This window comes from Monodelphis domestica, chromosome 8, assembly GCF_027887165.1.
Source record: "Monodelphis domestica isolate mMonDom1 chromosome 8, mMonDom1.pri, whole genome shotgun sequence".
Classification (NCBI taxonomy): Eukaryota; Metazoa; Chordata; class Mammalia; order Didelphimorphia; family Didelphidae; genus Monodelphis; species Monodelphis domestica.
Genome location: NC_077234.1, coordinates 225,001,509 through 225,145,687, shown reverse-complemented (window position 1 = coordinate 225,145,687; position 144,179 = coordinate 225,001,509). Strand labels below are relative to the sequence as shown.

Sequence of the window (144,179 nt, the reverse complement as noted above, 5' to 3'; positions counted from 1 at the left end):
TATGCACACACATATGCAAATATACTTTTATATGTGAGCAACTTTCTTTATATGTGTATGCCTATGGACATATATGATTTTCTCCCACACTTCTATTTCACACTTCTATTTCATGATGAATACATGATGAAATTCATAAAACTTTTTCAGCATTGAAAACAAGTAAAGATATAAACATAGATATAGATATCATTGTGACTTAAATGATTTTCCTAGTTACTTAATAAAATGTACATATGTGTGTATGTATATATTAGTTGTGACTTTACCATGTATTCTAGTTGTATATATACAAAGAATATTAATATATAGTTTTGTTCTCCAAATATTATGTTGATTTATTGCTCATTGGACAGTTATTTCAATTCAGCAAATTTTTATGCTCTTGTGATGCAGAAAGAACTATGCTAGCCTCCATGAATACAAAAAAAATTGAAAATAATAAAGTCCCTATATTGGAGTACAGGACCTTACATTCTACTAAGAGGAATATGACACACATGTAAAAAATGGTTAATGAAAAGTTGAGTATGATACAAGGAATGGAGAGATTCAGAATCAGCACAGTAATAAAATTGGAGGGAAAATATTGATTTTCGATGAAAGAGATGAGATATGGAAAAATTATAATAGGAGAGCTTAACTTTGAGAAGAGAATATTAATGTAAAAGGGTGGAGGACTGTGTTAGAATTAAAGTGGTAATTGTAAATAAATGTGAGATACACAGAGGCATAATTTGCAAGGCATAGTTACTAATTTGAGAGAGGGAGTGGGAAAGAAGAGCCAATGATATTGTAATACCTCTATAAAATTTTGAATCTGAGTGACACAGAGAATGGTGGTGCTATCAACAAAATGGGAAATGTTAGAGGAAGGGTAGATTTAGGCATGTATCAAAGAGAATGATGAATCCAGTTGGGACAATTGAATAATGAGAGTTTCAACACTTTAAATGAATGTAGGAGGTGTAAGAATTGAGCTATTTTAAACATATAGGGAAATTAAGTGTTATCTTATTTAGAGTTTAGATAGAAGGTATTTACATAGAATCACAAGTTTAATGGAACTGGAAAACCTTTTATACAACTGATTCTATTCTTGCAATCAGTTCATTGCTGCCTCTATTCTTACTCTATCTTCCTTCTCATAAATGGAAGCCACAGCCTTTCCAGATGACTGGTGTGATTGTGTAGGGGGGAAAATCACTAGATCTGGAGCCAGGAGAGATAGGTTCTGACACTTACTAGTTTGACCCATACCAATCATTTAATCTCTGAGGCTCCATTTACTGATCTGTAAAATAGGGATAGTAATTCTTATCCCATCTATCTTGAGAGGTTCATTGTTTTCAGGAAAGTATTTTGTAAACCTCAAAGCATTATGGAGAGGAGTGGATGGTGAGGTGAACAGAAAGTTGTGGAATTGGTAAGACTGCATGGATTAAAGACCCAGTGGTTTCAAGTCTCTTGGGTCAAGTCACTTGGTAGGTGAACTTGAGCAAATTATTTAACCTTTCAGTACTCCAGGCAACTCTCCAAGACTAGACATGGTGGAGTAATTACCTAGTCTTCTTTGGTAAAAGGAGTTTCTCTACTTTATGTTCCCTACACAATGAAATCATGTATCTATTTATCTACTTCCCCTTGCCAAAAACAAACAAAAACAAAAACCAAAACTATGAAGCAAATGTTAACTAACAGTATGAGTATAGGACACAGTATAAAAAGGACTGGCTATAAATCAGAGAATTGGGGTTCAAATGCCATCTCTAACATTATGACCTTGGGGAAGTCACAATTTTGCTAGACCTCAGCTCCATATCAAAGATACTGTGATTATTCCTGAATGAGAGTCTTTGGAAAAAATATTTATTAAATGTTCACTATGTGCTAAGCACTATGCTAAACCCTAGAGTTATACTCCTCTTTCCCTTGAGGAGCTCACAATCTAATGGAGGGGGAAAAAGGCAAACAATTATGTCGCAACAAATTATATACAGGGTACATAGGAAATAATCGACAGAAGGCAAGCACTGGAATGAATGAAAATTAGTAATGGTTTCTTACAGAAGGTAGGATTTGAGCGGGTATGAAGGAAGTAAGGAAAGTCAGGAGGCAGAGATAAGAAGGGGGACTATTCTAGGTATGGGAGACAACCCGAGAAAATATCTGGAACTGAGAGATGAAGTGAGTGTGAGCAATAGTAAAGCAGCCAATGTCATTGAATCAAAGGATACACAGGACAGTATAAGTTGTAAGAAAACAGGAAAGTGTGATGAGAAACTTAAGTCATGATGGTCTTTAAATGTCAAAGAAAGGAATTTATATTTTATTTTGGAGATGATAGGGAGCAAATGAAGTTTACTGAATGGGGTGGCAGTGAGTGTGGGAGACATGGTCAAGCCTGCACTTTGAGAAGCTTTCTTTGATAGCTCTTTTGGAACATGATTGCATTGGGGAGAGATTTATGGCAGGCAACCAACCTGTAACAGTCTCGGTTTGAGAAGAAGTTGATGTATCAGGGTGGCAGCAGTATCAAAGGAGAGAAAGAGGCATATTATAGAGATGTTATAAAGGTGATGTTGACAAGTCTTAACAATAGATTGAATATGAGAAAGGTGAAAGCCAGTGAGTAGTTGAGAATGACATCTAGGATTGTGAGCTAGGGGATCTAGGAGTGTGGTGGTACATCAACAATAGTAGGGAAGTTTTTAAATGAGAGGATTTGGGGAAAAAGATATTGAGTTCAGTTTGGGCATGTTGAATTTAAGATGTGTACAGAATACCCAGTTTAAGATGTCCAAGAGGCAATTAGAGATGCAAGTCTTGAAGTTAGCAGAGATCAAAGCTATATAAATAGATTTGAGAATCATAATTACAGAGATAATAATTGAGAGTTTACAACAAAGAAGCTGATAAGATCATTGAGTGAAAAATTATAGCAGGAGAAGAAAAGAGGGCTCATGACAGAGCTCCACAAACTCATGGTGAGTAGACTTGACCCAGATAAAAAATTCAGCAAGGATACTGAGGAGCAGTGGAATAGTTAGATAGACAACCAAGAGGGAGTAGTGTCCCAAAAACCTAGAGAAAAAAAAGAGTGTCAAGGAGAAGAGAATAAACAACAGGTACAAAGGCTGAAGATTAGTCAATAAGAATGGGGATTGAGAAAAGATCATTGAATTAAATAATTAAGAGATTATTTGGTGATCTGGGAGAGTGTGGTTGCAGATGAATGATGAGCCCAGAAGCAAGAATGTAGAGATTAAAGGAGGAAATGAGAAGTATGGACACCTATTATAGATGGCCTTCTCAAGGGGTTTAGCCACAAAATGTAGTAGAGATATGAGGCAATAATGGAAATAAAAGATAAAATGAGTATTTCCTGAACATGAGGGAAATATGGACATCTTTTTACATGGTAGGGAAGCAGTTCTATCAGGAGAAATTGAAGATAAATGAGAGAATGGGAACAATAAGAGGGGGGCAATCAGCTGAAGAAAAAAAAACAATAGAAAGGAATCATTTGGTGTGCAGAAGGATTGGATTTCACAAGGAGATATGTTACCTCATTTTGTGAGAAAGGAATGAAAGAGGCGAGTATCTGAGTGATGTGAAATGAAGAGGAAGAAAGAAGAGAGATCTCTTAGAAAACAGCCTCAAGTGTTTCAGTAAAATATGAAGCAAGTTTATCATCTGAGAGAGTGGCAAGGGGGCAGTCAGAGAAACAAGAGTTTCATTTTATTGTAATGAGTAGGTACGAAAAGATTTGAAAGAGTCACAGTGATGAGTAGAATAGTAAATTAATTAATGATGTAGAAAAGGTTTGCTTAGTTGCTGGGAGGGGGCTCATTAACTTTTAAAACAAATTCATAGTAGAACTACCTATATTCAATAGGTCATCTGTAAGAGAAATGGATGTGGGCAAAAATCAGGACTTGTTATTGGAGAAGTTTGAATGCCAAGCTATTGTGATCAGATAAAGGATTTTCAGAGTCCATGAATATCAAAGTGGTGTATTTGTGGATGACGGTAAGATGAACGGTATAATTATCTTTGTGTGTGGCTGGACTAAGTCATGGGAAATGAGTAAATTAAATAACTAGGAGGTTAGGGTGTTGAGAGAGCATCAATAAATATGTTTTAAGTTCTTGTATAAGGAGAGAGATTGGGAAGGAGAGAAAGATTATGAGCCAGAATCTGGATTTTATAGAAATTTGGAGTTTATAGAAAGCAGCCATTAGGATTGTGCTAGGGTGATAGATATTGATTGCATGAATCAAAAGGTTCTGATGTTGATTCAGTGATGGTGTTGGGGAGAAAACTGCACTGAACAAGTGGCAGGTGAGTCGAGGGGGGCGAATGCAAGTGTTGCCAGTGCTGGCAAGGGATAGTAGAGAGGCTATATTGTTAAGAAGGAGCCTGATTTCAGTGAAAACCAGAAGATGGAAGGAGTGGGTAAGAAAAGGATTTCAAATGAATGCAAATTTGTTCACATTCCTACAAAGTTTTAAGATCTACAAAACACTTTTCCCCCCTCACACTTACCTCATATAAGATTTTTTGAATCTCATTTTGTAGATGAAGAAATTGGATCCAAGAGGCTACAAAGCTAGTGTTATACCTGGATTCTGAAGCTGTCTTCTAACTCTTTAACACCAGGGATTTTTGCCTTTTGCCATGCAGATGGTAATAAAAACAAAATTCTCTGGTTAATGATATTTCAACAGGCATTCTTGTTCCTTTATTGTCCTTTTCTATTTAATTTTCTGAAGTTAGAAATGTACACACTCAGCCAAAAGAAAATAGGGCAAAATGAATTTGTGCTTTACAAATGAATTGAGGGCACTCTGCTGGAGCCTACCAGATTATTGTTATGTCTACTGAGGGGTACAGAACTTAATGAGGAGATGTGTAAAATAGACTCTTTTCAAAACATAGCATCTAATAAAACTTAGAAATTATTGGTTCCTTCATGTTTCTTTTAATGTTAGAGATAGTTATTTTTCCCAAATCATTTGCATTTGTTCACATTAGTGGTAATTGTATTTAGTATAACTTTTCTGATTAAGGTCTGTTATTTCACTGGATAAAATATATCCAAAATTCTGCCTTGTTTTATTCTGTTAATACTTAATATATTTGATATTGTTTCTTACTCAATAACATAATATGACTGCTTGAAGCAATTAAAACAAACCTTCCCACACTTCTATTTTTAAGAAAATTATGAATTATAAAATTACCTTATCAAATGAATTTTTGGAATAGATTGTAATTGGTTTTGGCATGCTGTAATTTATCATACTGCTAAGATAACGGGAAGATTTAAAGCAAAGTTCCTGAATAGAAAAGTCAAATTATATATAAGTTGAATTCTTTATACTTTAAAAAAAATCCAAGCTTATTAACAAAGCAAAAAATTTACTTAATTTCAAGAATTTTCTTTAAAGAATATGTTTCCTGAGAAGCATTGATTCAATTATTTAGGTAGTGGATGATGGGTAAAGACTTGAATTATTTGAGTTAATGAGATAATTTCTTTTCCCAGACCAAGACAAAACAAACAGCAGTGCCACCTACTGCCAAGACTGCTTTTTCTCTGAATCCACAAAGAACTGAAATTAGAGAGAGAAAAAGAGTAGGATGAAATGCATTCAGATAAGTATGAATAATAATTAGCTTACCCACCTATTATCAAGACTCATGATATTACATGTCTATTATTTTCCTCCGTTATTCATTCTAGAAAAATATAACCACGGCATCTTTTTTTTTTTTAAATATCTCAAATGAAATTGCTATGCAATTGCCATGAACACAACGCAATTCAGGCCAGTTCAGTAAACTACTGAATTAAGTATTTACTATGTAAGAGTCACTGAAAATACTGTCCCCCTGTGTAATTGGAAATCTTGTGCCTTTGAACAACATTTCCTAGGAGCCCACTGACTCCCTGTCATTACATGCTGACATAGACAGGGTGGGGTTCCTGGTCTCCTGCGCTTTGCTTCCTGTTGTGAGTGTAGTGGGGGTTCTGAACAGGTAGATTAGCCATGGGCATGTGGTTTTTATTTTGTTACTTTTTTATTCCTTTATTTATAGTGATTATTAATAAATCTTATAAAATATAATATTTTAAATTATTGTATATTAATTTTAATTTTTACACCCCAATAGTGAGAATAAGTCCATGTAAAATCACAGCCATAACCTAGAAATAGTCAGACACGTAGCTCCCTACCCCAGCATAAGAACTTAATCTAATTCCTTCCCAAATATTAAATGTCCTTCCAAGAAATCAGTGGTACAAGAATTCTATGAGATACTTAACCAGACATGTTTACCTGTGACTTATCCTATAGAAAACTCTGTGTAAACTAAGACATTGTAATAAAATTGTAAATCATTACTAACCATTGTCTATGTAAAAAGATTACCTAATCCTTTAGTTATGTAACATTGCCCTATAAAATACTAGCTGTGATGAAATAAACTTTGCCTCCATCTTCAGTGGACCTCCTGATGCATGTCATCCTTCTTACTATGTCTCATTCTCCTCACCCCTTTGGGACCTCCAAATGTTTGTCAGTATCACCTAAGAAAATACCTCTGGAACCAGCTGACAAGATTATATAACAGTATGTATCTCTTCAGAAAAAATTTACTGAAAAAGTAGGACCATATTATAATCAAGAGCAGAAAATTCATATAGGCCTCAAAGAGACCACTTTCATATAAGTTTTTTTTAGTAGTCAGAGGTATAACCAACAAGTAGACCTTTCCTCTGAGGCATTTATTTTTTGTTTTTGTTTTTCTTACCCTAATTTATAGAGCAGTGATGGCAAACCTTTTAGAGACTGAGTGCCCAAACTGCAACCCTCATACCACATGTGAGCCCCTGCCTTACCCCAGACAGGGGAGGGAGGAAGTGCTCTCAATGGGTTTCTGGGCAGAGGGGTGGATCATGTAAGAAATATCTTCAGGCATGAACTGAGAGGGAGAGAGAAGTAGGCCCCTCCAGTATGCTCTGGTACCTGTGCCATAGGTTTGCCAACTAAGCTCTAGAGAATGGACCTCTTCCTTCTTGCACTACAGCAATGCTGCCCTCTATACTTAATGGCTTTGCCATTCTCTGTACTCATCTGAATTTGTTCCAATTTTAAATAGCTTTTGCAAATATAGCATAATATTTTAATATTTCAGGGGAATTATTTTTAGTCATAATTTGTTCCCAGCTTGGAGATTAAGTGCTAACTGAAAGAAAGGTATGAAAATATCTCCCTTTATTTAATCAATTCAAACTTTCCCAAAAAAATAATTCAGATATCAAAATGTTAGAGCATTTGTTTTTTATGCTAAATGTTTAATTTATCCACCTTTTAGTATGTGTCCTAGATGAAGGAATCAATAGGAGCAGCTAAGTGAGAGTTGGAATATTGCAAAACACCATGGGGAATATCTTAGGGACCCTGACGGTCTTTTACAATGAGGTCAGGTTTGCAGAGCTAAGTGCTCAATGGATGATTTTATTTTTCTGTATTGCAGGAATATCAAAGGGCTATTCTTTCCATTTTTAAAATGGAATTATATATATAGCTCTTGGAGTTAGGTTGTAGAGTTTAGAAATATCATAATTCATTTTCCATCAAAGTGAGTGTTAAGACTAGAAATTAGAACTAAACTTTAAATATTTTAATCAAACAGAGGGCCTAAAATATATAAGAGGAAAAAGGAAAAGAAGCTATACATTCTAAAAAACGCTAAGGACTATGACAAAGCATTGTAGCTTATGTTTCATTTCTTGTGCTTTATTTACTATATATAATTATCATTCCATATTAACTCACAAATATGCATATTTCCAAATGCCAACTTTATAAGGTAAAGAAGAGAATCATCTAAGCAGAATGTAAACATATATTAAATTTTGAGTCAAAAGTCTACTTAAAATTTTACTCATCGAAAAAAATCACATTATATATTTTAAACAATGACCTTTAACTATAAACCTTACACATCAAATGAAGCTATCTATTATTTCAATGTAAGCATTATATACAACTTACTATTATTGTTATATTAAAAGGAAAGATGGAAACAGTACTTGTTAAAATAAATAACATCTTTAATATAAAAACATTTCTTCTTAGACATTTTAGTATTTCATAAATTTTAAAAAATTTGATGTCATTAAAAATTCTAAATTTCAGATCTTTTCATAAGACATTTGTTAAATATTATTTTGTATTTGTTGTTAAGTTGTTTTTAGTTATGTCTGACTCTTTTTGATGCCATTTGGCATCTTTCTGGCAAAGATATTAGGGTGATTTGTGATTTTTTCCTCCATTTTATTTAAGATTTAAGGAGAGGCAGAGTCAAGATGGTGGCATAGAGGCAGTGAAAGTTCAGACCTCTGAAAACCCTTCCATTTCGATCACAAACTAAATGCTCCTAGGGGAATGAATATCAAATCTATGAACAAGTCAGAGACAAGGAACCTTCCTGCTGGAATCAATTTAAAAGGTACGCCCACAAAAGCCTGAATTTGAGAACACTCGGGTTTAAGGGGAAGAAAGAAGGAAGGTCCCAGGACCCCTCCTCCACATAGAACACTAAGGCTCCAGCAGCAGGAGGAACCTCTGGGTGGTAAAAGTCACTGGTCTGGAGGGAGTACCTTGAGGCAAAGCTGTGCCAGGTTTAGAGCATCCAACATAGGCACTGGGGAAGCAGTTAGAGAAGAAATGCAGAGCATAGAGAAGGCAGCCTAGTTGCAGCAGAGGAGACACTCCATATTTTCCCCCCTTCCCAAGATTTTGGTTTCAGGGCACAACTAGCAACCAAGCTGAACTTAATCTCTTCAAATCCTTCAGAGAGCAGGGAAGCTCAAGCTCCAAAACCCCTCCACCAGAGACTGCTGGACTTAATCCCATCAAAGCCTCCAGAGGGCAGGGAAGCTCAAGCACTAATACCCCTTGCCCCAGACTACACTGAGAGATTTACTGACAAAGCTCCAAGGATGATGGTTAAAAGAAAATCCCCAAACCACAAAAAAATGAAAGGAGCAAGAGCTCAGGTAATTGCAAGGAATAAAGAAGGGGTAAATATGAGCAAACAACAGAAAAAATAAAAGAAATTACTATCAGCAGCTTCTATACAGGCAATGAACAAAGAGCAAACAGAACAGAGACGGATGAGGGAACACCAAGCAAAAAAATAAATAAATAAACAAAACAGAAACTCCAGCAAATTGGATACAGGTTCTGGAAGAACTCAAAATATAATTCAAAACACAATGAAGAGAGGCTGAAGACAACTGGGAAAAGAAGTTAAAAAGTAAGATAAGTCATCTGGAAAGAGAGGCACTTGAAATGAAACAAGAAAATAGTATCTTGAAAGCCAAAGTCAACAAGCTTGAAAATGAGGCAAAGGAGATGAAAGATGAGACAAAGAAGATGAAATATGACATCCAAATAAAATCAGACCAGAAATAAAAGGATGACCAAAAATCCAGGGATGAAATACAGCCTTTAAGAACCAGAATACAACAAGGGACTTAACAAGGCAGCAGAACACTATAAAACAAAATCAAAAGAATGAATCACAGTCAAGCCAGAATACATTCCTGTTAGTTCAACAACAGATAGTAACACAAATTACCTATTAATACAAAATGTACCATTCATCACTTTATTTCTTCCACAAAATTTTCCCTAGTGTAAACAATATGTCTTGTTTCACAATATAATGAAAAAGGAAATATATATTATATAATACTATATGAATACCTAAATGAAATTAACTGTCTTCTTGGGGAGAGGTAAGGAGGAGAGGAAAAACAAGAATGAGACACATTTTTGGATTTAGTTCTATGAGAATTTATTTTTCTTGAACAAGCATATTTATTTTAACTGCATATTTATAAAATATAAGTGACTATAATTTCAAAATTTTGCTTTGTACATGTGTATATATAGAAATGTGAAATTAAGTAGTATAACTATTTTTTACAATTATAGTATGATCTGCATAATCTAATTAAGCTTTGTATTCAATATTTTATGCCTCTATAGTTTCTGCATACAATCCTATAAGATAATCAGTATTTTAGTGATGTCATAAGGACTAATTCCAAATATTAATTCATTGAATAATTATGTATAAGAATATGAGTAAAATCCTCTGAAATACCTTGTTAAGACTTCCGGTTAAGATGGCGGCTTAGAGAAAGCTAAAGTTCAGATCTCTGGAAAACCTTTCCCGACCGATCTCAAACTATAAGCTCCTAAGGCGCCGAAATTCAAACCGATCAACAGCACAGACCCTGGGAACCCTCCTCCTGGACCTGGACCTGGATCAAAAGGTACGGCTCCCCTCAAAAGCCAGAACTCGAGATCACTCGGACCTCAGGGGTAGGAGCGCAGAGTCCAAGGCTCCGGGAAGCCGCAGCCCGGCCCAGCTCAGAGAGCAGGGTCCTCAGAACAACAACCCTCAGGGCCCTCTACCCGAGTCCCAGTGAAAGTCACTGCCTGGAGCTCCCCCGGAAGAGAGCAGGGTCGAAACAACAGCAACCCTCAGGGTAGGCAAGACAGCCTCACGGGCTGGATCCTGCTATCCAAGTCTCAGTGAAAGTCCCTGCCCTCGGAGCTCCAGGAAGCTGCAGCCCATCCCCCTGCAGGCCGACGAAACAGCCTCACGGCCAGCTATTCTGAAGGCAACTTCCGGAAAGCAACCCGACCCAGAGAGCCAGGGGAGAGTGTGGCCTCGTGGTCCGACCCTTCCATTCCAGTTCTAGTGAGGCATATTCAGTTTAACCCAGGGAAACCTCATAGAACCGACAATCTGCCCAGCCTCTGAACACCAGACAGAGATAAGAAAAGCTAATCCTCCACATTCAGAGATGGCAAACTCCACAGAAGCACAGAAGCCCCAAAATACCAAGAAAAATGAGAAGAAAGGGGCAACTTTGGACACATTCTATGGAGCCAAAATACAAAATACAGAGCAGATAGAAGATGATATACAAGAAAATGCTCCAAAACCTTCCAAAGGAAATGGAAACTCTCCACAAACCTATGAAGAATTTGAATCAGAAATGACCAAAAAGATGGAAGCCTTCTGGGAGGAAAAGTTGGAAATAATGCAAAAGAAATTCACGCATCTACAAAACCGGTATGATGAAACTGAAAAGGAAAACGAGGCTTTAAAGGCCAGAATCAGGCAGCTGGAAGACAAAGATCGTGTAAAAGAGCAAGAATTAATAAAGCAAAGCCAAAACACCAAGAAATTAGAAGAGAACATAAAATATCTCACCAACAAGATGACAGATCTGGAAAATAGAGGGAGAAGAGATAATTTAAGAATAATTGGACTCCCAGAAAAGCCAGAAATAAACACCAAACTGGACATGGTGATACAAGATATAATCAAAGAAAATTGCCCAGAGATTCTAGAACAAGGGGGCAATACAGCCACTGACAGAGCTCACAGAACACCTTCTACACTAAACCCCCAAAAGACAACTCCCAGGAATGTAATTGCCAAATTCCAAAGCTATCAAACAAAAGAAAAAATCCTACAGGAAGCCAGAAAAAGACAATTTAGATATAAAGGAATGCCAATCAGGGTCACCCAAGACCTTGCAAGTTCTACTCTGAATGATCGTAAGGCATGGAACATGATCTTCAGAAAGGCAAGAGAGCTGGGTCTCCAACCAAGAATCAGCTACCCAGCAAAACTGACTATATACTTCCAAGGGAAAGTATGGGCATTCAACAAAATAGAGATTTCCAACTTTTTGCAAAGAAAAGACCAGAGCTCTGTGGAAAGTTTGATACCGAAAATCAAAGAGCAAGGAATACCTGAAAAGGTAAATATTAAGGAAAGGGGAAAAATGTTATCTTCTTCTTTTACTCAAACTCTCTTCTATAAGGACTACATTTATATCAATCTATGTATACTAACATGTGGGGAAAATGTAATGTATAAATAGGGGGTAAAGAAAGACCAAATAGAATAATCGTTCTCACACAAAGATTCACATGGGAAGGGGAGGGGAAGAAAACTCCTATAAGAAGGAGAGGAAGAGGGGGGGGGTTACTTAAACCTCAATCTCAGGGAAATCAACTCTGAGAGGGAAAAACATCCAGATCCATTGGGATCTTGAATTTTATCTTACCCAACAAGGGTAGGGTGAAGGGAAAACCAAGGGGGGGGAGGGGGAGAACAAAAAGGGAGGGAAAGAGAGGGGGGAGGGGGAGGGAAGAAAAAGGGAGGGACTAAAAAGGGAAACATCAAGGGAGGGGACAAGGGGGACTGATTCAAAGTAAATCACTGGACTAAAAGGTAGAGCCGAAGAAGAAAAGGTTAGAATTAGGGAAGAAAAGGTTAGAATTAGGGAAGGCTATCAAAATGCCAGGGAGTCCACAAATGACAATCATAACTTTGAACGTGAATGGGATGAACTCACCCATAAAACGTAGACGAATAGCAGAATGGATTAGAATCCAAAACCCTACCATATGTTGTCTTCAAGAAACACACATGAGGCGGGTTGACACCCACAAGGTCAGAATTAAAGGATGGAGTAAGACCTTCTGGGCCTCAACTGATAGAAAGAAGGCAGGAGTGGTAATCATGATATCTGATAAAGCCAATGCAAAAATAGACCTGATCAAAAGGGATAGGGAAGGTAATTATATTTTGTTAAAAGGGACTCTAGACAACGAGGAAATATCATTAATCAACATGTATGCACCAAATAATATAGCACCAAAATTTCTAATGGAAAAACTAGGAGAATTGAAGGAAGAAATAGACAATAAAACCACACTAGTGGGAGACTTAAACCAACCATTATCAAATTTAGATAAATCAAATCAAAAAATAAATAAGAAAGAGGTAAAAGAAGTGAATGAAATCTTAGAAAAATTAGAATTAATAGACATATGGAGAAAAATAAATAGGGATAAAAAGGAATACACCTTCTTCTCAGCACCACATGGCACATTCACAAAAATCGACCATACATTAGGTCACAGAAACATAGCACACAAATGCAGAAAAGCAGAAATAATGAATGCAGCCTTCTCAGATCACAAGGCAATAAAAATAATGATTAGTAATGGTACATGGAAAACCAAATCTAAAACCAATTGGAAATTAAACAATATGATACTCCAAAACCATTTAGTTAAAGAAGAAATCATAGAAACAATTAATAATTTCATCCAGGAAAATGACAATGGTGAAACATCCTTTTAAACCTTTTGGGATGCAGACAAAGCAGTAATCAGAGGTAAATTCCTATCCCTGAATGCTTATATTAACAAACAAGGGAGAGCAGAGATCAATCAATTGGAAATGCAAATGAAAAAACTCGAAAGCAATCAAATTAAAACCCCCCAGCAGAAAACCAAACTAGAAATCCTAAAAATTAAGGGAGAAATTAATAAAATTGAAAGTGATAGAACTATTGATTTAATAAATAAGACAAGAAGCTGGTACTTTGAAAAAACAAACAAAATAGACAAAGTACTGGTCAATCTAATTAAAAAAAAGGAAGGAAGAAAAGCAAATTCACAGCATTAAAGATGAAAAGGGGGACAGCACCTCCAATGAGGAGGAAATTAAGGCAATCATTAGAAATTACTTTGCCCAATTATATGGCAATAAATACACCAATTTAGGAGAAATGGATGAATATATACAAAAATACAAACTGCCTAGACTAACAGAAGAAGAAATAGAATTCTTAAATAATCCCATATCAGAAATTGAAATCCAACAAGCCATCAAAGAACTTCCTAAGAGAAAATCCCCAGGGCCTGATGGATTCACCTGTGAATTCTATCAAACATTCAGAGAACAGTTAATCCCAATACTATACAAACTATTTGACATAATAAGCAAAGAGGGAGTTCTACCAAACTCCTTTTACGACACAAACATGGTACTGATTCCAAAACCAGGCAGGTCAAAAACAGAGAAAGAAAACTATAGGCCAATCTCCCTAATGAATATAGATGCAAAAATCTTAAATAGGATACTAGCAAAAAGACTCCAGCAAGTGATCAGAAGGATCATTCACCATGATCAAGTAGGATTCATACCAGGGATGCAGGGCTGGTTCAACATTAGGAAAACCATCCACATAATTGACCACATCAACAAGCAAACTAGCAAGAACCACATGATTATCTCAATAGATGCAGAAAAAGCCTTTGATAAAATACAACACCCATTCCTATTAAAAACACTAGAAAGCATAGGAATAGAAGGGTCATTCCTAAAAATAATAAACAGTATATATCTAAAACCAACAGCTAATATCATCTGCAATGGGGATAAACTAGATGCATTCCCAATAAGATCAGGAGTGAAACAAGGATGCCCAGTATCACCTCTAGTATTTGACATTGTACTAGAAACACTAGCAGTAGCAATTAGAGAAGATAAAGGAATTGAAGGCATCAAAATAGGCAAGGAGGAGACCAAGTTATCACTCTTTGCGGATGACATGATGGTCTACTTAAAGAATCCGAGAGATTCAACCAAAAAGCTAATTGAAATAATCAACAACTTTAGCAAAGTTGCAGGATACAAAATAAACCCACATAAATCATCAGCTTTTCTATATATCTCCAACACAGCTCAGCAGCAAGAACTAGAAAGAGAAATCCCATTCAAAATCACCTTAGACAAAATAAAATACCTAGGAATCTATCTCCCAAGACAAACACAGGAACTATATGAACACAACTACAAAACACTCGCCACACAACTAAAACTAGACTTGAACAAATGGAAAAACATTAACTGCTCATGGATAGGACGAGCCAATATAATAAAAATGACCATCATACCCAAACTTATTTATCTATTTAGTGCCATACCCATTGAACTACCAAAATACTTCTTCACTGATTTAGAAAAAACCATAACAAAGTTCATTTGGAAGAACAAAAGATCAAGGATATCCAGGGAAATAATGAAAAAAACACATATGATGGGGGCCTTGCAGTCCCTGGCCTAAAACTATATTACAAAGCAGCAGTCATCAAAACAATTTGGTACTGGCTAAGAAACAGAAAGGAAGATCAGTGGAATAGACTGGGGGAAAGTGACCTCAGCAAGACAGTATACGATAAACCCAAAGATCCCAGCTTTTGGGACAAAAATCCACTATTCGATAAAAACTGTTGGGAAAATTGGAAGACAGTGTGGGAGAGACTAGGAATAGATCAACACCTCACACCCTACACCAAGATAAATTCAAAATGGGTGAGTGACTTAAACATAAAAAAGGAAACCATAAGTAAATTGGGTAAACACAGAATAGTATACATGTCAGACCTTTGGGAGGGGAAAGGCTTTAAAACCAAGCAAGATATAGAAAGAATCACAAAATGTAAAATAAATAATTTTGACTACATCAAACTAAAAAGCTTTTGTACAAACAAAACCAATGTAACTAAAATCAGAAGGGAAACAACAAATTGGGAAAAAAAATCTTCATAGAAACCTCTGAGAAAGGTCTAATTACTCATATTTATAATGAGCTAAATCAATTGTAAAAAAAATCAAGCCATTCTCCAATTGATAAATGGGCAAGGGACATGGATAGGCAGTTCTCAGATAAAGAAATCAAAACTATTAACAAGCACATGAAGAAGTGTTCTACATCTCTTATAATCAGAGAGATGCAAATCGAAACAACTCTGAGGTATCACCTCACACCTAGCAGATTGGCTAACATTACAGCAAAGGAAAGTAATGAATGCTGCAGGGGATGTGGCAAAGTAGGGACATTAATTCATTGCTGGTGGAGCTGTGAATTGATCCAACCATTCTGGAGGGCAATTTGGAACTATGCCCAAAGGGAGCTAAAAGACTGTGTGCCCTTTGATCCAGCCATAGCACTGCTGGGTCTGTACCCCAAAGAGAAAATGGACAAAAAGACTTGTACAAGAATATTCATAGCTGCGCTCTTTGTGGTGGCCCAAAACTGGAAAACGAGGGGATGCCCATCAATTGGGGAATGGCTGAACACATTGTGGTATATGTTGGTGATGGAATACTATTGTGCTAAAAGGAATAATAAAGTGGAGAAGTTCCATGGAGACTGGAACAACCTCCAGGAAGTGATGCAGAGCGAGAGGAGCAGAACCAGGAGAACATTGTACACAGAGACTAATACACTGTGGTATAATCGAACGTAATGGACTTCTCCATTAGGGGCGGTGTAATGTCCCTGAACAACTTGCAGGGATCCAGGAGAAAAAAACACCATTCATAAGCAAAGGATAAACTATGGGAGTGGAAACACCGAGAAAAAGCAACTGCCTGAATACAGAGGTTGAGGGGACATGACAGAGGATAGACTCTAAATGAACACTCTAATGCAAATATTATCAACAAAGCAATGGGTTCAAATCAAGAAAACATCTAATGCCCAGTGGACTTACGCGTCGGCTATGGGGGGTGGGGGGAGGAAAAGAAAATGATCTATGTCTTTAACGAATAATGCTTGGAAATGATCAAATAAAATATATTTAAAAAAATACCTTGTTAAGCTATCCTTGAAAAGGGGAGTTATAAGCATTACATATGTACAGTGTCCTGGAATGTGTCCCGAGATTATATCTCAGTTGGCTTTGAAGCTACAAAAATAAGCTTAGTTTTTACCATATATAGAATTGACTATTACTTCATAGAATATACCTTCTTAAAAAAATATCTTCTCTGGGAGTGACCAAATAAGAAATATTCAGAAAATCACACCCCTCATACTGGGATCAGGGAGGGGAGAGGGGTTCACTGTAATCTGACTACGTATGTATCAGTTGACATATGGACTCTGGGACTTTGGCCAAGCTGGAATGGGCCTGAACTCTGGCATTTTATAATTTACAACTTTCTACAATAGATGTAAGTTTGGTTCAGATAATTGCTTCCTAGTATTTTTGTTTTTACATTTGTTTATATACACAATTGGTTTTCCTTCTCTTTTGGAACTGCTTTCAGCACCAGTTTCTGAACCAGATAGGAATATGAAGTTCATTTACTTTTTAGTCGTGCTTCATTTTTGACAAAACACTATATTCTCTAGTTTTATTAATCTGCCTCCTTCACAAGATTTGGTACTAAATGACCCTTTAGACAAGTTGCGAAAAATCAAACCCATCTTAAAAGATTGAGGCAATTCAAATAATATGTCACAGATTCTGAAGTTAATTCCCATTTCTAGTCTTTTCCACCTTCAAATTCATCCTATACATAGCAACCAAAGTAATTTTCCTAAAGCATATCTTATCATATTATCTATTCTACTGAAAAGATAGAAACACACAAAAAATAAAGATACATACAAAAGAAATATATTAATACAAATTCAAAAATATATATGTATTTAATGTATGTATTTGTATGTATTATGTATGTATTTGTATGTATATTTTTAAAAAGAATAAATTCTATTCTTGTTGATTTATCATTCAAGGCCCTCTGTAGTCTGGCCCCAATTTTTCTTCCCAAATTAATTTCATGCTATTGCCCTTCATATTTCCTATATTTCATTAATCATTGACCTTCATAAATCTGATTATTTTTTGTTATTTAAACTTTTCATTTTTTAAAATGAAGACCTGATGCTCCAAAAGATAATAACTTCTCCAAAGTCATTCAACTGGTAAGTAGTAAAGCTGGGCATTGAATCTTGTTTCCCAATCTAGTGTTCCTTTCACTGTACCACCATTTGTTATTCTTTGCATATATTTTCCACACATCTGTATCTCTTTGCCTTTTCTATCTAGAAGTGTCTTTGCCAATGCATATTTCCCTTTCAGAGTTCTAACGTAAACTCCAAGGCACCATGAAGATTTCTCTGATTTATATGCCTCAATTTCCATCCCCTGAAATCTTATAGCAGAAATCTCTCTCATGTGCTTCTTGTGCCTTATATATGAATATATTTTATGTGAAGCTGAATTTCTGGATAAAATATCACCATTTAGAGTCTAAAGGAGCCTAGTTCTCTCATAAACATGGTAGTAAATCTCTAGAAATTTACCAAAAGAAACAATCATAAAGAAAACTAAAAATAAATAGCTCTAAGCTTCCCCAATCAGTCCTAGACTCCACAAACGGACTGAGTCCAATATGCAGAAGGAGAATATAGCTTAAGAGAAGCCAGGGCAGGCAGAAGGCATTCTTTCTCAGAAGAGTTACAGAAGCCCAAGTCAAAGAAGGAAACAGTCAAAATAGACCAGAGCAGTTTCCAAGACAGCTGAGTCACAGTTGTACATAGGGTCAGCTCTGCATCCAGCATTTAGGTAAAATAAGCAAAAGACAAAATGTCTGAGGAAACAAAGGTTTAATCTTCTAAACATCCATTTATTAAATAATGCATGTCAATTGCCAAAAAATTGAGAACAAGCCCCTTCCTCAATTTAGGGCTGGAGTCCAAAAATAGAGGGAGCAAACAGTCAAAAGAGATCAATTAATTAAAAAGAAACAATACAACATTAGGTAACCTGATTCCTAATTAGATGAAAGATTAGGGACTTTCCAAGTTGTGAGGGGGTGAATAATAATTTCAATTCCCTGAATTCAGAACAAGTGGGTATCTCGATCCCTCCAAGTGTCTGTATACAATCAAAGCAACCCAGAAACAATAACTGATTGGTCAGTGTGGGGCTAGTTGTTTGATAAGACACGTAGATTGCTTGAGATGAACATTTATGAGAAAACTCTTTGCATTATGGATCTGACTTTGGATCTGACTGTTTCTGGTCAATATAAACTAGAAATTTTATTAAGGGTCTTTAAACAGCAGTCATAGGTGGTCTAGTTTCCTAGCCACACAGGGCTAGGTTTGAACATACAATAATTTTCTCTCAGTTCTCACAAATGAACATAATTTTCTCAGAGGACAAAATTTGGTTGAGCTAGCTCCAAAAATGAGTCATAAGATGGAGTCACTGTGATTCATGCATTTCCTACAGTTAACTACTTGCTGCCTAAACCTTTCAGTTTTCCCAATTTTCTTACACAGGACTTAATCCAGAAAATAGGAAACCTGTTTCTAAATCAAGAGGCAAGGCCAGACCAGTTACACAGCAGAATAATATCCAAATTGTAACAGGAGAAAGGGCCAAGCTAGTACCTGAAGTCTTGCAGGAAACCTGATCACAACACAATATTTAAGTAAGTTGTTTCTGTGTTTCAATAAAGGATAAGCCATCTTTTGGATTTGGTTCTGTGCAAAGAGAAGACAGAAACTAAAATGTAAGTCAAGCTAGATCAAAATTAAGCGCTAGATCAAAATTAAGGCATTTGTACCTAGAGCAATATTTTGTACAATAATTTGTACAATAGAGCAAGCCATTTAATCTCATTTAGGATCAAACATTCAAAGTCATTTAAAAATGACTGACTAAGTCATCCAAAAATATTAGAAGAAGGAAGGTTTAATTCAAATGGAAAACCTCAATCTAGGCACCAAGCCTGGAAATATAAGTAATCAAAAGAAAACATTAAGCTCAATAAGGAAATATGGATTGAGAGAACCCCTAGAGTTGAACCCAGAGAAAGAGTAAAAAAAAGCTTCAGAAAGGGAATAATCTGGATATAAGGACTGCAATAATACCTTAAGTAAATGAAGCAAAATATAATATTAATTGCAATGAGATCTGAATAGAAATGGAAAGGATTCACCAAAAATTTGAATAGTTCAAATATAAATGACAGAGAAATCAAGAAATAATAAAACAAAATCTAAAGTATAAAAAAATAGAAAAAAAATAAAATTTAGGGTATATACTATCAAAAAAGTGATCTAGAAAAAATGGAGAGATAATCAAAGAAATGAAACTACCTGAAAATTGTGACAAAAACCTAACAAAACTAAGGCACCATATAGTAAAAAAAGATTAACTATAATTAAGTGGATCTTCTAAGACAAAAAAGTAAAGGGAAAATGGAAAGAATGCACTGATAGCCTGAAGAAAATTACAAAATGAAAGTTATAGCCAAAATCCTGTGCTTCCAAATAAAAGAAAAAATATTGCAAGCAGCCAGAAAGTAAGACTATGTTTACCAATGGACTCTACCCCAGATCTTGAAATAAAAGATCTTAGAATACAATATTATTACAAGGGGAAAATGAATTTAAAAAATAAACAAGAAAACAAAAAAAATAACCATGTTTTGAGGCAGAGGGAAGAGCATAGCAGAGTAGAAATAAATTTCTTCAATTATAGATTACTACTATTAAGCATACTCCTCTTTCTCTACCTTCTTCTTTGTAAAGGACAAAGAATGAAATAGGAAAAATACAAAAGGATAGAATGATATAAATTAGTAATTAATAGTCATAACCACAAATGTGAATGGGATGAGTAATAAAACAAAAGAAAAACAGAATACAAAAATATGTTGATTATAAGAAACCAGTTTGAGATATTAATATTCATGTAGAATTAAAATAGAGTAAAATGTATTATATTATGCTTAATGTGAATTCAGAAAGCAGGAGTAGACATAATGATCTTAGATAAGGTGACAGTTAATATTTTATACATTTAATATAATATAAGACTATCAATAGAGATAAATAAAGGAACTATATTATAATTAAAGGCTTTGGAGGTATATCTATTTATATTTATACTCTCTCTCTCTTTCTCTCTCTCTCTCTATATATATATATACACACATATGTACTTAAAGACCTCAGATGCTATATATATTTGTTTTATAGTTATACTTTATATATACATATATTTAAAGGTTTTAAAGGTTATATAACTAAATAGGTCAAATATAAATGACTAACAAATAAAAAAAATTTCTGAACATTTTTAAAAGAATTTCTTTACAAGTGCCCCAGCCCCCAGCCCACTGTCCCTGCATCATAGAAGGCATCTAGAAACAGACATGTTTCTTAGTCTTTCCTATTTCTCCTTTTAGTTCACTCTCTAGAGATAATATTCACAAAACATTTTTTCCAGGATTAATTCTGTAGCTGTGTCTTTTCTTTTTGTTATACTCATTTTGCTCTTTATTATCCTATGAGGTTCTTTCCATTTTTCTTTTTTTCAAAGTTTCTCATGGTGCAATAATATTCCATAACAATCATATGCCAAAACTTGTTTAGTCATTCCCTAATTGAAGTGCATCCTCTCAATTTCCAATTCTTTGCCACCATAAAAAGAGATGCTAAAAATATTTTGGAATATATAAATTATTTTGTTTTTACCCTGATCTCTTTGGGAAATAGACTTAGCAAGACTCTTACTGGGTCTAAAGGTATACACAGTTTTTTAACTCTCTGGGTATAATTCCAAATTGTTCTCCAAAATGATTAGATCAGTTCAGAGCTTGACCAATAGTGTATTAGTGTCCTTGTTTCCACATCCCTTCCAACATTTGTCATTTTGTCCTTTTGTGATTTTAGCCAATTTTATGGGCCTGAAATATCTCAAAATTGCTTTGGTTTGCATTTATTTAATCAATAGTGATTTAGAGAATTTTTTCATATACATACATTTGGCTTTGATTTCTTCATCTGAAAACTGTTTATACCTTTTGTTCATTTTCATTTGGGGCATGGTTCTTATTCTTATAAATTTGACAAAGTTTTCTATGTATTTGAGATAGGAGACTTCTATCTGAGAGACTGCCTCTACATTTTTCATGGAATTTTCTGCTTTCCTTCAAATTTTGACAATATTTATCTTATTTGTACAAAAATGTTTCAATTTAACGTATTAAAAATTACTCATTTTAACATTTTACAATACTCTTCATCTCTTATTGACTCATAAATTCCTCTCCATTAATCATATGGATAATATCTTCCCTGTTCTTCTGATTTATTTTCCTTTTTACGTCTAGATCATGTATCCATTTTCATCTGATATTAGTGAATGTTGTAAGATATTGACCTCTACCTAGTTTCTGCCTAGCTCCTTTCTAATTATTGCAACAATAAAAAATTAAAATATCAACATTAAGTCAATATTAATAAATCACTAATTAAAACATTAAAACAAAAGATTTAAAAATATATAGTATATATTAATAAAAATGATTAACTGGAAAACACGGAGAGATAATCTTTAAAACTTTTAAATAGATGTATAAGAAGTATAAATATAAATATATGTATTTATATGAAATATAAATATATATGCTATTTAATTCAATGCATGTATGTATATAATTAGTATATATACATAATATATAATTATATACCTCATAATTTTATATGTATATATAATGATATGCTATCCACACACATATGCATTGTAGTGAGTAACATCTCATTACTTAAAGAAGATCACACAATTTCAAGGAGAAATAAACAATAAATCTATAATAGCAAAGGACTACAGTGTTCTCCTTTCAGATCCAGACAAATCTAATAAAAAGGAAAATGAGAAAACATTTAAGGATCTAAATAGAGTTTTAGAAAAATTAGACATCACTATCTAATGATTGCTGAATAGCCAGAGAAAGGAGAATACTTATTTTTCAGCTGCTGTTTATGGTATCTTCACAAAAATTGACTATGGATTAGGATAATAAAAATACCATAAACAAATGGTGAGAAGTGTAACTATTAAAACAAATCTTTTTCTGATCACAATTCAACTGAAATTTTATTCAAGAGAGAACATCTGAAGACAGAATTGAGTATTCTGTATATATTGAATAATTATATCCTGAAGAATTGTTTTTTTTTTTAAACCCTTACCTTCCATCTTGGAGTCAATACTGTGTATTGGCTCCAAGGCAAAAGACTGGTAAGGGCTAGGCAATGGGGGTCAAGTGACTTGCCCAGGGTCACACAGCTGGGAAGTGTCTGAGGCCAGATTTGAACCTATGACCTCCCGTCTCTAGGCCTGACTCTCAATCCACTGAGCTACCCAGCTGCCCCCTCTGAAGAATTGGTTTTAAAAAAAGCATAGAAACCATAGGAAAAAAATTACACAAGAAAATTACAACAATAATATAATAAACCAAAACTTTTAGAATAGAGTTAAAGCAGGCCATAGGGAAAATTTTATATTTTTAAACAGTTCTATTGATAAAAGTGAGAAAGAAAGAATTTAGCAAATTATGACTGCCACTTGTAAAATAAAAAAATGGAATTATATCAGACATTCAAAGGATAATATTTCCAAAATAAAATAATTTTTAAAAATATGGGAAGACAGAATCCTAATAACCTCCTCCTATGATAAAAATTAGATCTTGATACATAAACCATAGAGATATAAAGCAGAGAAAGAAAAACATAGGTTAACATCTTTCAATGAATATGATGTAAAATACTAATAAACTATTACTACAGAAATTTAAAAATTTTAGAAAGGAAGATTATATAGTAACACTAAATTGAATTTATGCCAAGAATGCAGGGCTAATTAAATATAAGAAAAACTAAAAATAATATATCATGTTAATAACAAAATAAATTAAAATAGATGCTGGAAAAGTTTTTCACAACATTAAACACACATTTCTGCTAAAAGTACTAAAAGGTTTGGGAATAAATGAATTTTTCCTCAACATGGTAAATGTGATTTGTAGAAAAGCAAAAGCCAAAAGTATATATAAAGAAGAAAAACTAGAGATCTTTTCAATCATATCATAATAAAAACAAAGATATCCATTGTTACCATAATTATTTGACACATGCTAGCTATATTTTGAAATAATAAGTATAGGAAGAAGATAAGAAAAAAACATAAGCAAAGAGGAAACAAAACTATTACTTGGGGTGATGATATGATAACCTATATAGAAAATACTAAAAAGTCAACTAGAAATATAATGCAACATTAACTTTAGCAAAGTTGCAGGATGCAAAATAAACCTAAATATATTCATCATAATTTATATGTGTTACTAATAAACTTCACAAGGAAGATATAAAATGAAAATTTACGTAAATAATTGAAGAATATATAAAATATTTGGAAGTCCACCTACAAAGAGATGCATAGAATTATATGATGGAAAACTCTTAACAACACCAAATACAAAGCATTCCTTACAGAAATAAAGATAGAACTGAACAACTGGAGAAATATTCATTGTTCATACTTAAATTTTGACAACAAAATAAAATGAATATATAAATTATTTAAGCTTCATAATATACCAATCTACTGAAGAATTTGTGTGTGTGTGTTACAATTCACACAACAGGGGGGGGAAAGAATATCAAAGGAACCAATAGAAATAAAGTTGGTAAGGAAGAATATCTACACTGCAACCATAATTATTTGATATACTGCTAGAAATACTAACTACAGAAAGGACAAGTAAATGAAATTGAGGGACTAAGCATAAAAATGAGGAAACAAAACTATTTCAAATCTAGAAAATAATAAAAAGTCAACTAGAAATATATTGAAACATTGATTTCAGCAGTTCCCAAACTTTATTACAAAGCATCAAAACTATTTAATACTGATTGAAAAATACAAAGGTTCATCAAGAAAAAATGTCAGATACAAAACATGCCAATAATAACAGACATAAAAACACAGTATGCAATTAACCCAAATACTCGAATTCCTAGGTTAAGGACCCTGTTCAACAAAAACTCTCAGGAAATCTGTAAATCAGCATGGCACAATTAGATGTACATCAACAAATACCATTATAAGCTCCAAATGGAAACACAACTCTGATATAAAATGTCATATCATAATCTATTCAAGGAGCAAAAAAAATTTTTTTAAAGCTACAAATAGGGGAATACTGTATGACCAAGCCAGTGATAGAAAAAATATCCCAGATTACAAAATGGATATTTTAATTATATGAAATTTAAAAATACATTATATCCTATTAAAAACCAAATGAATTTAGAATAAAAAAAAGGCTAAAAATATTTTAGCAAGTTTTTTTTTTCTGATAGAGGGTTCATTTTTATTATAAAGTGGAGAATTATACCTCTATTTAATATCATGTTTATTTATGTAGATATCCTAACTTTCCACTACAGTGCAAGATTGTTATGAACAAGCCTTGTGTATATTTGTATCCCTCTCAGTTCCTAGAACAATGGACTTAGTTACAGCCTATGACAATGCTGATCACTCTCTTCTCATTGATATTCTCTACTTGCTAGGTTTTTATGGCACTGTTCTCTTGTGGGTCTCCTCATAACTAATGACTTCTCTTTCTTAAGCTTCTTTTCTGGATCTTCATCGGATCAGAATTCAATTATCATTTCTTTATTGAAGATTCATAGATTTATTTACCTCTAATTTCTGGTTTCACAAATACAGCTGCCTATTTGATACTCTGAATGCTTTACACATATTATCGCATTTGATTTTCAAAAGATAGTCTTTCTGACTCTGAGATGGACTCCTTTTCTACTAGGCAATACTGTTTCACAATTTAGTATTGGTTGTATGAAATTTTTTTATTGATTTCTAATAGTAAGGAAACATTGTGTTGTATTTTGTATTGATGAACATAAGAATGATTGTGGGGAATAGTTAGGAAAGACAGATTTTATTTTCCATATTGAACCTTTATAGTTAACCTGCCTCAAAAGAGAAGATATAAATAAAACCAGGAAGTATTTTTGGCATTGATTTAGGCTTCAAATGCTCCTTGTAGGGTAAGTTAGGGTATGTGAAAATATTTTGAAATGAAGATCTTGTAAATAATTTGGGTTAAGAAAAATTTTTTTTTTCTAGTGTTGAATATAACTGAACATCTGTGAAGGCATTTTCCAAACCAAAATTATGCCAAATAAAATCAATCACAACTACTGACTTTTATTTTGAAACAACATGATGCAATGTTAATTAAATTAAATTAAATATTTGCTAAATAACATTTGTTGGTATTATTTGATTGAATGAAAGCTTTATTTTAAGAACAATTTGCCTATAACAACTGAATTCTACATGTGATTTGAACTGCTTATTACAAAATTTAATTACAGGCATGGACTCTCACCTAGAACACAGTGTTGTATAATTTTGTATCTGAAGTCATTTTTAAAAGGCATAAGCTATATATAACTTATATTGTATTTAACCATCAATCTCTTTGCAAGTTATGAAACTTTCACATAATGAATCCAAAGGGGCTGGGGATGATATGGTCTTAGGATATCTTTTTTTTCTCCCCAAATCATATTAAAATCTGCAGGGGGGGGGGGTTTAGGTGGCAGAAAAAATTATCCAAAGAATTGATTTTCTTTTTTATCTTTTTTTTTCCAGTTACATGTAGAAACAATTTTTGACAGTTGTTTTCTGAAATTTTAGGATTCAGATTTTCTCCCTCCCTCCTACTTCTCCCCTCTGGCAGTTAAGAAAATTTAGCATAGATCATACCAGTATTTCTTCCAATATATATTTCCATATTGCTCATGTTGTGATAGAAGACACATATTACATATATAATAAAAATCTCATGAAGGAAATAAAGTGGAAGATGGCAGGCTTTGATCTGCACTCAGATTCCTTCTTTGGCTACAGATAGCATTTTCATCATAAAAATTATTTTCTATACTTATATATCCTATGTACTTTACTTTTGATGCAAAAGGCTTACAAAATTTCAGTTACAATTTTTGGAATTGATATACTTCCCAGGCTTTTCATATCCTAGAAATTATCAGTATCTTTACAAGTTTTGTTGATTAAAGTTTGTGCTTAATATATCATATATATCAAATTCTTTAAGGAGTAGTATAAGCTACTTAAACAAAGTAAGTTAGAAATGATTGTTTATTAGTCTGGGAGCTTTGAGAACAAAGATGTGTTTTCCTTTGGAAACAAAATTATGTAATCTCACATTTGGAATGCATATTAGAAACCTTCTATTAAAATTCATACCTAATTCCAAAAAAACTTCTACAATGTTCCCAACAAAAGGTTACTTGATCTTCAAATAAAGATCTGTAATTTTAAAAAAAGTGTAGTCCATATTAATGCTGTGCATTCCCTTTTGGATAGCTCTAATTTTTAAGGAATTTTCCTTTATATGGATCCTAAACCCTCTTCTCTGTGACATGTACTCATTTTTTTTTTGCCCTGCTCTGAGAGTACAAGCTAAAAAAGTCTAATCCTTCTACTATACAATCATCTTTCACATATATAAAACTATCATGACCAGTGTTAAGATTTCTCCTCCCCATGCCAAACAACTACAGTTCATTTAGTCAATGTTAATTTAACTTTTTCATGTCAAAACACAATAATCTTTTGTATACAAGAGATACATTCTAAAAACAAAGACATACAGAAAATGAAAATGGGAGGGATAAATAAAATATTCAGTTTAATAGTTCATTTCATGAGCCAGAACTATAATAATACTATCAGAAGGGAAAAAATGAAAATGTATAATATCAAGTGATAAACATAAACTACATTGTACTTAAAGGTACAATAGATTAATGGAATCAAGAAACAGTATTATTATTAAATATATATTCACTAAAAGTCCCAAAGTCTAAATTCTAAATTAAGCCTTTTGGAGAAATTTAAAATTTTATTGTCCTTCAATACTTTTCTTTCCTGAAAGAACTTCTTTCACTATTTTTAAGAAATTTTGATATAATGTTTCATTATTATCATTGCCTTTCATAATTATTATTCCTATGATATTCTTTGACAGATACCTTATTTGTTGTTTAGGTTGTTTGTTTGTTTGTCTCTCATGTCTGACTCTTTGTGACACCATTTTGGATTTACTGAGCAAAGATACTAAATTAGTTTGCTATTTCCTTCTCCATCTCATTTTACAGATGAAGGAACTGAGGCAAACGGGGATTAAGCAAATTATCCAGGATTATAGAGCTAGTGACTAAGGTCAAATTTGAACTCAGGTCTTTCTGACTCCAGATCTGTCACTTTATCCACTATGCCATCTAGCTGATCCAATACTTTATTTAGGTTATCATTACTGTCTCCAGTTTATTTGTATTTTGATTCTGTTTTCTTTCTTAATGACAATATTGTGTCAATTTATGACAATTTGTAACAATTTATTGTGTTATAGTTTGTAAAGAGTTTACTTAGTACTTTTTGCAATGATTTATAATTGTTCTGTTACCTAATAGGTACTATAATTGAAAGGGGATTACGAATTAAGTTTTATATATAGAGAAACTTATATATTAAATGAATATACCTTTTTAATATGCTTATTTGGAGAATCCCATAATTCTCTCAATTTTGAAATTTTCAAACAGTTTATTTTTTTTAATTATGGATGTTTTCTCTGATTTGTTCAACTCAGAGAAAGTAATGTTAGAGACCCCCTCAATTATTATGTTACTATCTATATCTTGCAATTCAATACTAATTTTGCTTTTATTCTAGTAGATTCTAGTGAAAGGATTTTAATAACATTAGTCCTTGCCTATTTTTAATATATTTTTCCTTTAAGTATAATGTAGTATTCTTTTATCTCTTGATATTGTGGTTTTTCATTTTTATTTCTTCTGAGATCATTATTAAAGTTCTGGCTTTTATGGAACTGAACTGAATATTTTATTCATTCAATATTTTATTCATTCCTCTCCTTTTCATTCTCTAAATGTTTTTATTTTTAAAAAATTGATTCCTGTATACAACTCATTGTGCTTTTGTCTTAGTACTTTTTATTGAGTTGTTTAACTTTTAATCTAATGCTCATAAAATTTTGATTTTAGGCTATTGTTTTTCTCTATTTATTTAGTATAGTTACCCTTTCCTATGTCAAGATGGTTTCTTAAAATTTTGACCTTGAGCTTAGTGTTGTTTACACTAGTTAGATCTCAGTCTATTTCTATTATTTCTTCTAGGTCCCTTGCCTGCCCCCCTCTCTTTTCTTTTTCTTTTTGCCTTAATAAAAATTTTTTTTCTAAAATTTCTCTTTTTCTTTCCTTTTATGTTCCTTCCTTTTCCCCCATCCTTCCTTTCTCTCTTTCTTTTTTTATCTTCCTATTAATCTCCATATTTTGATTCAAGCTTTTCCAAATCTTAACTCCAAGAGTGAAAGTATACAATTAAGAAAAAAGTAATATTTCATTCCCTCAGTAAACTCATAATCAAAAGGGAGAAAACAATATGAAAAAGGAATCTGAAAAGGATAGGGAGTCTAGTAGGTACTTGGTACAGTGATATGTTGATCTCTGAAGCTGAAGCCAAGCAAAGCAGCTGATGGAAAAAAGAGTTATTAGGAAAGTTGTGAGCCATCTCTAAAAGTTTTGGGAGAAGTTTGGTGCTCTTTCCTCCATCCCTCCAATCAGAGAAGAGATGTAAGTGAAGGGAAACAAGTGTAAAATATACTTTCTAATATATATAACATAACATATTATAATAATATAATATAATATATTCTTGGTGATAAGATTTCAGGTGATTACCTTCTCCTGAGAAGTGTGGGGGAGAGGACATTTATTTTATTTTTCTGGCACACAAGATAATTTTATGGACTTCATATAATAAACAAGTAATCTAAAAAAATTTAACTTATCTCTTATTTTTTATTTTTTCCATTGTAGAGGGTACATTCTAAGACAGTTGGCCCCTATGTTTTGCTCCTTGCCATCACCCAGTTCCAATCACTTATTGCTTCTTAGACAAAGTTTATGCTTCCTCTCTCTTCTATTTTACCCATTCTTCTTTTCTTCCTCAAATCATCACCTTTGGTGAATTTAATCAAGTCTATTTCAATTTTATTACCCCTATGTGAATAGCCTAAATTTAAAGTAAGACAGCTATAGCTTTACTATGAGGAAAAACTTCCTAACAATTAGAGTATTATAGAGATGGGAAGAGTTAGGAGACAGATGGCTGTTTTGTTTTGTTTCTTTCTTTAATGGAAGTTTTCAGTCAAAGACTTGGTTACCACTTGTTGGATTTGTTTTAAGAAAATTTCTTATTCAGATCTGATGTGGCCTCTGAGGTTTGTTCCACTTGTCAGAATCTATAACTCCAAAACCAATTTCTCAAGTCCCACATATTTCCTGAGATCCAGTCCCATATTTTCAATGGATTCTATCTTTCATGTATCCCTTATCCCTAATTTCTTTCTGTTGATGCCCATCCCTACCTTCTAGTCTCAACTCATATTCTGTCTCTTCCATGAAACCTTTTCTGACTGTACTACTGCCTTTCAGATAAAAAAATGAGATCTTTCTCTGAACATTTCTCAAAGATTCAGCTATGAGATTTAAGTTGTTTGTGGAAAATAGGTCAGATGTTATCAGCTTTGACAGTTCCACTAAGCTAGCCCACCAGCAGAAGAGGAGTCCTGACATATAAGCTACAGTTCAGGAGACATCTGTTGGAGAGTACCCTGAGAGGCTGCATAGCAGCCAAAGATCAGATGGTGGCAGCAGAGACCAGCAGAAAGTAGCTCAGAACCATTCAGCAGAGTGGTGCAGCAAAGAGGAGCAGCGGGAGACACCAGCACAGTAGAGAAAAAGGGCTGTTTAATAATATCCCCAGAATACAGCAGAATTTGATGGCATCTCCAAAGGACATCAGGGCAACAGCAACATCAAAGAGATCATTTGCTCCTCCTTCACCTGTTCCCTGACTATATTTTCCTTACATGTGTTAGGAAACTCACACATGTTAGAAACTGACTTACATTTTCTGGCCATATAATATTCCCTGAATATATTCTCTCTGGTGATGTAGTAGCTGGTTGAACAGTCTACACTTGTTATGGCTGGGTATTCTCTCATTATTTATTTTGCTATGTTGTATGATTAAGGGTTTTGTTATCACTCTTTTCCTTTGCTTTGAACTAATAGCCTATGGTTTGTCTAATAAAAGAAACAGATGGATAAAAAATATTTTTTGAGTAAATGCTGAACAACAAAGTACTTTTATCTGGTCTAACTTTCTGTGGACTTTGTGCAGGGTCCCTATATGTAGCATGTTGGCCTTCACACGCATCTCATTCTTCCTTATATGACTATTATTTGTGTATACATCTTTTCCTCCAAGAAGTCTTTCCTAGTTCTCTTTATTTTGTTACTTTCCCTCTGAGACTTTCATTAATACTGTACTTAGCTTGTTTGCACATAATTGTTTGCATGTTGTTTCCCTCATTAGTCTATAAACTTCAGAATAGGAACTGTTTTTGCCTTTCATTGTACCCTATGTTTCTATGTTGTTTCCCTCACTAGTCAATGAACTTTAAACTATAAATGATGCTTTCATAGTACACTAGCACTTAACACATATGTGCCAAGCACATGAGGTACTTAATAAATCATGGTTGAATGAATCCTGTTAGATTTTAAATTCCTTGATGGCAGGGCTTTATGTTGGACCTATTTGGATCCCCAACAGTTTAGCATAGTCCTTGCATATGGTGACGACAAATGTTTGCTGAGTTCAATTAAATAGAATTGAATTTTATGGCAAATTAGAAGAGGCAAAAGGACATGCAACCATGTTTTACAAGTTCTATGAGAGATGTTGTAGCAACCATTTTTAAATGCCTGTGCTATAAGATCTGGAAACAAAAGATCTAGCCATCGAATGCAGAATGGATCAACATATTGTGATATATGAATGTGATGGAATATTACTGCATTGTAAGAAATGATGGATATGAAGAATACAGAGAAATATGAAGAATACAGAGGAGAGATGAAATAATACAGAAGGAAGTAAGAGAAACAAAGAAAACATTATACATAATCATAACTACAACAATGTAAAAGAAAAAAACAGCAGCAGGAATCAAAACTGAGTATTATGTATATACATTGGGCAGGCTTAGCAATAAAGAAGAGATAGAATGTACTTCTTTTCTTTTCAGGGATGGGAGATTATGGATGTGGAATATTGCATTCTGATCTGCTTCCTGTTGATGTATTATTATTTTTAATAAACTACTTTTTTCTTTTTCTTTTCTATTTTTTATTACAGTGATGACTTTGAGAAAAGGGGTAAAACAGTTCTTTTTGGAAATGGCAGATGTTATAAAAATGAAAAATATCAATAATTTAAAAATTCTTCAAAATGGCCTAATAAATATTTCCAAGACAAAACTATATAGTGAAAGGAAAAATGGATTTGGAGTCAGGAGACCTGGGTTTGAATCCTAATGTTGTCACTTTTTTTCATGCTAAACTTCAGTTTCCTCATTTGAGTAAATGATATCTAAGATTCCTTTCTGTTCTAAATTCTTTCATCCATAAGTGTAATGTACTTTGATAGCATGTCAAAAAATGTCAGATAGATAGTGAATAATAAGGAAGATTACATATTACACTTTCTGTTTCTGGGTGATATCTTTTTTGATCTGATACTGAGCAGGTCACATATTGATACTTTACAAGCTAGGAAGATTGGAGAAAAAGAAAGGAAGAAATGCCAGCTTTTATTTTTTTAAAAAGGATATTTCAATATTTTACATCATCAAGGACAACAAAATTGTATTGAACACTTTCTACTTTGTTTATGAAAAGGCTTACCTGACCCTTTCCTCTGAGATTCTCTCTAAAGCATTGTCTTTCCTTTGTTCTTCCTCTGTGCACCTTTTGCTTTTTCTCTAGAAAAGATTTACAACAAGGCCTTCCCTTTTCAGCTGAGTTCCAGCTTCAACTAAGAGAACATCTGATAGTAGGTATTAGCTAAATTATTATTCACACCTAATGTCCTAGCCCAGAAAATATAGGCACAAATACTTTTTGAGTAAAGATAGTTTCTGCTACCAAAAGGGAAGGTGATTAAGGGGAAAGGAAAAGGAAAAGGAAAATATGTTGGGACAATGGTGGGGCAATTTTTCTTTTTTCTCTTTTCCCCCTCTCTAAATCCCTATCACAATTCAATCAATATCTCAAGAGTTCTGAGAGACTAGATATATGGTGGAAAATGTAGAGATCATTAGATCAAATAAAATGCCACAGTGTTAGTACTTCTGTAACCCCTTTCAGACTCATTTAGCAAATCATTCCATCTTTGCTACTTGGTATAGCCCTCCTTGCACTTCTGAATTTGTCTGTGGTAAATGAAATGGTACTTGATGCTTCTATAGTTAATATGAAATTTCTTAAGATAAGAAAAACTTCTTATTTCCTTGGACAGATTTTTATAGAGGTAAATTTAGGAAATTATGGTAAAATAACTCTTTCACATTCCAAGTAGACAAGTTTAGAAATTTGGTTTAGACTTTAATTTAATCATCTTCAATAGCTCCCTTTGGGGAAATTCCCTTTACCAGGGCAGGCCTATTTCTGCTCTGTAATTTATAGCCTTTGGGAGCTGACTGTCATTGAAAGTTAAATGACCTTATTGGGGTAACAGCAAAAATATATGTCATTGATAGGATTTGAACCCAGTTCTTCCTGATTGAGGCTGGCTCTATATCCAAAGGAGTAATTTTAAATCAAATTCAAGAATTGATATAGTTTTGCTTTAATGCTATATATGTACTTTGCATAGGGGATCTGTTATTGATCTGTACTGTTAAACTTTCCCCCTCTTCCAAATAACCTTTGGAAAATAATTTAATGTGTAAAAGAAATAAGAATTTAGAACTGTTGAATCATTCATGATACATTATTAGTATGGTTTATTTGATCTTAATTCTTTAATGAATTATCATAATTATTACATTATGACTATAAGAAAATATAATCTTTGGAGCAGTCAGCTTTCAAGGATACCTCATAATTTAAAATGCATCCTTAGGGGCAGTTAGGTGGCTCAATGGATAGAGTGCCAGTCCTAGAGTTGAGAGGACTTGGGAAGCCTCAGACCTTTCCTATCTGTATGACACAAATCAACCCCAATTGTCCAGCTCTTAAGGTTCTTCTGCCTTAGAACTGATACTTACATCAATTCTAAGACAGATGATAAAGGTCTTTTAAAATAAATAAAAATAAAATGTGTCCTTAATTGAGGCAAGGAGATAAAGTTGAGTAGAATTTTGGATCTTTTCTTATATAAATCTGTCATATTGTTTTTGTACTTGGGTGACAGACTTGATTGTAAGGAGGTAGTGGGTACAGTTGATAGATTATTGGATCTGCAATCAAAAAGACCAGAGTTCAAATCCTGTTTAAGACATTTAGTACCTATGTGACCCTGTGGGAAAATCCTGTAACCTCTATGAGTCACAGTTTCTTCATCTGTGAAATGGAACTTAAAAGATCACCTACCTCCCAGAGCACTGGGAAGATAAATGAGATAATATTTGTAAAACACTTTAGGAACCTTAAAATGCTTTATAAATTTTAGTTATTATTTTTATTATCATTATTTCATTTAAATTCAAAATAACTACAATAACAACTGCAACAATAATAATCTATGTCCAAAATCTCAGGGAGAACTCTCTAAAATGTAAAGTCTATAAAAACCTTTAAATAAGCAAAGTTTCGAAATGCTGAGCAGAGATTTGTTTTAAAGGTAGTAGAGTTGGGAGGAGGAAGAGGTTCCTTTGACCCAAGTTCAAATAAACAATATAAATATGTTCTAAAATATAGATAGGAGGGGAGAGACTTAGAAAGAAAAAAAGGGGAAAAATCAGAACATCACCAGTATAATGTTTCTGAGATCGATCAATAAGCTACAACACTTATTTATTTAACTGAAATGAAAGGATTAAATAATTGCATTTCAGGATTTAAGTAGTTTATTTTTTATCGATTTATTTTCATTATGGGTCCAGTAATTTTTAGTTTCTGTATTTTGAATACAATTAAATAACTTGGTTATTTTCATGAAATCTAAAATAAACATAAAAGCAATTTATCATGCTATCTTTGAGGAATATCACTTACGTAGTTTGGACACAATACCCCAATTTTAATAAACTACATATGCTGAATCACATTAATTATTACTACGAAGAATGTTTTATCTTCTTCATACCTCTGTTAGCAAGTGGCTATGTCATGGATAAGTTAACATATTGACAAAATATAGGGAGGCAATATAGTTGTCAAAGGCAGTGTGGTAAAGAGGTTGGGGGAGTAACACAGAAAGGGTGGCAAGTTTGAAAATGCCCAAGGTAAAATAGTATGATCAGGAATGGGGCTAGTGCTAGGCAAAGAGATTATAATCTATGTATCTATGGAGGCAAAATCTATATTAAAGAAATTACTGACCCATCTGAGTATTAAGATATAAGATGGCTTGTTCTTAATAATGGAGATGGGAGTAGATGCTTCAAACTTTAGGCTCATGGTTTTGACTTTGATTCCAGATAAAACTGAAGAATGCATTTTTAAATCAATTAACATTTTTCCAGTCTCTTTCTCCTCTCCCCATGCCATAGAAGACATCGTCCATCAAACAATTATATATTTGTAGATTATGTCTTTGGTATTCCACTTCTCAGTTTATTCTCTGCAGGTGAACATTCACAAATTATTCTTCATCATTAAATATGTAGCTGTGTATAATGTTGTCTTGGTTCTATTCATTTCACCCTTCATTAGCTCATTTGGGTCTTTCCAAATTTAAAAAAAATTAATCTGCTCATCATTTATTATGTAATGTATTCCATTACAATCATATACCACATTTTCCCCACCATTCCCCAATTTATGGGAATCCTTTCAATTTCCAGTTCTTTGCTAAAGAACACATTGAAAAGATAGTTTGTCAGTATATAGAAAGGGAAGCAGCAATCAGTAAAACACAGCATAGATTAATTATATGTCAGCTAAAATAGCCTATTTTTGGACAGGGTTGTTATACTGGTAGATCAAGAGATTGCTGTAAATATGATGTATATGGAAGTGAGGTAGGCAATTGACATTTTCTCATTCTATATTTAGGGTTAAAATCAGTTTTATAGTTATAGGACGGGAAGGAGAACATGGTTAGACAATGACACATATGAAAAGCACCTCAGGGGTTTTTAGTGTGCTGTAAGTTTAATATGTGAGCATAGTGACATGGCAACTGAAAAAGCAAATACAAAATATGGCTGCTTTAATGAAGCATAGAATCCAGAATGAGAGAAACGATAGTCATGTTGTTGTCTGCCCTGGGCAAACCACATGGTATATCATGTTTGGTTCCCTCATCTGTAAAATGAACAGGCTGGACTAAATGATTTCCAGGGTCCTTTCCAGTTCTACTATTCTATGATTCTTTATGATGTATCCATGTAAAAGGTAGAGAGCATATCATTTCTTCTATTTCATGTCTGTAGCTAAATTTCAAGTACAATCATAGTCACAATGAACGCTTAGTTAATATTTATTAATGAATAACACATTAGGATGTATCAGGACTTTCTGGCTCCAAGGACAAAATGAGGTAATATTTATAAAGCACTTTGCAAACTTTAAAGCATTATATAAATGCTATTTATCATATTTACATAAAAATGTGGCTGTGGATTAGAGAAGCAGGGCTGAAGGGAAAACTTTGCTCTCCCTTCTGTGGTCCCTTCCCTTCTGTGTGTGGAGCCATCCTGTCCCACCTCCTCCCTTCAAGTGTCCAGCCCCTCTCTCTTCCCCCAGGGAGAGATGCTTCCTTGAATCTGCCTCAGAATATGGAAGAGAAAGATTTGAGGTTGCCACCTCAATTGGTTGAGGGAAAGAAGTCTCAGTCCCAGACTCACCAAAGTCTCATTTCCCCCATTTCTACCATGGGCTGAATCTTTGCCCAGAGAAATCCTTCAACAAGGCAGATTCATTGTTATTTCTGATTTTAAGGACTTTTAAGGACCCCACCTCCTGCCCCCACTCTTATAATTCTTTCAAACACATTGCTCTTTTCTCATCTCCCAAAAGAGAAGAAAAAAACCCTGGCTGTGATATGGTCACAGCCTCTAGGTTTCCAGCCATCAGGTAAGATGAGCATCAGAATTTGATATTTGGCTAAGGGTTGTGTCTTCAGTAACATACTATATTTAGGAATGTATATTCACATACCTATACACACTATATTGATATTCTTCAGTGATGTATTGATAAACATATAAATTTAGAAGTTTACAAAAATGTTTGAATTGTTTAGAAATATTTGTTAAAATATAATAATTACTAATGCTACAATAAAAAATAAACTAAAGAGAACTCTTAAATCCTGAAACAAAGTTATTTAGTTACTTCATTTTAATATATGGCTTGCTAAGGAATATATTATCAGGGAAAGGAAAAACACAAATCTGAAAATAGACACTGAAATTTATATTTGTTCATAGATCTAAGGGCTTCAAATAACTTCTTTAGTTGTATAACTATATGTATTGCATAAATAAATTAAAATTTACTTACTTAAAAATAAGTAATGATTATTTAAATAAAAGTAAAACATGAATAAGCATTTAAAATATAATGCATATTAACTATTTTATTTCAAGGACTCCACACTCCACACAAAATGTGGTACATTTGATTGTACCACAGTCTCTGTTTACAATGTTCTCCTGGTTCTGCTGCTTTCGCTCTGCATCACTTCCTGGAGGTTGTTCCAGTTCCCATGAAATTCCTCCACTTTATTATTCCTTTGAGCACAATAGTATTTCATCACCAACATATACCACAATGTGTTCAGCCAAGTGAAGGGCATCACCTCATTTTCCAATTTTTTTTTGCCACCACAAAGACCACAGCTATGAATATTCTTGTACATGTCTTTTTCCTTATTATCTCTTTGGGGTACAAATCCAGCAGTGCTATGGCTGGATGGCAGACATTCATTTATCGCCCTTTGGGCATAGTTCCAAATTGCCCTCCAGAATGGTGGAATCAATTCACAACTCCACCAGCAATGAATTAATATCCTGACTTTGCCACATTCCCTCCACCATTCATTACTTTCTGTTGCTGTCATGTTAGTCAATCTGCTAGGTGTGAGGTGGTACCTCAAAGTTGTTTTGATTTGCATCTCTCTGATTATAAGAGATTTAGAACACTTTTTCATCTGCTTATAAATATTTTTGATTTCTTTGACTGAAAATTGCCTATTCACGTCCCTTGCCCATTTATCAATTGGAGAATGGCTTGATTTTTTTGTAAAACTGATTTAGCTCTTTGTAAATTTGAGTGATTAGAAAACCTCTGTCAGAGGTTTTTGTTATGAAGATTGTTTCCCAATTTGTTACTTCCCTTCTAATTTTGGTTACATAGGTTTTGTTTGTATAAAACCTTTTTAATTTGATGTAATCAAAATTATTGATTTTACATTTTGTGATTTTTTTTTTAGCTCTTACTTGGTCTTAAAATCTTTCCTTTCCCAAAGGTTTGACATGTATACAATTCTGGGTTCACCTAATTTGCATATAGTTTCCTTCATTATATTCAAGTCATTCAACCATTCTGAGTTTATCTTGGTGTAGGGTGTGAGATGTTGATCTAAACCTAATCTCTCCCATACCATCTTCCAATTTTCCCAGCATTTTTTTTTTATCAAATAGTGGATTTTGGTCCCAAAAGCTGGGATCTTTGGTCTTACCACAGACTGTATTGCTGAGTTCACTTACACCAAGTCTATTCCACTGATCCTCCTTCCTGTCTCTTAGCCAGTACCATATTGTGTTGATGACCACTGCTTTACAGTACAATTTAAGATCTGGTACTGCAAGGCCACCTTCCTATGCATTTTTTTTCATTATTTCCCTGGATATTGTAAAAATGGAGATTTGAACCCCGGACTTCAATTCCTAGAAGTCGTTGGTACCTCCCAGAGTTCGCTATAATCCCACTGGAGATACCTACCTGGGCCGAGAACAAAATGGATATATAAACTGACTGTACCGCCTACTCTCTCTCTCTCCCTGCTTCTGCTTCCAAGCACACCTGTCTCTCAAGATATAGAGTAAGTGAAATTGAATAGGCTTTCAGCCCTCCTAGGCATGTGCTTTTCTTATTTTGTATTTTCTTTACTTCTTAATTCTAATAATATTTAATAAACCTCATGAAATATAATACTTTTAGCAGAGAAACTAATTTTAACTGCTACAGTTATGGTGACCAAATGGGACAAAAAACTCAATTAAAAAAAAAAGATAGGCTAGATAATGATTTCTAAGCCATGTTTCTCCAAGGCTTTTTAGCAAGTCTCTTGACTCATCTTGCTCCTGCCTGCAATCTGGACCCAGATTGTTCTCACCTGATCCCAGCCCTGCCTGCCCTTCCCTCCTGGCCTGGCCCAGTTTGACTCCTGTTGCCTGTTTCTTTGATCCAGTAATCCGTATCTGTGCTCTCGCTCACGTGGTCCTGACCCGCCTGGCCCCAGCAGACCTCTGAGCAGATTGCTCATCGCCCCGGACCCAGGCTGCTGGTAGCAGACCCAATTTCTTCAGGATCAAAAACAAGCTGGTAAAAAATGGGGGTAATTTTTTCCTTAGATTACAGTTAGCCTCCATGTGGACTGGGGGCAGGGGATGACAGGGAGGGAGAAAGAAAGAAGGAAGAAGCTTTTCCAAACAGGAACTTAAAGAATGGCTACTTTTAAAGGATATCTTTTGACTGTACTGATACTTTTATTTATTTGACCTGAGGGTCAGGGAAAAAATTCGGATCCCTACAACTCTTTAGCCAAATTTGAGATTACAAAAACCCACCCTCACTATGGGAAGGCAAATTAGCGGCTTAGTGAATTGAGAGCCAGGCCTAGAGATGGGAGGTCCTGGGTTAAAGTCTGGCCTCAGACACTTCCTGGTGGTGTGGCACTGAGCAGGTCATTTAACCCCGATTGCCTAGCCCTTCCCACTCTTCTGCCTTCTGACAATAGGCATCTACATGGATGATTTAAAAAACAAACAAACAAAAAAACAAAAAAAAACGCATGGAACTTTAAAGAGAATGCAGGTAATATTTTTAAGGCATTTCAGACTCCAATGTTTTATAAAAATCTCTCTATCCTGCTGCATTTACTGACTATTTTGTTAAAGGTTTAACTTTGTGATTTTAAGTTCATATATGACTGCATTCAATACTATTCCATTACACTGAATCAGTTTAATGTACTGGGTTTTAACAACTGTTATATTCTGTTGCTTTTCCCCTATAACTATACTGAACAAACATTATTGAATAAGCCCATAAAAAAACAGCTTTTCTATTTTTGACTTTGTAAATTGTCACATAGAGGATAGATGGACTCCATCAGAAAATTGCTATAACAACCTTTGGAAAATTGAATGAGCTAAATATCTCAAATTGATTTTAAGGGTTCTTTAGACATGATTTTTAGAACTTTTCTTGACAATCTCTGGTCATTTTGCCTGCCCCTAACATGAGGTAAGGCCCATTTTAGTAGCTGATGTGAAATACAATTATAACCACAACTCCTGCATTTATAAAAATGTTAATGGAAGTTGGGAAATTAATCCCAGGGCATTGTACCCCTAGAAGCCTCCCCCCCAAAAAAAAGGAGCATCTCTCATTTATATTCTTCAGCTCACTTTACAGAGGTCTGAGTTTTTCCTAGACTCCTCTACCACATTTTTGTAATGGAATCTAGATTTCTTGATGATGTTCAAAACCTAAAATAAATTTTACTTTGTTTAAAAATATGTTTAACAAGGTTGAAAGATTTGCTATATTTTTAAAAATTGTGACAAATATCCATCAGTTCAAAGTCTTTTTAAAAAATGCCATAAAGCAACTTATGTAAAAATGATAGTGTGTTTGTTTGTTATTGTAATTAATTGGGCTATTGAGAATTTTGGGGATACTGATTCCTACATATTTGTAATACTGTTCTTTATAAAAAAAATGTTACCTTGTGAAATTCATTTTCTTGTACTCACAGTGGATCATGGCCAGAAATGAAGAGCAAATGTATCTCATTTTTGTGAGAAAGCCTTGTATTCTATATTTTCTTAGCTGACACAGAGTGTCAATGATTATAAGCTACATTTTAAATGTTTAAAACTCTTTTTTATTATATTTTTCTTGCATGTGCAATATACTATTTCAGTATTTTTCTCTCCTTTTTATATTTGAAGCACATGTCAACAGTATTAAGATTTTCTTTAACTTTTTGATTTTGCAGTAATATAAGTTTAAAATACATTTACTATAATGTTAATGAATGCCCCCAAAAGCTTGAAACTATAAAAATGATGCCACTAATGGTTTAAACAAAATTATGGGACTTTGCTTAATAATTTTGTGTGATTCCAGGACAAGATATACAAAAGAGCCATTTCACAAGGCCAATGAAGCCCAAAGCTAAACCTGATTATTGCCACAAAGAGCACACAGGATATATTAGTGTGAAGACTTAAGGTTATGATGCTTAACATACGTTAAGAAGTAGGCCTTCCTTCTATCCACACTCAGTCTGAAAATACTTACAGACAAGTATCCCAAACTTGGCTCCTACATGGCTTCTATAATCTAGTCCCTTTTCTGCTTTTCAAAGTGTGGCAAACTTTCTGTAGCCCTGGCTACTGACTGGGTAAATGCATCATTGCTTAGATCATTTTAATTGGGCCCTGATTCAAGGACCTGTTATAGATTTACTTTTCCTTTATTTAGACTTTTTATATATAAGACTTTAATAGTCTGTATTTTCATCCAGAAATTTTCTTTTATTTTTGGATTTTTCTGATGTCTTTTTAATTTATCTTGCCAATTGATACATATATCTTATAACTCAGCCATTCATCCCTAAGTGATCCTGTGTTTTTCAATCACCCTCTTCATGGGGAAATGTAAAAATATTATTATTTTAAATTGCAAAGTTTAAATTCCTTTTGAGAAGAATTTTAGGTTAAGAAACATGCTACTTCTCCGAATCCAGAAACTGAACCATTTGGAGAAGACACCATGAAGATGCCTCCAGACCACAAGCTGCATGAGAAGATCAAGAATGAACTTTGGGTGTGATTGATTGAATATTTATTTGTATCTATACTTTCATGCCAAAGGGGACTACACCCTAACTGGCTTTTTGTCAATGCATCTAGCAATTATTGGTTTTGTTCTTTTTCCCTATTATCCTCAAATTATTGTAATCTTTAAGTTGATTATGTTTTCATGATCCTTTTTGGGGAAAAATCTTTCCCAAAAAGGATCAAACGGAGAAATGTAAAAATGGAGATTTGAACCCCAGAACTCAATTCCCAGAAGTCCTTGGTACCTCCCAGAGTTCCCTATAATCCCACTGGAGATACCCACCTGGGCCAAGAACAAAATGGGTATTTAAACTGACTGTACTGCCTACTCTCTATCTCTCCCCCTGCTTCAGCTTCCAAGCACACCCATCTCTCAAGATGTAGAGTAAGTGAAATTGAATGGGCTTTCAGCCCTCCTAAGCATGTTATTTTGTATTTTCTTTATTTCTTAATTCTAATAATCTTTAATAAACCTCATAAAATATAATACTTTTAGCAGAGAAACTAATTTTAACTGCTACAATATCCTTGATCTTTTGTTATTCCAAATGAACTTTGTTATGTATTTTTCTAATTAAAAAGTTTTTTGGTATTTCGATAGGTATGGCACTAAATAAGTAAATAAGTTTGGGTAGTGTGGTCATTTTTATTATGTTAGCTCATCCTACCCATGAACAGTTAATGTTTTTCCAATTGTTTAGATGTAGCTTTAATTATGTGGAAAGTGTTTTGTAGCTGTGTTCATATAGTTCCTGTGTTTGTCTCAGCAGATAGTTTCTTAAGTATTTTATATCGTCTAGGGTGATTTTAAATGGAATTTCTCTTCCTAATTCTTGATGTTGAGATGTGTTGTAGATATTTAGAAATGCTGATGACTTATGTTGGTTTATTTTGTATCCTGCAACTTTGCTAAAGTTGTAGATTATTTCTACTAGCTTTTTAGTTGATTCTCTAGGACTCTTTAAGTAGACCATCATGTCATCCACAAAGAGTGATAGCTTGGTCTCCTCATTGCCAATTTTAATACCTTCAATTTCTTTTTCTTCTCTAATTGCTACTTCTAATGTTTCTAGTACAATCTTAAATAATAGAGGTGATAATGGGCATCCTTGTTTCACTCCTGATCTTATTGGGAATATATCTAGTTTATCCCCATTGCAGATGATATTTGCTGATGGTTTTAGATAAATTCTGTTTATTATTTTTAGGAAAGACCCTTCTATTTCTAATGTTTTCAATAGGAATGAGTGTTATATTTTGTCAAAGGCTTTTTCTCCATCTATTGAGATAATCATGTGATTTTTGTTGGTTTGCTTGTTGATATAGTCAATTATATGGATGGTTTTCCTAATATTGAACCAGCCTTGCATTCCTGGTATAAATCCCACCTGGTCATAGTGAGTAACCCTCATGATGACTTGCTGGAGTTTTTTTTGCTAGTATCCTATTTAAGATTTTTGCATCTATGCTTATTAAGGAGATTGGTCTATAGTTTTCTTTCTCTATTTTTGACCTGGCTGGCTTTGGAATCAGTACCATACTTGTGTCATAAAAGGAATTTTGTAGAACTCCCTCTTTGCTTATTATGTCAGATACTTTGTATAGTATTGGGATTAGCTGTTCTTTGAATGTTTGATAGAATTCACTTGTGAATCCATCAGGCATTGGGGATTTTTTCTTAGGGAGTTATTTGATGGTTTGTTCAATTTCTTTTTCTGATATGGGATTATTTGAGAATTCTATTTCTTCTTCTGTTAATCTATGCAATTAATATTTTTATAAATATGCATCCATATCACCTAGGTTGGTATATTTATTGCTATATAATTGGGCAAAACTTTGTAATGATTGCCTTAATTTCCTCTTCATTGGAGGTGTGGTCTCCCTTTTCATCTTGGATACTCTCAATTTGGTTTTCTTCTTTCCTTTTTTTATTAGACTGACCAGAACATTGTCTATTTTGTTTGTTTTTTCAAAATACCAGCTGTTAGTCTTATTTATTAGTTCAAAAGGTCTTTTACTTTTGATTTTATTAATTTCTCCCTTAATTTTTAGGATCTGTAATTTGGTTTTCTTCTGGGGGGTTTTAATTTGTTCGCTTTCAAGTTTTTAGATTTGCATGTACAATTCATTGATCTCTGCTCTTCCTAATTTATTAATATATGAACTCAAGGGTATAAATTTTCCCCTGAGTACTGCTTTGGCTGCATCCCATAGATTTTGAAAGGATTTCTCATCATTGTCATTTTCTTCTATTAAATTAATTGTTTCTATGATTTGTTCTCTAACCAATTTTAGAGAATTGTATTATTTAATTTCCAATTAATTTTTTTTAGTGCAAACCATTTGCTTTATTCTTTCTAGCATTAAAAACCCGGTATAGGAGGCGGGCAGCCTGGTCCTGAAGGGGTCTCGAGCTGCCAGAGACCCCGGCCCAGCCGAGGCAGGAAGGGAAGGGCTCCCGCCACCCCCCTTGGCTACATTGTGTTCCATTAGGATTCAGGGCCCTGAGGAGAAAGCTCAATTGTTTGTTTCACCATGGTGGCATGGTCACATTGCCAATTTCACTGGAAGAACAACAGGCCAGGGGGGCATTTCCCTCGCAGGGAAATGGCCCAGTACCGGCAGAGGCATGTTTTGTTTTTGGTTTGGCCATGGCTGCGGGACAGACAAGGTGCATTCAGCGCTGGCTCAAGGCGGGGAAGCCCACTCCTGAACACGGGGGATGTGGTCTACAATGCAATACACCAAAAGCAATCATGAGCTAAATAAACTACAATTTCAGTGCTTTGAAATAGTGAATGAAGGGGTTGGAGACAAGGTCTTGGGCAAAGCTTGCTGGTCATTGGGAAGAGGAAGGTTTCATCTGCTACTCAGGAGCCAATCACAGCTCACCAGGAAAAAACACATTTTCAGCCACCTTCCATTTATTAGGTGGGAAGTATCAAAGGCCCAGAGGCAAGAGCAGGCTCTAGTTCTAGGATCAGGATTGGTCCATATTCATCTTAATCTACAACAGCAGAAAACCAAATTCATTCCCTGGACATAGTTTCTTATATAGTTTTTATCCAGAGGACCATATCCTGACTGGCATAGTTGGTGAAAAGGCGGCCAGGGCTAGAACTAGTGATGTCAGCAGATAAAAGCCAAAATGGGCAGTCCTGGGCACAAGAACAAGGCAGTGGCACTGGGTAGGGGCATTTTTTTGAAAAGGAGAGGAAGGAGAAAAGAGTCTGTGAACTAGAAGTAAGGTCCCATTAGGGGTTAATTTCAAGAATGCTGACAGGTTTTTGTTAATAAAAGACAAGACCTTTGGGCATTCCATTTAGAAACATAGAAACCAGAGTCTGTGTTCAAGAAGGTATATGGTGTCTTTGCCACTAAAGGTGGAAAATAAAATGGTATCCACAATCAGTGCTTTCTGACAGCTTCTCCAAAAAAGAGGAAACTAATTGAAGTCAATGAAAAATCAGAACAATGACACCAAATGTCAGGCCTGAAAATTCAGAGATCAGGGAAAGAAGACCAGAAAAGAGTGCCCCCCAAAAAATCCCAAGTTAAGAGTAAAAGGGGGATCTTCAATTTACCAGAGACAACTCAACTCCTTCCCTTCCCCTCCACACCTTATCAAACAGAAGAATCTGTCAGAAAGGTAGAAAGTAGGGAAATTAATGTGTTTTCTGTCCCCTTCAGCTATGCAACCGGAATGGAAAATGGATTGGCAAGGAACTAACTTTACTTTTACCAAATGCAGTATTGATGCAAATGACAAGGAATTCTTAGTTGTAGACCCTAGGGGTAAACACAGAGGAAACATTAACAAAAATTAATGTCCCCAGGGAAAGAAGACTAAGAAAACTATGTCCCCAGCAGCCTTAAGATGGGGAGCCAGTTTTTAGTTCTAGCCAATAAATAAATCCAGCTGAATTTAAGAACCAAAATGTTTCAATTCATCACTGAATATAGTAGTCATCTGCATCTAAAGATATCCCACACTCTGGGGGAGGACAGGGGATTCAAATACATTTAAAATCTACACTTATTGAGAAAGCAGTTGCATTCAAGTAATTTCATTCTGGAAATATCAGAAGCATCCAGAATCAGAAATCAAAATAAATGTTTTCTTTAAGGGAAAGGGGAGGAATTTTTCAAATAAATCTGTGTCAAGGTATAAGAATGACAAAAAAGTGCCCAATTTCACTTTGGGGTGGGTTTCCTGTGGGAGAGGCTGCAAGGGCAACTGGCAAAGAGAAATGGAAAAATGGAGATCTAGGAACTCTAGAAGAGAATCTATTCTAATCAATACAGAGGGTCCACTACTGCCAACAATCATTTATGTGCACCAAGAAGGGCTTTTTCAGAGATTTTCCTGGAGAAATTTTCCTCTCCCCTCAGCAGCATGCTTTCTCATTCTTATGCACCCCCAATTCCACTCCCCAAATCGTGTGCAACTTCTCCAGCCTTGCAGCTCTTTACCCCATTGACCCCTAGTTCTGTAGCATTACAGGTGTTTACAGAACTTTCCCACAACTTGTATTTAAAAATAATAATAATTCAGCCTCTCAACATAACCCTTCATGAACAAACAGGGTCTTTTTTTTTCTCTTCTGTTCCATAAAAAAGGAATTCCCTTATTGAATGGCAGTCTGTACATCTGGCAGCTTTTAGAGTGCAAGAGATGTTCCAGATGTGTCAAAATGGTCCTCTTTAAGGTAGGGGCCAACTTTAGACAGTTTCAGTTGGTATCCATGCTATACAAGTCATCCTTCTCCAGTCCCTCCTGGGAGCGTTTTCCTTTCTTCCCTGCATCTGAGGGACCAGAGTAACCTGGGAGGGAGGGTGCCTTATAAAACTCCTCATCCTGACGCTGGTAAAACAACACATATGCTGCTTTTGTCACTATTTGATCCTCAGAGGCCAGGGATACATTACTATCATCAAAGTAATACCATTTGCTGTTTAGTTTGTTTTTTGCATATGCAGTATAGTGACCCACACTCATGGCTCCATAATGATTGGATACAGCAATGAGGTCATAGACATAAGGGCCAGCTGCTGGGTCACAGACAAACTCAGACATATGCAGGTCTCTTATTGGAAATTTAACCACAGTGTCAAGTTTATCTCTCCAGAATCTGTTGTATGAAAATCACTTGAGGTGAACCACCAATACCTTTGGCAAGGACCACAAGTCAAATTTCTTTGTGGCCTGTTGATGTTTCTTACAGTTAGGACAATACCAGGGATCATGCTCCCACAGGGTTTCCATGGTAGTGAAGAGTTCAATGCAATCTTGAAGGGCCACCATTGTTTTCTTCTTCTGGGGCTGGAGCATGCTGCTGTGTTTATCATAAGCCTCTGACTCCTGTTCATCATAGTGAAGACACCGGGTTTCGGTGTCCCAATCAACAGCAACTGTGGAACGAGAATTCAGTTTGAGGAGCTTCCCATCTGCTGCAAGAGAATTGATGTCAGTGGTGCCATAGGAATTCACCAGGCTGAAGGTGAAAAGCCTTTGTTTGCAGTGCTGGCTTCTGACTCTCTTTGGGACATTCTGACAGGACTCATTTCCCAATTCATGTTCAGAACAGTCTTCAGTTGAACAGGACTCTGTCTCTGTAGCTTGTCCTTTGCTGCCATCTTGGTGTTCCATTTCTTCTTCTTCTCCTTCACAAATGCCATTGGAACCATTATAGGTAGCACTGTCCAGGTGTGGTCTAGGAGAGTCATCTGGTAAAGGATGTTTTATGTAGTGGCTGATACGCTCACAGATAACCTGGTACAAGTAGTCAAGGGTTAACTTGTGCTTTGGGACAGAGATTAGCAATGGTTGCCCATATAGAACAGTCCCAGAAGATGAGCTTGTCTGCCTGATTTTCCTCTCTGAAATAAACTGGAAAGGTGACACATTCTGATCCATCCTCTGCTGTGTTGCAGACTTCGTATACAAAGATGTCATCCCGGGTCATAATATGATTTAAACCTTCATCCATTGGGAAAATTTTGTGGAACCGATGATTATACACATCTGTGACCACCATATTTTCAGCAGCAATGCCGGAGAGCTTTGAGAGAGCCTCACACAGAGCAGACACAGCGCCCATCATTGGTACAGTCATGAGATACTGGGTAGGTCTACACTGTGGATCTGCAGAGACCAAGAACACCTCCATAGTGCAATCTTTCTTCAGGGGCAAAGGGAGAGTTAAATAACAGAATGGGTCAAAAGTCACAGAAATTTTAGAACATTCTGGGCAGACCAATGTAGATTTAAAAAGGATCATTCCTTAACCTGTGATTCCCCATGCTTCCTTTGCCACCACCAAGTCAGGCCAGCCATTGGCATCTTTTAGCCCCAAGTATGGTTTCTTTTTCACACGGTTTAGATCTTCATGCAATCCATCTAGAAGAAAGGCTAATAACTCTTGAGAATCCTGTTGCTGGTAACTGGAAAACTGAGGGGCAAAACGACCAACTTGGGTTTTGAACATCCGTGGGGCAACCTGTGTGTTCCCCCCAGACCACATCTGTTTGATGAGTTCAGCATAAGCCTCAGCTATTTCCCCTTTCATGCCCAGAGGATTATCTCAGTTGATATTTCAGCCTCATAGTTATCTTTTAGAAAGTATTCTGTCAATGGTGCAGTGTTACTCAAGCTCTGCAAAGCAGAATTCATGAAGCAGGTGTTCCCCAGGTTTCCAAGTCCACAAAGCCCAGGTTGAGTGTGAGATTGAGACTCTCAGCAACTATAAGAATTGGAGAAGCCAGAACCTTTGGACTGAAGTGTCTGCCTAGGCCGTGTGCCATCTTCATTTTGGGGCTCAATGACTACTACCTGCCCCTGGTATAAACCAGCATCTTGCACAGTGTTGTCTGGCTTGCTGAGCTGCTCATATGTATTACTCATATAACCAGGTTCCATAACCTGGTTTCCCTCTCATCAAGAATGTTAAATAGTTTCCGCATTTCCTTCTCAATGGTTGCTATGGTATCTGCTTTGCTGAAATGGCAACTCAGCATATTGGTGGGGTCACTGTTTTCACAGAGCTTCAGTTCCAGCAAATAAACCTCTACTTTGCAGTGTTTGACAAACAGGCCATGTTCCACAACTTTTCTGACTATGGGCTGTTGCCCTTCTACACAGCCATACCAATTCACTAATTTATTCCAGGCTTCAGTAGGAACCAATACATAGTCTAGTTCATCAATTAAATTCTCCTTTAAGGTTTGACTTTCAGGATCTGAAAAAAGTCCGGAGTTATCTATTGGGCCAGGAAACAAGTTGTTTTCACCCACATTGTACATATCCCAGCTATCAAAGCCCACATATTTCTTCCACTGCTTGAACCATCGGCTGTCAATCAGATACCACTGTGCCCCTCGCTGAAGCGCTGTCCTCATCAGGGCCCCGAGCTCAGATTTCTGGGTCTCCTCGTCTGGCCACTGCCTGCAGCCTCCGCCTTCCGCCATCGCCTTCCCAGCTCCGGCCCACATTTCCAATTAATTTTTGATTTGACTCTCCATGTACCCTTACTAATTATTATTTTTATTGGGTTATTATCTGAAAAGATTGCACTTATTATTTCTGCTTTTCTGCATTTGTTTGTCATGTTTTTATGACCTAGTACATGGTCAATCTTTGTGAATGTACCATGTGCTGCTTAAAGGAAGGTGTATTTCTTTTTGTCCCCATTTATTTTTCTCCATATATTTATTAACTCTAATTTTTCTATGATTTCATTCACATCTCTTACCTCTTTCTTATTTATTGTTTGATTTGCTTTATCTAAATTTGGTAGTGGTTGGTTTAGGTCTCTCACTAGTATACTTTTACTATCTATTTCCTCCTTCACTTCCACTAGTTTCTACTTTAGAAATTTGGATGTTATACCATTTGGTGCATACATGTTGATTAGTGATATTTCCTCATTGTCTATAGTCCCTTTTATCAGCATGTAGTTACCTTCCCTATCTATTATAATCAGATTTATTTTTACTTTGGCTTTGTCAGTTATCATGATTGCAACTCCTGCCTTCTATCAGTTCAGGCCCAATAGGTTTTGCTCCAACCTTTAATTTTAACCTTTTGAGTGCCTACTCACCTCAGGTGTGTTTCTTGTAGAGAACATATGGTAGGATTTTGAATTCTAATCCACTCTTCTATTTGTTTGCATTTTATGGGTGAATTCATCCCATTCACATTCAAACTTATGATTGTTATTTTTGTATTCCCCAGCATTTTGAAATCCTTTCCTAGTTCTGTCCTTCCTTCTTTTGCTATATCCTTTTAAACCAATGGTTTCCTTTTGATTAGTCCCCCTTGATCCCTACCCTTAATAAGCTTCCCTTTCTGCCCCTCTCTTTTTGTTCCCTTCTTATTTTTTTAAGGTCTGTTAAGTTCCCTCCCCCTCTCTTTCCCTCCATCTTTGTATTCACTCTCCCTACCACCCTTAGTTCTCCCTTCTCACTTTCCCTGTAAGATAAGATAGAATTCAAGACCCCAATGGATCTAGATGCTCTTCCCTCTCAGAATTCACTTCACTGAGAGTAAGGTTTAAGTATTATCTTTTACCACTTTCTTCCTCTCTTCCTATGAAAATATTCTTCCCCTCCCCTTCCCGTGCATATCTTTGTGTGATAAAGATTATCCTATTTATTTTATTTCTTCAAGTATCTCTTGGTGCCATCTTCAATCCCCCCCCCATTTTTTGCACATCATCTAATAGTACTTATTACCCCAATCTCTTCCTGTAAATGATTCTTCTAATTACCATAATAGTGAATATAATTTTTGAGAGTTACAAATAACATTTCCCCATATATTAATATAAATAATTTCATCTGATTGTAGCTCTTATAGAAGAAAGTTTGAATAAAAAAACATTTCCCCTTTTCCCCTCTCTTTCTTATTTACCTTTTCATGTTTCTCTTGATCTTTCTGTTTGGATATCAAACTTTGCACTTAGCTCTGGTCTTTTCTTTACAAATACTTGGAAATCTTCTATTTTGTTGAATGCCCATACTTTCCCTGGAAAGTATATAGTCAGTTTTGATGGATAGGTGCTCCCTGGTTGAAGACCCAATTCCCTTGCCTTTCTGAATATCATATTCCAAGCCTTGCGGTCCTTTAGTGTGGAAGCTGCCAGATCTTGTGTAATCCTGATTAGTGCTCTTTCATACCTGAATTATCTCTTTTTGGCTTCTTGTAGAATTTTCTCCTTAGCTTGAAGGCTCTTGAATTTGGCAATTACATTCTTGGGGGTTGTCTTTTGAGGATTTAGTGTAGATGGTGTTCTACGAAGTCTTTCAATGTCTATTTTCCCCCCTTGTTCAAGAACATCAGGGCAGTTTTCTTGGATAATTTCTTGTAGTATGAGGTCAAGATTTCTGTTTATTTCTGGGTTTTCAGGTAGACCAATGATTCTCTAATTGTCTCTTCATGCTCTGTTTTCCTGATCCGTCATCTTTTCAGTGAGATATTTTGTTTTCTTCTATTTTGTCAGTCTTTTGACTTTGCTTTATTAATTCTTGGTGTTTTGTAAGATCATTGGTTTCTAGTGCCCAATTCGGGTACTTAAGACCTGGTTTTCTGTTATAATCTTTTGGTTTTCTGCTTTAATCTTTTGATTTTCTGCTATAATCTTTTGAATGTCCTTTCCGGTTTGTCAATCCTTCTTTTCATGGCTTCCAGCTGTTTCTCCAATTTGGAGTCCTTGTCCTTTAAACTGTTATTTTCTCTTTGAACTACTTCCCACTTTTCTTGCCAGAAAGCTTCCATCTTTTTTGATAAGCTCCAATTTAAATTCTTCAAGAGCTTGTGGACAATTTCCATTTTTTGGGAAGGATTTGGTGGATTTATTTGAATTTCCTCTTCTCTTTCCTCTGTAGCCTGGGTTTTTCCTCTGTAAAAAATTTCCAGGGTCAGTCCCTTTTTGTTTTTCTTGATGGAGGGAGGTTGTTGTTACTGGGCATTATTTTCCATCAATTTGGAGATTTTTCCTTCCCTTTTTAGTCAGAAATCTTAGTGAGATGGGCAGGCTCTCTGTGTATGGAGTTAAGGAGCAAAGATTTTGCCTGAGGCAAGCTCTTGAATCTTCGCAGCTTCTGCTGTTTGCTGCCCTTCTCTGTGCTATCTTCCTGAGAGCACTCACAGTCTGTGCTCTTCAGCCTGCTGGGGTTTCAGGTATAGCTGCTCTCAGGGGTAAGTCTTTGGTGGTCTTAGTCAGCTGCCAAGGACCTAGATGTGCCCCTCACTCACTCTAGGTGTGCTCCTTGCTCACTCACTGATTATGGTGCACACTGGCTCTGACTCTGGCTCTATAGGTGGGGTGGGGGAGGGCAGATCAGTGGAATTTTGGTGGGAGCTTTTTCACCCCTTTATAGTGTGGCAATGTCCAAATCCCACATACCTTCAACGTTGTGCCCTGCTGTAGAGTCCCTTCATTCAAATGAATTTGGAGTCTTTGGTCTTTTAAGGTAGTCTATATTGGTAGGTGCTGAGGAGAGGAAGTGTCCTGCATCTAGACTGCCGCCATGTTTACTCAAAAGTCTTATGTATCATTTCTTACAACTGAAAAATGTAGGATATATATGTTAGTAAAAATTCTGTGGGTCATTAGTTTTCACTCAGTTATCTGTAAATACTTAGAAAACAATTTCCAAAATTATGATTTAAAGTCTCCACATAATATAATAATATCATTACATTAATATGTATTCATTATTTTTTTTAAGTTTCTAAGATGTAATTCATGATGACCATCAGTAAATTGTAACCATTCAGAAAGTTAAATTTTAATTGTTTCTATATGAATTATTACTCTTTTTAGAGTTCATTTAAAATTTTTTTGGCCACAACTCAATAATCAAAATATTTCTCACTACCCTTTGTATGTTGTAAAAAGGAAATATAGCTATGATGTGCTTATAAATAAAAACAGCTCTATCAAATGAAAAGATAATAAAGTAGAACAGTCCATTGAAAAAGCTTTAAGTGTGGAGTTTGCAATGGACTGTAGGTCTACTATCTGAAGACCAACCTAATAAAATATGGAGAGACTCATCATTAGAAACAGTGAATAGGTGATGAATATTTTGGGCCATATCACATCATTATACATTATATATTGTGTATGCTTGTGATTTCTTTTAATTAATTAATGAATCAGTAAGCATTTATTGTGTACATACATGCAAGACTCTGGATTAGGCATTGGGAACATAAAGACAAAAGTGAAATAATCCCTGAATTCAGGGAGTCTCAGCCTCAAAGGAAAAAAAATTATGTCTCAGGGAAGTAGAATGGAACAATATATGGGTTGATGAATTAGAATTCAATGGATCTTCGTTTGAGTCCCAGTTCTGTCATTACTAACAGAGTGTGACCTTGGGCAAGTCATTTAACCTCTTGCTTTTGCATTTTCTCATCTGCAAAACTAGGGGATTGAACTTGATTTTATCCAAAGTAACTTCTAGTTTTCAGTCTATGGCATAATGGAATGAGCACTGGGACTGTTAGTCAAGAAGATCTGAGTTCAAATGTAGCCTCTGACACTTCTTAGCTGTGTTACCTTTGGTAAGTCATTTAACTTCTACCTAAATTTCCTCATATATAAAATGGGGGAAATGATAATATCTACTCCTCAGGATTGTTATAAGTGTGAAATGACCTAATATTTGTCCTGTGTCTGACATATAGTAGATGCCATATAAATGTCATCTTTTTCTTTTCTTTCCTTCCTTTCTTTTTTCTTCATGTATATACATGTATATATAATACATATATTCATATATCACATATAAGTACATAAAAATAACTGAATCCTTGGGTACTCTCCACTTGATTAGTTTTATTACCATATTAATTATTATAATCCTAAATTCTATATTCTAGGGATATTGTTGGATAAAATTTTCTCACCACTTACCTGAAAATGACATCTTCTTTCTCACTAATTAATCAGTTAGCTCAGAGTTCTAACCACAATTTATTTGAAATTACTTAATATGGTGGAGAAACATTTTCCCCCATAAGTAGTTTCTCATCTTTCTCTACAGGTCAAAACCTCTAATTTCCTAGGATTAATTATATATTATATTTACTGGCTATACAATTTGTTAAGTATAAAACACAAAGATATAAATATTTACATAAAATATTTTAACAGTGAGAAAGTTATATATAAGCAAAGTCACCTTAAACCACCACTATTACTGCTGACAACTTATAAAAGTTCCATCATTTAGTTTGCTGAAGCTACCTAGTAAAATCTGTTCTTAAGAATTATCTTCTTCTTTGAAACATAAAGGCTAAAGCAATTTCATCAAGAAAATCTTTCCATCTCCTTTCTGGTTTCCCTGATTTCAAATTGTTTCTGTTTAACTCTGCCTCTCAAAAACTAAATGACAAAACTTTCACATGAAATGAGTTAAAATTGTTACTCTCCAAGGATTCTCTGTTTCTTAAAGGGACAGCAATAATTTGAAATAGGTATTCTAGTACTACCCATGGCCTAAAAGTTAGTTCACTGAAAATCATTTTGGGATATATCAAATCTACATTAATATTAAATTCAAAATAAATATAATACAAAGCAAATCTGATGTACTGCTTTAAATAAAAGCAGAAAAATATACTTATATTTATTTGTTAAATAAAAATTAAGATACCATAAGACTAACAATAATAGATTAACTGCAACATCAAAAAGCATGAAAAAATTTGTATAATTGAGAAATTAAATAAATGTGCAATAAAATTTCTTCTATTTGTAGGTTGAGTACTTCTGATCCTATTTTGAACTATTTATCTTTCTACATGTGTTCATAAATTGGCTGATGTCATCTTGCTTTAATTTATGATAAAAAATATCAGTGCCTCATACTCGAGCATTGCTTATTTCATATTAATGGTTTTTTTTTTTTTGGTGATTAGCTTCCCTCATACCAAATAAACATTTTCCTTTTGATTAATACTTGACATATTTGCAGCAACTTAGGCTATACATTTGCAAAAGAAGGAAGAAAAATAGCTCTGCTTCCTTCATTTTAACTTGATGATAATATTCTTTTATCAAATTGTGGTAATGTAAGGATGATGATCATTTTATTCTTACTATTTTCAGGAATTGAGACAACCATCCATCTCAGTTCTTATAGAAGACAATTCTGTTTCTTCAATTACACTGTACAAATGTTGATACACATTGTGTAGATATTATTGGGCTCATTGGTCTCTTCTTTTTCATAATTAATTAATCTATTATTAACACTATTTTGATGTCACAACTTTTCTCATTACTACCTGGCCTCTTTTCTTAGCCAACTTCAAAGAGTCATATGAATATATTTCAAGATATAATCCTCTGCTATCACTGTTACTATAGTATTTATGGTAAGATTAGTGCTGGAACGATTACACTAGGAAATAAGGTTAGAAGAACTGGGATTTTCACTCCTCCCCCCTCACCACTTTCTATATCCTTCATTTGATTTCAACAGCTTCTCAGAGAAGGTATGTTACCATCAGCTTCTAATAAATTAATTTTCACAATGTAATACTGTCAAAAAGGGTTTTATTTAAAGGAAAGACGTTGGGGAGATGGGATAGGGCAGAGGGAATATAAGGTTTCCCTAATCTATTATAAAGTTCAATATAAGGAAATATGGTTGATTTGTCTTCAAAGCTATGCCCCAAACTTTTCCAAGGTTAAATTAATGGTCAGGAATTCAGAGCAGTCATCTGCTGGCTCCTCTCTCCTAGTTTAAGAGAGCAGAAGTGAAGTTTCATATGTTGGCTTTCTTAACTGTCTCTCTGACCAAATTCTTCTCTGGAATCTTCCCTTTTCTCTTTGATGAACAATCCTCCAAGCTTCCATTCCTTGTATCTGCTTGCAAGTCTCTCTGTTTTAGTAATCACTTTCTCACAAAATCCCCCTTTTCATTTTAAGCAAAATTACAACCTGGAATTTTGCCATAAACAATACACACTTTATTATTTCACTATGAAGAATTCCTAACTACCTATACTTTATATTCTATTTTAACATATTCCACTACAGAGGTGTGGGTCATAGAAATACAATACAGAAATATGGTTTTAAACATAATAGTAAACAGTGCAACAATTCAAACAATATTTAGACAATGTAATTTTCTTATATCCTAATGACTATAGTTTGTTCTAAATAAAAGTTTCTATGAACAACTCCTGTTACTAATATTATTATGAAACATAACTTATATTAATTATGCTACACATCTGTCCCTAAGTCATGTAGACTTCTTAACAAATTTCCTAAATCTTGCCCTATGTGTTAGTCATTAGAATGTTAATAACTTAACCTAATAATGTTAGCATGTTAATTCTATTAGTATTTACAAATGTACATATTTTTCCATACAGATTTTACATATGTACAGTTATAATACAATTTTGTATGTGTTTTCTGTGCAAAATCATGCAAATAAGAAAATTCCCTTTGAATTTTCCACAGAAACTCACAAGTATATCAGTATGAATTTTGAGTATGTGTTATTATGACATGTTTTCTCATTTAAATAACTTTGTTTCCTTTCCATTGCTGTTGTTGTAGGCAGAGCCAATCTTTATATATGGATAAAACTATTTCATTTTTGTTTTTTCTGCAGTGCTTATTTCTGTTGTCATTTGTACTCTTGTGTTTTTATGTTATTATATGCAATGCTTTCATATTTGTTTTTCTTGTCATTTCATATATAGCTTTCCATTTATAGGGACTGTTGTTAAATATTGCTAGGGCTATAGATAATATTACAGATTTTCCTTATGCATTTTCTTCTTAATTACTGGTCATATCATGGGTAAAATGTAGTTTTACATGTGAAGCATGAAACCAAGGATCCTTGCCATCTACCTTTATTGAGGTAGGTATTGTCATAACAACATTCAAGGGACCTATCCATCTTGGTTCTGTAGGTGATTCTCTATTAAAATTCTTGACATATACTTTGGCTCCTTGTTTTATCTTATGCAATGAGAAATCCAATGGTATTAGTTGTACTAGTAATCCTAGCTTTCTTAATTTTTCCAGCCTGTTTTGTATTTCAACTAGGTATTTATGAAGTACATATTCCCCTTAAGCATCAATAGATATGGTGGTTTTGCAGTCCTACCATGACATAATGGTTGATCATATAACATTTCAAATGGGGATACATGCAAGTCACATCTGGGTCTTGTTCTTAGTTGAAACAATGCAAGAGAAATAACATCTGTCCATTTCAAATGTGTTTCTGAACAGTTTTCCTATTAATGTTTTTAATTCTTTGTTCATTCTTTCCATTTGGCCTGAACTCTGTGGTCTATAGGCATTTTGGAAACTGCATTTGATACCCAGGTTCTTGAATATTTCTTGCAAAACTTGGGAAGTAAAATGTGATCCCTTATCCAGGTCTATGGTATCAGAAATGCCATACCTAGGAACTATTTCTTTTGGTAGAGATCTCACTACTGTGGCTGTATCATTTTTCTTAGCTGGAAATGCTTCAACCCATCTCATCAGTCTATCTACAATAACCAATGCATACTTGTATTCCTTGTCTTTGGGAATATTTATGTAATCTATTTGTAGACATTGGAAAAGTATATAGCTTAGAGGTTTGCCTCCCAAAGCTATGATCTTGAAATGTTCTTGATTGTATTTTCTACCTATGTCACATGCCTGACAAGGTCTAAAGGCATTTGTTGTTATTCCTGGTGCCATTCAGAAACATTGTACTGTATTCCAAATGGATCGTACCCCATAATGTCCTTTTGCATGGATGACAGCACATAAATGTTGATATAATTTTTTAGGAAGAATCGGTTTCCCACCGTGAGCCACCCAAATGTCTTTGATTAATTTAGTACCGAGTTTCTCTTTCCATGATTGAACTTAATCTCCACATGTAGAGGAGAGAATTTACAATGCATTCAAAGGACAAAAAGCTGGAGAAGGATCATCTGTCAGTCAAATGAAAATTCCATTTGGAATGCTACCAGGAAAAGCAGTTGGAGCCAAGCCAACTGCTGGACTGGAAAAAAACGCTTTTGGCTTTTGACTGATGGTGGTGACTGAAGCTGAAGGGCTTTTGGCTTCTGGCTGAGGTGGAGAAAGAAGCTAGTTGTATCTCTGGGACATGAGTTAATCAAATTGGAGATGACCTGGCTAATTGGCAGAAGAAGAAGAAGAAAAGACAGTGGTTCTTATATCTCTCTCTGACTGACTCTATTTCATGCTTGTGACAGAATTGCCATTTCCCTCAATATCCTAACCAAGGCTCCCTATAGAGAATAGGGATATCCCACTCCTCTTACTTTATCCTCTACCCTTGTCCTGTCTTCCCCAAATAAACCCTTACTTGAGAAAAGAAAAAAGTATTTCCTCTGAAATCTCATAGATCACACTGAGTGATTTGAAGGAGAATAAGGGGAGAGGGGAAGCTAAAAGGCTTCTAAAAAGGGAGGTAAATGGGAAGGAGGGTAGGCAAAACTTGATCCATTAGTCATCTAATATACCATCAAATATATACCCTCAAATTATCATCTATTATACATGGTAAACTTCAGTAAGATCATGCCTGTCTGACAGAGATAAATCCAGCACACAGTAGGGACCAAATCTTGAGGTATATTTCACTGTAATGTCTGCTCTTTCATTCCCCAGGGATATTCTGTCTTTTCCATGAGTATGTGCCTTGCATTGGATTATGGCCACCTCTTTTTGAAGTACTACAGCTTTTTTAAGGTGTGCACCTATGAATGGTGATGTTGTTGTTTCCTAACAAAATGATTTCATACTGAAATACTCTTGCATTTGTGAAAGAATGCATATACTGAAATCATAGTAGTTTTTCAATTTGATGTGCAGAATATACATATAACTAGCATCCCAGTATAATATCATATGATTTCTTCACCATGAGAGCAGCTGTAACAATGCTTCTCGGCAATGCACCATTCCTTATGCGACTGGATCAAGGATAGAACTGTAAAATATAACAGCCCTTAAATTCAGTCCAAAATATCATGCTAACTTTCCAGAAACAATGCCCATAGCTTCATGGACATACAAATGGAACTCCTTTTTTAAATCAGGTATTCCTAATGCTGGAGCTGTCAAAATGGCTTCTTTCAACTAATACTTGGTCTCTGACACATGTAGATGTTCTTTAGTTAATTTCAAAAGTTCTTTAACTTCTTTCTTTGTCAAATCAGTCAAACACTTGGAAATATGGGAATACCCTACCATATACTCTCTTGAGAAAGCAGCAATCCCTAGAAATTCCCTAAGTTGTTTCTTGTTACTAGGGATTCCTAGCTTCTGTATATCTGGTATTCTTTTACTTGAGATTTTCCTGGTGCCTCCTTCCAGGATAAATCTGAGATAGTCAACTTTTGGGAGTAAGACTGGATTTTCTTTTTAGAGACTTTATGTCCTTTCTTATAAAGCTCTATTAATAACTTGTTTGAATCTTCCAAGCATGTCTTTGGATCAGGTGATGTTAATAATAAATCATCTACATAGTGTACCAGCTTCCTATGCTTTAAAGTGATGTTAGCTAGATCACTTGAAGAAGTTGACAAAATATAGAGGCTGATTCACAATATCCATGGACTAATATAATATAACAGAGTTGATTTTGTCGCCAATGGAAAGCAAAAATGTTCTGAGAGTCAGGGTGCAATGTTATGGTAAAATATGCATTGCTTAGATCTATCACTGTGTACCATCAGGCATCTTGTGGTACCTGTGTGATAATATGGTGAAGGTATAACCATGTATGTCTTCTTAATAAAGTTGTTCACTGCCCTAAGATCCTGTACAAATCTCCAGCTTTGTGTTCCATCTGCATTAAGTTTGTTTTTCTTAACAGCCAGAATTGGACTATTAAATTCAGACACTGTAGGTCTTAAAATGCCTTGTTCCAATAAGCTTTTTATAATTGGTGTTATGCTTTCTATGTCTTCTCTGCTCAATTTGTACTGAGGTATCTTAGGAGGAACACCATCCCTGACTTCCATTTTTACTGATGTTACTGATTTTATTGTACCCACATCATTCTGGTGTTTAGCAAAAACCCCTAGTGGAATGTCATCTGGTATCTCATACATTGATGCCAAAATTTGAATTTGCTCAAGTTTTCCTTCTAATTGCTCCAGATATAGCAAAGGGTAATGTTTTAAAGAATGAGATGCAGGTATATCTTTCTAGAACTTTCACATTGCAGGGTTGCCCCAATCTTACATTAAAAAATCACATCATAAAAGATTATCTGGATTTGAAGGAATCAATAGGAATGTATGATCAATGGTGAGAGGACCTAGTTTAACCATTGTGCTTTTGAGCTCGGGGACCTGTTGTATCTCTCCTGTAGCTCCAGCCACTGAAACCATACCCCCATCGTGGTATCCCCTGGAAATGTCTTTAGGACTGCTTTTGAAGCACCAGTATCCATGAGAGCTTTGTATTGTTTTTTCCCCACCTTACTCCATACATATGGTTCTGGTTTTTGTGTAATTTTGAGTTAATTACTAAGGATTCATTTTGCACTGCACTGTTATCTTCTGCAATTTGTATGGTTGAACCAATTAAATCTTCTTGGTTTAAATCATTTCCTAATTATCTTCATTTAAATTTGACTCTATCTTGTTTCCTCCTTCACTGAAATATGAATTTAAACCAGAGTTATCTGTAATTTCATATAATTTTACTTGGCCAGACCTCCCCCTTCCATTTAGAATGCTGTCTTCATGGAAGTCTCCTGAACCCTTGGCTATCATGGCAGTTGTTGTGCCTCCTGTTCTATCTGTATTTTCAAATCTAACTGCTGTTTCACTGCCAATACATCAAATATGATCAATATTATCAACTGTATTTTCAGCTCTGTCTTCTTTTAGATTTGAAATTTTCAAGTTATTTAATGTAGGATGAAAAATTTTAGCTTCTAAGTTCAAGCTAGATATTTTTTCTAGGGAAGTCTATCCCAAATATCTTTTTGAAGTTTTAATAGGTTCAAGTGGGATATTATATTTGTCTGTGATTTTATTTATCTTTTTTATAACTCCTGTAATTATATCAGCAGTAGTAACATCAGTCTGTGCTTCCACTTGGTTTTTACATTGCAGGGAATTGAAATTTTGTTTCACTGTTTCATTCGAGAGCTCATGATCATGTTTATGCAAGTTTTCATGAATTTTTTTTCTACTCAATTCAATCCCTGAGCCCATTTTGCACTGAAAAAAAGTTATCCAGATATCTCTTTATCTATTCTTTGCTTTTTGCATGTGTTAAATTTAAAATTAGTTTCTCTGCCAAAAATATTGTATTTTAGGAGGTTTATTAAAGATTAAGAAATAAAGAAAATACAAAATAAGAAAAGCACGTGTCTAGGAGGGCTGAAAGCCCATTCAATTTCACTTACTATATCCTGAGAGACTGAGAGCTTAGAAGCAGAAGCAGGGAGAGGGGCCAAAGTAGGCAGGGAGTAAGTTTAACTACAAATTGTGTTCTCCAACTCAGGTGAGGACTCAGGGTGATATTATAGGGAATTCTGGGAACTACCAAGGACTTCTGGGAATTGAAGTCTGGGGTTCAAATCTCCATTTTACACATGACTGTTTACTATGCCCTTTCTGTCTGAGTCTTCAATATTAGCTTGTATCTGTGCAATTAGATTTTTAATCTCTTTATCTAATTCCTGTACTTGTCTCTGCTTTTCACTCAATATTTGATTCAATTTATTATCATAACTTCTCACAGACCCGATAAATTCAGTTTTATGTTCCACCCATTGTATTTTCTTTTTTTCTTTATGTTTTTGTTTCACTCCTTCAATTCCTTCATTGCTTGTCACATGCTGCAATTCCTTTCTGCCAACCCCATGTTTCTTTCTAAATACCTTAATTCCTGGTTCCATAAATTTTGCCTTCCTTTTGATACCATATCTGCATATTTTGGTTTAGTCCCTGATTTTATGGATACCTTCATGGTTTCAATGTCTGATGCTTCCTGATCATTTCTTAGCTGACAATGCTGACAACACAAGTTTGTCTTTGCTCTATAATGTGTTTTTTCCTGTGTGCCTTTATTATTAGATTCATATTTCTTCTTAAATAGCAGTCCTTGATAAGGTGTCCAAACTTGTGACAGAGGAAACACTTCCTTGTTTATCTTTGTCCCCTGTTTTGTTGGTATAAGGGTCTAGAGCAGTGGTTCTCAACCTTTCTAATGCTGTGACCCTGCAATACAGTTCCTCATGTTGCAGTGACTCCAAACCAAAAAATTATTTTGGTGGCTCCTTCAAAACTGTAATTTTGCTACAGTTATGATTTGGAATATAAATACCTGATCTGCATTATGTATTCTCATTGCTACAAATTGAGAGGTTGAGAACCGCTGGTCTAGAGTATGTCTTTATGGTCAGTAAATTCTTAATATGCTAAATTTCTTTCTATTTTAATACCTCATCTGTGCTTTGCAATTTTTGTTTTAATACCCTTATTTCAGATTGCTGACCCTTGTGACTCTCTCATAAGTATTTCACTAAATCTCGAAGTTCAGCTAGGGTGACTTTGTCATACTTTGGGAGAGTCACAAGGATCAGCAATTAGAAATGAGGAAATTAAAGCAAAAATTATATATATATATATATATATACTTATATCAAGTATCATTTTATCTACAGCAACAAGAACACATAAACCCATAGGCTAAAAGAAATTCTATCTCAAGAAAAATTCAAAAGTCAAGAGAATCTCTTAATATGAACATCTTAAAGAAACAATTTATACAAAATACAACTCCTTGTGAAATCAAACATCAAATAATATAAAATAGTATCATATTTCAAAATCATAACATACATCCTGAAAAATTTATACAGTATAACATACTACATACCCCCACACATGAATATAAACATATGGAAAAGCATATTTCCTCACATGAAGAATCAACTCATGAACACTGACAGGCATGCATGAAGAATTCAAACTTACTCTCATGCACAAGCACACAAAATATCAATCTTACATACATGCATATGAAAGCTTACATGCATGCATGTTCCAGTATGTTAAAGAACACAGGACTTCAATCAAGGTGAGATGACATAGAATACATGTATGCTGCACAGATAAAAAACCCAAGACATGTATGTTTCTACAATCAACACCAGAGACATGAAAGACTTTGAAATCTTGAACTGATGGTGATGAGGTCACGTAAGAATGTGTCATACATATTAACTTCACATATAGGTACATACACATATATAACTACACATAAGCACAACATGGAAAAGATTCTCATGGACTGGCTAAGTATACAAAACATTTCATAATAACAGACAAATAACAAATAACAGACAAAACAAAAAAAATAACAGACAACAAAATTCATACTGATATACTTGTGAGTTTCTGTGAAAAAAATTCAAACAAAGGGGATTTTCTTATATGCATGATTTTACACAGCAATCACATACAAAATTATATTATAACTACATATGTAAAATCTGTATAAAATGTACATTTGTAAATACTAATAGAATTAATATGCTAACGTTATTGGGTTAAGTTATTAACGTTCTAATGACTAACACATAGGGCAAGATTTTAGAAATTTGTTAAGAAGCTTAGATGACTTAGAGACAGATGTATAGCATAATTAATATGAGTTAAGTTTCAAAATAATATAGTAACAGTTGTTTTTCATAGAAACTTTTATTTGGAACAAATTATAGTCATTAGGATATAAGGAAGTTACATTGTCAAAAATATTGTTTGAATTGTTGCAGTGTTTACTATTATGTTTAAAACCGTATTTCTGTATTGCATTTCTGTGACCCACACCTCTTTCCTTAATCCCAAACCTTAGGATAGAAATAGATAGTCAGAATAGTTAAGACAGGTTAGGATTTTTTTTTTTTATATTGGGGGTAGTGGAATATGTTAAAATAGAGTTTAAAGTATAGGTATTTAGGAATTCTTCATAGTGAAATAATAAGGTGAGTATTGTTTATGGCAAAATTCCAGGTTGTAATTTTGCTTAAAAGGAAAAGGGGGATTTTGTGAGAAAGTGATTGATTGAAATTAATTGAGTCACTTAAACTTTGTTAAAATTCAGTTTTCTGTTAGTGAAATGTTAATGGAAATAGTAACAGCAGAATCTACCTCATGGTGTTGTGTGATGATCAAATGAGGTATCCTATCTCAGAACTTTAAGGACTAAACATATACTATCAGCCATTATTTTTAATGTTCTTAAGTAGTGATTAAAAGTTTTTAATATACATGCTTCATATAACTCACTTACTTTTATCTTAGCTATCTGGACCTAATGTAGATCCTTCAAATATATCCTATGATTTTTGTTTCACTTGTGAGATAGAAATACAGTGTGAAGGGAAAGTCTAGGGAGGAAGGCTTCACATTATGCTTTATCTTTGGATAATTTTACCTGAGGTCTCAAAATCTAAGGGTAAGATGTCAGAATGTCAAATATAGGCCCATTTTAGATAATTTCTTTCGTGGTTAAATTAAGGTTGCCATATGTCTGGTATTTGTCCAGACAGTCTAGAAATCGCAGTTTCCATCTGGTGTCTGGGCCAACCTGATGAAATTCTAGGAGTGCAACGACAGCTGTTACTGTTATCACTTTCTGCAAGACTATGTTTTTGCTATTCCTAGATCCAACTAGGCAATTTTTATTTTGGATTACTTAAAATTTCAATACTCGAGAGCTTGAAATTGGAGTTACAGAGTAATTTACGAGGGAAATTTTTTTGAAGAAGAGACAGAAGGTCCAGCAATACTGAATCAAATAATAAAGAAATAGAAAGGCCCTTAGAGATGTAATTAAGCCCCCCTAATTTTACAGGGGAGAAATCTGAGGCCCAATTGGGTTAAATTGAATTTTTGTAAGGCCATATGATGCGCAACGTCACATGGCAAGTCTAGAACCTAAGTAATTTGGCTGAAGGTCCAATATTATTTCCATTAAATCAGAAGTTTCCACATTCCCCTGTTCCCTGACTGACTTTTAGTAGATATAATTAGGTTCCAATGCATTTCAGTTAAGGAAGGATAGCATTGTATTATTTCCTCTTCTACTTACCCATTTAGACATTAATATGGAATCTATAGGATAGTTACCGTCATTAACATTTATAGAGTAAGTGCTCCTTTAAGCATAGGTAGTAAACTTTATTGAGTAAGGCACCATGCTTTGAAGCCCGCTTTACTGTTCCCTAACAGGCTCCTAAGCCCTGCTGAGTGCCATGATAGGCACTAGGACATCTCAAGGACCTAGCAGCAACTCATTAGCAAGGCTATGTTTGTACTGGAAAATAAAGACTTTGGGATGGCTAAAGTTTCAGACATACAGACAGCAGCCTAAATCAGCCCTAGAGACATCAATGAAAGGGTCGGCTGGTTTGGAGGCAAAAAACATTAGATGGTAGAAGAAAAGGGGGGCATGAAGACAGGAAAAGAAGAATGAATAACTTTTGGGAATGCCCAGTACCTGGAATAGTTGAGGGCAGGGAAAGGCTGAAACATTCAAAATGTTGGCAGTCTTTCCTAAAACAATAATGGCTAGATACCTAGATTTGCACCACAATAAAGGCTGTCAAGGAAAAAATAGGACAACTATGCCTTTCCTTCTTTTCCTTCTCAATTTCGGTCTCAGTCCGTCTTTCTCTCTTCTCCTTCCCTCCTTTGTCTCCCTCTTAGCCTTTTTGATTAGCGTTTTAACCTAAGTCTAGGGAATTACGATTTCTTAAAGCTCAAGAATGGAAATGGAAAGGGAAATATGTGAACCTTTAAAATCTCCTCGTTAGGCACAAAGAGCATCATCCGGTCTCAAGGGGTGCTGCTGTGACTGCGACCTTGAGGAAGGACTTGAAGAGGCAGGGAGAAATCAGTGAGGATCTGATCCCTGGAAACCATTGAGTCACAACGCAAAACGGGGCTTGCGTTTTTTTGTTTTTTTTCCACTCCTCGTTCCCTCCCTCTCACTCATGCCCCCCCTCCCCGCCTCCGCCCAGTACAGTGCTAGGGAGACCCCTCCCCTCGCGGGAATACTGGGAGGGGGGAGGGGGAAAGAGAGAGAGAGAGAGAGAGAGAGAGAGAGAGAGAGAGAGAGAGAGAGAGAGAGAGAGAGAGAGAGAGAAATGTGTAGACTGACTAGTGTGCTGCAGGGAGAGATAAGAGCAAAGAGATGAAACCTTTTAAAAGGTCCTGAATCCTTCCTGGAATCCCCTGTGCTTGATGAACACACTAAAGCATACAAACAAGCAGGCGGGTTTGTTTTATGGATATACTGGCCAACGCGGTTGGGGAATAACAGAGTGTATGTGCAGTGTGAGATGAAATAAAACTCCTAGCAACAAAATTTTCACCGTAATTTAAAAAACGAGATTTTCAAGGGCCTGAAACCTGTCACTTGAAGGAACAATTTGCGCGTGCGCAGCACCTTTGCTAGGACGGTGACACCTAGGCATGCGTCAAATTTATCTTTCGTTTCACTTCCTTATCTTACTATCAATTCTTCCCCTCCCGGGATTAATTTCGCTTTCTCAAAATCAGTTTTATCATTTAAAAATAAAATGTTTAGATTTAGACCTTGAATTCAGGCAACGCCCACATCAGCGTGATGGCGTCACCAGCCGCCATGCTAGGGGGCGGGATTCCACGGTGTTCTTGGGAAAAACTGGAACTGTTAGTCCTTCCGGTACCTTCTGGTTTTTTCTGGCTCCTTTACCCCTTTTCCTCCACCTGGCTTTGCCCCATCCCGGGCCCTAAACAGCTCTGGTTCGGACAAGAGAAAGTTCCTGTTACCCTCGGGGATTAGAGTGCGGGAATTGAGTGACCCCAGGCGTATACAATTGATATATGTCCGGGGGTATAATTCAACATGGATGTGCCCCATACCAGAATCGGTATGATAGAGAAGAGGGAGAAAGAAGTGGGGAGGGAGATAGAATTAGCTGCCGCTGGTTTAGATCCTGAGGCTCTTAACAGTGGGGACCCCCGCTTGGACAGTGCTCGGGAGGCTAGTACTAAGCCTACACTGTACCTTCTGCCTCTTTCCCTTCCTGCCCCCTTCTTACACCCGTACCCTCAGGGTTAGGACTTGGGGATGGAGACAGCCCCCTTCTTTAGGGGCGGGGAAGCTACACTCCTAGGAGCTTTTAAGAACTGAACTTGACTTTTAACCCTCTTCCTCTCTTCATTCCTCCCTTCTATCCCCTGCCGTCTTCCTGAAGTGTCCGGTGTGCCCGGGGAGGAGAAGATCTTCCTGTTCCTCCTTAAAAAAATAAAAACCAAAAACTAACGATGGACCCAGCTGAATATAATGCCTACCAAAGGGGTTCTGGTGAAAGAATTATTGGTAAATGTTAAAAAAGCTGTTTTATTGGGGATTAAATCTCCAACCGTCTGCAATGAATAACACCTTTCAAAAGAACTAGAAATTGATGTTAGGTTACTGTGCAATAGAGTGAGATCCATTATGATGAAAATAATGCCAATTTTTAGAATTTGTTTTTGTGGAAGCCCTTTGGTGAATCTCTTTTCCTCTCAAGGGCAATGAATGCGTGCCTCTGTTGGGTCTGTCTCACAGGAAATGTGAGTTAACATTGGTTCTATTGTACTCTTCCCCACCCCATTAATGAGACCTATTCAGTTCCCTAAGAAGGCAGAACTGGTAGAGAGAGACTATTTATCAAGGGCAAAAGTCATGTACACGAAGGCTGCAGAGACTTTTAAAGTGACCTGTTCAAAGTATACTTTCTCAAAGCACTAGAATTTCTAGATGTAGTAGATTCATTTAATCTTTAATGATTTTTCAAATGAAGACCTCAGCCCAAATGTTTTGAGGGAATATTTTTTATAGTGAAATGTTGATAAAAGATAGGACGAAAGTAGATTTAGATTTTTTTTTTGGTGGGGTATGATGTTTTTATTTTTAAATATTTCATATAAGGCTGCTTTATTGGGTAATTGAATCTGCATTTTAATTTGAAATTTAATAATGAGTTAGGAGAAAACTAAAGGTAATATATTTAGGTTCAGTGTTCCATGGGTAAAAGGAATATGGGTCTCAGTTGTAACTAGACATAATCACTTGATTATTACATTACTCAGTTTTTAGTAAAAGTGTTAAAAAAGGCTTTCAAAGGTCAGGAAAAGACTGAATATCATCTCTGAGGTGATAAGTGTGTTTTACAAAAGAGGAAAGGAAATAGGTGATGATAAGCTATTGAACAAATAATGAATTAAATAAAGCCATATCTTTTATTTATATATTGTTCAGGATTATTCAGGAATTGAACTAGAATGGGTTGAAGCCTCTATATTTGATAACTGGATTATATTTCAAATAATGCTTTGGTGAAAATATTTCTGATTTCAAATTTATATGAACATGAAACTGTTTAAAAACAACAAAGGATACTTGTTTGCAGTACCTTGGGTAATTTTTTTTCTGACTTTAGTATCTCATTTTGCAGCAAGAATGAAGCATATCAACCTGTCCTTTGCATCTTGTGGATTTCTGGGAATATACCACTTGGGGGTAGCATCTGCACTTTACAAACATGGCAAACAATTACTAAAAGTTGTAAAGGCCTTTGCTGGAGCTTCTGGAGGATCTTTGGTTGCAACCATTCTGTTAACTGCACCAGAAAAAATAGAGGTAATTAAATGGTAACTAAAATTATGTGCCTTGTGGAGAAATTAGGATGAAATATCAAGATTTAATTTTAGCTTTGTCAAAATGTTAGATTTGAAAAATAGGCTTCCTAGGGAAATAAAAAAATATTAAAAACCTAAAATTGAATTATTTGAAATTAATTGGAATCTCCCTGTATATGCTATTTTTTTAAAAAGATGATTACATTAGTAAGAAGATGAGGGGAAGGAAATATTTTATTCTAGTTTAACTATTGTTCTTGGATCCCAGTCTACTTTTTTTCTTAAATGGAGTTTCTTTTGTAAGCATAGATGTTTTTAAAAGCTGTATATAAGTTTGACCAACCTCTATCTTTTGTTTTCAGACACAATTTTCCTATTTCAAATATAAGGACAAAATTCCTGATTTTGGACACAGTAACAATGAGTTAGTCAAATCATCATGTTTTTGATGCAGCCTGAATATTTTCAATTCAGTTCTATTTTCTGATTTATAGAGCTAATTCCCTAACTCCTTATTACTATTTTTCTTTGATCCTCTTTCTCCCTATCCCCACATAAAGAAAAATTTATTTGTTACCTGTTTTCTTTCTAGTGTTTTTTTCACCACTAATTAGACAAATATCAGGCCTTTGCTTATAACTAATATTCTAAAAATGTAAAAAGAGAACACTATATTTAAAAATAAACAGTAAGAGAATAAGAATGACGTTTTCCATTCAAGTCAAAGATTTTGTAAAAAATTATTGAGCATGTGCTCTTGTCTATTTGGGTAAGATATAAATTTCAGATTAGATATTGTATGTAAATTATTTTGCATGCCTTATGTAAATATCATTTACAAAATCCAATCTCTTTCTTAAAGGAACTTAGGAGAAAACATTGAAGGCTAGCATCTTAAAGCCATTATATCCTTTGTCCCCAAACATTTCCTCTCTTACCATAATAATGTTCAATGAGGAACTAAATAGTTGTGAAAGATAAAACTGGAAACCACAACAGCAGAGCAAAAGAGTATGTGAATAATGTAACAAAAACAGAAGTTCTCAAGTACCAGTAATTTTCCCTTCCATTTTGTTTTTGCCATATTGTAGAAATAATCAAGTTCATTGGAGATGCTACTTTTAGACTATTAACAACAGTGGAAAGAGTGCAGATTTGTAATGTTAGGTACATATATTTGAATTCTTGCTCTGTTACCTATAAGACTTCGAAGAAATGAATTAAACTATCTGAGCCTCTGGACCCTCATCAGTAAAATTTGGAAATGGATTAGTTGATCCTTGAGATCCTTTCCAGCTAGTAACATATCCCAAATGAACTACTTAGGATTTTACTTTTATGTAAAGACCTTTTTGAGGGCAGTCTCCCTATTGTCATCTTTTGTATTCTTCACTGCAACTACTAGAGTACTAGGTACATGGTATACTTTTTATTTTTTGTGTGGAGGGAAGGGAAGAGAAAAGGGAACTTGTAATTTCATTTTTTAAGAGAAGGCTCACTCAGATTCCTTCAGTCCAAGTATACAAGTAGTTGTTGTGCAGCTTAGAATCTTAAAATGTTGTCTTGAGAGCTTGAGTTACTAGGCACTTGACCAATACGTGCTACCATGTCAAAGTGCCTGCTTGAATGAATGAAGTATTTATTATGCGCCAAGTGATGAAGATACATGGAAGATTTCAGGTATAAATCAAAGATCATTAGGATACAATTATGAGGTATTAACAGCTTTTAGGGCCTTTTCTTTAATGTAATTTTCCCTGATAAAATCATATCATTTTCTGGTATTGAAACATTTGATAGCGTCAAGGACTTTGGTGACACGAGCTTTCTTTTGTAGGTCTTTTTAACTGGCTGTAGCAATGTAACAATGATTATCAGGTTGCATCTCCAGAGTGCTTGCTTCCCAAGATGATGACTACAGGCAGGGATTGCTATTCCAAAGGTTTTTGGGTTTAGAATCAGTGTCAGTGTGATGGTGGTAGTTTGCATTGCCTGATCCATGCTGCCTCTAAGAGGGTCTTGCTGCATCAGCTAGGCTGGAATAGCAGTTAGGATTGCTGGCTTATGCTCTACAAGAGCTGCTTATCCAGATGATGACTAGGAGGGCTGACTGTAAGCAAAAGTTGGGATCTGAAGGATATTGCTTTCCCAGGACTCTTGTGCCTATCTATCTACTGATAAGTATTGACCAGTAGTCATTGCTGCTGGTGATATGAAAGAGAACCCTTTCTCTATGGTGACCACTCTCCTACCTGACTCTAGCTATAAAACTAACATCTGTTTTCTTTGGTTTGCCATTGGGGCTATTTTGATTCATTTAGTGACTCAGATCTTGCCATTGCTGAAGGTTTTATAACATCTAATCTAAGCTTCCTGAGAGAGGAAGAAAGCAACATGTTCCTTGTACCCCTTACACTGACTAGAAAGAGCAAGTGATGAAAAAGCAGAGGAACAGTGTTCAAATTCTGGCTCAAATACTTATTAACTGTATGACTATTAGCAAGTCGGATCAGATGGCCCATAACATCCCTTTTCACTAGATCTCTGAACCTTTCATCTATCCTAATTGTTGTAGACAAATGAATTATTTTCTACAACTACCCTACAATTGACCTTAACAAATGTTATGCTCTATATGTTCATTTTATTTTGTGAATTTGGAAATACTTCCCTCTTTTTTCCTCCGCTTTGCCATAGAAAATTTAAAATTTGGTAATATGCTATTCTATTAAAACACAATAATAGATTATCATGAGTTTATGTAATTAAATAAAAAATGAAACATTTTACCTAAAACCTGGGACAATTGTAGCATCCTGTGACTAGTTAATTTCATCAAATAACAAGGACATTAAAAATTCAGTAGAGCAACTATATAAATGTTTTTTTTCCCTTTTTGCAATTAGCTAACTACTGGTTTCACTGAATTATCTAATAGCTTTTTACTTTTGGTAAAGCACAGAATAATTATGTAGGGGCAATGTGATCTGTTTGGAGTTTCTTGTATATAACATTCCTTGTTCCACCTTTATGCCTTTCATAGGAAATCCTTTGTACATAGAATGTCCTTTCTCCTTAAGTTGACCTCAGAAGCTCCCTCAATTCCTTCTAAGTGTAATTAAAATTATGATTTTCTCAGTAGGGGGTATAAAAACAGAAAAGATATTGTATATTTCATAGAGGGACTTACAACAATTTCGGGAATTTAAAAAAGAGAAAAAATGATCCATAGGTGCATTGACAAAAACCTGCTAAAGGGTCACTCCCCTTTGGAATAAATGTTTCTTTTTTTTTTTTCATCTAATTTCTTTTTTCTTTTAATTTGGCTATTTCTTTTTTTTTAAATTTTTAAACATTATTTTATTTGGTCATTTCCATACATTATTCACTGGAAACAAAGATCATTTTCTTTTCCTCCCCTCCCCACCTCCCACCACCTTTCCCTCTCCCATAGCCGACGCACGATTCCACTGGTTATCACATCTGTTCTTGACTCGAACCCATTTCCCTGTTGTTGGAATTTGCATTATAGTGTTCATTTAGAGTCTCTCCTCAGTCTTATCCCCTCCAACCCTGTAGTCAAGCAATTGCTTTTCATCAGTGTTTTTACTCCCACAGTTTATCCTCTGCTTGTGGGTAGTATTTTTTAGATCCCTGCAGATTGTTCAGGGACATTGCATTGACACTAATGGAGGAGTCCATCACCTTCGATTGTACCACAATGTATCAGTCTCTGTGTATAATGTTTTCCTGGTTCTGCTCCTTTCGCTCTGCATCACTTCCTGGAGGTTGTTCCAGTCTCCATGGAATTCCTCCACTTTATTATTCCTTTTAGCACAATAGTATTCCATCACCAACATATACCACAATTTGTTCAGCCATTCTCCAATTGAAGGGCATCCCCTCGTTTTCCAATTTTTGGCCACCACAAAGAGCGCAGCTATGAATATTTTTGTACAAGTCTTTTTGTCCATTATCTCTTTGGGGTACAAACCCAGCAGTGCTATGGCTGGATCAAAGGGCAGACAGTCTTTTATCATCCTTTGGGCATAGTTCCAAATTGCCCTCCAGAATGGTTGGATCAATTCACAACTCCACCAGCAATGAATTAATGTCCCCACTTTGCCACATCCCCTCCAGCATTCATTACTTTGCATAGCTGTCATGTTAGCGAATCTGCTAGGCGTGAGGTGATACCTCAGAGTTGTTTTGATTTGCATCTCTCTGATTATAAGAGATGTAGAGCACTTTTTCATGTACTTATTAATAGTTTTGATTTCTTTATCTGAAAACTGCCTATTCAGGTCCCTTGCCCATTTGTCAATTGGAGAATGGCTTGATTTTTTGTACAATTGATTTAGTTCTTTATAAATTTGAGTAATTAAGCCTTTGTCAGAGGTTTTTATGAAGATTGTTTCCCAATTTGTTGCTACCCTTCTGATTTTGGTTACATTGGTTTTGTTTGTACAAAAACTTTTTAATTTGATGTAATCCAGATTATTTATTTTGCATTTTGTAACTCTTTCTGATTCTTGCTTGGTTTTGAAGTATTTCCCTTCCCAAAGGTCTGACATGTATACTATTCTGTGTTTGCCTAATTTTCTTATAGTTTCCTTCTTTATGTTCAAGTCATTCACCCATTTTGAATTTATCTTGGTGTAGGGTGTGAGGTGTTGATCTAAACCTAATATTTCCCACACTGTCCTCCAATTTTCCCAGCAGTTTTTATGAAATAGTGGATTTTTGTCCCAAAAGCTGGGATCTTTGGGTTTGTCATAGACTGTCTTGCTGAGGTTGCTTGCCCCCAGTCTATTCCACTGATCCTCCTTTCTGTCTCTTAGCCAGTACCAAATTGTTTTGATGACCGCTGCTTTATAATATAGTCTGAGATCTGGGACTGCAAGACCCCCTTCCTTTGTATTTTTTTTTTCATTATTTCCCTGGATATACTTGATCTTTTGTTCTTCCAAATGAACTTTGTTATGGTTTTTTCTAAATCAGTAAAAAAAAATTTTTGGAAGTTCCATGGGTATGGCACTAAATAGATAGATGAGTTTGGGTAGGATGGTCATTTTTATTATATTGGCTCATCCTATCCATGAGCAGTTAATGTTCTTCCAATTGTTCAAGTCTATTTTTAGTTGCGTGGAAAGTGTTTTGTAGTTGTGTTCATATAGATCCTGTGTTTGTCTCGGGAGATAGATTCCTAAGTATTTTATTTTGTCTAAGGTAATTTTGAATGGGATTTCTCTTTCTAGTTCTTGCTGCTGAGCTGTGTTGGAATTATATAGAAATGCTGATGACTTATGTGGGTTTATTTTGTATCCTGCAACTTTGCTAAAGTTGTTGATTATTTCGATTAGCTTTTTGGTTGAATCTCTAGGATTCTTTAAGTAGACCATCATGTCATCTGCAAAGAGCGATAATTTGGTCTCCTCCTTGCCTATTTTAATGCCTTCAATTTCTTTTTCTTCTCTAATTGCTACTGCTAGTGTTTCTAGTACAATGTCAAATAATAGAGGTGATAATGGGCATCCTTGTTTCACTCCTGATCTTAATGGGAATGGATTTAGTTTGTCCCCATTGCAGATGATATTAGTTGATGGTTTTAGATATATACTGTTTATTATTTTTAGGAATGACCCTTCTATTCCTATGCTTTCTAGTGTTTTTAGTAGGAATGGGTGTTGTATTTTATCAAAGGCTTTTTCTGCATCTATTGAGATAAACATGTGGTTCTTGTTGGTTTGCTTGTTGATGTGGTCAATTATGTGGATAGTTTTCCTAATGTTGAACCAGCCCTGCATCCCTGGTATAAATCCTACTTGATCATGGTGGATGACCCTTCTGATCACTTGCTGGAGTCTTTTTGCTAGTATCCTATTTAAGATTTTTGCATCTATATTCATTAGGGAGATTGGTCTATAATTTTCTTTCTCTGTTTTTGGCCTGCCTGGCTTTGGAATTAGTACCATGTTTGTGTCATAAAAGGAGTTTGGTAGAATTCCCTCTTTGCTTATTATGTCAAATCGTTTCTATAGTATTGGGATTAACTGTTCTCTGAATGTTTGATAGAATTCACTGGCGAATCCGTCAGGCCCTGGGGATTTTTTCTTAGGAAGTTCTTTGATGGCCAGTTGGATTTCTTTTTCTGATATGGGATTATTTAAGAAAACTATTTCTTCTTCTGTTAGTCTAGGCAATTTATATTTTTGTAAATATTCATCCATATCACCTAGGTTGGTATATTTATTGCCATATAGTTGGGCAAAGTAGTTTTTAATGATTGCCTTAATTTCCTCTTCATTGGAGGTGAGATCCCCCTTTTCATCCTTGATGCTGTTAATTTGCCTTTCTTCTTTCCTTTTTTAAATTAGATTAACCAGTACTTTGTCTATTTTGTCTGTTTTTTCAAAGTACCAGCTCCTAGTCTTGTTTATTAGCTCAATAGTTCTGTCACTTTCGATTTTATTAATTTCTCCCTTAATTTTTAGGATCTCTAGTATGGTTTTCTTCTGGGGATTTTTAATTTGTTTGTTCTCAAGTTTTTTGATTTGCATTTCCAATTCCTTGATCTCTGTCCTCCCTAATTTGTTAATATATGCACTCAGGGATATGAATTTTCCTCTAAGTACTGCCTTGGCTGCATCCCATAAGGTTTGAAAGGATGTTTTGCCATTGTCATTTTCTTCAACGAAATTGTTAATTGTTTCTATGATTTCTTCTCTAACTATCTGATTTTGGAGTATCATGTTATTTAATTTCCAATTAATTTTTGATTTGGCTTTCCATGTACCCATGCCGATCAATATTTTTATTGCCTTATGATCTGAAAAGGCTGCAGTTATTATTTCCGCTTTTCTGCATTTGAGTGCCATGTTTCTATGACCTAGTGTATGATCTATTTTTGTGAATGTGCCATGTGGTGCTGAAAAGAAGGTGTATTCTTTTTTGTCCCTATTTATTTTTCTCCATATGTCTATTAACTCTAATTTTTTCTAAGATTTCATTCACCTCTTTTACCTCTTTCTTGTTTATTTTTTGGTTTGATTTATCTAAATTTGATAGTGGTTGGTTCAAGCTTCCCACTAATATGGTTTTACTGTCTATTTCCTCCTTCAATTCTCCTAGTTTCTCTATTAAAAATTTGGATGCTATACCATTTGGTGCATACATGTTGATTAGTGATATTTCCTCATTGTCTATACTCCCTTTTAGCAGAATATATTTACCTTCCCTATCCCTTTTGATCAGGTCTATTTGTGCTTTGGCTTTGTCAGATATCATGATTGCAACTCCTGCCTTCTTTCTATCAGTTGAGGCCCAAAAGGTCTTACTCCAACCTTTAATTTTAACCTTGTGAGTGTCAACCCATCTCATATGTGTTTCTTGAAGACAACATATGGTAGGGTTTTGGGTTCTAATCCAATCTGCTATTTGTCTACGTTTTATGGGTGAGTTCATCCCATTCACGTTCAAAGTTATGATTGTCATTTGTGGATTCACTGGCATTTTGATATCTTCCCCTAGTTCTGACCTTTCTTCTTTAGCTTTCTCCTTTTGAACCAGTGATTTACTTTAGGTCAGTCCCCCTAGTCCCCTCCCTTGAGATGCTTCCCTTTCTAACCCCTCCCTTTTTATGCTCCCTTCCCCTCCCCCCTGTCCTTCCCTCCCTTTTTATACTCCCTCCCCCCTTCCCCTCCTTAATTTTCCTTTCTTTCTTGCCCTAATGGATAAGATAGAATTCAGTATCCCACTGGATCTAGATGTTCTTCCCTCTCAGATTTGCTTTCACTGAGAGTAAGGTTTAAGTAATTCTACTTCACGCTCTCTTCCTCTCCTTCTCATATGAGAGTTCTTCCCCTCCCCTTCCCATGTTTATCTTTATATGGGAAGGATTATTCTATTGAGTCCCCCCCATTTCTTGAAGTTAATCTTAGTATTATCGACGGTTCCCCCCTCCCTTTTCCTTTCTTTGCCCCCACTTTCCCCAAATCTTCTTAATGCCCCAATCTTTCCGTATGCATGTTTCTTCTAACTACTCTTATGATGCTGCAATTTATGAGTGTTACACAAAACATTTTCCCCACATATTAATATATATAATTTGATGTAAATGTAGTCCTTATAGAAGAGAGTTTGACTTAAAGAAAAAGATAAGATTTATTTCCTTTTCCCTTTCTTTCATATTTACCTTTTCATGTTTCTCTTGCTTTCTGTGCTTGGATATCTTTTCTTAGCAAATGCTTGGAAATCTTTTATTTTGTCGAATGCCCATACTTTCCCCTGGAAGTATATAGTCAGTTTTGCTGGGTAGTTGATTCTTGGTTGGAGACCCAGCTCTCTTGCCTTTCTAAATATTGTGTTCCATGCTTTGCGGTCTCTTAGTGTGTTAGCCGCTAAGTCGTGTGTGATCCTTATGGGGGCCCCCTTATATCTGAAGCTTCTCTTCTTGGCTTCTTGTAGGATTTTCTCCTTTTCTTGGAAGCTCTTGAATTTGGCAATTACATTCCTAGGGGTTGTCTTTTGGGGATTTAGTATAGAAGGTGTTCTATGAATCCTTTCTATTTCTATTTTTCCCCCTTGCTCCAGGACATGGGGGCAATTTTCTTTTATAATCTCCTGTAGAATAATATCGAGTTTATTGTTTATCTCTGGTTTTTCTGGGAGACCGATAATTTGGAGGTTTTCTCTTCTCCCTCTGTTTTCGAGATCGGTGACCTTCTCAGTGAGATATTTTATGTTTTCTTCTAATTCATTAATTTTTTGGGTTTGCTTTATTGATTCTTGCTGTTTTATCATCTCGCTTTCTTCGAGTTGCTTGATTCTGGTCGTTAGGGACTGGTTTTGCTTTTCAGCTTGTCTGCCCTTCTATTGGATGCCTCGAGTTCTTTTTCCAATTGAGCAGTCTTATCTGTCAGACTGCTGATCTCTTTCTCCCATTTTTCTTTCTAGGTTTCCATCTTTTGGATAAGTTCCAGTTTGAGATCTTCCAGAGCTTGTTGATAGTTTCCATTTTGGGAGGCATGTTCTGATTTCTTTTGGATTTCCTCCTCATTCTCCTCTTTTCCTTGGGTACTTCCACCATAAAAGTTTTCAATAGTCACCTTTTTCCCTTTCTTCCTGGAGGCTTGATTTTGGGCCGTATGAGCCATCCCTTTGGTGGTTTTATTCCCCTTTCCTTTTTGGTCTGGGTTCTGGGTTATATGGGCGGTTTTTCTGTGAATTTAGGTTGCTTCAGTCTAGTTCTTCCCAGCCTCAGAGGCTTCTTAGAGCACTGGGTCCCTGATAACAGCCACACTGCCCAGGTATTCAGCTCTGCCCAGATAATCAACGTGTGGTCCGCCCCTGGTGTTTAGCTCCAGGGAGATGTTCAGCGCACCCTCCTCAAGTACAGCTCCGCTGACCCCCGTAATCAGTGCCGAATTCTCCAGTGAAACTGCCCTGAGACGCTTTTTCCTGGCAGTCCCCAGGTCCCAAGGACCCTGGAGTGGCCCCCCCCCCCCCAAACAGAGACATTTCCCACTCACTCGCTGTCCCGGTGAGCCCTCAGGTAGCTCACTCTGGTTTGGTGGGGGAGGTTGGGTGGGGGAAGGGCGGCTCAGTTCACTTTTCTGTGCTAGTTTTTCCTCGTTATTATAGTGTGGAAATGTTCAAGCCCCACGTACCTTCGCCTCTGTGGAGTACTGGGAGTATGTCCTTCTGTTCCTCCAAAGGTGATTTTTATGCTCCTTTGATGTAGTCTATTTCGTTCAGTGCCGGGGAGAGGAAGCGTGTGGCGTCTAGATTGCAGCCATGATTACCCAGAAGTCCCGGAATAAATGTTTCTAATCAGAATAAATGCCAGGCTCAACCCTCTCCCCCCACCCCCCAGTTCAATTCATTATATCCAAAAGTTTACTCTGAATTTCCTGACGTGATTTCTACAAGCATCCTTACAACATCTTCTCCAGAAGATTTGCTTTCTTGGTCCAGGATGTTGGTGATTATCTTTTTCTAAAATTATTCGAAAAGATCTTAGACTTTGGACTTTTAAGATAATTACACAATCCCCTGACCCCACCCAGGAGAGTATACAACAATAGAATTGACACAGGATGCATGGCTAAACTATAAGGTATATGAATCAATTTTCTCCAAAACGAGAGAGAAATTATAGTAAAATAATTAAAATAATATATGTACCTAAATATGAGTATAAATTAAAATTATTACAGGTCCTTGATTCACCATCAAGGTCCAATTAAGGTAGCATATCCTACAAGCATGCAGTACAGGTGCAACAATATTGTAGTTACGCAGCATCAGCCAGGACTACAGAAAATTGCCATACTACAGAAGAAGAAAGGAACAAAAGTCTGAGGAAAAAGGGAAATATGATTCCCTTTTTGATTCCTACTTCAGTCACAGAGATAGCAAGCCAAAATTAAAGCCTAACAGAGATATATTTTATTCTCATATAAAGGCAGGAAACGGGGAAGTCCAATGTCAAGACTTACTAAATAGCTGCTTCCTTCCCCAAAACCTCTGAAACAGGTCCTCTTGGACATAAATCCTCACCAACCCACAGGGATTCTTGGTCTCCTTGACCTTATGTTCCTTTGCACTGATCAGTTGCTCATTAGCAGCCTCTTCTTCTGAAATCAGACACAAATATCAGTTAAAGTCCCATAATATTTATCAAGCAATGGCAGGTATCAATAGTCTAAAATGTTTGGGTATATAATGTTATCAGAATTAATATGTATTGTAAACTGATCCCTCAGTGTCAAAATACTGATTCCATATACTTGAGTTTAAAAAAAATCAAATTTCAAATAGGAAGGAAAAAAATAACAATGGGCCATATGTGTATAATCTTTGAAAGCATGGGCTATTTTGTTTTTCACTTTGTATCTCTACAACCTAGCCTACTTCCTAATCTATACATAGTAGATGCTTAGTAAATGCTTATTGAATTGCATGAGAATCCCACCTCTATTATTTTCTACCTGTGTTACTTGTATATGTTACTTTACCTCCCCAGAGTTTCCTACTCTGTAAAATGAAGGGGTCAGACCCTATAGATGAACTCTCTGGTACCTTCCAGGTTTATGAGATTAGATCTCATGATTTTCATCTTCTTGTGTCATATTTAAAACTACCTTCTTTTCATTATTTACAAAAAATGTCTTTAGCCAGTTAGCCATGAAATATTTATTTCCTAAAAATGTCCCACTTATAAAATTGGTATTCACCTCATTGACTATATTATGCTTCCATAATTCCTTGTCAGATCAGTTTCAAACTGATATATACACACCCAAATATTTTCATTGCTGTGAAAAATTAATGAATTCACATTTTATACATGTATAATTGAGCCAGAAGCAGCTGACACCAGTTATCTTTTAATTGCAGGGCAAATTAAGTCCTTGATATATTGAATACTTGGTTGACAAACACTTTCCCCAAAATGATTTGTGGTTAAGACTTTGTTTAATTCTAGTGAATATCTTATTTTTCAGGAATGCAATGAATTTACATACAATTTTGCTGAAGAAATTAGAAAGCAATACTTTGGTGCCATAACACCAGGTTATGATTTTATGGCACGATTAAGGTACGTATTTACATTTCCTATATATTTTGCCTTATGTAAAACCCAAAGTATATTAAGACAAAGTATTGAATACTTTCTGTACAAACTATGGCATACTCAGCATTCTCTCTTTTAAAATATTTATAAGGTGTTCAATAATTAAGGGTGAATAATGCTTATTGTTTTCTCTTCTTTAGAGGAGGCATGGAGACCATTCTTCCTCTTAACGCCCATGAGATAGCTGATACTCGACTTTATGTATCTATCACTAATGTAAAAACCAGAGAAAATAACTTAGTTTCACGTTTCCCCTCCAGGAATGACCTCATTAAGGTAAGAAAGTTCCATATTACCTTGTAAGAAATGTCAGGATAGTGATTTTTTTTCTTTTGTACAAACACATTTAAAAAAAAAAAAACTTAAATGATATGCTTCCATTTTATAAACTTCTATTTTTAAGAAATACTTCCCCAAACCTATATAATCTTATTTTCTGATCATTTTAAGTTTCATGTTTATTCTATGAAACTGTTCACTGATTCTATGAATAAGTTTGAAAATTAGTAGTTTGAGAATTAAATATTCATGGGAAATAATCTGACTAGCCAATTTACAATTAACTATGTGCTTCCTAAGATAATGGGTTAAGAGAGATGATGGATGATGGTAAATGAAGAACAGCCAACTCTTTCTTTTAGTATCTTGGATAACCTGCATATGTTTTGCAATAATAGTAAGTAGCTATGCATTCTATGACAAAAATTAATTTATTTGGGTTAAGTGAAGAGGGTGACAGGCTAATTTTGGTGGAAAGTCCAAATTATAGAATTATTTTTCAAACGCATTTTAGTACCATGTTCCAGTTGGTTGGTAATGAATTCTTTGGCCATGGCAGCCCATGAAACAAAGGAAAATAAAATATTACATTTAGTTTGTGATTTATCTACTTCCACAGTCATATTATGGGTTAAAGAGTCTGTGACAGTTGAGAAGGAACAGGCAGCAGGTGTGTTGATAACACAGTGATAATTTGGACCTAGCTCTTTGGCTCCATATCCTATGAACTTTCTAGTGTAGGAAGTAGAGCAAAGAGTCAGGCAGCAGTGACTGCTTGTCTACTAGGAAACATATCTATTGTGTTTACCAGTGACAAGACCTAAATCACTTCATGAGTCTAAATAACCCCAATGGCAAACCAAAGAAGCCAGAGTTATTGGTAATATCAAGCAGGGGCAAGGTCATTGTGGAGAAAGGACCTAGCCCATCTTCAACATCACCACCAGCCTTAACTGCTAACCATTTGTTAATTAATAGATCAATAGGCACAAGAGTCCTGTGAGTGGCAACAGTCTTGCTTCCAGCAAGCCTTCACAGCCATCATCTGAAAAAACAGTTCAGCAAAAGAGAGAAGGAAATTATGACCAAATAGAATTATGGCTCACAGGTTTTCTTTATAGTTGAAAAAGGAAGTTGGCAGAATTGGTTTCATCCTGTACCCAAAGTGAACAAAAAAACATCAATTCATGGTTGTCAAATGACAAATGTGAAGTTAATTGTAACTTATATACTAACATCTGTTGTGGAGGATGAAGAAGTAGAGAAAATGTATGAAGAATTTGACAAGGTTCTCCAAATTAGGTAACTTTAACATATGAGAGAATGTAGAGGTTGGGAAAAATGTTAGAAAGACAAATGCTTTTGGATAACTGAGAAAAATCACACCTATATGGCATGAATACTTTAGCCTTTTATATGTATTTTTATGTAAATATGTATATTGCATATATAATGAATGCTATATATGTGTGTATATATGTATACACATATACCTACATATATACACAGAAAAAAGAATTGGATGATGCTAAACATGGTTTAATACCTCATATCACCACAAAACATGAATTTGAACACAATTCTAACAGAAATAAACAGTTTATTGTTCTTATGAGAGTTATATCAGAATAAAGTGTGGACAGATGAATTATCTACAAGTGAGAACAAAGACCAAAATTAACATCAAAATAAAGAGTAAAAAGTAATAGGAACTTCAACATGATCTATATAAATAACCTACTAGGGCTAAAAAATGGTAAATTAAAAAAGATAAAGTTATTGATTATTACCATTTCTTTAAAAAGTTTAACCAATATAAAATAAATATTACAATGAGTGTAAAAAAGCTCAGATATGTGATAGACAGGAGACATTTAATTTTCCCAAGTAGATACTACAAAGTAAAATGAGAGAGAGTAGTATTGTCTTGTAAAACAGCAGAATATTCTAGAGAAAACTTAGTATAAAACCCAAATGAACTACATCATCCCAAATGCATCAGTGCATGAAACAGAGCAAAATAACAAATAGAATGTTAAATTCTAAAAAATTACAGTGTGTATTTGACAATCTGTTTTCATCAACAGCAATAGGGGAACCATTATATTTGTGTCCTACTTCCCAGTATGCTATTCAAAGAAATAGAAATACCATTAGAAAGATGAAATTGAGAAGAATGGCTAGAAAAAATCAGTACACACTAAGAAAATCCCTGCTGCAATCTCAAAAATTTTGAGGTGATCACTTTAAAAGATAATGTCTGAATACGTTACATATGCCTACATGTAGAGGAAAGAAATATAATAAAAACTATGGAAAATTGATGATATACAATCCCAATAGCATGATCATGAAAACATAAGTAACTACCATCTCATATACTTTTTTCAACACCTTTACTAGAATTTTCTACATGCAAATTGAAGGTATCCTTGATGAAAGATATGAAAAGGGAGCATGCAGGCTTTAACAAATAATTCCTTGTAATCAATTATATCTTTATAGTTATTTGACTAAAATGTTCTTAGAATACAAGAAACTGCTGTTAATTATTATTACAAGACAAACAAACAAAACCTTTGGTTTATTTAATAAAGGAAAATTCAGCCTTAAAGCTCTCTTCTAGCAATAAATCTCAATTATCTGCTCAGCAAAGAAAAGATTCCTTGAAAAATTCAATCCGCTAGATAACTTTTTTCCTATAACTCTGATTATTAAGATCAGGTAAGACAAAATATAAGATGTATACTTGTCAAAAGCAATTTGACATTGTTATGGAAAGATTCCTTGTGAATGATGGTGCTTCTGTTGATAGATTTATATTGTAAATTCCCAGAATATCACCTAATGTTCTCCATGAGATTCATGGTTACTAAAAACATTCTATATTGACAATTAACAGAAATATATGAAAAGATAATTATTCAATAAATAAGTGGTCAAAGAAACAGTACTCAGAAAATTTACAAATTACCTACAAACAGGAAGGTATGTTCCAGATCACTACTAATACTGACCTGAAGTTTGACTTAGTTGTGGTTCAGTTGTGTCTGATTCTTGCTGACCCTGTAGATACAGTGTTGGCAAAAATACTGGCATGGTTTGCCATTTCCTTCTCCACTTGATTTAGGCAAACAAAAGTTAGATGACTTGCTAAGTATCATACAGATAGTGTCTGAATCTGGATTTGAATTCAGGTCTTCCTAACTTCAGGCCTACTCTTCTGAGTCACTTAGCTGCCTGCTTATCCTTACAAGCCATCAAATTGTCAAAGATCATACAGAATGTCAATCATCAGTGTTGGAGAGGTTGTGTGTAAGCACATACATTATCGGAACTTTGAACTGGTCAAATAGTTTGGAACTATGACAAGAAAATGACAAAACCCTGGCCTCCTGATTCCATATCCAGCGTTCTTTAATACTGTGTTAATATTCTAAAAGAATGGCATTTGCATATTTATTGCATATTTTATTTTTTATCTTTGATCCAGAGAATCCACCATTAGGCATATACCTCCAGAAGTTCCATCACAAAAAGAAGAGCTTTATATATATATATATATATATATATATATAGTTCAAAGCCATATGAGGGTACACCGTAGATGAAAACACACAAAGATAATTGTCATTCTCAGTCACTGAGAGACTACTACTACTATACATATATATATATACATATATATATATTTAAATATTTATATTGACAGTTTTTATATTAGCAAAGAACTGGAAACAAAGTGGATGTCCTTTAATTAGGGACTGTCTAAACAAGTATGTTAATGTAATGGTTTTAGAAAACTGTACAGTTCTTTTAACTCAAACTCTTCCCTGCTACATACCTTCAACATTTTATTTCCTTATGATGCTTTGTGTTTTTTAATCTTGGACAAATAAAATCTCTAAGGAATTAAAATTGTAGGTGAGGCAAACAACAATGGAAAGGTGGATTAGTGCAAGAAGCAGTTGGTGGTTAGAGTGCTGAGCCTTGAGGCAGAAAGACAATTTCCCCTACAGCCTCACTTGCTGTATGCCCTTGGACAAGTCAAATAACCTCTTTGTCTGAGTTTCCTGGTCTATAAATCCTATAAAATAGGAATCATGATAATACCTGCCTCCCAGGTTATTGTAAGGATCAAAATGGATAATATTTATAAAACACCTAGCATAGAATCTGCCATGGAACAGCAATTACTAGGGAATTGTTACAGAAAAGTATGCAGGCTTTATCATATTTTTCAATAATGACCTGTGCTAAAGGAGTGGTTAAAAGTTTATCACTTAGAAATAGATGGTGAGAAAAAGAAGTTATCTCATTATCTGGTGATCAGCTCCACTGATCCCTATGAAATGTTTAAAGAAAATAAAACTTAGAGGAAAATCATCAGTGCATGGGATGAATTGATTGTGAGCAATCTATGGAAGATCATAGATAAGAATTCTACAGGATAAGGGAAAAATAAAAGCCATACTTTTTTATCTGATTTATAGAATTACCTATATTGATGAGATCATTATTTTTTAAAATATTGATTAGTAGATAAGGAGGGAGGGAAAGGGGTATAATTTATAGGAAGACTAGTGGACTGAGAGGAAAGCAACCTTTTAGTACTAATAATGTTATTTACTCACTGTACAATGCTGGACAAGTCACATAAATTCTATGACCTTAATTTTCATGATTAAAAAATGAGAGTTATTCATATTAACGCTTATGATTACTTTTAGCATTTAAAAAAGGGATCTTTGGATCTCATAGAGAATTTACACCAGGCTAGTGAAGGCTTGCTGAATAGAATTCCTTTGGGACTTATTAGCATGTTAATAATTTTTATGTAAATGAATACTTCTAAAGTAGTTGAAAACAAACATTTGTAATCTTATTTATACAATTTATTTCTCTACTAAATTGTTTCCTTGATTATACGAAGGTAAGTTTAAATTCACCCCAGGCCCAGAGTATTGGTGCTTTTGAATATGGAATCCAAATAGGTTAACAGTTTGTCAACAAATTAATGAACAATAGACATATAAATGTATATACATGTCTGACTTTATAACTGTGAAAACTAATTGTGCTATTGGTTTGATATTAACCATAAATTATAGCTAAATCATAGAACTAAAAGGAGCCTTAGAGATCATCTTGTCCAACTAGCCTGTTTTCTTTATCTCTAAAATGCTATTGAACTCTTAAGATCTTTAAGGCTTTTCTGAACTATTGTGATTGACCCCAAAATATACAGCATATTAGCTACAAAATTGGGACAAAATCCTGGTCTCTTGATTCTAAATCATGTTCTTTTTTTTACTGTATTAATATTCCAAGAGAATGGTATTTGCCTATGTGTTTTATTATTATTGGCCATTTATTTTGGTTACATCATCATCACCATTACCATAACTGATATTTGCATAGTGTTTTAATTTTTCTGAAGCTTTTTTTACATGAATTATTTTACTTGTACAACAACCCTGCATTAAAAGTACGAGTATAATATCCTTTTTACTGATAATGAAACTGAAATTGAAATATGTTGGGTGTCAAAGGCAGAATTCAAATCAGTTTACCCTGACTCCAAATCCAGCACTACTCTTGTACTGTGTTGCCTTTGTTACATTTCATTTTCTTAATATTCCTGATGTCTAGTCAAGTTCATCCTACAGCCTGCATGCTTACCCTCCCAATTGTTAAGCTATTAACTCCCTCAATTTCCTCTTTTCTTTTGCTTTTTGGAATCTTCATTCTCCTTTGTTCTGAATCCCTTGCTTTTTTAGACCAAGTCCTACAGGGTCATGTTAAATGACATTTGGCTTCCTGCTGAGAACTCCACAATTCTCCCATGCTGTGTATGCCACAGGATTTGAAGGTAGAGTTAGAGTTCTTCCTGCTCACCCTGCTATGTCCTTGCTCTGGTTCTCATCATTAGTAAGCAGTCTTTCCTTCTTATAATTTGTGCCATCTAACTATGTGACTGGATCACTGGAAGTAATAGTAAAGTCCCCCTTAAAAAATCTAGGGACCTCAGAGGTATAAATTATAGCACTCTTGATTTACAGGTGAGAAAAACTTAAATTAAATGGAAACAAAGAGATCTATCTACCCATGGTTAACCATAGGAAATGGCAGAAGTTGGGACTAAAATCTGGGTGGGCTATGTGTGGTTTGAATCTAGTTACTATACCATACTGTTTGCTATCTTGACATCCAGCATCTTGAGAAACTTACAATTCACTGAACTCCTCAAATTCTGTGAACTCTATTTTGCTTTAATCACCAGCTAGAGCAATCATATATTTGACCTTAACATCACTCAAAACTAATTTACCTACAAGATCCTGAGCTCTTAAATTCTTGTCCCTGATCATCGCTCTTGGCCCCTCAATTCTCTGTTTCACTTATCCTCCTTTATCACCCTTCCCTATTCTTCCAATCTATCAATTGCCCTGATCTATCCTTAATGTCATTCCTGACCAGCTTTTTTACTCCAAGTAGGACCTGTCATTTACTTTACTCCTTCTTTACTCCTTAAGGGTTATGTGCTGCTTTAGGAAGTTATGAAATTATTCTTACTTGGCTCCCTGCAGATTCATTTATTTGAACCATCTCTGCTGTACAGTAGTCATTTTTTCTAATCTATTGACTATCTCTCTCCATTCTAGACATTGTGCAACTGTTAGAGGACATAGAGATAACAAATGCTTATTCTTGGCACTAGAGGACAAGTAGAAATAACAAAAAAAAGATAAATTTAGAGTTATTATAAGAAAAAATTTACTAACAATTTGAGCTGGCTAGAAATGGAATGTGCTGCCTTGGCAGGCAACTGGTTTTCCTTCATTGGTGCTTCTTAGATATATATTGGGGAACCACTTTTCAGGTAGTTGTAGAGGGGATGGTTGGTCTAAGTGGCCACTGATATTCCTTTAAGCTCTGAATTTCTGTAATTCAGATTCTCTACAACAGCTGTTTAAAATCCTATCTTCCCCCAAAAGGTGCCTAAATTCATAAACCTACCTTTACTAGATAACTTTTTTCCCTACTTTGCTGCAATTGACACCATTTGATATAAATTTGCTCAATTTTGTTACTCTAAATTTCTCAGTGACTTTTACCATTATCCCCTGCTTTGAAATCTCAGAGGAAGAGATTGACTTCCTTCTTAGGAAAACATATCCCTCCATTATACTCTCAGTCCCCTCTTCTCATGTTCCCATAATCTCATGCTTATCCATGCGGTCTTTAATTTCCCCCCTCTCTAACTTGATAACATGGTGAGATTTCCCTAAGTCAAAAATTTTCCCTTGACTCAGTTGCACCTACTCTGCAAAATGTAAAATAAAAGTCTATAACAGTATTAAAATGCTAGAGTTTTAGAGCCTTATAATCTTTTGAAATTTTACTGAGCAAAATAAGATAGGTGATTATAGGTTCATCTCTAGGTTTAAAGTTCTAATTATCCAAAGAGTTTTTATTATAAAACTAAACTGAAGATGGCTACATACAGAGCTGAAGTTTTTACTTCTTTCTTTAATATTTAAAAAAATGTGCAAAGACAAAGTTCTTTGAACTTAGAAGTCTTAATTTTTCATATTCTTGATCCCATATTTCAAGTGGTATGGTTGATACTAACTATCTTGTGGATATTCTGTTGGAAGCTTAGTCTCAAAATGTCTAAAGAGAAATCATCATTGAAACTTGTCTCTCTTACTTTTTCTAGTATTATCAACAATACCACATTTTAGATTTATATTCTTGGAATCAGTTATTTTTTATATTTTTTTACCTTTCCTTTTACCCCTCCATCCAATTACAGAAAGTTCTTGCTTTACATAGATTTGCATTCCACAAATTCAACTTTATATAAAAGGACTGAGTGAGCTTTCTAGCTGCAAAGATTTTAGTAGAAAGGGCAGCTTTAGAACCTGAGATTGAACCAAGAATATTCATAGCAAAACAGTTGGCAGAAGGATTTCTTCATTTCAATGAAATGTTTTCTTGTAGTGAAAAGATGGATCCAAACAAGATTTTTAAAAATTCAGACTAGACTAGCCGAGGATATTATTACTTGCTACCATTAAATTTACAAAGAAGAAAGGGGCCACTGTCCAAATATCCTTCAATAGCTTCATTAAAAAAAAAAAAGTTGTATTAACAACCACCAGAGATAAAAGCTATGCACAGTGATTGGGGAAGGAATGACATACTGCACACATATCTCATCTTACTCCACTGTATATACTTTATCATCAACTTTATCTTTTATTTCATAGTTCTGTTTATTATCATGACAGAATATTTAATATGTCTGCATTTTAGTATATTTCATGACTTGTATAAAGGTATTTTCTATGTTCCTTTTTATATAGGCTAAGTGAAGTGGGTGAGTAGGGGCAATCTTGCGTCTAAAATTGTTTTATGTAGAACTCTGCCAAATGGGCCACTTACATTAAGTAAGAATTGTCTGTAATTATCAAGTTCTACTCAGCATTATGTCTTGCTTCTATCTCTTCCTTCACACTCTTTTCATCCTAACTATCATATAGAGCTGGTTCCTCTATGTCAGTGATGGTGAACCTATGACATGGGTGCCAAAAAGGAAATGCAGAGCCCTCTGTGGGTACACCTGCAATCACCCACCAGAGTTCCTTATTAGAAAGCCAGAGAGACTGGGTTGGAACTGTTCTCTCCACACTCTCCTGAGAACATAACTCACTTCTCCCACCCCTCTGCCCAGCAGCCAATGGGAGTGCTTCCTCCCTCCCCTGTCTGGGGTAAAGAAGGTGGAAGAGAGGGGCTCACATACTGCATGCGGGGGTGGAGTAGAAGGCAGTCTGTTGAGTCTGTGGTGAAGGTGATTCCAGTGGTGGGATTGAAGAGGAGCTAGGTTGGAGGGGAGCATAGCTCATAGGTGGCATGTAGCTGGATGGGAACACTCTGGCCACTCTCCTCCCCCTCTCCACACATGTCTCTCATCACCTGCCCTTTTGCCTAGCAGCCCAATGGGAGCACTACTCCCTCCTCTGTCTGGGGTTGGGGGATCGGTTGGGGGGGGCAAGGTGAGGGCATCCAGGTGTAGCACTTGGTCTTGGGGGGGCAGGCATAGCACTCATTCTGGGGGTAGGGTGGCAACAGGGCTTGGTACTCCATCTCTGAAAGGTTCACCATCACTGCTCTATGTGAATTTTTGCTAACTAAACTTCTTGCTGCCGATTTATTTCTTTTCTAATTCTTCACAACATTGTCCAAGTGATGCTCCTAAAGTATTACTCTGAGCATGAACATTTCACCTGTTCTATTTCTGCCAAACTGAACTACTCTTTGCTTTCTTTCTTGTGTCTCATCTTTTCTCATTCTTTTTTTAATCCTCTGCCTAAAATATGGTTCTTCTACTCTGACATCTCCTTACTGAAATCTTTACTAAGATCTATTTCAAATCCTATCTTTCTATAAAGCCTGCTTACTCCTTCAGTTTAAAATGATACCTCCTTGAATTTTTCACACTCTCTCATATCATAATTATTTTGTGCATATCTTTTTCATTTTCTCCCTATTCCCCATTAGATTAGTATCTGAAAGCAAGGTTTTTGTTGGATCTATCTTTTTTCTCAGTCTCTCCCATAGACTGGTGCTTAATAAATATTCGTGAGATTCTAAAGTGAAAATTTAGATCCTTCCATTTGTGATTTTATTCTCATCATATTTTTTTTTGCCATTTAATCATTCCTGATTAAGATTCAGCCCATTCTTCTTTACTTGCATGGGGTCTACACAAACCCTTCCATATCTTGGCATTCTCTTTAATTTTAAATATCCCCCCCCATAATTTCCCAACATTCACTTTGTTTTTTACTAAACACCCTGAGTTACAGGACTACTTAAAAATGTGAGGTAGAACACATATGGGTTTTGCAGAACTGCTTTTTATCCGAGTTCTTTATTTTATACTTTAGAGGTCAAGCTTGGTTAGACACTTGCCAGGATTAAGTGAAGAGCACCAGAAGGCACCCAACTTTATAATATCCTTCTCCCTATAGTCTCATAATTCTGAGATTCATTAAAGTTAACCATATCTTGATTTTGGAAGCAAGCAGTTTTGTAATATTAGGTTTAAAAGATGGCTTATAGTTTTGAATCAGATGTATTAATTAAATAAATACTACTCAGAACAAAGGAGAAGCCTTTGGGGACAATAAAAAGCAATCCTGTGCTAGAGCAAGTCATACAATGGAAGATTCCTCTCAGCTAATCTTAACTATTTTGAATTCCTGTAAATTTTTCTCCTCACACCCATGAAAACTGAGGAACTTCTCTTTATGCTGGGAGTTAATTGTATTCAGCTTTAAATCTCAAGCATGCTTTTGGGCTATTGCTCATCAGTTCTCAGAAAATTCTGACAAATAACAATTTGATATTTAGATTTAACATTAGCTTTATGCAAAATATAAGTAGATAAGGTAAATTTTTAAAAAATCATTGAATGCATTCTTTTTTTTCCCTTAAAACCCTTACCTTCCATCTTGGAATCAGCGCTGTGTATTAGTTCCAAGGCAGAAGAGTGGTAAGGGCTAGGCAATGGGGATTAAGTGACTTGCCCAGGATCACACAGCTGGGAAGGCCAGATTTGAACTTAGGACCTCCTGTCTCTAGATCTGGCCCTCAATCCACTGAGCCACCCAGCTGCCCCCCATTCGATGCATTCTAAAGCTAAATAGAAATGATTTTTGGATTAACAAATACTATGTTATTTTGATACTATGTTCATGCATTAGTACAGATAATAAAGATTAATTAACACTTAAAAAAATCCTTACCTTCCTTCTTTAAATCAGTATTATCTATTGGTTCCAAGGCAGAAGAGTGGTAAAGATTAGGCAATGAGGGTGAAGTGACTTACATAGGGTCACACAGCTAGGGAGGGTTTGAGGCTAGATTTGAATCTAGGACCTCCTATCACTAGGCCTGGCTCTCAGTACATTGAGCCACCTATCAGGTAGCTCTAAAATTCTATGAATCTGTGAATATATAACAGAGACATAATTATACTTGGTGATGAGGGGACATTCTGAGTGCAAACAGGAAACTCCTTCCTTCACAATTTAGTTCAGGGACAACCTCTTCCATGTTTAGCTTCCCTTAATCTCTCCAAATGAAAGTATTATCTTCCCACTTAAAATATTCCAGCAGTTCTTTGACTTCATCTCTTCTTTGCTACCAACATTTCATCTTATTTACCTTCCAAATCCCTTCCTATAGAATGTAAGTGTCTTAAAGTCAAGGACTTTGTCATTTTAGCTTTGTATCTCTACCACTTTTCCCTTAGTAGAAGTGTTCAATAATTGTTAAACTGACTCATTTGGAGATACCCAGACCCCATCTTGAAGGGCTCCTTACTCTTACCATTATTAAGCTGATCATGAAGTGCAAGTAACAGTAGTATAAGTATTTAGTAGGGTTTCTTATTACTTCATTGGAAGGACAGATAGTGCTGAAGCACACAGGCTAGCCACATAATAAGACAAGACTTTTTGGAGAAGATTCTAATGCTAAGAAAGATTGGAAATAAAAAAGAAGGGGACAATAGAGGATGAGATAGTGTCATGAAATAATGAAAATGAGCTTGTATAGACTTCAGAAGATAGTGCAGGACAGAAAGGCTTAGTGTATTTTGGTTCATGGAGTCATAAAGAATTTAACATGACTGAATGAATGAACAACCACTATTACTTTAGAAAAGTTGTAGTGATTCTGGTATAGCATTAACTATTTTCTGGTCTCTGAAACCTTTTTGTGCTGATTCAGCTAAGTTGAAGGGGAGAAAGAACAAAACAAGTCATTCATTCATGTCAAATTTTTTTTTTTGCATCAGTTTTTTGCATCCAGTTTTTCTGCATCACCTGTCACATTTTAGCTAAACTGTCATTTGGTTTCAGAACACCTAACGATGTACAAAATAGCCACAGAAAACGGATGTATGTGTAATTTGATGCTGATTGATACTTTAGCATTTTTCTGTAAGTGGTAAAATGAGTGAGAGGTAGTGGTTTCCTTCAACATTTTTGCATGGTCCTGTCTACTTTTCAAGTTCAAATAAATTTTATGCATGTAGATATGAGTGACCACTTTTTGTGTATACAAGCACAGATGAAAAGAGCTAGCTTAAAAGTCCTTTGGTTTGTTCTTGAAAGTTCGTATTTTCAGAGTTTGTTCCTACAAAAAAGAGTTAACCAATAATAAAAGCATGTGAGGCCATTTGAGTGATCTACTGAATTCCATTGCCCATACTGCTGTTAAAGCAAGATCTTCTAATATTTAGCCTTTTGAAAGTGAAATAAGACTTGATATAATATTGGTCATTATCTTGGGAAGAATTGAAGATAAGTGTGAAACTGTCATTGAATTGCAGCTGCACCACCAAGTTTTGGATAAGTAGCCAGCCTCATTAAACTCCACAGTAAACTTCAAAAGTGAATGAACCCTAAAGCCAAAGTTTTAAAAATACCTTTTCTCTTTATTAATTCTAAAATTAAGAGAACAGAGTAACACTCATTTGATTAATTCATTAAGAGCAGTACTTTTGAATTTTAGTGAGACTTGAATTTTGTCACATAGTATACATTATGTCTCTGATGAATATCTATTTGCAAAATAAAATTTTAGTTAATATATTCAAAGCAGTGCATTAAGTCCTGGTATACCATGGATTCATACTGTGGTTATATCACTGAGTACCTTTGTTCTTCTGTCAAAATTTTCCTTTTTGAGTATCAGTTTGTTTGTTTTTTATATATAAAAGGTGGAGTTTGGATTAGATGTCCTCTAAGGTTCCTTCTGTCTTTAAATTTAGAATACTAAGAACAACTACCCCTTTTCTGCCATCAGGAAGCTTTCATTTCTAATTAGGGAGATAAGTTTCTTTGGGGCAGATGAATATTTTAAGCACTTTAAAATATGTGGCTAGATTCCTTTCATTATGGCCTTGTAATTTCCTAAAGCCATTATTTTTGATTTACAAAAATTCCTCTTAGATGCAGTTTTTTTTTTTTTTTTGGTATGCTGATTATAGTTGAGAAAAGCAGCTTAGTTTCTGATTCTCTTTTAAAGTGAATTTTCCTTTTAAACTTACTTTGATGAGTAGATCATTAGTACATATGAAAAGATAGTATGCTGTGACAAAACAAATACTTTCTTTGATTTGAAGAAGTGACAAGTATTTTTTCAGTTCATTGTACTTTTCATATCACTTATGCGAATCTTAGCATAAAAGTAGCAAAAAAAGTAATTGGATAGCATTTTTCATCTGAATGCTTCAAAGCAGCTTTCAAGCATTAACTCATGAACTTCATGATAAAATATGACATGGAAAAATGTAATTCAAATTTTTAGGAATGAGGGTTTTCTTTCTTTCAAAGTATAAATTTCTTATTAGTATACTAAGATAAAACATTTGGATAGGATCTTCTCTTCTAACCACACATTTCTTCAACCACCGCTAATGTACTATGTGACTAATATTTTTCAGTCAATCTGAAATGAAACAAAGAGTGAAAGCTCCAGGCCAATAACAGAATTATTTAGAGAGACCAATGTCTCTCAGCAAAGCTGGGTCATTAGATTTTCCTCATAATATAAGACAATCGAATTAGTTTTTTTCCCTTTCTTCTATCCTAAAATTGCATTATTCAAGATCACGCCCCAAAAGTCAACCACCAGGCCTAGCATAGTTGGAAAACAAGAGATCTCTCTCAGGCACCTTTCTGCTTAGAATATTTCTGAGCCAAATATGGTCAAGCCTTCTGCTTAGTGAAAATGAGTGGGATTTACATTTCTCTACCAATGATTGGGTGCTAACCTCTTGAAGAGGTGTCTCAGCTTCTTATTGAGACTTGGTTAGGTTAAGACGGTCTTCAGTACAATATACTATCAATGTCCTTCTGTCAAAGGGTCATCACATTTCTAAGACCACTCATCATCTGTACATGCCTTATATGGTTTCTAAGCTTTTCACTCACTCGATGAGTCAAACCCTATTGCAGATGCTAGTTTATAAGAAAAGGAGGAAGCAGCTAGGTTTACAGCATAGATTAGACTTCTCCCTTATAAAATATATTACTGATTTCTAGTAAACTTATAATTCTGTTAATGACTGATTAAGCACTGTCCCACATTAGTCACCTATTATGGTTAGATACTGATTAATGCGATTACTGGGGTCTTACTTAAAAAAGAATCAGGGGATCAGGGATTCATATTTTCTTTAACTGGACACAAAAGTATACTTAATATCAGTGTTTTTTTTTTTAGAGTAGCCAATTTATAATAGTTAAAGGAAATGCAATTAAATTAACAGTATATAGTTGTTGCCTTTTAACTAGTACAAGTGTAGTTCAAATTGGTTCTGCCTGACTACCATTGAATTGTTTTGTAATTTTTAGATACCTTGTAATAAATGCTTTGTTTATTTTTAAAATAAGTACAATGAATGTAATGTCATACTATGTCATTATACTTTAAAATTAATGTTGAAACTTTTAGATGCAAAACTGTACGGACTTTTCTGCATTTGCTTTGTTTTATGTAAGATTTACTCATCTCACATAAGATTGCTATAACATCTGACACTACTCTTGAAGTACTGCAAAAAATGTTAATGCTGTCATCCCAGAAATGTTGCTTCAAATTAAAGTGTTTTCATTACCACAGTGAACATGTAATATAGATTAGTATCCAATTATCCAAAATTATAAAAAAAAAAAAAACTATTCTGACAGCCTTCACCGTATAAACATCTGCTTTATAAACACCTGCCCATATGATTGGCTGTCCTCCATACTTCTGGTAATTAAAAAAAATAGTTAAGGAACTTACTAGTGGTGGAGCTCTAACCTTCTGAAGAACTTAGGCTCTAATAGAGCAGACATCCCCATTGCCATGAGAGTAGCCTTCACCACTGAAGCTCTTGACTCCCTATGACTTTCTAACTCCTTTGTAAAGGAACCCCTACAGGAATCTTTCCCTGTCCCCATTCATATATTGCCAGCCCTTTATAGTACTTCTAGGAGGGAGCTCTCAGTGGAAGTCAAAAGAGTCTTGCTTCTATTTTTAGAGAATAGGCACAGGGATACTTGCTCTGATGACAGGCACGGAGAATATTTTTATCAGATATTCATTGAGCACTAACTATGTGCAGACATTGAAATAAAGTGTAATCATACAGGATTATGTTGGAGGAAAGTGCTTTTATAAAACAGCAACCTATATAAATGGGAACTATTAATCTAATCTAGCTATATGATTAATATTTTGTACTGTATAGACAGACAAATGATCAGGAAAAACTGAATTCAAATTCAGACACATACTGAAAATATAACCCCGAGTAAGTTACTTAACCCTTGGATACTTTTCTCTAAGACTATGAATTACAAAGCAATTTCTGATTTGCATGATAGAAGGAGTTTCCTCACCTAGGCTTCCATATGTTAGTGAAGTGATAGGTTTGACTTACTAGCTCTGTGACTGTGGACAGCTCACTTAACTCTATTTGCCAGACCCTTGCCCTTCTGTTTTAGAGTTCTTACTCTGACAGAAAGTAAGGGTTTAAAGAAAAAATATAAATAAATCACAGTTCTGAACCAAAAATCCAATAATAATAATAATATAGTTGCAAAGAGTATATATACATAAAATGATAAATAGGAAACAAGGTAGCAAATGAGTGCCAAATTGGTAGTTCACAAGTAGGAATTTGGAATATATTCCTCCATAGAAATAATGTTATAAATGTTACTTAGGTTCAAAGTTTGTTTATTACATTTTGTATTAAATTCTAATAGGATGTCCTGAGAACCAAAACAATGAGGATACTATGCTTTTGAAAATACACAATATGTTAAACATATAAATTTGCTAGAAAAATTCCTTATCTACATTTTACCTCCCAAGCTAAAATCCTTTTCAACTATCTAGATGAAAGTCAAAATTCATTTTATATATCTAGCAGCCACTTTCTAATGTAACCTAAGTTATAAGAAACTGTTCCCCTAGCAACATCCTGATGTCATAGATTAGAGTGTCTCAGACTGAATCTATTGTAGAAATCAAATTTGGTATTTTTATCTATTGCAAAAGATAATTGTATGTTTTAAAATGAATGTATAATACATGGCAAATGCAGTAGTTTATTTGTTTTCCATATGTATGAACTCATGATTTAGTTTTAGATTTAAATTTTATTATATAATATATTACTTGAACAGATTTGGTTGATTTAAAGAGAATTGTTTCCTGAATATTTTTAAGTATTCAAAAAGCATCACATTTATTTTAACTACATACATTTTTCAAAATATAGTATTTTTCTATATAGCCCTTTTCAAATAAAAGCACCACACCCATTGGATAATATAAGCTTTATAGTATAGGAAAATAATAATTGTCTTAATTCACAATGCCTTTTTTTAAAATCTAGGTACTTTTGGCTAGCAGTTTTGTACCAGTTTATGCAGGCTTGAAAGCAGTGGAATATAAAGGACAGGTAATGTTTTTATATATTCAAAAACATTTCTTACATTTTCAAGTTTTTCCTATAATACCCAATTTTAGAATTGTCCTGACTAGAAAAAAGTTAATGAATAAATGGTTTTGCTTTCTTGATTTAAGAAAAGAAAATTCAAGTTTTAGTACAATCATCTTGTACATTTTTGTTAAATTTTTAAAAATGTTATCTTCAAGTAATTTATATTTGGAATCAGTGATTTCCTGAAATAAATGTGTTTTCAAATAGGTAACATAGTTGCCTAAAAGCAGTTTCAAAATCAGTATAGGTCATATCTCTGGATATTATTTTATTTTCAATTTTGTAGTTGCACTTTATAAGCCTATTAGTGCTTCATATATATATATATACTAAAGTTTAAATCAGTTGATTCTCATAAAGCTAGTATCTTGAGTTTGATCATAAAAAAAAGTCATTTTGCTTTTCTGTGTTCTATAGGAATAGTTTTTACTTTGAATTCTTTCTGCTCTAACTCTTCTCGACCATTTATAAAGTGGGTATAGTTGGTCATAAGAAGGTAGGGCAATAAATTGCAAATTGGTTCATTCAAATGTATTATTATAATACTGGAGAAAAAACACTCATCACGTAATATTAATGATAATATAATCTTTATAAAGGAGATACAGAGTACATTTTGTGTTTTTAGGAAAATCATATTTCTTTAAAAAGTTACATATAACATATATAATATATAAACAGACTTAGATAATATCCTTCATATTATGGCATATAGTTGGTCTTTTATGGTGTTTTTGGTTAACATGAATTAAACAATTAGTGAGCCAGAAAATACATTTTTAAGAAACTGTGTTTAATCTATATGTTATTCTTCAAAGTTGAAAGTTCTGCTGTTGATAGAGGCATAGAAGTCAAACTTGTTGCTCAATAATGGCATTGGTAATAAATGAAATTTTCCTAGTTTGTGTCATTTCTACTACTTTGATTAAACAAAGAAAGTTTCAAATATAGAGAAATAGTTAGGACAGAGTAGTAGGAATAATGTAAAAATTGAGAAAAGGTAACAAATCATAAAAAACAAGTAGATAAAATTAAGAGGATTCATTGGAGAGGGCAATAGAAGATCATGTGAATACAGTTCCACTTGGGGGTGAGAAAGTACTTCCTCAGATTCTACTAGATCCCATGTGGTATTAATTTCAAAGTGTATTAAATATTATTTGATACTGTTACTATTTTTTTGTCAGTTGTTTCTAGTCCCCAAATAGGTTACTTCTTGAGAAACCGTTGCCAAATTCCATTACCTACAAAAATTGTTGGTACATGATAGTTCACATTAGTGAAGGACACTTCTTATTTTTCTTGTTTTCATGTCCCCTGTGTTTTTCCAACAGTGATCCCAGCCAATTATTGAGATATAATCCAATTTGCTACAAGTCATAATTTTATACCATGTTAAATCCCAAGTACAAATTTCTGACCAAATATTTGGCCCACTTTTACAAACTGCCCAAAGTGAATGGTCAGGTTACAGGAAATAATCTAATTTCTTAACTTGCCCAAACTGTATCAGAAATGACTAAATGCTTTACTCTGGTAATATTTAAAGTAACACTACTCTGTTGTAGTTCTTTCCCATCTATCTGACTTTATTTTTAGTTTCCTTTATTTTATTTTATTTTTTTTATTTCATTTGTACTCATCTCCACACCTGAGTATCTTAGAGGACTCTGTTCTGGCCCTCTCCTTTTTTATCTTTCTATAGTTTCTGTTGGTGATTTCAGCAATTCATGTGTATTTAAAAAATTGTATCTATGAAGATAACTTCTAGATTGAAAGGTCCAGAGCCTAATATATCTCCTGAACTCTAATCCTGCATATTTATCTAGTGTTGGTCATCTCCTCCTGGATATACTGTAGGTACTTTAAACTTAACATGTCCATGATGAAATTCATTATCTTTCCCCTAAACCAAAGGCTTTTAAACTTTTTTTTTAATGTCATAGACTGCCTGGAGAAACTTATGGACACACTCCTCAGCATAATTTTTTTAAGACATAAAATATAGTATATTAAGTTACAAAGAAAACCAATTATAAGGGAATATGGTTATCAAAACTTTTCAAAAATTTATTTACTTAGAATTTCTATTTTTTCATGGTTACATGATTAATTTTCTCCCCCTCCTTCCTCCCAGAGCTGACCAGCAATTCCATTGGATTATATATGTATTATTGCCCCAAACCTATTTCCATATTATTCATATTTATAATAGAGTAACCTTTTAAAATCAAAACCCCCAATCATATACCCATATAAAGAAGTGATAAATCATGCTTTTCTTCTGCATTTCTACACCCACAGTTCTTTCTCTTGATGTGGATAGCATTCTTTCTCATAAGTCCCTCAGGATTGTTCTTGATCATTGCATTGCTATTAGTAGCAGAGTCTATTACATTTGACTTGTGCCACAATGTGTTACTTTCTTTATTCAATGTTCTGGTTCTGCTCATTTCGCTTCTCATCAGTTCATGGAGATCTTTCCATTTCATACAGAAATCAAGCAATTCATCATTACTTACAGCACAATAGTATTCCATCACCATCATACACCACAATTTGTTCAACCATTCCCCAATCGATGGACACCCTCTCATTTTTCAATTTTTTGTCAACACAAAAAGTGTGGCCATAAATATTTTTGTAAAAACATTTTTCATTATCTCTTTGAGGTACAAACCCAGTAGTGGTATTTCTGGATCAGAGGGATTAGTCATTTTTACATAGGGGGCCAGTTCACTGTCCCTCAGACCATTGGAGGGGCAGGCTATTAAAAAAAACAAACAAACTATGAACAAATCTGTATTCTGCTGTCTGGTATAGAGGAGGCTGCAGCACTGACTGTGATGGGCCTGTCACACCTTACACAGGTCCATTACCACCGCCACTAAACCAGGCAACAGTATACACAGTGCAGAATCCCCTCCCCCAGATCGCCACTCACCATGATGACATCTTCCATTGTGCAGCCACATAATCCTTTGTGCAGCACCTTGTTCTCATTCAGTTACTCTCAGAACAAGGTGCCATGCAAAGGATGATGTCACCAGAAGTAGTGAGTACACTTTGTGGCACCACCACATACAGTGCTGACCACTGACCACCAGTGAAAGAGGTGTCCCTTCCAGAAGTATGGTGGGGACCGGATAAATGGCCTCAGGGGGCTGCATGTGGCCTGCGTGCCATAGTTTGGGGACCCCTGCCTTTGGGCATAATTCTAGATTGCCTTCCAGAATGGTTGGATTAGTTCACAACCCCACCAGCAATGCATTAGTATCCGAATTTTGCCACATCTCCTCCAACATTTATTATTTTCCTTTACTGTCATATTGGCTAATCGGGTAGGTGTGAGGTGGTACCTCAGAGTTGTTTTGATTTACATTTTTCTAATCAGGAGGGATTTAGAACACTTTTTCATGTGCTTATTGATAGTTTTGATTTCTTCATATGAAAACTGACTATTCATATTCTTTAACTATTTTTCAGTTGGGGAATGGCTATTTTTTTGTAAATTTGATTTAGTTCCTTATATTTTTGGGAAATTAGACCTTTGTCTGAGAGTTTTGTCAAAATTCTCTCCCCAGGTTGTTGTTTTGTAGGGATTAAAAATTAATGATTTGATTAAATATATGAAAATTATAAATAATATGGTGGTCCTTGATTCAAAGTATTATTACTCAAAGTTGAAATGACTTTAATAGCTTTTATTTACAAATTTTATTTGTAATTCATTTTTAAATCTTAAATTTTTTAAATTTAAGAAAAATAAAAATAAATTAATTTATTTACAGAAATGGTAGAAAGAGTGAAAGCAGAGAAATACAAAAGGGTAGAGAAGACATTAGCCTGTCCAACTAAATATTGCTCTGGTGCTCAACTCAGCCAGGACTTGTTGGCCTTCAACCAAAATTAAACTCTCTCCAGAAAACAGGAAAATAAAGCCAGCTATCCACTCATTCAAATTCCCTCCAAGAGGCAGGTCAAGATGATGACTCAAGGTCAAGAAGGTGACTCCTGAAGCCAACTTTCTTCCTTAAGCCAAACTCTCTTCTTGAAGCTGACTTCCTTCTTCAAGCCAAACTCACAGCCCCAGAAATTCAGGATCTTTTATAGTGGCTTCTTGTCCCTTCCTCTCTTCACAAGGACTAATCACAGCTTCCAAATTGCCCAGTGTCTATAGGATCCACTTCTCACCTTTAGGAGGTGTGAATTCTCATCAAAAGGGTTCACAGTTTCCTGGCTGATTGAGTTTCTGAAGGTGTGAATTCACTAAGTGGTTTGGAGTACCTCTACCTGGTTCAAACTTATGTTGATGCAATCAAAAGGTAGACAAAGGAGAGTTAATCCTGTCTTCATGATATAGTAAGGTACTAAGTAGGGGTACTTAAGTTATTGCTAACCAAAGTGTTAACTCCAACTAGGCAGAGAGAATAAAGGATTCCCTTTTTATAAGTATAAACTCAGAATAGACAAAGAGAACCAAGAATTTCCTTTCACACTTTCCTTCTAATTTTGTTTGAATTGGTTTTGTTTGTATAAAACCTTTTTAATTTAATGTAATCAAAATTATTCTAAAAAAAATCTTATAATGTTTTCTTTCTTTTGCTTGGCCTTAAATCCCTTCCTTTCCCATATATCTGGCAGGTATGCTATTCTAAATTCCTAATTTATTCATGATTTCACTCTTTACATTTAATATTATTTAGTTAGTAACTAATAGCTATATTTCCTTATAATTGGTTTCCTTTGTAACTTAATGTACTATATTTCATGTCTTGAAAAAAGTTAATTGTTAGTATTTCCAATTTAGTTTTTATCTGGGGATTTGTAATTTGTTCTCTTTCTAGTTTTTTTTTTTAATTTTCATGCCCAATTCATTGATCTCTTCCTTCTCTATTTTGTTAATATAGGGAGTCAGGGATTTAGATTTTCCCCTGAGTACTGATTTAGCTGTATCCCATAGATTTTGATATGTAGTCTCCTCTTTGTCATTCTCTTCAATGAAGTCAGTAATTATTTCTGTTTTGTTCTCTCACCCACCAGTTTTAAAAAAATTAGATTATTTTAGTTTCCAATTAAATTTAAATTTGCCTCTCCATGAGTTCTTATTAATTGTGATTTTTATTACATTATTATTTATTTGTTTTTCTATGTTTGTTTTTGATTTTTTATGCCCTAGTACATGGTTGATCTTTGTATATGTACCATGTGCTACTGAAAAGAAGGTATATTCCTTTTTATTACTATTCCATTTTCTCCAGATATTTTTTAACTCTAATTTTTCTATTATTTCATTCACTTTCCTTCTTTCTGATTTATTTTTTTTTTGGTTCAATTTATCTAGTTCTAATAGGGGAAGGTTGAAGTCCCCCATTAGTATGGTTTTATTATCCATTTCCTCTTTAAGCTCCTTTAAAAATCTGGATTCTGTATCACTTGATGCATATATGTTGAGTACTGATATTTCTTCATTCTTTACACTGTCTTTTATCAAGATGTAATTACCTTCCTTATGTCTTTTAATCAAATCTATTTTTACTTTAGCTTTGTGTGATATCATAATTGCTACTCCTTTCTTCTTTGTCTCAGTTTCAGCCCAATAGATTATGATCCAGCCTCTTACATTTACCCTGTCTACCTGCCTCAAGTGTGTTTCTTATAGACAACATATGGTAGTATTCTAGTTTTTAATACATTCTGCTATCCAATTCCATTTTATGGATGAGTTTGTCCCATTCACATTCACAGTCATGATCACCATCAGTGGAATTCCCTTCCATTTTAACTTCCTCTTTTAATTGTAACCTGTCTCCCTTCCCTCTTATCTTCCCCTCCAGTGTTTCATTTTTAGTTATTCCCCTACCCCTTTCCCTCCTCCCTTATGTTACTCCCCTCCTGTCACCTCCCTTCTTATTCCCTTCTTACTAAAGGACCTTTTGAATACCCCCACAACCTCTCCCTTTCTTGTATTACTTCCCTCCCCACCATCCTGTTTCTTATTCCCCTTCTGCTTCTATATAGGGCAAGAGACAATTCTATACCCCAATGGATCTGACTGTTTTCCCCTCTGAGCCAATTCCAATGTGAATAAGGTTTAAGTATTACCTGGTGCCAAATTCTCCCCTTCCATTGTATTGATCTTCTCCCCTCCTGCCCGCATACTTTTCTATGTAATATATTTTATCCCATTTTACCTCTTTTCTCATTTCTGTTAGTATTATCCTCTTTTTCATCCCTAGTTTTTTATATTTTTTGACATATCCTAAACACCTTACCACTGTACCCTCTATGTATATTTCTTCTAGCTACTATGATAATGATAACAGTTTTTAAGAGTTACAGATAACCTCTTTCCATGTAGGAATACATACCATCAGACTTTATTGAAGCTCTTATATGTTTTCTCTTATTTACTTCTTCATGCTTCTCTTGAATTATATATTTGGGCATCATATTTTCTGATTAAGTCTGTTTTTTTTTTTCAAAAAAGCTTGGAAATCTTCTATTTTATTTTATTTTATTTATTTATTTATTTATTTTTAAACCCTTACCTTCCATCTTGGAGTCAATACTGTGTATTGGCTCCAAGGCAGAAGAGTAGTAAGGGCTAGGCAATGGGGGTCAAGTGACTTGCCCAGGGTCAGATAGCTGGGAAGTGGCTGAAGCCAGATTTGAACCTAGGACCTCCCGTCTCTAGGACTGGCTCTCAATCCACTGTGCTACCCAGCTGCCCCCTTCTATTTTATTTTTGACCATACTTTCCCCTGAAAAAATATAGTTAGTTTGCTGGGTAGTTGATTCTTGGTCTTAGATCCAATTCCCTTGCCTTCTAGGATATCATATTCATGCCTTACAGTCCTTCAATGTGGATGCTGCCAGATCCTGTATAATCCTGACTGGGGTTCCATGATATCTGAATTGTTTCTTTCTAGCAGTTTGTAGTATCTTCTCCTTGTCCTGGGAGTTCTTGAACTTGGCTATAAAATTCTTAGGAGTTGATATTTGGGGATTTAATGCAGGAGGTGATCTGTGGATTCTTTCAATCTCTCTTTTACCCTCTTCAAGAATATCAGGACAGTTTTCTTGGTCTGTAGTATGATGTCTAAGCTTTTTTTTTTATCATGACTTTTGAGTAGTCCAATTATTTATAAATTATCTCTTCTAGATCTATTTTATAGGTCAGTTTTCTCAATCAGGTATATCATATTTTCTTCTATTTTTTCATTCTTTTGATTTCATTTTATTATTTCTTGATGTTTTTTGAAGTCATTGGCTTCTAATTCCCCAATTCTAATTTTTAAAGACTGAATTTCCTCACAACTTTTTGATTTTCCTTTTCCTTTTTGGTCCATTTTTCTTATCAAGTCATTCTTCTCTTCTTCAGTTTTTTTTGGCCTCAATTTCCAGCAGGTGGATTCTGGCTTTCAATGCCTATGCCTTTGTTTCCAGATGGCCTATTTTGCTTTTTAGGCTACTGTTTTCCTTTTGCCACTTTTCTTCAACCTGTCTTATTTGATTTATAAATTTTTTTGAGCTCCTCCAGAACTCCGATTCCTTAGGTTTTTTTTTTTTGAGACTTTGTTTGATGTTCCCTGCATCCCATGTTCCTCCATTGGCTCTGTTCTTTGGTCTTTACCCCTATAGAAGCTTTCAATTGTCACTTTCTTTTTTTATCTTCTTTACTAATTTTATTTACTTTTAAAAATGTATTCATTTTTCCTGCCCTATGGACTACAAACTTTCCCCTCTGTTGATTTACTAAGTCAGAGTGTTTGAGCTGCTTTGCTCTTTTTCTTTTTTCTCAATCCTCTGCTGGTATACTGAATTGAACCAATTGAGCTAGCCTGCCCTAGGGCAAATTCTTCAGTAGCCAGCAGGGCCCAGGGTGTCCAGCCAGATACCCCCCACCCCAAACTCCTCCCTGCTAGCTATTGTCTGAACCCTGAACCTCATTTAGTATGTCAGAGGTGTCCTCTCTTGGCTGCAGCCTCTGCCCAGGGCTCACACAGACAGCCTGGTCTTATCTCAGGTCTCAGTGTGGTAGGTGTGGGAGGATGTCCTGCCTGGTAGCCTCTCCAAGTTCTCTGCCAGCTGTTACCAGAATCCTGGATCTTGTGTGGTGGGTTAGAGATATTCCCTTCTATTTGCAGTCTCTGCCCATGGCTCACACAGCCAGCCCAGTCTTATTGCAGATATTAGTACGGTGGGTTTGGGGAGTGTGTTCAGCGAGCCAGTCTATCCTTTATCCTGTGAAAATAGACTCTCTGTGCCTTCCTTTCAAGTTGTGTACCACAGGAGAGTCCCTTGACTTTGTGGATTTGGATTTCCATTTTCTTTGAAACACATTTTAATGATTGGTATGGAAGGACTATCAGAGAGAATTTGGTCTTTTGCTGCTCCTAAGCTGCCAGCTTAGCTCTGCCCTCAAAAAAAAAAAAGAAAAAGAAAGTTCATAGACCCAAGTCAAGAATTTCTGTCCTAAACCTATACCCCTTTTCTCAACTTGCTGGTTTTCTGATTTCTGATAGAGTTGATCTTCCAATCTCTAGTTACCAGGTTCAAGTCTACAAGTTTACAAAGTTTTTCCAGCCTGATTACACTCCCCAACCTTGGTATTTGTTCCGGTCAAACCAACATACTTGCTGTTCTCCCTGTACAACATTGTCTTCTGTCAGTGCCTTTGCAATGACTCTCTTACATAACTGGAAATCACTCTCTTACTTATTCTCTTCGATGCCCTAATACCCTCCATGGCTCTACTTCATAACTACCTCCTAGAGGAGGTTTCTTCTGATTCCTCAGTTGTCTGTGCCTTCTTGCATGAGTTTATTTTGCATATATCTTATTTTTGTTTATGTGACTATATCATTACAGTAGCATATAAGCTCCTTGAGGACAGGAATTGGGCCTCTTTTATATTTATATATACGATACCTAGGAATACTCAGCTTTAGTGACCTCTGGCTAAAAGCTTATTCATGTGTTTTACTTATTTTAGAACTTTACTTGACTTTATCTCCCAGAATCTGTTGCTTTCTATACCCAAGATGTTTGATTGCATAGCTCCTGAATTAACTTCAAGTTGCTGACTCTGATGTGACTTCTCATTTATTTTCTCTGACTTCTAGGTTTTTATTTGACTGTTCCTTCCAACTGGAAGTAAGGCCTGACCTAACTGGGCTTTTCCTAGAAACACATGCATTGACCTCTGGCCCTGTTCTACTAACAATAAAAATACTGTAGTTTAGTCAGGGGAAATTGCAGTTTTTGTTTTGTTTAAGTAATATATGATAAATCCTGTTAATTCCCCCCCACCCCCAACTATGTAGCAGGCCTTATCTTTCGGACATCTTTTTGCTTGTTTTGAGCACTAGGGTTATAAGGGATGAACTATTGATCCTAAACCTACCCAGCTCTTGGTTTGTTCTTTTTAATTGAATTAATTAATTAAATTCCCTGATCACTTTAATGTTAGAAGCTAACTTTCCTTTGAGATTTCAGATATTCCTGGTTTAACCCAGAACTACTAGACCACTAGATAAATACCATGTTTTGTTGTTGTTGTTGCTGTTTTTTCCCCATTAACTCAGGTAAATTGGTGCCCAAAGGGTCTATTAATTATCAGTAAAATTTTCTTGGAAGATAATGTAAAGACTTCCTCACTAACAGATGTTATAGTATAAAAAAGAGTAATCCAATAGTTATGCTAACTGAGATTTTTGGGAAACTGACAAATTTGCATTTTTCCTCTTCCTTTTCAAACTCATATCATTAATTCATATATTTATTGATCTGTTTTAGAACTAGCAAAAGAAAAATCTCAGCTTTATTTTGTGTTCAAGGTTTAATATTGTAGTATATCATTTCTGCAAATCTCTAAAAATAAAAAGACATTGGTTTATTAATTTGACTAGTGAAATATTTCCAAGATTCACAGTCATAAAGAAATATTTCTCTACCATATTTTTTTTCTACCTTTCTCCCATATTATCTAGTTCCAGGTAAAACTATGAAATTGGTAAATATCTTTGAAACCTTTCCTTGTACTAAACCTCCTTCCTCCCCTTTGGCATTCAGTGCTTTTCTTCTCTAGACAAAAACACTTGCTTCAAATTTTTTCTGCCACTTGTCAGAACTTTTCTGCCATTTCCCATGTTGCTTCTTTTTCACTGTCATTTTGAAATCTGACAAATCATCTCTATCCAAGGTGTTAGTAACTTCATGTGTTAGCCATTTAGTAATATTTTCATTTTAACAGAGATCTCCCAAAATTGAGAATTTGAACCTAAAAAAATTAATCTCTCCTAGGATCTTTTCTACATTGGATCAGGGCTTATGGAAGAGTCACTTGTAGTGAGGGAGCCTTTTGGTTCCTTTCAAATCCTATCACATAAACAGATATTCTAATTATTCTTAAATCTAGCCTTATGTTTGGAAAATTAGTAACTTTTCTAGAATTTCATTATAATCTATATATTACAATATTGGCTGCATTTAGCATCTATTTTTTTCTCTAGTCAGCTGGTCTATCAGTATATCAGTCAGTCACTCAATAAGCAATTATTAAATGCCTACCATGTGCTAGACATTATGCTAGGCTCTGGGGATATAAAAGAAGCCAACAGACAGCCCCTGACTTCAAGGAGAAACCCTTGCCTTCACAATCCAATGGAGAAAACAAGCAAACAAATTTATTAAGACAAGCTCTGCACAAGGTAAATGGGAAATAATTACTAAGGTTTGGGTGGCAATAGAATTAAAAGGATTTAGGAAAGGATTCTTGTAGAAGATGAGATTTTAGTTGGGACTTGAATGAAGCCAGAAAACATAGTTGAGGAGGGAGAACATTCTAGTTATATGGAGGCCAGCCAGGAAAAATATCAGGAGCCAAGGGGTGGAATATTTTGGTCATGGAATATAAAGGCATCATTTCACAGAAAGGTATATGTAAACATAAAACAATGCATTGCTTATTTCCATTATATCATTTTTTTCTTTGGAGGAGGACAAGTCATTCTTCAAGCAATATTTTTGTTGCTCTATATGTAATGTTTTCTTAGTTCTGCTCATTTCATGTAGGTCTTTCCATGTTTTTTCATAATTAACCTGGTCGTCATTTCTTACAGTGAAATTGTATTCTGTCACAATCAAAAGCCACAGCTTGTTTATCCACTTCCCAATTGATAGGAATCCTTTAATTTCCAGTTCTTTGCCACCATGAAGAGAGCTGCTATAAATATTTTCCATTTTCTCTGATCACCTTAGGAAATAAGTCTATATAGTAGTGTTTCGAGGTTAATAGGTATGCACAGTTTTATAAAACTCTTTGGGCATAATTCCAGAGTGCATTATAAAATGGTTGATCCATTTCACAGTTCCACCAATAGTGTAAAAGATATATGTGTGTATTTATTTATTTATTTGTTATTTATTTATTTATGTTAAGAAACTAATGTTTATTTTCCATCAACATTTTTTTCAGCATTCTTAGAGCATCTGGGGTAAAACTTAGGAACACTTTGTGGTCTGAGCAGTAGGAGCTGCAGGCCAATTATCAGTAGCTACTTGAGCATTCCAGTCTTCATTAGAGACCTACTGACTGGACACAGATGGTACTGTAAAAATTAAAATTAATCTCAATTTAAATATGTTTTAAGAGATTTATTAATGATCATTAGAAGTAATGGAATAAAAAAGTAACAAAATAACACTATATGCCCATGACTAATCAGTCTATTTAAAATCCCCCACTCATTACCACCATGGTTGTGACAGGAAGCCAAGAGCCCGGGGCCAGCAATCCCACTCCTAAACTCTGGCTTTGCTGTCACGATCTTCAAAAAGTCATTGTTAATTTCACATCACACAGTAGAACTCTGGTAGTGGATATAGGTTTACATAACTTATCTTACTATGGAAATTATCTTATCAGTGTGATTACTTTGTCAGGTAAATTTCCCTCACAAGCCAGGTAAAGCCCATCTGGGGATTTTCTCTGTACTTTCCTTGACTGCTAATTCTGTTAACTGTCTATTTCTTGACACATTTTCTTTAAATGAAAAAAGGCAGTGAATATAGAAGAAAAATCTTTTGATAATATCGGTAAGATTTTTTTCTCAAAGAATCAGGATTAGAAAAGGCCGGAAACCATTCATATACAAGAAAAACAGATCCTCATACTTGCTATCCACCTGCTCCTTGAGAGTACTTCAAAGCTAAATTTTCCAAGAGGCCTCACTAGAATAACTTTTAAAAGCTTTGATGAGATAGCAACACACTATTATTATAGTAAAACAATTGTAGGTAAGATTTTGTAATAAACATTTAAACATTTTAACTATAAATTGTCAATTCATTAATTTTGAGAGAACATTTCATGAGTGAATTTTGATATTACTTAAATTACAAAAATTAATGTTCTATATCACCTTGTATTTATATGTGCTTTACAGTTTACATAATGCTTCATTCATAAAATCATTATGAAATGGATAAGTCACAATTTGGTAGGCCATATACCATTCCTGGAAGTTTCACTAGTGTCTCAGGAGAGGCATACATTGAGTTTTATATTTAGATCAGGGCTACCCTTATTAGTATACTTACCCAGTAAGAAAGTTATCAGTTAATCTTTGCTTGAAATGTTAGATATCACTGAGTAAAATATCACTGGATCGAAGAATACATGCTAGAGAGTAAGTTAGAAGAAGACTGGAAAAATGGGAACTAAGGGTGGAGGTCTAGATTATGAAGGACTTTAAATGCCAGAGAATTTTCTGTTTTATTCTGGAGGTAATAGGAAGCCACTATACATGTGAATATACATGTGTATGCATACATATATATGCATATTATATATACATATATCTTTTTTAAATTACAAATTTTGTTTCATTTGTTTCATTTCAATTCATTTCATTTGTTGTATTCCAGGTTATCTCCCTTACTTCTGCCCACCCCATATTAAAGGCCAAAATTTTATATGGATCTTTATGTGGAACCATACAATACATGCTTTCATATATCAGTTCATTCTCTGGTGGAAGTATTGTCCTTCATAAGTCTTTGATAGTTTATGTAATATCCATATTATTCAGAATATCTTAGTCATTCACAGTTACTTTTCAAACAATATTACTGTTTCTAAATATAGTGTTCTTGTGGTTCTTCACATTTCACTCAGTTTTATTTCATGCTAGTCCTTCCATGTTTTTCGAAAATCAACCTGCTTGTCATTTCTTACAAAACAGTAATATTTCATCACTCATATACCACAACTTATTCAATTGTTCCCCAATTGATAGATATCACTAAATTTCTAGTTCTTTGTGACCACAAATAAAATCACTATAAATACCTTAGAACATATAAATCCTTTAACTTTTCCCCTGATCACCTGGGAAAACAAACCTAATAGTTTTATTACTGAATCACATTTATAAATACAGTTTTATAACTCTTTGGGTCTAATTCCAAATTGCTCTCCAAAGTGGTTCCACCAACAGTGTATTAGTCTCCCAGTTCCCCTACATTTTCTCCAACATTTGTCATTTTCCTTTTCTATCAGTTTAGCTGATCTGATAGGTGTGAGATGGTACCTCAAAGTTGTTTTAATTTGCATTTATCTAATCAATAATAATTTGGAGAATTTTTTCATGACTATAGCTTTCATTTCTTCTAAATTGTGATTCTTATCCTTTGACCGTTTACCAATTGAGAAATGACTCATTCCTATAAATTTGATTCACTTTTCTATGTACTTGAGATATGAGACCTTTATTGAAGAAATTATCTATTAATTTTTCCCCTCACTTTTCTACTTTACTTCTGATCTTGGCTACATTGGTTTTATTTCTACAAAACCTTTTTGAAATTTTATGTAATCAAAGTTATCTATTTTATATCCTTCAGTGTTATATCTTATTTATTCATAAATTCTTCTTTCCATAATTCTGTTAGGTAATATATTCCATTCTATTCTAACTTGCTTCTACTATCTTATCTTATGTTTAAGTCATGTATTCATTTATTTTTTTATTTTCCAGATCACATGTAAATATAATCTTTCAATATAATTTTTAAAAACTGTTGTTTGATATTTTGCAATGCATGTTTTTTCCTTTCTTCCCAGCACTCCCCCACCACCCAAAAGGCAGATAATTTGATAGAGGTTCTATTTATGTTATCATATAAAGCATATTTTCATTTTCATCATGTTGTGAAAAGAGACATTTTTTACACTAGAAGAAATTCATGGAGGAAATGCAGTGAAGAATGGTATATTTCAATCTTCATTTGGGTTTCATCTAGTCTTTCTATGGAGGTGTATATCCTTTTTTTGTCATGAGTTTCTTGGAGTTGTCCTGGATCCTTGTCTTGCTGATAATAGGTCATTCACAGTTGAATTAATAACATGCATTATTATTGTTACTGTGTACAACTTTCTCCTGGTTCTGCTCATTTCACTTTGCATCACTTCATTTAAATCTGAATTTTTTTTTGTGAATATCTTTTTTTGTCATTTTTTTTATGACACAAGCATATTCCACAACTTGTTCATTAGCAAATTAGCCAATCCCCAATTGATGGGTATCTCTTCAGTTTCCAGTTCTTTGCCACCACAAAAAGAGCTGCTCTAAATATTTTTGAATAGATATGTTCTGTCTCCCTAATCTTTTCTCTCTTTGGGATATAAACCTAGTGGTATTGCTGGGTCAAATGAAAAAAAAACGGTTTTATGGCCCTTTGGGCATGGTTTCATATTACTTTCCAGAATGGTTATATCATTATTCTATTACACTCCACCGACAGTATATTAATGTCCCAATTTTTCCACATCTCCTTCAATATTTATCATTTTCTTTGTTTGTCATATTAGGTGTGAGGCAGTGCATCAGTGTTTTCATTTACATTCTCTAGTTAATAGTTATTTGGAGCATTTTTTTTCTCATGACCTCAGATAATTTTAATTTCTTCATCTGAGAATCTTCGGTTCACATCCTTTGACCTTTCTTCAGTTAGAAAAGTGCATCCATTTTGATCTTATCTTGGTAATAAATGATGTAAGAGTGGTCTACCTAGTTGCTGCCAGTTTGCTTTCCAGATTTCCTAGCAATATTTACCAAATAGTGAGGCCTTATCCCTAAAACTTAGATCTTTGTTTATCAAACATAAGGTTACTGTGATCATTCACTACTGTATATTGTAAATTTACTTTATTCCTACATTATACACTGATTCACACCATTCTATTTCTTATCAATACTAGATAGTTTGAAAAATCACCTTCTTATAATATCATTTAAGATCTGCTGCTGCTAGACCTATTTCCTTTACTTTTTTTTCCATTAATTCTTTTGGTATTCTTGACTTTTTGTTCTTTCAAATCAATTTTGGTCCAATAAGATATTTTTTGGAAGTTTAATTGGGATAGCACTAAATAAGGAGATTAGATAGAATTATCATTTTTAATATGTTGTTTTGGCCCACCCATCAATTAGCAATTTATATTTCTCCAGTTACTTCAATCTAAATTTATTTGTTTAAAAGACATTTTATAATTATGTTTACATACTTCCTGGGTTTGTCTTAGGAGGTATACTCCTAGGTTCTTTATATTGTTGGTTTCTTCAAATGAAATATCTCTCACTATACCTTCTTGCAAGATTTTGTTGATGATATATAGAAGTGCTGATGATTCATCTGTGTTTCTTTTATGACTTTTTGCTTTGCTCTAATTATTTTTCCAAACAATTTTTTACTAAGTATCTAGGATTTTCCAAGTATGCCATCATGTAGCCTACCAAAAATAATTTTACTTCTCCACTGCCTTTTGTGAGCCCTCCAATCCTTTCTTTTTCTTCTTTTACTGCTATTGCTAGCATTTCTAGCACCATATTGAATAAAACTGGTGATAATAGGCATCATTGTGTCACTCATTATTTTATTGGGAAGGCTTATCCACACTAGTATATGCTTCTTATAATTTTAAGGAAAAATCCATTCATGCCCATGCTTTCAAGTATTTTTAATAGGAAAAAGTGTTGTATTTTGCCAAAAGTTTTTCTACTTGATAAATTTTCTAATTGATAAAATTATATGATTTTTATTGCTTTTATTATTATTATCAGTTATTTTAATACTTTTCCTGATATTGAATGACCCTGTATTCCTACTATAAAGTCCCTTTGGTTACAATATATAATCTTTTGTGATAGATTGCTATATACTCCTACCTAGTATTTTATTTAGGATATTTGTGTCAATATTAGCAAATTCGTAAAGTTGATCTATAATTTTCTTTTCCTCTTTTTACTTGATACCTGCCTTGGGTATCAACACCATATTTGTTTCATAAATGGAATTTTAGTAGCACTCCTTCTTTGCATATTATCCTAAATAATTTATTTATTATTAGAAGTAGTCAGTCTTTAAATATTTGGTAGAATGCACTTGAAAACCCATATGATCCTAATGCTTTTTTCTTAGCTAGCTCATTTAGGACCTATTCAGATTCTTTTTCTAAAATAGACTGATTTATTTAGACATTCTATTTCCTTTTCTGTTAATTTAGAAGTTTATATTTTTGTAAGTATTCCATCATTTCACTCAAATTATTAAATGTATTAGCATATAGCTGGAAAAAATACATTCACCCTTTTCATTTTTAGTACTAGTGATCTGATTTTCTTCTCTCTTCTAAAAAATCATATTAACTAGTGGTTTATCTATTTTAGTAATATTTTTTATCCAATCAACTCCAAATTGGTTAATTCCGTGGTTTTTTTTAACATTCGGTTTTGTTAATCTCACCTTTAGTTTTCTAGCTTTCCAATTTGATGTTTAATTGGGGGAATTTTAATTTGTTTTTTTTCTGTTTTTTAATTTTTCAGGAATGCTTAGAAATCTTCTATTTTTATTAAATGATCATAATTTTCCCTGAAAGAACATAGTCAGTTTTGATGGGTAGGTGATTCCTGGTTGTAAACCCAGTTACTCTGCCTTTTGGAATATCAAATTCCATGTCTTTCAGTAATTCAATGTGGAAGCTGCCAGATCTTTTGTAATCCTGACTGGGGCTCCAAGATATTTAAATTGTTTCTTTCTGGCTGTTTGCAGCATTTCCTTTCCCTATTTCTCTTTCCATTTTTCTTTGATTTTTCTTATTTTCTTTTTTAATTCCTTTTTGAGCTCTTCCAGTGCTTGAGACCAATTTCCATTTTTCTTTGTAACTTTGCATGTGATTGCTTGGAACTCACTGTCCTCTATTGCCACTGTGCTTCACTCTTTGTCTCCATAGAAATTTTCTAGAATTAGGTGTTTCTTTTACTGTTTGCTCATTTTCTCAGCCTTTTTTTTTTTGGCCTTTGAACTGGAAATTCTGAAAGCCACTGATTCTGTCTCCTCTGCTGATGGCTTGCAGGACTCAGCACTCTGAGCCATTTTGCCTGGTGACCAAGAGCTATGAACTTCTGAGGGCCTACTGGAGTGTAGTGCCACAGCCTGGGGATTCAAGGGGTATATCTGGTGTCTGGAGTGCTCTGTTGGTAGTTGTATAGGCAGGGTTCCATGGTCCTGAAGTTGACTTATGCCCAGGCTCAGAACCTAGTTCATTAAGTGGGGGAGTAGTTGACCAGCATTCCTCTGTGTGCGCTTTTGTTTCTGATTCCCCCATATCCCATGAAAATCTACTCTCTCTGCCTGCCTTTCAAGTTATATTCAGCAGGAGAGCTCCCTCACTCTGCTTTACTATTGGTTTTTGACTTCTGTAATTTTGAGGCACTTTTTAAAGATTGATTTGAAAGGATTGTGTGGTTTTAGCTTTTGCTTCTACTAAACCACCATCTTGGCACCTCCTCTGTATTTTTGTAATTATGTATATAATTCATTGATCTGTTCTTTATTTTATTGATGTGGTCACGCAACTAGGATGACTCTATTCACTGAGAAGCCTTGCTACCTCTCTACTCATTCTCTAAGATTAGGTTATTTACTCTCTAGTTGATTTTTAATCTGAATTCCCATGTCCCTTCATTAAATCTAATTTTATTGCATTATGATCTGAAAAGGATAAGTTTAATATTTTTATTTTTCTGCCTTTAACTATGAGATTTTTCTTCCCTACTATATGGTCAATTTTTGTAAAGATGACATTTACCATTGAGGAAAAGGTATATTCCATTCTCTTCCCCTTTTATAATGTCAAAATACCTATCATATCAAGCTTATTATCTAAGTTTCTGTTCATCTCCATAACTGTTCCTATTTATCTTTTGTTTGGATTTATCCGGTTCCAAGAGAGGAATAATAAATATCATCATTATTATATTGTTATTTTGTTATCTATGTCCACCTGTAGTTCATTTACCTTTTCCTTTATAAATTTGGATGCTATAGCAATTAGTGCATATATGTTTATTACTTTATTATCTATGATCCTTTTTAACACAATGTAGTTCCTCTGCTTATCTGTTTTTATGTATTTATTTAAATTCAGCCCCTTCCTCCTCTGCTAATATCATGGATTGTGTAATCTGGCAAAATATATATTTTCTTTTGTGTTTCCTGTCTTATTGAGAAGGCTTCTATCTTAACCCCATTACAAATAATACTTAATGATGGTTTTAGGTAGATGCTTCATATCATTTTAAGAAAAAATTCATTTATATCTGTTTCTTTCCAGTGTTTTTAATAGGAATGAATGTTATATTTTATTAAAAGCTTTTTCTGCATCTAGGGAAATAATCATATGATTTTTATTACTTTTGTTATTAGTATGATCAATTATATTCCTGCTTCTTCCCTCTTTTAATTTAAGTCTATTTTTACTTTAATGTTGAGATCATGACTACTGGGTTTTTTTGTAAAGATATTTTATTTTACCAATTACACATTTTAGTAATTTTCTACATAATTTTTCTTAATTTATATGATCCAAATTGTCTCCCTCCCTTCTTTCCCCCTTCTCGTAGCTATTAAACAATTTGATGTGGGTTATACATGTATTTTCATGAAAAATACATTTCCATATGTTCATTTTTTGTAAGAGATTACTCATATAAATTCAAAACCCCAAAATAAAACTGTTTTTTTTAAAAACACTGTTTTTACATCAGCTAAAGACTAGTAAATTCCACTGCAGCTTATCATTTTTACTCTATTGTTAAAAGGTAAAGGTGGAGACCCTTGGGATGATGGTTTAAAGGTAGGTCAGATAGTATTGATGATCTAACCCCCAAGGAGTCCAATCAGAGAACTGATGGCTACCCTCTGTCCTAGATCTAATAAGATGATGACATAGGTAAAGCAGAGGATTTTACCAGAATTGGGCACACCCCAGGAATGGAGAATGATGGGTGATTAGGAAGTTTTGTGAAACCTAATCTTCCTGGGGGACCCTCTGGTTAAAACAACAGCAACAAAACCCTTGCAACAACAACAACAACAATAACAACAACAACAACAAAACCCTTCCTGGAGGAAGACCAATGGTGGCCAAATCAGGACTTTGATTTACCTGATTCTTTTAGAGATCTTCTTCCAGCACTACACTTCCTCCCATCAATCTTCTTTCCCCTTGTTTAAAGATCTGACTGCTACTGAATAAACAAACACTATTTTATTTGGGATAGGATAATTATGAAGGGATTAGGGAAAAGGATAAATAGGAGTTCCCTAAGCTAAAACACAGATTGATGAATAGTTCCTTTTGGCCTAGTCTGGAAGCCAAAAAGACCAGTCTGGAAGCTTTCTCTGTCTTCTTGAGTCCCCTATGCTGGCTATCTTAATCTTATGTTAAATTAACAAATGTCTTTAAGTATAGCTAACACAGAGGAAGATGTTTCTGTCTTCAGGACTGACTTAGCTCACCCTCCAGGGAAACCCCTCTGAGGCAGCTAAATGTCTAGTCAATCCACACAGGTCTTGAGATGGCAGAGATCAGGAGCAATTCAGAGTCAAAATGGGCCTTGTGTTCAATTGGGAAATCCTCAAAAAGTGATGGGATTCAAATCCTGAGATCAGGAAAGGAACTGATTTCAGTTGTAAGGGGGGAAATAGAGGTTTATTTAAATGGGTTGGACTGGATTATATTTAAAATAAGGTTACCAGGAATTTAATTATTCCAACGAGATTTATTTACAATTTATTTACAAAATATAAAGAATGAAGCAGGAAATCAGAGAGAGGATAGGGTAAGATATCTAGCCTAAGCACTAAGTAATTTACTACCGGCCCCTGGCTCAACCCAGGCAGGGAGAGTTAGTCCTTAACCAGAGAGACCTCAGCAAAGCTAAGGACCTGTAGATGTCTCTCCCAAGAGGTAGGTCTCTCCTGAGGCTAGTCTCTCCAGCTTTTTCACTCACCACTGTGAATTTCAAAACGACTCCACCCTATTCAGACCATTCTTTAGAAGATCAGATTTAGCTATTTCCTGATCAATAACAATAGAGATACTTGGAATAACAGAATCAGGTCTTGGAAACTACAGTCTCCACCCTACTCAATGTAACAAGATTAGGAAGGGCTGCAGCAAACTCAAGATTTAATTATTTGAGAATATGGCCTTCAACAGACATGTGCAAAAAAAAAAAAAAGTACAGACCTGTGGGCGGTTCTAGGTCAAGCTAGAGCCACCATTGGCACATGTGAGATGTAGGAAGTGAGGTAGAGAACAGCCTCTGGAGTTCTCGGGACTTCCTGTAAGGAGGGCTAGAGCTCAGTTTGAGGCTGGTGATTGAGGTTGGAGGAGCCCCACAGACTGCTTTCATTCAGATTGGTCATGGGAGTAATAAGGACTGATCCCTTTCCCTGCCTTGGCTATCCAAGGCCTTAACTTTCTAAAGTCTTTTTAAAGTGATTTAAATATCACACCACATGCCAGTCCAAAGAGAGAGATTCAAGGGCAGTCTCACCAGGAACAGGGTCTCAGGTCCAATCAGCAGATTCTTCACCAGCCTCCAACTCAAACTCAGAACTCCAGTAGAAGACAAAGTTCAAGTTGAACTCTCTGAAGATCTCCCCACAGGAACTTGTAACTCCCTTTTAAAAATGCTTTCTTTTGTGTCATTTCCTATGCCTTCCCATAATTTTACATCTATCAATCACAGTTGAAGCTTTGCTTAGGAAGACCCATGGAGCAGTCAGTTTGATTCTGATTCATCACCCACTACTGCTCACGTGGGTCATAGACCTTCCCACTTAATGATTAAGTGGAATGTTTACAGTTATGGTGATAAGATCTAAAAATAGTCAGATCTTCCCCACTCAACTGTAAGCAGTCTGTTTACACTTTTGGCAATTAAATCTAAAAATGGGCAGGGGAGTTAATTGAATTTTCACAATCAGGGGAGAGTTAAATTTAATCTTCACGCAGTCCAAGGTTCAGAACCAAACCTCCTTTTGGTTGGTTATTTCCCAGCAATCCCTTCTCTTCAACATTCCAGTTACCCTGTCTATTACTCATTGCTTCTTCACCATTCCATTTCACCTCTGTGTAAAAACTTCTGTTACACTATGTCTCATTTTAAAATATTTCTTTTAAAGAACCTCTTGTCAGATTCTGGTTTCTGATTCATTCTGCTATCCATTTCCCTTTTATGAGTGAGTTTATCCCCCTCACATCCAAATATAATTAGTAGTTGTATATTTTTCTCCATACTATTCCCCACTGTGGAGTGAGGAGAGACTTGAAGCGAAGAGACAACCAGAAGGCTCTTGTAATTGTCCAAGAAACAATCAGAAGGCTATTGTAGTTGTCTTGGAATGAGATAATAAGGGCCTGAAACCAGAGTGACAGCTGTATGAGTAGAGAGAAAGGTTCTCGTGTGAGTGGTGTGAAGGTAGAAATGACAAAACTTGTCAACATGACTAGTTGTGTGGAGTGAATGAAAGTTGGAGACTGAATATGACACATAGGTGATAGATTTGGATGACTGGATAAATCATGAGGCCTTTGATAGTAATAATGAAGTTGAAAAGAAGGAATGTTGGTTTGGGTGGAGTAGGGTGAAGATAAAGATTCCTATTTTGAACAAGAGTGATAAAGACTGAGATAAAACCATCAGATTGAGAAAAAAGCATTTAAAAATCATAGCAACTTTAGAGAGAGCAACTTCAATTGAATGGTGAGGTAGGTTTTAGGAATGTAGAGGAAGCGGACACTCCTAATATAGACAGCTTTCTAAAGGAGCTTTGCTAAAAAGGGAGTAAACATAGAATGGTAACTAGCAAGGATAATTTGATTAAGTGAGGATTTTTTTAAGAATGAGAAAGATTTGCATGTGTTTGTAGGTAGCGGGGAAGCATCTAGAAAATAGGGAGATATTGAAGATTAGGGAAAGAGAATAGAAATTGTAGGTACAATCTCCTGGAGAAGATAGAATTAGATAGGATCAAAGGTATATGTGGAAAGATTTGTTTTGTCAAGATGAAGGAGCTAAGATCTTCCTGTGTAAAAAGAGTGAAGGAGGAGATATTGGAGGAATAAATATTTGCTATTAATTTGTCACATAATTTATGTGGGATGAAGAACAGAGGAGTTGAAAGAATTCCTAGTGAATGACCTTAATATTTTCAATAAGTGTGAAGTAGAATGTTCAGCTGAAATGTTGGGAGGAGTAGAGACCATGGGAAGCTAACAAAGGGACAGAAATGTTTGTAATTGGCATCATGGTGAGTAGGACAGCAAATTTGTCAGAGAGGTATGAAAGAATTACCTTATTGTAGTTCAATTGAATTGATGTAAAATAAATTAGCAATAGACCCTATCAACATATTTTTCTCCAAATCCATTCAAGCAGCCTATGAACAATAATAAAAGTAAAGATAGAGGGAAAAATCTAAGTGATTCAATCCAGTCCTAACATGAGATTAAGAATCTCTGATGGGGGGGTGGGGGGGAAATTTCAGGGAATTTGTGAACTTGGATCAGAAAAAGTTATATCTTTATTTCCACCAACCAACTTAGGGTGTTCTTAGTTTGGCATTAATGAACTTCTTGTTGTTATTAATGATTAATTTATAATTAGCTTTATTTCAATGTAAATGACTATTTTTGTAATTCTATTTTATTTCATGCATTTATTCTGTGAAGGAGTCTGTGAGCATCACCAAAGTGCTAAAGAAGTCATTGATTCAAATATGGTTAAGAACTCCTGCTCTACCTGAGATTTAGCATCCCCTTCAATTATAAATGTAGTCAACAAGCCACTATAGTAGGCTTTACTATACTAATACTGGAATCCATAACAAGAAAGATTAAGAATCTGTATTCTAGATATTCATCCACTGCTGGTTCTCCTTGAGAATGTGTGATCTAGGATTTTTGGGGAAAGACAGGGAGAGGTTCTTGAAAACTGGCAAATACTATTTAATATTTTAGAATATTGAGAAAAATTCATTGTATCTTTCTGACATTTGAACTTTAAAAAAATGTGTAGCGAGAGGTTCTAAAGTTATCATTTGAGAAAGAAATTTTAGGTAACTAACAATTCTACAAATTAGCTTGTTTAGATCATGTTTTCTCAACCACAAAGCATATAATGAAATATGATTTTAAATATAACTGTAAGGTTTCCCAGACCACAAAAACTAAATGAGGGATTTGATTTAAACTGCATGTAGGAAATCTTATAACTTTGCATAGGCTTATACAAACATATCTCCTTCATATACTAATTTTCAAGAAAAATAATGCAGATTACTTACAAGATGTACTATCATGATAATGTCTGTCTAAGTTGCTATATCTATCTAGAAACTCACTTTTCCAATTTATAAAGAAGTAACTTTTAGCATAAACAACAATTAAATACACTAATCTAAAGTAGAAAGTAAATTGTTTTATCCAAATGCTGCTAGATGAAACTTTGATATTTGAAAAATATGGAGTATTCTTTTTTAATCAGATAATTGAAAGAGCTTTGAAATCAAGAGCAGGGTATTCACAGATTATATTAATATTTACAATGAATTTGAAAGATAGAAGAAATCTCAAACAGCTACAGACTCGACCCTTCATATCTCTCCCAAACTCCCCATGAATTAAATTCCTCTATTTTCCCTATTTTCTTTCCTTTAGGAATTGATCTATCTGTATATTAATGATATTTTCAAAGATAAACAAGCTTTTTCTTAAGTTTCCACTTACGATTTGGAAACTATTATTCTTGGTTAACATAGGAAGTATAGAAATAAGGAGCCACTTAGCTCATACCCCCTCTCAACTGTGATAGTGGGAAAGACAGAGGGGACTTTAAAATGCTAGGACCAGGAAATCAGCTGCTGGAGGGGACTGATTCCTCTTTCCTCCACTAAGCTGGTCAAACTTAATGAGTCTGGACCTGGCCAAAAGTGAGTCAACCCCTCCCAACTTTCTTCTCTGTCTTTGAAATCTTCCTTCCTATTTTAAACTTAGAGACAGCCTTCTATATACCAAATGGCTACTTTGTTTCTTTGTAAAAGAGAGATAGAGAAAGAGAGGGGTATAGGGAAGAGATGGGAAATCCCTAATGACTTTTTCCCTATCAGCTGCTGAAGGCTTTTTGCCACAAAATCACTTCAGAGAAATGGTTTGACTTTCCCCTAAGGAAAGTGAGTTTAAGTCAGCAGAGGTCCTTAATGGGCAAGAACTTCTTTTGCTCAGCCAAAGTAGAAAAAGGTTTCTGAAAGGCAACTCCCTGTCTCTTGTCAGAGTCTCTGGGGAGAGAGTGAGTCCAGACCCAGTTCTGGCCAACAGTTTTTTTCTCCTTTGAATCTTCTTTTGAATTGCATGTAATGCCCTTCCCGCGCAGACTCATGTCTATTTCATCTGCTTCTCCTGGGTCCATTTTCCTTACATTTCAGGTTTTACTTTACTTTTTTCCATTCTTCCTTGATTATACAACACACATACTATTTCAACACACATATCATTTCAGTAGCATTTCTGAAAGAATTTGGCTTTCCTTTGTTATTTAATGAAGTCTAAAATACATGAATACATGTATACTTCTGACTGAATTGACAGAATATCTTAGAGAACTTTGTGTAATTTATAATGCTAGCAAACCAAAATTTTAAATTGCTATTGTTTTCTAGGTATTTACTGGTTCTGTAGAAGCCTGGGTGCTTCTCACAGTTTAGTGAAATTTGTGTATGAAGTTATTTTCTTGTATCATTTTTTTTCATTTTCAGAAAAAAATTAACCTTTCCTTAAAAGCAGTTTTATAAAATGTATATATTTGAAAAACATTTTTATTACATTATCAAAAAATTGAGCTAAATACTCAAAGTATGCACTACTATTTTTATATAGTTATTTTCACATAATAGTACCACCCCCACCAAGAAAAATACCCAAAAAACTAATTCCCAGGGCTGATTGAGATTAATAGCAAAGTAAAATAAAGTGAGGAAAGTATATTGTAAAACTAAAAGTGCTAAAAAAAGGTGAACTATTATTAACATCTTTATAATATAGTTAGTTCTTATAGGTATAGTTAGATAGAGGTAATAGTCATATAAGTGCCAAACAACATTCTCACGTAAGGGCAGTTTTTTATGAGCTTTTACTTAATCACGTTACATATCAAGAATTTCAGCAAAATTAACTGGTGACATAATTCAGTTTCTTTTTCTTTGTGTACCACATTATCTCCAACATTTATCAATTTCTTTTATTGCCATATTTGCCAGTCTGATAGGTACCTCAGAGTTGTTTTAATTTGTATTTCTTGAATCAGCAAGGATTTAGAACACTTACATCTGCTTACAGATAGTTTTGATTTCTTCATGTGAAAAGTGCCTATTCATGTCCCTTGACTATCAATAGGGGAATGGCTTGATTTTTTTTTAAATTGACTTAGTTTCTTATATTTTTGGGAAATTAGACCTTTGTCTGAGAGTTTTGTCAAAGTTTTGATAGGTATACTATTCTATGTTCACCTAATTTATTTATTTATTTATTTCATTTATTTATTATTTCACTCTTTATATTTAAATAATTTCCCCATTTTGAATTTATCTTGGTAGAGGGTGTAAGATGTTGATCTAAACCTAATTTTTCCCATACTGTTTTCCAATTTTCCCAGCAGTTTTTGTCAAATAGTGAGTTCTTGTCCCAAAAGTTGGAGTCTTTGGGTTTATCAGACACTAGCTTCCTGAAGCCATTTTTTTACCCCTAGTCTATTCAATTGATCCACCCTTCTGTCTCTTAGCCAGTACCATATTGTTTGGATGACCCTGTACAGTTTAAGATCTGGTACTTCTAGGTCCCCATCCTTTACATTTTTTTTTCATTATTTCCCTTGATATTCTTGATCTTTTGTTCTTCAGATGAACTTTGTTATATTTTTTTCTAATTCTATAAAAAAAGTTTTTGAGTAGTTTAATAGGTATGGCACTGAATAAGTAGATTAGGTATGGCACTGAATAAGTAGATTAGTTTGGGTAGGATTGTCATTTGTATTATATTAGCTCATCCTACCCAGGAGCAATTAATGTTTTTTCGAATTATTTAGATCTAGTTTTAATTGTGTGAAAAGAGTTTTGTATTTGTATTCATGTAATTCCTGTGTTTGTCTTGGCAGATAGATTCCTAAATATTTTATATTGTTTAGAGTGATTTTAAATAGAGTTTCTCTTTCTAACTCCTGCTGCTGAGTTTTGTTAGAAATATATAGAAATGCTAATGATTTATATGGGTTTATTTTGTATCCTGCAACTTTGCTAAAGTTGTTGATTATTTCCACTAGCTTTTTAGTTGATTCTCTAGGATTCTTTAAGTAGACCATCATATCATCTGCAGAGTGATAGCTTAGTTTCTTCATTGCCCACTAATTCCTTCAGTTTCTTTTTTTTCTCTAAATACTATTGCTAGGGTTTCTAGTACAATACTTCATAATAGAGGTGATAATGGGCATCCTTGCTTCACTCCTGATCTTATTGGGAAGGCTTCTAACTTGTCCTCATTGCAGATGATACTTGCTGATGGTTTTAAATATATGCTGTTTATTATTTTGAGGAATGACCCTTCTATTCCTATACTTTCTAGTGTTTTCAGTGGGAATGGGTGTTGTATTTTGTCAAAGGCTATTTCTTCATCTGTTGAGATAATCATGTGATTTCTGTTAGTTTGATTATTGATATGGTCAATTATGTGGATGGTTTTCCTAATATTGAACCATCCTTGCATTCCTGGTATAAATCCCACCTGATCATAGTGAATAATCCTTATGAGAACTTGCTAGTGTCTTTTTGCTAATATTCTATTTAAGATGTTTGCATCTATGTTCATTAAGGAGATTGCTCTGTAGTTTTCTTTCTCTGTTTTTGGTCTGCCTGGCTTTGGAATCAGTACCATATTTGTGCCATAAAACGAATTTGGTAAAACTCCTTCTTTGCTTGTTTTGTCAAATAATTTGTATTTGTATTGGGATTAGTCATTTTTTAAATGTTTGATAGAATTCACTTGTGAATCCATCTGGCCTTGGCCATCTTGGCCATTTTTTCTTAGGAAGTTACTTGATGACTTGTTCAATTTCTTTTCTAAAATGGGATTATGTAAGTATTCATTTCCTTTTTTGTTAGTCTAGGCAACTTACATTTTTGTAATTATTCACCCATTGTCATATTTATTGCCACATAATTGAGCAAAAATACTTCTTAATAATTACCCTAATTTCCTCTTCATTAGAGGTGAGATCACCTTTTTTCAACTTTGATGCTGTTAATTTGATTCTCTTCTTTTTTTGGGGGGGAAGGGGGGATTAGATTAACGAGTACCTTATCTATTTTATTTGTTTTTTTTCATAGTACCAGCTCCTATTTTCATTTATTAGTTCAATAGTCCTTTTACTTTCAATTTTAATAATTTCTCCTTTAATTTTTAGGATTTCCAATTTAGTTTTCTTCTGGGGATTTTTAATTAGTTCATATTCTAATTTTTAAAGTTGCATGCCCAATTCTTTAATCTCCTCCCTCTCTATTTTGTTGGTATAGGCATTCATTGATATAAATTTTCCCCTGAGTACTGCTTTGACTGTATCCCTTAAGTTTTATATGTTGTCTCCTTATTATCATTCTCTTTAATGAAGTCTATAATTATTTCTATGATTTCTTTTTTTGACTCACCAGTTCTGAAGAATTAAAATTAGTTTCCAATTAATTCTAAATTTGCCCTATTAACTGTTGTTAATAATTTTTATCACATTATGATCTGAAAAAGATGCATTTATTATTTCTTCTTTTCTGCATTTGTTTGCAATATTTCTATGCCCTAATACATGGTCAATCTTTGTATATATCTACCATGTACTGCTGAGAAGTAGGTATTCTTTTTTATCACTGTTCAGTTTTCTCCAGATTTGTATTAATTCTAATTTTCCTAGCATTTAATTTACTTCCCCTACTTCTTTCCCATTTAATTTTTGGTTTGATTCATCTATTTCCAAAAGGGGAAGGTTGAGATCCCCAACTAGTATAGTCTTGCTATCTATTTACTCCTTGTTCAATTTAATTGAACTTTATTATATTTTATTTTTTAACTTTTTTAATTTAAAATTATTTTAATTTTTCCTTTTGAAATCTAGATACTAAATTATTTGGTACATAAATGTTTAGTAATTGCTGTGGGGCAGGTCAGCCTCCCACAGGGTCTTGGAGGTGGGAAGGTGTCGGTGAAATGATGGATAGGACACAGTTTTTGCATTCAACCCTCAGTCCAGGTTTCACAGGATAAACTGCTCCGCTTTGACTGAGGCCTGGCTTTATTTCATACCCTCATGATCACACATCTACTTGGCACACAGTTTCATTCTCAACATGCATATTTCCATGGAACCTAACAACAGACAGGAAGCCTAGGGAAAGAGTCAATGAAACATTGTTGCCAAGGGCAGGATTAGTGGGTAGAATCAACAAGACACACATATAAGTTAGGGATTTCAGAGCACAGATTTGCCAGTTTTTATGCCTAGAAAAGAGGGTCCTATCTTAGTGGGCATATAAGAATCCTTAGGTTTAATTTTGTAAGAGGGCTCTCCTGGTAATATCCTGGGGGGGACAGAGTGGGACATCTGTATTAACCCTGCAAGCATGTTGTTCTCATCTATTTTTCTTGGGGCTAAGTAAGAATATTAATCATAGCAATTCCAATAATAAGTGGATGTTAATAATGAAAGTCACCTAGGGGGGTTTCAGTGGGTGTTTCCATCCTTCCTGGTGGCTGCTTTACAGTCCCCAGTTTCCATGTGGACCGTGTCAAACAGCGTGGTCTTTGATGACTCCTTTTTTGTTTTTTAATTGGAGTGACTTAAATTCATCTTGGGCTTGATGTAGGGTAGAACCTAGCTATGGATGATGACTGTTATGCAGTCAATCAATCTACATGTGTGGCATTTTACAATTTGATGGGATATTATCAGATTACCTAAACAACACTCTTGTGATGTTACTAAAGCAAAGAATTCTGTGATCATTTACTAGATTTCTACAACACTTTGTGATTGATATGATTAATGTGAATAAAGCCATTTGTATGTTAGTACCCCTTGACCTGCTGAGAGGATCATTGTGCTTTTGGTCAACTTTCACTATCAATTATAATTGCTTGGGAGATGAACAACAAAACATCTTCGTATCTAGGTGTGAGGACTTAAAGCAGACCAGTTTTGGGGTTTTCCTCAATTAGCAAGTTCTGTTTATCTTGTGTTACTTGTAAGTGCCTAGCAATGCTGCTTGGCTTCTTTTTTCAACAAATTCATTGGAGTGTGGTAACTGTAGGAAAAGATTGATTATAGTACTCAAGCTTTTGGCTGGTGTTTATTATAGGGCCCTTGAGCGTGTCTTGTGCTTGAGAAAGGAGGGGTCATGGGCAATAATCTTTGGGCTTTAATACTATAATTGCAAACTTTTTGGGGTAATGACCTGGGGGCTTAAAGTTGGATATATATTTATTGATCCTATAAGTATTGGTTCTCATATTATTTCTCCTGTATTAGGGAGAGAATAATAATCCCAAGAATTCCATTAGTGGGGAAAATTTGGGGAGAAAAGTCACAGAGGGGATCATCAGGGGACCCTCATTTTGGGGTCTGCTTTGCAGACCTCCTTTCCTCAGACTATGACCTTGTCAGTTGGTTGTGGTATGATGGCCTCCGGCAAGTAATTATATTACTTCGTTATTTATATTACCCTTTAGCAAAATATAATTTCCTTCCTTATCTCTTTTAATTAGATCAATTTCTGCTTTGACTTTGTCTGGTATCATGGTTGCTACTCCTGCTTTTTTTACTTAGGTAATAAATTCTACTACAGTCTTGTACCTTGAATCTTTGTGTGTCAGCCTGTCTCAAATGTATTTCTTGTAAATAGTATATAGTAGGATTCTGGTTTTTAATCCACTCTGCTATCCACTTCTGTTTAATGGGTGAGTTCATCCCATTCACATTCAGCTTTATAATTACTGTGTGTTGCCCTCCATCATATTATCCCCTTTAGATCTTGTTCTTTTTCCCTTTCACACTATTTGTCCTCAGTATTTTGCTTTTTGTCACTTCCTCCAATATCCCCCTCCCTTCAATTACCCCCACCTTTCCTTATCTTGTTCCCCTTTTACTTCTTTTTAGGGTGAGAGAATTCTATACCTCACTGAGTATACTCATCTTTCCTTCTCTGAGCCAATTACAATGAGACTAAAGTTTAAGCATTGCCTGTCATCACCCTTTCCTTCCCTCTCTGTATTTATTTTTCATGCCTCTATTATATAATTTACCTCCTTCTGTTGCTCCCTTCCCTTTTCTCTCAGTACAACACTTTTTCAGCCATTGATTGTTTTTTTACATATCATTCATATGCATACATATATCATATACATACATATCATTCCATATCACATTTACATATACATCATATCTATCATATCATCATAATCAGCTTATTTCTCCACCCTCTTTCTGAGTAAATTTCTTCTATCTGCTCCACTACTAAGAGTAAATTTTGAGAATTGTTGAAATCCTCTTTCCATGTAGACATATAAACATTGGGACCTTAATGAGTCCCTTAAATTTTCTCTTATTTACCTTTTGGGGTTCTCTTGTAACTCGTGTTTGGACTTCAAATTTTTTATTTAGGTCCGACTTATTCCTCAGGAATGCTTGGAATTCTTTTATCTTATTGAATGACCACCCCCTCCCCCAACCAAAGAATATACTCAGTTTTCCTAGATAGTTGACTCTGGGGTGTAAACCCAAGTCTTTTGCCTTCCTGAATATCATATTCCATGCCTTTAAATCCTTTAATGTAGAAGCTACTAGGTCCTGAGTGATCCTGATTGTAACTCCATGATATTTAAATATTTTCTTTCTGGCTGCTTGAAGTACTTTTTCCTTGGCTTGGTGACTCTTGAATTTGTCTATTACATTCCTGGAAGTTGCCAATTGAGGATTTCTTTCTGGAGGTGATCTCTGAATTCATTCAATTTCAATTCTGTTTTCTTGTTTGAGGATCTCTGGGCAGTTATCTTTGATAATTTCTAATAATATGATCACAATTTTTTCATCATCATGGCTTTCAGATAATCCAATAATTCTCAGATTGTCTCAGATCTATTTTCCATGTCAGTTGTTTTTTTTCAATAAGATATTTCATATTTTCGTCTGTTTTTTCACTCCTTTTATTCTGATTTTTTTTCTTGATTTCTAGTAAAATCATTAGTTTCTAGATGGTCAATTCTGATTTTTAAGACCTGGTTTTCCTCTGTCAGTTTTTGGTTCTCCTTTTTCAATTGGCTCACTTCTTCCTGCATCACCTTCATTTCTCCTTGCATCACTTTCATTTCTCTCCCACTTTTCCTATAACTTAATTCGTTTTTGAAGTCTTTTTTGAGTTCTTCCAGAATCTGTGTCCAATCCATATTTTTCTTTTAGACTTTGGGTGTGATTCCTTTGCTTTCACTGTTCCTTCCTATGTCTGTAACCTTACCCTTTGTCTCCATAAAAATTGTATAGTTAGGTGCTTTTTTATTGTTTTCCATTTTTCCTATCTAAGTATAGGTAGGCTCTGTTTTCTGGGAAGTTGGGGTACCCTCGTAAACATCAGTCCTTCCTTGATGCTATCTTCAGCTTATTTTCTGAGTTGTTACTAGTTTACCAGATGGTTTGAGGGCTGAGAGCTTGGAGAGCCCCTTCCCTCTGCAGATTTAATTGACCCTTAAGTTGCTGATAACTTAAAGACTTTCCTCAGGCTTTGCCCTAGACTTAGGCGCAAGTTTTGGTCTTAAGGTGTTCTTGATTTAACCAAGCACTATCCTGGAATTCTGCCCTTAGTTTAAGAGCAAAAAGATTTAGGGGAATTGCTCCCCCTGAGGACTATGTCCTCATCCCAAACCATGGATTTTTATCATTCCCAAGACCAAATTGGAATTCCTGGCTTCACTATGTGCCCACATGGATCAGCCCCCATTCACTCCAGATTTCTGTGGTCTGGGACTCCAGACTTCTCCACAGGTTTGAAGTTTCAAGGTTGTGAATTGGCTTGGACAACTATTTGCCCAGGCGGGCTCTCAGGGTCTGAATATTAGTTTGGTATTAAGTTCAGAACCTGAGACAGCAGATGTGGAGTGCTTTCTTTATGGTTTTCTCTTGGCTTGCTCTTCACTCCTTGCTAGAGTCTCCTGCTGGCTCTGTTCCCCTTTCACCTTAGTTCCCCAGATGGTCTCTGCCACCTTTTGGGTTTTTCATTTCCTGAAAGTAGTTTCACTCCGTCTAATTTTTGGTTCCTTCACTCCTGTATTCATTTTGTGGTGATATTTTAATCTTGGTCAGAGAGGATTTCCGTGGTCAAACAGAGCTGCTGTTCTAGTTACTCCTCTATCTTGGCTCCACCCCAAGGCTTTTCCAAACAGTATTATAGTATACTTTTAAAAATATCGATTCAATTTTTAATCATTTTCTGTCATTTTGCAATGCATTTTTTTCTCCCTCTCTCCCATCCCTCTCCCAAAGACAAAAAATTTGATATAGGTTGTACATATGTTATCATATAATACATATTCCTATATTTGGCATGTTGTAAAAGAAAACACATGTTGCTTATATTAAAGAAAAATTAATGAAGGAAATAAAATGAAAAAGGGATGCTTTTGTCTGCATTCAGACTCCAGCAGTCCCTTCTATGGCAGTAAATGGCCTTTTCTTCATTGTTCCTTTGGAGCTATCCTAGATCTTTGCATTGCTGATAATAATTAATTTGTAGCTGATTATTGCTGTTATTGTGTATAACGTTCTCCTTCATATAAATCTGTCCTGTGTTTTTTTTGACATTCATCATTTCTTATGGCACAATAATCTTCCATTACAATCATACCACAACTTCTTCAACCATTCCCCAATTAATCGACATACGTTCAGTTTCTGATTCTTTGTTACCACAGAAAGAGCTGCTATAAATATTTTTACAAGTAGGTGTTTTCCCCCTATCTGTGATGACTTTGGTCTTGCTGGATCAAAGGGTATGCACAATTTTATTGTCCCTTGGGCATGGTTACAAATTGCTCTTCAGAATGGTAGTGTCAGTTAATAGCTTCACCAACGATGTATTAGTATCCCAGTATCCTCTTCAGCATTTATCATTTTCTTTTTTTGTCATATTAGCCAATCTGTGTAAAGATTAAAATTTAGGGGAGACCTGGGAGACTGAGGCATCTGAGGCAGTTTCTCTGCAAGGAGTATTATATTTTTTAGAGGTTTATTGAAGATTAAGGATTAAAGAAAATACAGGATAAGAGACACGTGTCCAGGCCATAGAGAGGCCTAGATACAACCTCACCTACATTATGAAAAAAATCCACATCTGCCCCAAACCGAAGTCCAAGCGCCAAGCTCGCCCAAAAGCCTTTCAATCAGCTTAAATACCTTCTCTATCTCAGCCCAGGTGAGATTACAAGGCATTCTGGGGAAGTGGAGCAAAGGCTCGTGGAGATTGTAGTCCTGTATTCGAGTCTATTAGAGCTCCTGGAGAGGTCTGAGAGGAGGGCTTGCTCTGAAGGAAGCTGGAGGTGGAGGCCCCTGAGACTGTTTCTCCATTTTGGTCACATGAGTGATAGGGACTGATCTCTTTTCTTTGCCTCAGCTATGTAAGGGCTTGGGCCTTTGGCCCAGCCTAAGCAGAGGGGGTATTTAAGCCCTATTCCCTTTTCTCCCCTTTCTCTCTCTCTCTCTCTCTCTCTCTCTCTCTCTCTCTCTCTCTCTCTCTCTCTCTCTCTCTCTCTCTGTCTGTCTCTCTCTCTGTCTGTCTCTGTCTCTCTCTCTGTCTCTCTCTCTGTCTCTGTCTCTGTCTCTCTCTCTCTCTCTGTCTCTCTCTCTCTCCTTCCCTCCCTCCCTCCCTCCCTCAATACCTTTCTTCCTCCTGTTTGTAATTAAACTCCATAAAAGGTTGACTGCTGACTTGAGTTTTCACTTAGGAATTACATAGCTGAATTCCTTGGCGACCTTAAATTAATATATATCAGTCTTTTAAAGTGATTTCCATGTCACATCTGCTGGATTTGAGTAGATCCTTTCATCCTACTTACAAAGCAAACCTTGAAATCCATAAGAGGAAGGAAGACCCTCGTATGAAAAAAAGATGAAGTCCTAGTTAACTGAGAAATTTTACTAATAAATGTAGCTTAAGTCTATTCCTATGTACAACTATTTGTCTATGCTATATTTAACTTAACTTACTCCTAATCTGTTCCCTACTTATTATAATTTATCTAAGTCTCTAGTTTAATCTATAACCCAATCTTATGTACAACATATATACATGCTATGCTATATATTTGCAGACACTATTACTAACCTAATTATAGTCTATACATTATTTATAGAGATTTTTTACATATAATATAATAATATACATTGTTCCACATCCTGATGTCAGTCAAATAGAAATATCTATTGATCTTTCTATTTGCCTAAGACCTTATGGACCTAACTATATACATATTTACATTTTGTATAAATACAATTTCAGATACTTGTTTATTTAAACAAGGTCTCCCAATTTGTCAGTTTGTGATTTTGTGTTTTGTGTCTAATAGTGATGTGTTGAATTAATACTTATCTAGTTTCTTCAGATTTCCACTTCTCATGTTGACTGATCTCTTCTTTCTTCCAAGTTATGTAGTGATGCATGCTATTTCCTTAATATGTGAAATTACTTTTGTTTTATTATTTCAACACACTCAGTCTTACATATAAGTCTCATTTTCCATCTGTCCTCTTCTTATATAAAGAAATTTACACAGTTCAAAATCTTAGCTGTCCATTTCAGCTCTCTTTTTTTCCTTTGTTTCTTCTCTCTAGTAGCTATTAAACAAATTTACAAAGTTCAAAGTCTTAGCTGTCTATTTCAGCTTTTCTCTTTGGTTTTTGTCTTTAGCAGCTTTTCTTGATGCTTTTCCTCTGGGATAGTTTAAAATCTTTTCCTCTGGGATGCTTTTCCTCTGGACTGGAAAGTTATCTCAGACATATTATGTATCACTATTATTTCTTTGTGGGGTACTTTTTGGTGTTAATCAGTTTTTGTTTTCATTTCTCAGCACTATCTTTTGCCTAATTATCTTCTATGCCTGTTACAGTGATGTTAAATTTTTCTGGTTTAACATGGGAACAATGGAACCATGAGTCTTTCCTTGCAAGTTTTATAGCTATTGAGGTAGTAAGCAACACTTCATGTGGTCCAGTCCATTTCATGTCTGTGGCCAATTTTCTTTTGAAATGTTTAAAATATTTTGAAATGTCTCCAGGTTTGATGTGCAAATTGTAATCCAGGGGTACTGTTTGTTGTATCAAGCCCATTTCATGCGACTCTGCTATTCTTGTTTGTAAAGCTTATATATATTTTGTTAATTGACAGTCTCCACCTATCATTACAATGTGAGCTGGTTTACAAGTCCTTCCTTGCCAAATTGCATGTCCATATAGTGTCTCAAATGGAGAGATGTGCAAATCTCCACTGCATCATGTTCTCAGATGGAACAGAACTAATGGCAGAATGTCTGTCCATTTTTGGTGTGTTTCTTAGAAAAATTTCCTATCAATGTTTTGATATCTTTATTTTATCTCTCCACTTGGCCTGAATTTTGGGGATGATGTGGTGTATGGTATGTTGCTTGTATTCCTAGATTTTTATAAATTTCATTTAATATTGATTAAGTGACTTCCACAGTCTGAGTCCAATTTTGAGGGAATCCCAAATCTAGGTATGATTTCTTTTAATAGGATTTTGACTACAAATGCTGCATTGTTCTTTTTGGCAGGAAAAACTTCTGGCCATCTAGTCAGTCAGCCTGTCTATGATGACAAGGCAATACTTAAACCCTTTATCTTTTGGCATATTGATTAAATCTATCTGTATGCATTCAAATGGAGTATATGCTAAGGGACGACTCCTAACCCTTTGGTCTTATAAACTCCCTGATTGAACTGCATACATATTTTACATTTTTGTCAAACTCTTATGGCATATGTGGATATTTCTGGTGCAGTCCAAAATTGTCTCACTGAATCGATCACGGCTTGGGTTCCAGTGTCCTTGTGCATGTATTGCATTGCACACGTGATAAAATAATGTTCTAGGCAGGATGGGCTTGCCTAGTTGCGAAAACCATATGCCTCTTATTTGTTTCGCCCCTAAGTTCTTTATCCAGGATTGAATTTCCTGTTCATTGTAGGCATTAGTTAGATTGTCCTGTTCAACTATTGAGAAATTCAATACATGCAAAGGTCCTTCTCTAGCTCCAAATTTTGCTGTGATGTCAGCTCTATGGTTTCCTAAGGACACAAGATCATTAGCCCTCATGTGTGGATTATTGCCACTTCCTTGGAAAGTTGTACAGCCTCAAGAAGTTGCATTATTACTTTGGCATATGCGATCTCTTTGCCTTCACTTGTCAAAAATCCTCTATGATTCCAAATTTCTGCTGTGGCATGAATTACTGAGAATGAGTACTGGAAATCTGTGTGAATATTGACCTGTTTATCTTTCCCATTCCCTTTTCCAAGATAAATCCTAGGTATTCCACTTTAGGCATGACCCATTGTAGCTTTGATTTGGAAACTTTGTGGCCTTTCTTATATAGCTCTAGGAGGAGTTTTTTTTTACTGTCCTGGTAACAAACTTTAGAAGATTGGGATGCAAGAAGAATGTCATCCACATAGTGCACAATTTTGACAATTTTGCTTTCTTTGAATTGGATGTTCTTTAAATATTTTTGCAAGATTTGGCAAAATGCCGTTGGGCTATCACTGAATCTCACTGGAAATCTTCCCCATGTCACCTGAGTCCCATTCCAAGTGAAAGCAAAGATTTTTTTTGGCTTTCCTTTGCAATTGGAATGCTAAAATAAGCACTACACAGATCAACAACAGTATAATATCTAGAGTTACTTAGAATTTCTGAAATTATTTTAGATGGGCTTGGAATGACTGCATGGGACTTTTTACAAAGTTATTTACTGCTCTTAAATCTTGGACCAGTCTCCATTGAACTTTTCTCCAGAGTCACATTTCATTTTCTTTATGGATATTATTGGTGTATTATATTCTGAAATTCTTGGGATTAAAATTTTCTGATCCAACAAGCTTTGGATAATTGGGTTGAGTCCATCTATAGCTTCTTTACTTAGTTTGTATTGTGGTATCCTTGGTGGTGTCCCTTCTTTAACATCTACTTTTACTGGTATTGCTGACTTTAGAATCCCTACATCTGTAGAATGTGTAGCCCAAAGTCCTTCTGGTATATGACTTGGTATTTCAAATATTGTATCTTCATTCTGAACTTGTTCATCATCCACTTGTCCCATGAATAGCAGTGGATAATGTTCAAATGAGTCTTTGGGTAGATGTAGAAAGATTTTTCCCAATATATCACATTGAATAGTTGCTCCAATTTTACACAAAAAGTCTCTCCCAAGAATGTTGATTTGGCATTCTTGGATTAACAAAAATGTGTGTTCTGTTATTAGGGGTCCTAGAGTTACCATTTTTTAATTTTAGTTTTGGTACTCTCTGTTTTTTTCCCTGTAGCCCCCATTATGTGTATGTAACTTGTGATTTGGTTATCTTCAGGAGATGTTTTTAAAACAGATTTAGTTTCCCTTGTATTGATAAGAGCTGGGTAGATCTCATTACCCACTCTTATCATGAACCTTGGTTCTATGTTCTCATTTTGTTGGCATACTTGGACCATAGGTGCCTGTATTTCTATTTTGTTCAAATCCCAGTTTTGTTCTTCATCTACAGATTTTTCTTGTTTCTTTGAACATTCATTTTGCAATTCATCATCAGTTTGCAATGGAATTGCATTTTCATGGAGACTTAAGGATGGCTTAATAATGTTTGTGTTTGCTTTTTCTTGTGCAGTTATTATTGGTTGGAATTCTTCTGCATAAGGATTTAAAGTTGACTTTTCTATTATGTCATTGGTATTTTCTTTTGTAATTTCATCCCTGCCTTCAGTGTCGTTGTCTCTAGGAGGTCTGCTAATTTGAATGTTCTCTGTTATTTAATTGTTTAATTCAACTCCTCCATTCCCTGCTACAAACCTTCCTTATTCCCTGTTTTTCATATCCTCCTCATCATTCCCTATAAATATTACATTAATGTACTCTCCATCTTCTACTAACATGTTGGATAATCATAGATATAATTATAAATGTATTACTAAAACTTATTTCAGATTTTTTGGAATTAAAGATTGCTGTGAGCTTCAGTGATTCCTAAATTTTTCTGTGATAGATCACCTGATAGAAATTTTTAATGACTCCTAGAGCTTTTTATGATTGAAAACTTGTTTTCTGTGAAATCAGCAGAGTCAACCTACTTGGAATTATGACTAAATTATAACTGTTTATACCTAAGAAGCATTGACTTTTTATTTAGTTTACCTAGTATAATAGCTCTAAATATGAGTTTTATATATATATATATATTTATATATATATATATTTCCCTGATATATTTCTTTAGTTCTAGAAATGTTCCACATCATGAGAAATTAAGGACAAAGCTAGGGATAATATTTAATCCTTTAATCTTTTTATGTTACTAAAATCCTTATTTCCTCATAAATTATAGTTCTCTGGGCTTTTTCTTTCATTTTCCTCTTTGAAAGTGGTGTTGAAAACTGAGAAACTATTGGGATGAATTCTTGTTTTCTTAGCAATATGTCAATTATGTCATTTTAATAGTTCTTATATTCAGAGATTTCCAAGGAACATTTTTCTTTTTTTTTTTAGTTTATAATTTTGCTGTAGAAATTGCTCTTTGAAGTCTCCTTCTCTCTCTCTCTCTCTCTCTCTCTCTCTCTCTCTCTCTCTCTCTCTCTCTCTCTCTCTCTCTCTCTCTCACACACACACACACACACACACACAAAGTAGTAGCTGTTTCTCCATCCCCTTCCCCCCAATCCCCCAAGTATTAACTAATGTTACAAGTGAAAGTTGTGTGACAGAGGAATACCAAAGGTGGATGAGCAGTCCTGAAAAGGGATCAACAAGCTCTTACACCATCTATACTAAATGCTTATTTGTGGTTTCAAGAATCTGAAGCATGTTCAGCAGCCACACACCAGTAAAATGGTCTTAGCAGGTGGGTTAAACTAGGTTGAAGCTAACCAGTAAGCCTCAAACCAATCAATGAGTTAGGGTTCAAAACCTGTGAAGGCTACTCCTGACAAAATGGATGGATGAAAACAATTCATTTCAGTGTCCTGAAGACCACAGTAGCAGGTGCAATGGAGTGCTTAGAACTTTTTTGTCCTGTCACTGGACTTCAATGACTCTAAAACAGTGAGGCTGATGACTTTGTGCAACTCTACCTCACTTAAAGCCAGTTCAAAGGTGTCAAGATACCACTCCATGATGTCAAACGAAGGAAGAACAACAGCTAACACTATCATTTAACTTGAATAAAGTACTAAGTCCCTCCAAAAGTCTACATAATATATTAAGTCAAAATTTAGGCAGCTATTATAGAGGATAATGAAATCGAAACCTTCGGAATTTTATGATATATTTCCAATTTAAGAGTCACAGTAGCATAGTTTTGAGAGCTCATCTCAGAAAGAAGACCGGTTTCATGTTTTGTGATGTTCTGACCCCATATTTGGAGTTCCCATCCATGTCACTGAAAACTTTGGTCCATTCTCTATTCCTATCCCTAAATCCTAACTGCTTCTAAACATTTTTATTATGGTGAAGAGTAATGTTTGTATAGAAATTTTTTCTGAAATTTGTTCTGAAATATATCACAAAAAGATTAAATCTTATAACCAGAAATATAAATTATATTCTACAACTGTATTTATTTGGATAGAATTTTTCTAAGAAGTCATTGCATTTTATATTATGTGGTGTGAAGTTGCTATGCAGCTGAAATAGATACTTCTTTTAATAGAAATGGGTTGATGGAGGGCTTACCAATGGCCTTCCTATTCTGCCTGTGGGGCGAACAGTGACTGTTTCACCTTTCAGTGGTCGATTAGATATCTGCCCAGAAGACAAAGGACAGATGGATATATACATTAATATGGCAAATCAAGATATCATGGTAAGCAATTTTTTAGACTTATTCAGAGAATTTGGAAGATTAATTCTTCCTGGAGTGTGCACTGATTTTAACAATTTCCATAGCCATTGTTAACTTGAAAGTATGTTTATATTTTGAATATGTTAGATAAATAATTTAGATATTCCTTCAAATATATATACTTTTTAATAATCAGAATAGAAAGTACTTGATACTCTTTATTTAGGCATATTGAACATTATACAAATGAATATATTATTCTTTAATTTATTATTTCTTTTCCCCATTTTTGAGGCCAGTTTTAGAATCAATTTTGATTTTAGACATTTGTTTAAAATGATTGCAATAATAAAGTGTATAAACTATATTAGATAAAATAAAATCCTTATGAATATTAACACATAAATATTAATTATGTGGGGTTGTATTTTTATTATGGATTTTGTATTTTTGTTTTCAAATAAATATCTGTAGTAAGCAAGTTTAGACTGACATTTATATCTGCCTTCAATGCCACTTAAGTCTCATTATTAAAATTTGTTTCTTTTTGTTGTAGTTGTCTAGGACCAATCTGGTAAGACTAAATCAAGCTCTTTTCCCACCAACCCAGAGGAAAATGAAATTACTATATCAAAATGGATTTGATGATGCTACCAAGTTTTTACTAAAAGAAAATTGGTTTCAATAGAATGCTTAAAGTTTATTATGCAAAATAGAAATAGATTTGGGGCACAGGTTCTAATCGAACATGAAAAATTCTATCATCTGTCAAAGTTTTCTTTGTCAACAGAAAAGAGAGCAAAATATTGTTTTTAAAATTAAAACTTGTGTCATTAAAAATATACTCAAATGATAAGCATTTTTAAAGAATACTAATGTTTTATAAAAATGAATACTTATTGCATTTTAAGAGGCATGATTTGAATCCCAATTCAGATTCTTATTAACTTGTGACACCAGGCATGTCACTTATTTTCTATGAACCTCAGTTTCCTCATCAGTAAAACTGGGCTTGAAAATCTCTTAAGATCCCATACAGCTCAAAAGCTTTGATCCTATGTTCTATATTCTGAAATAGTCAATGGGTTGTTAAAAATGAGGAGGTTTAGCTTCCCTGAGGAAATTGTAGCAACTTAATACTCATTACTGTCTTGTGGATTGTACTGTTTCTGCAGTAGTGTTCTCTTTCTTCCTGCCCTCATAACTATGGTGCTACTCAGCTGAAAGAAAGATTCTTTCAGAATGAACTCGTCCTTTCAGGAGGTAATCTCAGGAGCTCACTATAGGAGGTTGACAGAGGAACTGAGACCCATAATTTCTTAGAGAGCCTGTAAAGCCACAGGGAAGATTTTTAAGGATTTATTTAATTTCTGATGTACTGTTGAGTTAACTTTAAGTTAAGATATGGGTTCAAGTCAGGAGCCTAAGGGAAAAGGAAACTAATTGAAATTCCAGAGATGACCCTAGAACTGACTTGTTCCTTCTTTTTCCTCCATAAATATCCTTTCCATTGTTTCTCAACTGAAATTATTTCTGATGGAGGAAAATATCTAAATTCTCTACATCAAACTGCCCTGGCCTTAATAGTCTCAGCACTATCACTTACAGGCTCAAATGTTAAGAGCCAGAGATGACAACAAACAAACAAACAAACAAAAAGAGAAGCAAGGTTTAAGGGGGCAGCTAAAACGTATAGCTTTTTTAAAATAAGGATCTTTTGTAGTAGGTTATGAAACTCGTAATAATTGCCATTGACTGCTACTGGTTTAAAATCATGTCATCTAACCATGGAGACAAAGCCAGAAAAGAGTTCCTGGAGAGAACCCTTTGAAGACAAATCTCTTAATCTTTTCACATTCCGAATTCCAAAACAATTCTGGAGGTTCCCAAAGCTTCATAGGCTCAATTGATATGTATCAGGGATTCTACATAGAGGCTATTTAATTGTCATAGACTTTTAGAATATAGAATCCTATCAGCCTACAGTTCAAGTGATCTGTCTACAATTCTAGTGTTCAGTCAAATGGACAAATATCAGGTGTTTCCATTCCTTAGGAGCTGGAAATTATTATAGTACCACTAAGAACGATGAACTGGATAGTTCTTATTTAGCCTACTAAACATGAGTCAACTCTGAACTATTCATTCATATCTTCTGAAAACACACATTTCATTTGACCAAGTTTTCACATCAAACATTTTGAATGAATAAACCATTTAAGTATTTACTAGGGGAAAAGCACCAGGCTACACACTAGGGATGCAAATAGACAGTCTCTGCTCTCAAGAACATCACATTTTAATGAGGGTGACAACATATATAGCTACAGCTACAAGTCAGATGGAAAAGTCTCCATGGTACTTAGGATGTGGTAGCAAAGGAAGTAATAATGCTTCTCTAAAGTAATTTCTACTGATAAAATCACACATTTCCAATGTTGAACCATTTAACAATGCCAAGTAATTTGGTAGGAAAAATTTTTGAATTTACTTGTATAGTTTTTAAAATCTGGTTTTATGATATTTTGTCAAGCATGAACTCTTAATTACAAGAAGACAGCAGGAAACAAAACAACTTAATTTCATGTATTTAATTTCATGCATATATTTCATACCATTTGAACTTCCTCTTTAATTCAATTTTATGACTTTTAAAATACTGAAATAACACTACTTTTAGACTTCAAATACTACACCCATCTTTCCATTAAGCATGTACATAAAATTCATCTAGCTTTGCCTGTATTCTCTGAATTTTTTCCTACTTCAGTTGTAATCTAATTAAAGCTATGTGTGTTTGGAACTGTGTGAGATTTTTTATCCTGTTATTAAAGATGATTGAAGAATTTTAATTTTTAATCATTGTGGGAGTCATTGCTTTTCCTCGAAAAGAACTTGATGCATTCATTAGTAGGCATTTTAATATGAAGAACCATCTATTTTTTCATTAAGGGGAGTATACTATAAAACATTGTAATTATATACAATGATAATGTCCTGAGATACCACACCTAATTCTCATATGAGGCATGTAATATGCATAATTTTATTTCTCAATGCATTCATGAATATTCTCAGATATGTATATATGTATATATATATATATATATATAGATAGAGAGAGAGAGAGAGAGAGACGTGCAACATTCATCTTTTATTAAATTTTGCTCATTTAGCTAGATCTGAAACACAAAACTGTTTGGGACAGGCATAGCAAATCTAAATAGACATCAATTACTTCTGACCTAGACACTTGGATGTTTATATTATGATTTGCTATAATTGGAATTTTGGTAGGTTCCTGGGCCCCTGTTGTAGCAATTTCCTAATATCTTCAAAACTGGCTTTTAAAATGTCATTAGTTTGTCTTTTGTTGCTTTTCAGTAACATTCTTCACTATGTAACCATGGTAACTTGCCATTTTCATAAAGAAAATTGAATTGGTTTTAAAGTTAAGTAGTCCTCAAAAGGAAGAAGAAATGCATTCAATAATTTAAATAAATAAAGATCATAAGAATCTTCAAAAGATCATAAGAATAATTTGAAATTAAATGGGAAGGTAAATTGAAAGTAATCTAATACATTTTATATCCAACTGAACTGAGGTCTTTTAGTAGAGCTGGAACTTGACCCTAGACCTCATGGCCTCATGACTTCTAATTCAATTCTTAATATAGAGAAAAACAAAAGCGAAGTCCTAAGTTTTGTTTGTTTAAGTAGTTGTCAAAGAAGCATGCATGCAAGAGAAAATTTACATGCATGCAAGACAGAAAGCTGAGGACAGAACAGCTGCCAGTCAAGTGACAGTTCCATTGGAATGTTCTTGGGAAAGACAGTTGGAGCCAAGCCACGCTGCACTGGGCTGAGAAGCTTCTGAACTGGATCCCTTTTGGCTTCTGGAGCTGGGGGAGAGGCTGGTGAACTAAGCTTTGGCTGCTTGTGGCTGATGGTGAAGACCCTGAAGCTTCTGCTGACTGACTGAGGTTACCTGGCTGGTTAAGAGGAGAAGAAATAAAATCTATTGTCCCCATACCTTCCTGACAGACTATGTGTCACAGTTATGACAGAATTGCCATTTCCCCAATACCCTCCAAACCAAGGCTCCTTATAGAGATTAGGGAATCCTATCCCTCTTACCTTATCCTCTACCCTTGTCCTGTCTTCCCCAGATAAGCCCCTTACTTGAGAAATCAAGAGAAAGAGTATTTCTTCTAAATCTCACAGTTTAACCTGGATGACTTGAAGGGAAAGGGAGAGGGGAAGCTGAGGTTTCAGAAGAGGGGAGGAAAACCTCTGATCCATTAGTCATCTAGTAACATTCAATAGACACCCTCAGAAGTAGCACTCTATTACATAGTCCTTACCTGTGAAATTATTGCTTTAGGGAACTTTCAGTAAAGAAACTCCCTTTGCTGATGCATATGATTCCACTACCAACAATACACATTATTAGCTAGTTTGTAGTCTTAAAGCAAGAGTTTTTAATCTCTCTCTGTAAACTGGCCTTGCAGTTTGACTTTTCAGTGTATCATAATCACCTATGAACAAATAACCTTTAGAATTCACTTCCAACATTTTATTTTGAAAATTACTTTCAATAATTGAACCAATAAAAGTTACTAAAATTCTAAGTAAATGTTTTGTCCTCTTTATGCTTGTGAAAATTATGATGAAACAGTAATATCTAATCTTCATCATTTGGTCTTAATCTGATTTCATTTGTATGAATCAAGTGAAAAAAATTCCTTATTACCAATCCAGATCAGCAACTTTTCTGCAATGTATAGTTAAAGTTGTGTGGGGGCATTAAGGAGGTGACTTGACCAAAGTCATATTGCCATTATGTGTCAGAGGTGAGATTTGATCCTAGATTTACTTGACCCTAAACTGACTAGATCACCTATACTACTTCTTTAGCTATCATTTTATGGTTTAAAACTTTAAAAATAAAGGATTTCATTGATTTAGTCATTTCTTTCAGCAATACAGATTAGAGCACCTCTAGGGCAATTTTTATCACTTTCCATGGTTTAAATTGTTCCTTGTGGTGACTAACATTCCATAAATTAGCCTCCCCAGATTTATCTAAACTTGTCTTTGAATAACAGATATAGCTATCACTATGCTCTACTTGAAGCCTTTCCAAGTAACACTGCTTTTTGTGCCTATTGGACCTTGGGCATATCATCCAGAGAGCTTTTAAGTGGCACAGTGGATAAAGTGCTGGGCCTGGAGTCAGGAAAACTCTTCTTGAGTTCAAATCTGGCCTCAGACACTTACTAGCTGTGTGACTCTTGACACTTAACCCTATTTTGCCTTAGTTTCCTCATCTGTAAAATGAGCTAGAAAAGGAAATGGCAAACCACTCCAATATCTTTGCCATGAAAACCAAACGGGGTCACAAAAAATTGGATGTCACTTAAACAAATTTTATCCAGCAAAAATAAAAAGAGCTCATCTATATTCCTTGTTTCTGTTTCCTCCTCCTCCATTGACTTGTTAACCATTTGAGGGTTTCTAATTTGACCAGACAACTGAAACTCTCATAGATTTTTAATTCCTTATTCAATGTGTTTTCAACTATACTATTTTGCAGTTCTCTCACTGTAATTATCTGTGAATGGGACATGTTCCCATTCAATTAACATTAAATACCTGCTATGTTCAGTGTGGTTTTTTCTAAAAATTTGTCCAAAAAAAGGAAAGATATGACAATCTTAAGAGGGTGATAGGATCAAGTGACTTTAAGCCTGGTACAATCTGGAAATCTGGTTATAAAAAGGGATCCTAGCAAGTGGTGAAAGAGACTGTCAGTGGGGCCTAGCCCTGGTAACCAAAGGGCAGCTCTGACATGAGATAGAGAAAGTCAAAGTCATGAACTTGGCAAAAAGGGTAACCTCTTCAATATAAACACAAAGAAGAAGAAGAAAATAGAGGAAGATATTAAATGAATTCAAGTGCAGAATTGAGAAGAATAGAGAGCACGTCTTCAATATTCTTGACCCACATGACACAAAACCCACAGCTCAAAGGAAGAGGAAAAGGGTTACATAAGACTTTAGAGAAAAGATGATTTGTAACCAATGTTGAGAGAAATTTCATAAAAATGGCAATTAGGAAAGGGCAAGAAAAACCATTATAGTTCTGTGATTTTGGTAACATTCATTGTCGCCAGAGCAAGAGTGAGGGGAAAAATCAAATAGAGATTTTGAGGGGGGCATGTGGCAAATGGACAAGATAGAAGAGAACAAAACTGAATTGAATATAGGTTCAAGAAATTGAAGGGAGGCTAGAGCAAGGCTGATTTACTGGGGAAAGCAGAGGGATAAAGTGACTAGAAATCATGATGAAGGCAAAGACTAAATTTCAGAGGAAATGAGCAAGATCCAGATCTTTTCCAGTTTGGAATATTTAGTATGTATTTTCTGTTCCTGATAAAAGGCATCATCAAGAGAATTAGAGCTTGAAGACACCTTAGAGAATAACTAGTTCAGCTCTTATTTTTACACAAAAAGACTAGAGCCAAGAGATTTTCGATCATTGTACTTGCACATAAACAATGAGCAGATTTGGGATTTGTACCCATCTTCCAATTCT

General features: G+C 34.8%; 1 protein-coding gene and 1 pseudogene across 7 annotated transcripts; one reads left to right on the top strand and one right to left on the bottom strand.

Moving 5' to 3' along the window:
• Nucleotides 1-46,376: 46,376 nt before the first annotated feature.
• LOC100032177 (ubiquitin carboxyl-terminal hydrolase 4-like) lies at nt 46,377-49,299 on the bottom strand (annotated as a pseudogene).
• Nucleotides 49,300-66,476: 17,177 nt separating this feature from the next.
• PNPLA4 (patatin like phospholipase domain containing 4) lies at nt 66,477-140,441 on the top strand. 7 transcript variants are annotated; one of them, XM_016424799.2, is made up of 8 exons: nt 66,478-66,569; nt 67,105-67,229; nt 68,350-68,534; nt 80,041-80,135; nt 80,312-80,447; nt 96,925-96,990; nt 137,451-137,603; nt 138,139-140,441. In XM_016424799.2, exons 2-8 carry the CDS (start codon nt 67,175-67,177, stop codon nt 138,268-138,270), a joined length of 822 nt encoding a protein of 273 aa, XP_016280285.1. In that variant the 5' UTR covers nt 66,478-66,569; nt 67,105-67,174; the 3' UTR covers nt 138,271-140,441. The 7 variants fall into 7 exon arrangements, with proteins under 7 accessions (XP_056663837.1, XP_016280285.1, XP_056663838.1 ...); XM_001365315.3 differs by having other exon boundaries at nt 66,528-66,777; XM_056807859.1 differs by lacking the exon at nt 96,925-96,990 and having other exon boundaries at nt 66,477-66,569.
• The last annotated feature ends 3,738 nt before the right edge of the window (nt 140,442-144,179 follow it).

Excerpts from the sequence above, each read along its gene's own strand:
- PNPLA4 (XM_016424799.2), top strand. The coding sequence starts at position 67,175 with ATGGACCCAGCTGAATATAATGCCTACCAAAGGGGTTCTGGTGAAAGA. Across the intron at positions 68,535-80,040 it reads CTGCACCAGAAAAAATAGAG|GAATGCAATGAATTTACATA; the intron begins GTAATTAAATGG and ends CTTATTTTTCAG. Across the intron at positions 137,604-138,138 it reads TGGCAAATCAAGATATCATG|TTGTCTAGGACCAATCTGGT; the intron begins GTAAGCAATTTT and ends TTTTTGTTGTAG.